The following is a 144,179-nucleotide window of genomic DNA, read 5'->3' on the forward strand; positions in this document are numbered from 1 at the left end:
ATTGTATTCTGGCCATTTGATTGGTCAATTGCATGCAAAATCCGCTCTATTCCACTCTATGAAATAGAACCATGGGTTATAGTATTTTTGGTAGCACTTTTTTTCAATGTTAAGAGAGCAGAGAAACCTGTCTGTTCAAAACAATCTGTTGTATGAAAGCATTTTACCCGTCTTAATATAATATGTTGTATAAAACAAATAGGCTAATGAATGGTTTCCATTCGTGCAATAGTGTAAACATTTCATTCGTTGAAAGATGTAATTTGTTCCATTCAACTCGGCTGTGCCTCGTTGAATGGAACATTCCATCTTTCAACTCATGAAATATTTGCACTATTTCACTCATAACCGTACATTATTTGTATACTATACCATGACCCTATACCTAACTGTCGAAAGAACACGGCGGCATTTATATATAGATAACACGTTTAACTTTCTTACGCTGTTGTCTTTCATGGGATTTGAGCAAGGAAGTGTTGTGATTGCTAATTTAAAACTTTCACTTATTTGTCACATAAATTTATAAACCCCTTTTTAGAGCGTTGTCGCTCTGGCACAGGATCAAGGGCGGCGGAAGCACTTTTAATCTGGGGGGGGGGGGGGGCACCGACATCAAAGGGCACTTTGCAGAAATTCGATTGGACTGATGTAGCCTTATATTTAGTACCCTTTGTAACTCTTATTGTATTATCTTATTTGCGTATACACATCACTCCATCAACGCCACCCCCCCCTCCCCCCCTCAAGGAAAATATGCATACTAGCACTGCAATATCCAATGTGCAAATTGGGAAACAAGGAACAAGTTTTCTTTTGAGACAAAATGAGGTGAAATCATGCTAGTTGCCAATGTAGGAATCTTCCGAATTTGAGTTTTAATTCTTGTTAATATCTTTAAAAAAAAAAATTCCATTCGAAATAGCTTTGAGTTTCACCCACAGAAATTCATTAAAAGTCAGGGGCGTAGCCAGGATTTGCAAAGTTGTATGCACGACTATCTGAGCGGAGCGCCACCATCGGTTGGCGCGGAGCGTACAAGAAAATTTTTGGTTTTACAAACCCCTCAGATGGCCGGAAACGGCCCTTCCCGAGTGTTCATTCTGGTTCCCTGGCCTCATCCTAACTTGAGACACCTCAATTTTTATGTAGAAAAAGGGCACATTTTTAACCTGAGGAAAAGTGGGGGGGGGGGGGGCACGTGCCCCCTGTGCCCCCCGGTTCCGCCGCCCTTGCACAGGATGGGGATTATATAAAATACCGTGTAAGTAATAACATTAAAAACAACGTTTAGATGACCCTCGACATCTTTTCTCCATTGTCAAATGATAAGATTAACCACACGATGGTTACAAACGCACCTCCTTGCCCCTCCCTTTCCCTCTCCCCTCCTCTCTCTACCTTGCCCCTCCCCTATTTTTATTTGAAAATTAGGAATATAGGCATGCGTGTACACCGTTGTCCGATTCACGTTTCCATCAATTTGAATTCAAGTTTGGAGAATTTGGCCGTAACTTAACACTACACAATATCAACCCAAAGCTGACCAGGTATATATGTTTATGTTTATTAACTTATGTTTATTAACATATAAAGCGCACGATATCTACAAAGAAAAATTACATTCAGCGGCGCTGTACAAAAATAATATAAATAATAATAATATTAAGTACATACAGTAAAAACAGTTCATACAGTCAAGAAATGTCTAAATAAAATGCTTTCTTAAAGAGCTGAGTTTTTAATTCACGCTTGAATCGTTCAAAACTATGAATATTTCGAAGAAAATCAGGTAAGCTATTCCAAGTCATGGGGGCTGCGACTGGAAACGATCTGTCTTTAAATGATTTACGTATAGTTACTGGAATATCAAGGACAATGCCCAAGTCAGTAGATGAATAACGTAAACCTGGAAGAGCTTTGCGAATAGAGATAAGTTCTGTTAAATAAGGAGGAGCCAGATCATGAAGACATTTGAAGACAAACGTTGCAATTTTATATTGAATTCGAGCCTTGATTGGGAGCCAATGAAGTGAGCGGAGAGAGTCTGAGGCACTGTCGAACTTGCCTTTAAATGTAGCCTTTAAATACAGTGATAATGTTTATCGTATTTAGCTTCACCGTTGAAAAACGATTCACAGTTATACTTCCGTGCAAAAAAAGTAACATAAACATTGTTTCGAGAAGAACATACAAAAACAACATTGAAATTTCGCTATAAACGTTCAATAATTGATTGTTATTTCTTTTTTAAATGTTGATTTTTTGTTGCTTCTATAAGCATACGTATGGATACCATGAGCCTATAGGACTTTACACGGTAACTAATGTGTCCTTTGATTGACCGACTACATTTGTTCGGTTTTGTCTATTTTTTACGCTGTTTGCATAATCAGGTTAATGTATGTACGTTCGCGTCCCTGCCTTCGGGCTGCTATTCAATGAAACCAATATCATCAAGTTGTTTGTTTCCTTTGACATTCATTTAGGACACATACAAAAATGGGCACAAAAGAATAAATTCTCCGAATTATTGTTCAGTCACGATCCAGGGTTTGCCATATCAATGCATGTTATATCATAGGAATGGTATGGAATCTGCATCGAGTAAAGTTATACACAGTAACCTCCACAGCGAGCGAATGCCGAAGAACCCCGTTTAATATTTCAAGAGAAAGTACTTTAACTTTCTGTACACGCGACGAATTATTAACAAGGAATGCGGCCAGACTCGTCGGGCTGCATGTGAAACAAAATATGTGTAAAAAGAATGAAAACAAAACAAGAGAAATAAAAGATAATATAGATGTTGAAAGCGAGTAGACGATCTTGAAAATCCCTCATTATTTGGTCTTCTTAACGATGACAGGTTAGCCTATCACCAGTTGATGTACTGGAGGTTATTATTAGGGTTAACAAATCAACCAATAGAAATATTTTCTGAAAGATTTTCCGAGAAGAGTCTTCTAGGCCATTGACACCAGTGTACATCCACGACACATTGATGGATAGGAATTCATATGAGCTGGTGTTTATGATTAGCAGGTCTATGGTGTTGGGGGGGGGGGGGGTGGTGGGGTGGTCATGCGATGGGGGCATAGGCCCGAATCGGCAGTTAACTCGGGAAGAAATCCGCACTATAAACTGAATAGTATACTTTACTTAAGTCGTTTAATTACTACAGCATCGCGCAGGGGTATTCTCATCCAACTTTGTTTCTTTCTAGAAAGTTTTTTTTTTCATTTCTCGGATAATTTGTCTATCCCGAATTTGCTGCTGCATCAGTTTTGCTTCTCGTTAAGTTTCCGATCGAGGTCCCAAACGTCACCCCCCCCCCCCCCAAAAAAAACCCTCCATATACACAAACGACCCGCAAAAGACACAAATGCATATGTTGACCGCCAGTTGTCCGCAATGAATTGTGGGTAGATCTACCACGATCGTTTAACGAACGTCGTTATCGATTTGCGTTTTGCGTCATTTAACATTACTGAACGGCAAAACGTGTTCAGAATTTGAAATAATTGTTGATCGCATGAACATAAATGAATTTAGTTTTTCATGTTAATGTAATCGTCTGCTCATAATGTCCACACTATGGTGATATATGGCTCAGCAATCTAAGGAAGAAACGAGCCTAGTGAATAAATTCGTCAATCTGTGATGTTTGTATATATACCTCACTTCCGGGAAAAGGGGAGGTTTGTTTAATTTTAATTTTTACATTTTTTTTTCTATTTAGTGTCTTCTCAATCCTTTTCCCCAATTGTGATTTCTTTTTTGTCTCTTTTTTGCCATAATTATATTTGAAATCTTGTTTTACATCTTCGAAAATATATTAAAAACCTGAAAATGTACATCCCCGAACTGACATCATATAATTGACAATTATTCTGACCGACATCTATGTTGTTATTATGAAGATGACGATTATAATAAATGAAATTAATATTTTTAAAAGAATTTAAATTTAAATTTAGTTTGTGAGAAATAAAAAAAATAGTATCAAGATGGACATTATCCACACCAAAGACCCCTATATGGAAGACAGTTTAGCACAAAAATCTCAAATGCTGTTGTAATAAAAAATAAAAAAAAAAACAACTTTGCAAATAAAACGGTTTATCTATTCCACCATCGAACGGTATAGGCTTCGCCTTCCATGATTGTAGCAATACTACGATAGATTGTTCGTCTGAAAAGTTCAGTGCTCAAAATATTCAACTTGTTGAGACCTTCGAGTGGAGAATTTTACAACAGAAGTCCATCGGTCGGTCGAAATTGGCCTTCTTTGTTGACATAAGGAACGCTGACTCAGAAAAGTTCGTCCAGGTGAAAGTGTTAACGGCTTTGGAGGATCAATAATGCTAATATAAAGTTCAATTACCACAAAGTTATTTCTCCACCACAGAAAAGACTAGAGTTAATTACCGTGACAGTTTTCATAATATTTAAACACTATTATATAGTGAGGGTCTCATCTAAATATCTGGTCGCGCGATTCTCTTTGTTTCTGTAACAACAGACTTTCGATTTTTAAATCCCTGCCACGTGTGGTAGGAATGCCAAGAGTACACAACAGCTTTCTATTAAACCAACAATCCCAGCTCAACATCTTATCTAGGTTGCATTCAGCCGTGTCCGAAGCACTGTCCAGTTTTTTCGCTAATTAGCTCGTCGGTAAAACTTTGATTCCTTTCGATCAAAGCGAAACGCCGACTAAACTTTCTAGAAAGCTTTGTGATAAAATGTCATAATTGGACACGGGGGATAATCGAGGGGTGTCTTCGTCTTTTGAGGTTATTCATGTATTTCTGGCACGTAAAGGGTATCCCGTAGAAAGATTTGCATTTTCAATTTGACTTTACTTTGCTCCTGGGTGCAATCTCCGAGAGTCGGGAGTGTTAACAGAGGTAATTTGTCCACACAACTGGAAGATGATGACAATAGGAAGAAGTCAACTTAAAGAGTACAGCGGTTCGCGTTCGGATAGTTGTTAATTTTACACTCGAGAAGATACTTCGCTTGTAATGAGGTTGATATCACCGGAGAGAAAGACCGACTGGATTTCACGATGAATTTGTGACTTTGTTTAGATTTATGTTAATGAGATAGGGAAGTTTGTATACAAAGATCTGCGGTTAGCACAAAGAAAGAGAAACGGGTAATACCGACTCCCGACGGTACACTAAGAATTTATATATCACCGTTTGTTTTGGGTGCAAAAAGGAAGCTGGTCTGATGAGGCGGGGCTGATTGGGGAAGGGTAGCAGGGGGAGGGGTGACTTATGCGTTGATACATCCCGGGTCAATCAAGGGGAAATATGTGTATTTTCATGATCGTATCATGGATTAACGAATATCTCATAAAGGGTACACGGATACAGGAACTCCGGTATTAAAGTTTAATCACCAGCCACCAGGGTCTTTTTTTTCCCCGTCGTGGTTGGTTACTCCAGAGAGGGTAAATAGCCTATGCCAGGGTTGGGGGCAGCACCCCTCCCCTGTGAAGTCACCTTTCCTATGACTCGTTCTTGATTACTATTTTATACTTCCATTCTAAATAATTTGGATTGTCCACTTTGCACCCCAGCTGTTCTAGTTGTCTCTTATTACCTCTGCTATTTTATATCCGCCATCGTGACGTCTCTGAAAGCAGTAAGTAGGCAGGCAGGGGTGCGACAGACGGAACCATTAACATACTTTTGTTTGCGTTTGATTGCCACTGTCACAGACCAACACACTGTGTACTACACAAAAGGAGGGTTTAATTTAGTTTAAACGACAAAGAGAGAGGAAAGAACACATCCTCACCAATTAGTGAATGTTAATTGGCACGTATTCTCCAATCATTGTATTCCTCGACATGTTTGTCGCCAGGAGACTTTGAGATCGGGGTAGGGGGTAGGGAGTCCAGGGCCCTGCTGCTGCTGGGTAAAGGGCCAACATGTTGGCAAGGGTCTGTACGACGAGGGGACCCGGGAACCTGAAATTTAGGGATTTTATGAAACATTTTCTGGCTCTAGCGGAAATACTGTGGCACACATCTCATTGGTATATGCGGTCTTTGTTAAAGTCATTGCTCTAAAAATTATTGGGGGTCGGGGCGGGTTGTGTCCCCTCCCCCCTCCGTGTCGTACGTCCTGGAGCAGGGTCAAAAAAATTGATGGGGAAGGCTGTTTAAATCGTTACTTTTCTCACGGGGAGGATGGATGTTGAAACTGATGATGAGAGAAACTGAAATATTAAAACATAACACAATCTGTTGTATTTGCTTCGTTCCCGCAGTTTTTAATCTCACATCTTTAATAGTATTATATGTACATGAGCATATTCATACACATTCCACACAATCCTCACACAAAATGGCGATTCACACTGTCTGAAATATGTTAAAAAAATTGTAAATTTGGTTTAACTAGCAAAAAGTTTCTTTTGACCAAAAGACAAGAAAAAAAAAAGAAAGAAAAAATGAGAAAAAAAGACATAGTTTGCACTTATTCATACAACCGTTTATATTGCAAAACGTTAGCGAAGTACTGGCTTTTTTTTTGTTATTAGGAATCGAGTATTTTATTACAAATGAGATTCCATTTTTTTCTAATAATATTATCATATTTCTACAAAATCCTATAGACATTGTACTAGTAGGAGTTATTACAAATAAGCCTACTGTAGACATTAAGCCAATATTACATGCAATTTTTAGAAAATATCATATTTATGGGAGTGAGGGAGAGAGAGCTTGAAGGCTTCACTTCAGAGCAAAACAATATATTCAAATGTTTGATGTTAGCTTAATTGCAGAACTTTCGCCTTCATTACACCCATTTTGGCCGATACACAGACGGTTATTAGCCTAAACCTTTCCTTGTTTTAAACTTCAGAATTCTTAAATGATATTGAACAGTGTGCAGCCGATCAACTTGACTGGTATAGAAACGCATGATCAACAACCATAGCCATAGGTTTCTTTCTTAGGAGTATAATACATACAAATGGGAATATTCTGGTGTTACGATCATTGTAACGTAGTTGCTATGGTGATATTCATAAGGTAATGGGTTAAAAGTCTTAATATGCAATTAATAGGTCTTTGAGAAAGTGATTTCCATGTTTGATAATATTTACCGCAAGAAGTAGTCATTAGGGACGTCTTGATATGCCAGGAATGTTCTACTCAACAAGATGATAGGGGATGGGGGAGAGGTGGGGTGGGTGGGGGGGGTGGGGAGGGAGAGACGAGTGGAGATACTCTGAAATCTTCACAAAACTGACAAAACATACTTGACTGAATCGATGGAGGTGATTTCGGGGAGATGGGGTTGTGTAGATATAAAATGTCGAGCATTGCACCTATACCTACACCACAACCATTTCTGTAATACTAGTGGACTTGCCAACACAGCCATTATGGTTACATTAGTTTACCAGCAGGCCACAGGCTCTCACAACCCTGATACAGCATTCATCACTTTTACATTTCCCTGTCATAACCAACAAAAGTCAAAGATTGCAGGGCCGCTTCAACAATTGTGAAGCAGTCAGTCATCAATCCTGCAGCTCAGGAAAGTGGAATGAACTATTGGTATCCTGGAAGGACAACTATGGAGTCACTCTTACCAACCTTGCAAACTTGTGAGGGGGACCGCGCAAATGGCAAAGTCGGTAATTACTATTCAATCAGATTCGTTCAACATGGCAGCATACAGAAACATTGTACTAAAGCCGAAGCCCAAGTGAATTAATCAGTTCACACATACGGAGTCCATGCATGTTAAGTAATTTAGTGCCAAGTTCTTCAATACCGCCCTCATTCATCTTTCGGGGAAAACATTCATCTAATATGTTGTTCCCAGCCATATTACTGCAACTTTTATGGGATATTAAAGTTGTAACTTGCAGTCAATAGTGGAAAACACATGCTTGGATCCACACAGTTGTAACAAGGTTATAACCAACCTTTAGGATAGAGCAGTACACATACTAATTGGGCAAGAAAATCAAGTGACATTGATAACGTAAGGGGGTTTGAAATAATGATATTGATGATAATCATAGTAATGATAATAATACAATATTCATAATAATAATCATAATTATAATAATAATAACAAAACTTGTCCTAACAGAGAAGGACATTGTGTACAAAATAAGGCTGTGAAATGTATATAGTATCATACATAAATATATACACACATATAGTGGGTCATAGAAACTAATTAGGGATATTAAAAATATGAACTGGTGTATAGGAGGGATATATTAACAGATAATATCTGGAAAAGGAGAAAAAAAAATTGAAAAAAAAAGTTATGTATGTTGCCTAATAGTTTTTTTTTACATTTTGAACTTTGACCTTAATGAGTACATCATGATTAAAATTTATCTAAACTTGAAATTCAAGCCACTGCTTTCCATCTCTTTCCAAGTTAATGTTATTTTTTAGGATTTTTTATATTTTCCAGTCATTTTTGATGAAATACAGTATTTTCGAAACATGTTTTTCACATTCAAATCAAAGATGAACACCATTTAAAAACAAAACAAAAAAAAAACTATAAAAATAATAGGATTTGCATTTTTGATGTCATTTTTCAAAAGAAGGTTGATTTTGAGTCTAAATTTAGGATGAATTTGGGGAAATATGGAAACATTAATTTTAAATTATTAGAGATTATTAAAAGACTACCATCAGTGCGTGTAATATACAACCCAAATCACATTTCTGTTTTTTTGGGTAACATTTGAGAAATTGCTTTTAAACATTGTAGGCTTATCAATCAAAGTGGCTGGACGTCCAGTTTAGAGCACATAGACTTGTAGACCAATTTCTTCAAAAGCAACAAAAATACCATAGAAAACAAAACAAAAATACTGCTCAAGTGTGAAATAACACATTTACAATATACTCAAAATTGTCAGCAGCAAAATTCAGTTGGATTTCACACTTGAATGCTCTCTTGCTACTCTATGAAGTTATTACTGAACATTGGCTTTGTCAGAGTTGATCAGAATTTCATGACACGATTGGATTGACATTAAACAATAAGCCATGGACAATAGCGTGAATGTCCTCTGTTAATGGCTTGAAGAAGCATTTCAGATACTGCAAGCCTCGGTTATGCATTCCATTATGAATGCAGCCAAATCGATATCGACTTCGAAGAAAGCTTTCTATATCTACGTCGGTCCACACCTGCTTCCATTCAATGTTTGGGTTTTGACTGTTCTGTACACAAAGATGGAACGCACAATGCTTTTGTTTGAATTTTCCTTTAAATTCGCTCAATCTCCATATTCGGGCCAAACTTTTGGCGTAAATGTACGTTAATCACGATGGTGTGATTTATTCGACAACAAATTTATACCAAGAAAGATCGTTTTCGACCTTTCACGATGGAACGCATGATTGAGGCTTTTTTATGAAACAAATGCAGAAACAGACACATAACCTGTCCCCTAATATCACCTCCCTTTTCTTGAACTATGAAAACACTTCAAGTTCATTCAAAAGTAAAATCAATTTCAATTCTTGCAAGGAAATATTGTGGGGAAAGACACAGACGTTTGACTCGATACGCCTGCTATTAAGTGTGAACAGAAAACAAGAATAAAAGTAGTATAATTCAAAACAAATACTATTTGATTGAAGGAATGAAAATGACAAATACAGCCTCTTAATATGATCTTATAAACCTAACTCAGAAAAGGGCCAAGACAACCTCACATTTCAAACATGAAACCGTCTTGGTGCATTGTTTAAGTTATTATTACGAGATTTACTCCAGCTAAACCAGAATACTGAGATTCAAAACTTTATGAATGTTATATTACAGCAGATGTCTTGACCACTAACTGGCAGCAACTTGATCAAGTCCAAGGTCAGTAAGGGGTCGAGTGAGGTTGCTATGGTAACTAGTAAATATCAAAACAACTTGGTTGATATTTGGTAAGATAAAGAAAATTTGACCAAAATGGAACTATCTTGAAATACATGATTTCTTTTTTGTTTTGCAGTCATTTGTGGAAAAAATTATGCAATCGTTTTAACTTCAAACCAAAATCGAGAATTTTGCAAGATTTTCAAGTTGGCAAGAAAACTTTTCTAAAGGACTAACAAAAAAAGATTTGTTTGAATTTTAAGATGTTAAGCTCGACTGTAAACCATAAATCCTGCCAAATAACAAAGACAAACTTCAAAAAAGGCACATTAGTCCCAAAGCTTGCAAAGAAATTAAATGCTTGCAAAAATAAGAGAAAGATGTTTGAAAAAAACCCACAGGTTTCACAAAGTTGCTCAAATCATACTGAAAAAGCATTTTCCAGGTTCTAAAATGCAGACCCATCTTAACTGGAGAGAAAGAAGTGGACAGGGTGGGGGAAGGGGAGGGGAGGAGGGGGCAGGTGGAATCAACTCTTAACACAAACTAAAGAAAGTAAAAACTCACAGACTCTCACTGACTGGAATGTAAATTTTCTTGACATGATATCACAGGTTTTTTCTTACTAAACTAATCACTTGGGAGTCAGGAAGACTACTCCAGGATAAAATAAAGGCATCCCAACCCCATCAGACGACCCTCCAGAAATGATCACTTGGCATTGCGAATTAGCGACCAAACAATCTCTATCATTTGACAAATCTGAATAGAGAGAACTGGATGTTTCAATCCTAGCAGAAATCTATAGAGCAAACAATGACTACGGTTTTGAAATACACAATATGACATAATATCAAACACGTTTTCCCTGCTGTAAACATCTTAACTTGACTATTCGACTGTATGACGATACATTATGATTAGTCAAAAAACGACGAATACAAAATATTAAATCTGTTACGATAATAAGAAAAAAAAGTCATTCTTGATTTTTAAACGATTAAAAACTTTCCTTCCGGCCCTTATCAATCATTGCATATTTGACTCTTCACACACAGTACTTGAGCGACGTAACTTCATTGCACAATATATTTATACCGATCGCACGCCATTCCTACATTACTCGGAGCCACTCTAAGCAACAGGAACACATATAATTACCACACTTTGAACAACAAAAGTTGCTCTAAGTACTTTAAGCCACTCTGACCATAATAGCATATAAACAGTACAACACTTTTCACATTGAAGTTGCTCTAAGTACTTTAAGTCACTATAACCAATGGTGAATAACACTTTAATACACACTGTTTCACAACAAAGTTGTTCAAAGTGCCCAAAGAGTCGAGTGGATCCGCTTTAATGCAAGAATGCAGGAGCATCCACTGATGTTATCCAAATTGGCTAATGATCCAAGGATTCAATGCTTCATTCAATGCTTTATTCAATGCTTCATTCATATGCCCGTGTTCATTATATTAGAAATGTCATAAAATTTGTATTAAGGTAACACATTATGTATATTCGGTAGTTACCTACAGCTACCCTCAGTTAACAGATATACAAAATTGCTACATTACTATTTCACAAAGTTACTAAAAGTGACATCAGAAATACCATCCGCTAAAATGCCGCCGTGTAGACGCCACCAATGATCACAGGAGTCAAACTGATTTTTACAATTATGGAAATGCTGGCATTATTGAAAATAACATACACTTCAGCTACTTACTGTACATCTCCAGGTACTTTGAGCCACAGCAAGTCAAAAAGTATATCTGTTTAAAATCAAATTTGTGAGTCATTTCTAACCCCCCCAAAACGTCAAACTTTTGTTTCCGATTCCCTCACAACTTTTGATTGCTCCCCCCAACCTCCCCCTTCCCCCTCCTTTCTACACAACGATGTATGATTTCATGTTCAGAATGAAAATACATTTACATACATGCACAGATAAGCCACATATTATTGATAAGAAATGATCTCACTATGTTTAATAATCCATTTAACATTCACATACAGTTATTAAACTAAAGAGGTGACAATCACAACAGGTAGCAGCAAGAGACAGTGGAAGGTTTTTTCATAAACTAAACAAGACGCTAGAATTTCTCTCTTTAAAATATATAATAACAGTTAATCTGAGAGACTGGTTATACCCTGTAAATGCCAAAGAGAAACCTAATCAGCAGAGACTTACTTTATATCTTTAAATAATGTGTGATCAACCCTTGTTGGATTCAGTCCTAAGATCAAATATTAAACAGTAGATTTGATTAATTTCGCGATGTATCATGCACAGAGTCAACAGTCCGTATAATATTTGAAACATTTTCTATCGACTTTGCGATTGCATTCGTACCGTTATTGTGACCACAAATAGAACAACCTGGATCAAGTCTCCAAATGCCAGCCAAAATATTTCACGGAACATTAATCTTTTAGCAACACACATTTAATTTTCAGGTATATTCCCAAAAGAAGATGTTCTTACATCATGAAAGTTCAAAGAAAAACAAAAAATCCAACCAAAAACCAACAATCTATGCTTGGCAACTACATCATTTTGAAGGACCAAACCACTAAATATAATTTAATATTTACTGACATATTTGGGATATCTGTGTAAACTTTAACCTATATTCCTATTTCAAGGAAGATGGTTTCAAACAAAATAAATATTAGACAGAAATATTTCTCACTATAAAAAAAAACACCAAAAAAATGGGGGGAAAAAATGGACAAATGAAAGAAAAATAAATGTTTGATAAATTCTGATAAATTATTCTCATAGATTGAATCAAGAAGTTATAATGGCATATCTAGTTAGATCTTTATTTTAAATATCACGAGCGAACAGGCGGCAACAATTACAGAAATGCTGTTCTTAATTTATACTAACGTACTCCCGTTTAATTAAAGTAACTTTTGTCCTTGCAATGTACAGATCAAATAAACAAATATACATAGCACCAATTCTATAGTTTTCTCTCCTTCTTACTCTTTTTTTTTCTTCTTTTTCTTCTAAAGTTAAAATTATGTTTTCACAGATTCGATTTAAAACTTTATTGCCGGAATAAGATTTCCAGATTACATCGTACTGTAGAAAGGATGTTTACCGGACGATGTTTTTCGTAACCTTGCTAGTGGATGGGAGGGTCCATAGGGTTTCTTTTCCCTAGGGCGTGGGCCCTGATTTGGCAAGGGTCCTTTACCCCAGGCAGACTGGACCCTGTGTTTAAGGTTCTCATCTCTCTTTGTGGTGCCACTTTGCACAACCGTTTCACCATCTATTGCAGTTTCTGATCTGGTTTCTGTCATCTCTTTGTCTGACTTGATCCAAGACGTCGTTTCTCCTGTTGTCGTCTTTGCCCTCACAGGGCAGTCGGCTTTTTGTACAAACTTTATACCCTGGCTTGGTGAAGATTCTGTTCTCCCTGAAATGGTTTCTGGGTCCAAATCTTTCTCAACTTTTTTGAAAGTTACACTCTCTTTCCCTGACCTGAGCCAAAGGTCGTCATCCCCAGTACTCTGTAAACATTCCTGTTTAGATTCTGATCTGGTCTGAGTTGCATCTGTGTCTGCTATCCCAGTTGTTACTTTCTGCTTCGTATAAGATTCCTCAGATTTCAGGATCATCTCAGTTTTCTCCTCCCTTTGTAACTTTGCCTCTGATTTGACCTGAGTAAGATCTACCTCTGAGTCTGAACCTATCGCTGGCTCCACAATCTCCTTCTCGGACAACAAAGAGTTATCCGATTGCTTCTGCGAGACGGGGAAATCATTCTCCCCTCTCGTCTCGATGGTCGATCCCATGTCCTTACCGGGACTACTTTGTTCGGCCTGCGAGCTGTCCTTGCGCCTGCGATATTTCGACCTAACTTTTTCGCTTGACATGCTAGCGATGGAAACGCATCTTTTGAGCTCAATTTTTCGAATTCTTTCCAAAACATTAACATAATCTGCAAAGACGAAATACGAGAGCATTCACAATAGACTTGGAGATGGGACTCACATGAGACGGAGATGATGAGAGGCAATGTGAAGTCACTCTACAGCTAGTGCTGGAAAAGTCAAAGAGACGGAGAGAAAAGCATGGAATGAAAATGAATATTCATGAGAGCAAGCAGAGATGTATATATTTGCATAAATATGAATGGTGGATAGATTAAGCATGACAGGTATAAAGGTAAAATGACAAGGGCTAATGGGAATTGTGGATGTTGGAATAGGGTTAAAATTAGGAGGGGTGGGCAGGGGTCGGATTAAAAATTTGAGAATAATATAATAAGTTGATTAAATGTTTCAGGAAGGTTATGAATACTTTCATTAATTGATCTTAAAGGTATTCCTTTTGGGATTGGCTGCTTATCTCACTATTGGAACTGGAATGGAATTGAAATACCATTGGAATATAACTTGGGAATTAGTGGTTGTCAGGACAAAAACAGACTTCATTATCATTATTTAGCTTCCATCAATTACATGGTCTCTATGCGTCTCAAATTTTTACCTCCAACAAGAGGTGTATACTGTCAGCTCTCACAAGGCAGAGTGATTTTCTTGTACTACAATATACACACAGCATGAATTAGAACACATCTCCAAAGTGTTGCATTGCACAAATTAGATTGGACTATCTCACTTTTGGAATAAAAACAGATGAAACTGAAATCGGACAAGGAATAGACATTTTAGGTTTAGTTTCAAGCACTTTCCATTGTTGTCCGGAGACCGTGTTAAACAAATTTAACGTATAGCATGTCATTGTCAGAATCCTACAGGGAGAGTGATTTTCTTGTGAAGTGCAATACAATTGCATGCATAAGAACGATCACCAAGCAGAGTGTGTTGCATAACTGAACAGAATCTCAAGATTGGGCTGCAAAACATGGCTGAGGTTTTCCAAGACAGTGACTGTTTTAAAGTGAAATCATGACAGTTGGTATTGGAAATGAAATCCATTCCGTAGAAATGGAATTGACATTCAACTTCATTCCAGTATAAATTTACAGAAAATTTATAAATAGGATTAAAAAAATATATATAACATTACAGAACATCAAGAATACAGGTATAGATATATAAATAATTAAGAGATTAAGAAAATAATAAAAACAAAATTCGAACTTTGTAGTGATGAGAAGGACCCCTTATTTGTAGGCACTGAAGTGAACAAATTTGAATCTGTAACAGAAGCTATTAAAATTCAAAGTCATGACGGGGAAGTCAAATTTGCACTGAAGTGGACAAATTTGAATTTGAATTCTTAACCCCCAAAAAATTTAAATTTGAATTAAAATTTGCACAGAAAACAAAGAAAATTGAAATCTGTATTGAAGGGTATGAATACGACTTTTACCACGATGAGATGGAATTTGAGTTTGCATTTCAAGAAGCAAAGAAATTTGAATTTGCCTTGAAGTGATCGAATTTGAATTTGCATGGAAAGGAAAAACCACAGAATTTGTACTGAATCAAAAGGAATTGGTTTTGCATTCAAGCTAGAGAATTTGAATTGTAGCGAGGGAATTTGAATTGTAGCGAGGGAATTTGAATTGAAGAAGAAAGGATTTTGAATTGAAGCAAGGATTCTGAATTTGCCCTGAAGAGACCACATATTTAATATGTATAGATGATTGGAAAGCTTGAAATTGCAGTGATAACAGTTAATTTCCATGAACTGTTTTATAAATGGATTTTGATAACAATTCAAATTTTGGAAACTTTGTAACGAATTCGACCAAAGGCCTAACAACAATTGCATCGAAATTTGCAAGATAGGAAAACCCATCTTTCGGTTCTCATTTTTTACAAAATTTGCCAAAAAATTTGACAAAAATTCAGCCAAATAAGACTTACCATTCTCTTCCTGAGTTGTTCCTGCATCTTCTGTCTTGGAGGACGTCTTCTGTTTGGTGTCCTCTTCCTCGTCGCGGACCTTCTCTCCTACTTCCTCGACACTACCGTCCTGACAGAGAATCATCTTTCCCATGTCTCTGATCACTTGAAGTTGATCGGACGTTAAGCTGGTGTCCTCTTCACCACCGGAGGCCTTGGATGCTGCTGACGGTGACTTCTTCTGCCCTGCATGATTATAAGTAGACGATGAGTCATGATTATAAATAGACAATGAGTCATGTGAAAGGAAAGATGGTTTCGTTTGCAGGTCTAATTGTGTCTTGAAACTGTATTATCAGTTTGTGGTAATTCATATCCTTTACACTGGCTTAAAACTTTACTCTAACCTCTGCCTGAGTTTAACTTTTCTCAATTCCCGATTCACTTTTAAAGGTTTTTCAAAGTTGACAAAGCTTACATGTTGTAAGCACTTCAATAACATTAAAGCTTTACACTTGTAACTAACATTTCTTGACTAACCTGGCAGGCTGGTGGCTGACACGGCCGACTTCTTCTCAAACTCTTCTCTGTGTTTCTTCACATCCCCAGGTTTCCATCCACTCTGCGTTGAGCTTCCATCCTCTTTGTCTGCTTCTGCGCCCTTTGAGGTACACTCAACATCACCCCTTCCATCGTCACCTCCCTCCTGCTTTGTGGTCTCACCTCTTGAGACTGTCATCTCCTTCTTATCATCCACTGCATCAGCATCTTTTGCCGGTCTTGTTTTATCTGGCGACAATTCTGTCTCAACAACCTCCGTTTCAACCTGCTCTACCCCTAATCTGGATGGAGCTTCGATGGCTTCACTTTCCGCGGACTCAACTTCTTCTCCTTGGGCAGCCTCCGTAGTCGTAACCTCCATTTCTTCCGAGACATCGCCTGTCGCCTCCGGGTTGACAACTTGGTTCGCTTTTTCCGAGCCTTCTATGTGCAGCTGCTCAAAACCTTGCGTCTGCCTCCTTACCGTTCCCGGTTGGAGAGGTATCTCCTCCCCGGTAGCTCGTAAGATGATAGAATTCTGGTCCGGTGTGCCTGCCTCTGCATCCACCCTACCTTCTTCTTCTTCTTCTCCAATTCCATCCTCGTCATCTTTGACAACTTGCGTAGTGTCTGATGAAGACGCACTCTCAACTGCTTTCTCCTCGCCAATTCCGCCGCACGGTTCTTGCGATCCAGACGCAGTGGCAGTTGTTGTCTCCACATCGGTGGATGACGGTTGTTCTTCACACCCCTCGACCCCACTGACACTCGCCCCTTGCAGGGTCTCAGGGAGGACATCCTTTGCAGCTCCTCCATCAGTTTCTTCGGGACTTGACGGCTTGAGGTGTTTCAGACCGTCAAACTTGATGTATGAATCTTCGCCAAAGGTTGGACTTTTCCAGCCTTTGGTTTGCCAAGATTGGAATTTCTCTTTACTCTTCAGGACGCTGCCTGGTTCCACCTTCGAGAGAGACGGAGATGAGTACTGGGAGGGAGGGGGGTCCTCCAGAGGGGACTGGGTTCTTCTTTGAAATAGATCTCCTTTGATATCGGAAATATATTTCTGCTGGCAAGCCTCCGTAGTCTCCACAGTTTCATCTGCTGCTGGTGGTATTATGCTCTCTTCTTCGACCATCTCGGAGGTCGCTGGAATCTTGTCGGAGCCTTCTCCTGAATCTTTCTCCGGAGTAAAGGCATCGGTTTCGTCCTCGCCGCAATCTTCCTCCTCCTCCTCCTCCTCCGAATGCTTTCCCTTGATCTTCTTTTCCAACTTCTCCTTCCTCCTGCGTACGGTGTCGATGGGAAGATCCTCTAGTAAGGGACTCTCCAGACGTGATTTCTCCGGCGACCCGGTACTGTCTAGTCTAGATAATTGGCTCTCGATGGTACTTATCCTCTCCTTGACATCGACGGGAACCGTGACCTCATCCTCCTCGCCTGTTCCGTCTGCCGTCGCTCCCGTTACGTCGATCCCGCCCTTCTTCGATGGGTCTTCGTTATTGGCACTGTTATTGTTTGTATTTAATGGGTTTTCACTTTCTGAAATCTCTGTCTCGTCCTCCTGTCTTACTTCACCCAGAGATAAAGATGTCCTCTCGGAAATCGTATTAGCTGCCTCCTCTCCTTCTGATTTGCAACCACGGGTGGTTCTGTCTGCCCTCGTAGAAGCCTCGGCCGTGTCTGCTCCTCTCTCTGTCTGCTGTGCGGGTGATGTCGGCGTTGTCTCTCCTTGTGGGATGGACGGGACCGGTATGTGTATCTCGGAGCACTCATCTTCACTGGAATAATCTCTCTCTTCGTCCCCTAAATGACCCTCGCTGGTCGGAGATGGGTTCCTGAGATACATTTCGCCTGCGTAACTGATCCCAGACGGATCGGGGTAGTTCAGCAGGGCGTTCGCTGTGGAATCGTCCGGAGACCAGGAGCGCCTTCTCAGCGATGCGTTGAGGTCTTTAAGGTCCTCGCTGCTGTTGAAGACTTCGAGAGGAGTGGAAAGGTTTTCCAGAGATTCACAAGTACTGAGGGAGCTCTCTGATTTGCTTCTCCAGAGGGAGTTGTGACGTTGTTTGCTACAAGAACAAAAAGGATCAAAACATATTGAACCGCAAGATACTTTAAATGCACTTCAAGGAATAAATCCACAGTCCACAGCGAAAGATAGATAGTATTCCAAATTCCTGAACTGGTGTTTTGTAAAATAGGAAAACGTATGTCTTCATAAATTGGGTCTAGTCACTGTATATCTTCATTAGCACCCCCACCCTCTAATCTTCATTAGCACCCCCACCCTCTAAAAACAAAAACTTTATATAGTAAATTCCTCCAAATGATAAATACAGGTGAAATCTCCAAGGTGGTAGCATCTCTTTATCCATACAAATTAGAAGTAAGAAACAAGTTCACTGTTGATTAAAAATGACAAAACAGAATGACAGAATGCCTAAAGTAGGAATATATTTACTTTTCCTTATATTTTATAGTACACCGGTATATAACATTGTGGGCTATGATTACAAGGAAGCAAACACCTTCATATATAATTTCAATTTGGGGAAAGGGGGTTTTGGAGGGTAGTCAAAATATTCCCTGCTCTCACTGATCCCATGACAATCCACCCCCCCCCCCCCCCGATGTCTGTAAATTTTCTCACCTGGCATCTAAAATGCCCTGGTATTCATGCAGCTGATCCATGAACGCTGGGTTCGGCTGGACGATTTTTCGCTTTTCCTTAACAAATTTGAAAGACTTGTCTAGCGGCCATCCCGTCTCCTTCATTACAAAGGCTATGACCTGTGGAGAGCAAATCAAGTAAACTTCAGAGGTCTTGAACCCTTAATTAATTAATCAATACCGGAATCAAAACCTAAATGGTTTTCGAATGGAGTCAAAACCTAAAAGATATCAAACTCTGAATATTCATTTTTGTGGGCTTTGTAAAATTTACCTGTTTCTTAGAAGAAAAAAATGCAGCTCCATGTCAGCGATAACAATATATGAACCAAAAAAAGAAGGAAATGCTATGACAACTGCAAGTTTGTAATGAACAAAAGATGCTTTACCATATACAAAGATGGTTCTACACCCCTGGTATTTCTGATGGGTGGAAGGGTGGGGGGGGGGTGAGGGGTCAGCACCCATTTGCCAATAGATTCTGGAGGGTCGCAATGAAATTTGGACGATTAAAAAAAAAAAAAATATTTTGTACAAAAAAAAGTCTTTAACATTAACTACTTTAACAGTTGCAAAATATAACACCATTTTCCAAGCAGATATTACTTACTGGCTCCTTAGGTTGATGTGACAATTATTTAGTTTTCATGAGGTAGCGTTACATTACATTAAGCAGGGATGAGCCCGGGGTAGAATAAAAATCACGGAACTTTGCGGAAATTGCGGTATAGGCTCCAGTTTGCGTATGCTACAGTGTGTTAGGATAATAGTTTTTGTCCCCGAGGTAGAAAAGAAATCACGGATATTCCGCGAATTGGCAGAAAAAGCTCTGCCTGATTAAGCCGTGTAAGGTTAAGCCATGTTAAGATACGGATAGGTTATGCTATGTTACTGTTACTACTTCACACCACAGTACGCTATGTTTACATGAAGGGACAGTTCTGCAGTGTGTTGAATCGGACGTTATATATACGTATTGGAATTTAAACGGACGTATAAGGGTGTGATTCACTCACCGTTGCTGCCGAACGACTGATGCCCATCTTACAGTGTACGAGAGCTTTAGTACCTGTTTCTCTGTCGATGAAATATGAGAAAAAATTCTTGAAAATTGCAGAGTAAAATCTTTCCAATTTGATTTAATGTTTACCTTTGTGATATAAGAATAAAGGGAAAAGTGAATACTATGGGGAGGGGGAGGATAAAGAAGGGCCTGTTATATCACACTATTATCAACACCAAATTTGCAAATGGTTTTCAGGATAATTTTGATGCAATGATCAAGCTGTACTTGAATAAAGCTTCAATCAAATCCCTCCTCGTTACAATCTTTAACGAGCACTGGGTTATATCAAACTTTTCCGTTTCTAAGAATCACATAGAAAGTTTGTTTAATTTCCCTCTCATTTCTTTTTGACAAATAAATAAATAAATAAACAAATTAATGAATAAACTTCCAAGTTTTACTTGATGACATTGAAATCCCATTAACTTGATTTCAATAGTAGAATCGCAGAACAAACTGTTCTCTGTAGGTTTTATGTCGAAGTCAAAAATAGAAAATTTGATGAAATATGTGTCGTGCCTTGTGGATGAGGAAAAAAGTATCATGTAGAAACATAATTTAAGAAAACCACTCTCTGTTTTCCACAAAACTTTCCGGGCCAGAGCGGCTGGAAACCTTACCTGGCTTTTGACAAGAATATGTAGGTCTCATCCCAGTGTCTGAGAAGGTCGGACTGTTTATCAAATCCCTCCTCATTACAATCTTTTAAGAACACTGGCTTATATCAAACTTTCCCTTTTCAAAGAATCACATAGAAGGCTTGATTAATCTCCCTCCAGAGTTTAATTTCCTACCAGAGCGGCTGAAAACTTACCTGGCTTTTGACAAGAATCTGTAGGTCTCGTCCCAGTGTCTGAGAAGGTCGGCCTGTTCGTTGTCCAATAAGCGTACGTTGTGATACGTGAAGTGATGGGGGAAGAAATTGTCAATCTCTATCGAGATGTTGAGAACGTAGCGTATTCTGCGAGAAAGGGCAGAATTTACTTCAAATCGGGGAGTAAATACTCCTGAAATTTTATTAAGCTCGACGAAAGATGGCTATTACCATAAAATCAACTGTCGAAAATACGCACTGACCTATGATAGGAATCATGGATAATTCTTTGTGTACCAAACAAATATGACAGTTTTATACTATAATTTCAAATGACATCAAAGGTATAAAATTTTACAAAAGGTGGCATGTTTGTAATATCATACAAAAAAGAGGAATAAAATCCACAACTGTTTGGTCTTGGGTTTTTAGTCATCTTCATTTTTCAGTTATCGACTTATATTAGATTTGCAGAGTTGTAACGATTTGTCTCAGGGTAGACTTGTGTCAATTTTCCAGTAATTTTTGAGATTTGAGTCAAATCATGGACTGAAGTCTGTCATTGTGTTAATATCTCTATGGGAAGAAAATTTTCATAAAGTTGTCCAAATCACGTCACTTTTGAAATCTAGACATGAGCCTCATGACTCCTCGTTAGTCAAACAGAGGTATATTCTTAAGTAACCTACCAGATATAATGCCCTTAGTACCTACAGCCACTAACTGTCTCTATCAATCAAGCGCAGATGCTTAACAAATTCCTTACGGAGTATATGGACACTGTATACCTGCACATGGAACGGTACAGGGTACGTACGTAGTTGTTCTATTCCACACTTTATACATAATCGTGAAATGGAAAAACATAAACAATAACTCACAAAATATCAGACCCTAGAGGAACGAATGAAGGATGCTAATCAGATTTTAAATATCTAGAAAGTGGCTTAAATTCAACAGCTTTCTGAGAGCGAAAAGTTCCACTGTAATTAACCTCTATACCCTGTATAATCCCTACAAGTAATCTGAAAATTTGCAACGTTCAAATCTTACTCTTTCCTTTCTGAAGCTTGGCTACTTTGTTGTGTTTTTTGAAGAGATAAAAAAAAAGTATCATTCACACCTACAATTGTCAAAGTTTTAACACTCACCCAATTTTGTCCATCTCCTCAAAGTTTGATGCATTCCACTCACTGCCCTGTGAATATAAAGATTGATAGGAGCTATTTAATTCAAGGTAAACACAAATCACAGCAAATATGGATCAGAACAATGTGTATACTTATTGACAATTCACAAAATGCCCTCAATCTAAAGGTAACAACTATACGTTGATACTATCAGGTATTTTTTCCCCCCTAAATTGATAACGAGGATAGGCTGCCATTTTCTTACACCTAGTTCTCCTCATGGTTGATGCTCTGTCATCATCTGTACCATGAGCGGGAACTTCCCTAGCAACCATTCTCTATGGGTTGGTAGGGTTATCTGATTTAATGGGCACCCTTTTTTCCATGGGATTGTTACAGACATCCATTTAGCAGGGGTGTGATTGGAATATCCTCTGTGAGTAGATATGAACTCCCCATTTTCTTTGGTTTGGCAAAGGCAAAATTCAGCATGTGTTGGTATAGAAGAAGGTATTCCCTTCAGATAATCCCCCCTCCCCCCCCCCAAAAAAAACATTCTCTCTGGTTTTGGAAGGACAAACATCCAACATAGGTTGGATATGTCTAAACATTTTCATTTTGTTTGACATTACAGCCCATGTTCTATGGTGGGGTAAGTGCTACCATTGAGCATGGGGTTGGTATGGATATAGCTGTTTCTCTTCAGTTAGTCAATGTAGCTAATATCTATGGTTTGGTAAGTGGCACCCAATCAGCGTCGGTTGGAAATGGGTTACCACTTTCCCTGTGGATGTCAGAGTTGTCCACGAACCCCAACTTTGCCAGGTTTGGAACCGAATCGAACGCTAGGGAAAAGTAAGGTGATCATCTTCCTTATGAAACAGATTCCTCAAAATAAGATGGACTCACTTCATCCCGTCCCGGTAAATTTGAAGTAAGAGAGTAAATAATGGACTGTTCCCAACTAATGATTAGATGGCACATTTTTGAAGAGCAAATCTGGTTCTTAATTAAATTTCTCACCACAAATGTTTCTTGTTCGCTTTATAATATGTATATTATTTCCTTGCCATTGTTCTGTTTCTTTGAGACTGGACTATGTCATGACATCAGCTTTTTTGAAAATTGAAAATTCTTGGGGGGAGCTCAATCAAATTGGACGGACTATTTGAAGTATACTTCGCACACTTCGTTCCTCCAACAAACTGTATCTAACTGTTGCTAAACCACGCTTGAAGACCTATGGTTACAGAAGCAATGAATATTCTGGCTCTTATCCATGGAACAAGTTACCAGATCACATTCGAATATGCTCTAAATTTCCTCCTTTTAAAGTTTACTTAAAGACCCAATTTTTCACTTGTTCTTTTGTTAATTAATTGGCTTTCTTTGTAAAGCGCCTTGAGCAGTTACTTTTGTCTACTGATTTGGCGCTATATATAGTCTCATTTATTATTATTGTTTATTATTACTTACCAAATAAAGAAAGTCTAATATTTTGGTAGCAGAGTCCATCTGTCCGAGGACGCTCATGGCTTGCTTGTCTATTGCACTCCTGTATTCCATCAGGTTACGGCCCATCTCTTCCTCCAGTCTTAACCGAAGCTGGAGGACGAAGAACGAGAAGAAGAAGAATTACCGATTGATCACGGCACCAATGAAAACAACAAGAAACACTTGCACTTCGTTGCCAATCTTTGACAGTAGCTGGTTGTGTTTCATTTTTATGACCTTTCCACTTTTCTCGTAATTCAAGTTAATTGATGCCATCGTAAAGTAAGAATTCGATGAAATTTTTTTCTTTTCTTCTCAAAATCTTCGATCATTATGTGGAAAGGAGAGAGACCAAATCTACATTGGATATCCCAAAACTTGCTGGTTTGGATATTTACGAGTGATGAGCTTACCTGTCTCCCCACAACCTTAGCACCTTTGTTCTACTCTGCCTAGAATGTCCTATTAACCTTTATAACACTGTGCGCCCTCTATAACCGGCCCCTCCTATCAATGCCTTTCCTTCTCATTCTACCATCCAAAGTGCCTGTATCACGTTTTTCGAGTGGATATTTTTCCTTTGGCTTAGACGTCGTTTGCAGACCGATAAGTATCCTTTTCTTGCATAGGGAGGGATTTTGGGACTGTTTTGTGGAGCAACTGACGCGAGGAGCGAAGTAGATCTGATTCTTACATCTAATGCAGAATAGATGAGTCAGGATAAACTCTGCTATGACACTGTGGGTTGTCTAGGTAACCATCCTTCTGGATGGCGAGTATACTTACATATCTTCCAGTTATACTGTCCAGATCCACCTGGGTCATGATCTCTTTGAGTTTGACCCAGATATATCTTTCTGTGAGTTCCCTTTCAGTCGGGCAATAATGGCCTCCTTCTACAAATAAACTGCAAACAAAATGAAAAACCAAAAAAGAAGGTCAACGAATCTTTAAAACAAAGATAATAATGTGAAAGTAGTTCAAGGGTTTTTGAAGACAAAGAACAATTTATTGTTCAAAATTAGTGCAGCAGTTTTGAAGGCCCTAAAATTTGTCTCTAATAAAATGGTGGTAAAAATGTGTGAAACACTGCTATACATGTTTGCATTTATATAGCAATCTGACCATTTAATAATGATACATCACAACACACCAACATGGCACATCACAACAGTACCAATAACATGATACGCAGTGATACATCTTAACAAAACACCAATAGCATATTAAACAGTACACCAACACGGTACATCACAACACACCAATAGCATACATTACACAGTACACCAACATGAAACATCACAACATATCAATAGCATGTTACATAGTACACCAACATGTTACAACACAACACAACACACCAATAGCATACATTACACAGTACACCAACATGAAACATCACAACACACCAATAGCATATTAAACAGTACACCAACACGGTACATCACAACACACCAATAGCATACATTACACAGTACACCAACATGAAACATCACAACTCAATAGCATGTTACACAGTACACCAACATGTTACAACACAACACAACACACCAATAGCATGTTACATAGTACATCAACATGAAACATCACAACACACCAATAGCATGTTACACAGTACACCAACATGAAACATCACAACACAATAGCATGTTACACAGTACACAAACATGTTACAACACAACACAACACACCAATAGCATGTTACATAGTACATCAACATGAAACATCACAACACACCAATAGCATACATTACACAGTACACCAACATGAAACATCACAACACAATAGCATGTTACACAGTACACCAACATGTTACAACACAACACAACACACCAATAGCATGTTACATAGTACACCAACATGAAACATCACAACACACCAATAGCATACATTACACAGTACACCAACATGAAACATCACAACTCAATAGCAGGTTACACAGTACACCAACATGTTACAACACAACACAACACACCAATAGCATGTTACATAGTACATCAACATGAAACATCACAACAGTACCAATAACATGGTACACAGTGATACATCTTAACAAAACCCATAGCATATTAAACAGTACACCAACATGGTACATCACAACACACCAATAGCATATTACACAGTACACCAACATGAAACATCACAACACAATAGCATGTTACACAGTACACCAACATGTTACAACACAACACAACACACCAATAGCATGTTACATAGTGCATCAACATGAAACATCACAACACACCAATAGCATACATTACACAGTACACCAACATGAAACATCACAACTCAATAGCATGTTACACAGTCCACCAACATGTTACAACACAACACAACACACCAATAGCATGTTACATAGTACACCAACATGAAACATCACAACAGTACCAATAACATGGTACACAGTGATACATCTTAACAAACCCATAGCTCATCACACAGTACACCAACATGATACATCACAACACACCAATAGCATACATTACACAGTACACCAACATGAAACATCACAACACACCAATAACATGGTACACAGTAGACTGTAATTAAAGTGTTACAACAGTTGCAAGGAGATGCAAAACCAATGCTGCAATGTCCTTACACTTCATGGTAGGACATATGATCCTCAAAGTGCGAATAGGTGTCTGGGAGTAGGTTCCATTCGTAGACGCATTTGGTTGAAGAGGGAGGTAGGGATGTGTAGTAACCAGCCCAGGTCAGGTTCAGACCAGATGGAATGTAGTTCCTGTTACGAGCTATTTGACATGACTTGTTTAGGCACTGGATGGCGGACCTGAGCATGGAAAGATGAAGTATATATTCAATGAAACAGATAACTGTGCTTTCCCACCCCTCTCTGAAATGATAAAAGCTGCAAACAAGTTGGGCTTTCACTTTTGTCATATTAGAATTACTGAGTTTGTAGATTAGTTTTAAAGAAAAAAAGAAACAAACTCCTCATCAAGGAACCTATCAAAGATAAGAAGTAAAAAAAAACAAACAAGTCGTCAAAGTTCTTTTGCAATGATGTTATCTCTTCACTGTTCAATGTAATGGGGGCATATATGGTAGTTGGTTGGTTTCTCCTGCCCCCAACCACTCCCTCCCCCCCCGCCACCCACAACACACAAATTTACATCATTAGATGAAAACCAAATACTGATTACACACTTCTTGGCAGAGAAAAACGCTTGACATGATGTCATCAAAAACCGCTCACAGTGCCTCATTTCCTTGAGTAACAAAGGGCTGAAAATCCAGGTTAAAGTAAGTCATATTTGATACAACCATATCTACAGTTGGAACCAAGGATTAAAAGGGTGTCTTGGGGTCTTGAACTTGCTGCATTGAATACAGTAGTTTAGTCTTTCCTAGATGGTTGTTACATTGTCTGCAGCAGTATTGTGTCTGTAAAGACCTTTCAACTGTCTGAAAATTAGGCCAATTGGAAGTAAACTATTTCATTAGACTATTAACAGTGACAGACTAGATTGGCAGGCTGACAAGCAGATACATGGACAAATGCAGAGTTTGATGGACTGGTTAGCTCTCTGGCTTGAGTCGTCAAGTTCGTCGCAGGTCTACTTATCACTACAATTAGGAAAGGTGACTAATAGCTTTGGACGACAATAACAAGGTGTTTGGCTGCCAAAATATCAGCAGCCTTGCAGATTCTGTATTTTAACTGTTTCCTGTTTTTGTTTTTGTTTTGCTATTGATTGACATCTTTCATGCTGATACACTTCTTATAGTGTTAATGAATCATTTTTATTTTACACTATGACTACTTGATGACTTCCTTGGCTAGTAGGCTTCTCAGAGCATGTACAACATATATATTTACATGTATATGTATATGCAAAGACAATCAAGTGCTTGAAATGAAAGTCTTTTAAAATTCAAATCAAAGTCTATTTAAAATTGAACAGCGCCACCATATCTGCATGATCACTAAAACGCTGTTTGTCCAGCATTTATCTCTAACCTTGCACACAAAAGTACATGAGGATAATTCAAAACCAACAATATCAACCAGTAACTACAAGTACGTCTTTTAGTCAATGCTGTCAGAGGCTAGTATATTTTAGATGCGAAAGAGTATTTCTTATGTACATGAATATGTTAACTGCATAACTTGTTAAATATTTGATCATAATACATGTATGCCTTACTATATATTTCTTGTTTTGGACTAAACCATCTTTGAGACCATTTGAGATGCTAAAGAACATCTAGATAATCAATCTATTACTTTGCCTGATCTTTCGTCGGCCTTTACGGGAACAGGATCACAGACTTGGACTTGAACTGAACTCCTGCAGTCATTTCAAACTCACCATCAAATACCTCCTCCACCATCATCAGGATTCTATCATCATACGATTGTCAAAAATTGGAAGATCATCAAGTGACCATACCATCTAAGCCACCATCTCTGACCCTGAACCCTGTGAGGGGGGGATGGCCAAATAGTCCAGTCTATGGTCCAACTTACCACATTGCTTGAATAGACACTGGCTTGAAGATGTAGGACCTAGCGCTGGTGTGTACGCCAAACCCACCATCTCCGTCCATGGATATACCGGTGTCCCCCCATATTGGAAGGACGAGGCCGACGGTACAGTTAGAGTTCTGGAGATCTACCCCTAGGATAATGGTCTCTTCCGTGTCGTCGACTCCCAGTGTGGACACCAGGACCATGTATCGTACATACTGGTCGTAAATATTCTCCAGGCGGACAGCCTGTAAAGACGCACGAGGGTACAAACAGTTAATAGGGGGGGGATGCATAAAACTTAACCTGATATTAATTTTCTTTCACTTCATATCACTTTTACATGTCATTCACCGTTATCAAGATAAAAGATATTTATAAACAAAAAGATTAAAAAACCCCAAAAGTTCAAGTACTTCTGCTTGAATAAATATTCCAGCCCCAAATAAAAAGAATCTTTACTAAATGACAATGCTACCACAGGTATGCCATATCCTCAGGAGAGTATAAAAGATAAGTGAAGGAGGGAGGGAGGGATAGTAAAGGGGAGGATGGGCTGGTCACCCTTGATGGATTCTTAAACTGACTAAAATTAGGAGTGAAGCAACTAATTTTGGCTGACCAAATGTGTTGACTTTCTCACAAATTACAAAAAAGAAAGAAGAAATATCAAAAGTAAAGAGAATACATGCCAGTTTCCTGGAACAGCAAGTAGAGTCATAGTGTAAACATATCTATAAGCAACAACCATTTACAAAGAAATCTACTTGCAACAAGTCTAAGTCTTTCCAACAACCATTTTTTTTAACACATTTCTGTGTGACTGCATAGAGATGTCAACTGCATGTTTACAGACACATTTGTTTACTTTTAAATCGACTTTAATGACGTGAAATGAATTTTAATAACGTGGAATGAATCAGGTACCTGCATATTTCTAAAGTGCTAGGAATATGAAAATCTAGTATCATGGATAACAAGTAAGCAAAGTGATTAAATATGTATGTTTTACAAATGCTACCATTATTTGTTGTAAAGCTACATAGATTGGAAAGCTGAGAGTATTATGAGTAAAGTTGTAACCAGCAAATGGAATGAGGCAAAAATGTAGTTGCCAGAATATCTGTGGATTTAGGAGTTAAAAGCCTGGCATTTAGGATATAACTCTGTACACTACATATAGTTAAGAGATGAAGCAACCAGTGGAAATTATCAGTGGGATGCACAGGATTTCAAAGTGGGGGAGGGGTGCGGGTGTGGTGAGTGGTGTGGTGCGGGATTTTTACATCTCTGACCAATTTAGGTAGGGTTTGAATCTAAATGGAAGGCTCAGAGGAGAATGATAGATTTTATAAAAGAAGGGGTGTGGCCCTGGGATGTTTGAGGGACTTCAACTCCTACCTGGGGTGGGGATGGGGTGGGTGAAGTCTGGGGTCCTCCCTCCTAAATAACTTAGACATTAAATGGTGCGTTCTGAAGCATATTTAGACTATAAATTAGGTTTATAATTAGTTTCTGAATACAAGGCAATGTAAATTACTACACTTGATCTATTGTGTGTGGTTGAAAACCTGCCAGTGTACACTCATAGCAGTGATCTAATTCTATTTCCCCTGCCCTGCATGAACCATTTCCTGCACAGACGATGGAAGGCTATGACTCCTGATACTTTAAAATACAACAAATATTGTATAGTAATTGGAAAAAATCACTCAATTGTTGTACAAGTTTGAAAAAATTATATGTATCATGTAAGTTCAATGTGAAGCACAAATATAGTCAAATGCTTCAAAGATTCTCAAATGTCGCCACCTGTCTACACAGTACTAATTCAATTCGGTACTCATGTCCTTTAAAGATGCAAGTGTTTAAAAGACCACAACTGGTTGACAAACCTATGATTAACTTATCACATTTCTTTTTGAAAAAAAACTGAATTATAATTCTGTGATTTATTCTACCATTTACCTTCGTCACTGCGTGGAGCATTTGACTCATTCAAGTGAGGAACTTAAGATATGCTTAATTACAAAGACTGCTCAGAGCAGTTTGCTCATTAATCATTCTTCTGAATACGCCAAACCATATTAGAGTGTGTCGATTCATTAATCTTAATATGACATCTCCATGAATAATTCAGTAAACAGCAGTACAGCAGAGTAGGTATATATAGATGGCAATACTTCATGAAATGTCAAAAACTGTGGCAATTAACATCACTTATGCATTCATCTAAAGAATATTAAAGACCTGGAAATTCCAAGATTTTAATTCCTAAAACTGATTTCAGAGACATTTTTGTAACAAAACTAGGTTTATTGTCATGATCGTTAAACACATCACTCATGCATTAATTGTCTCTACTTTCTGTCGACTGAAGAGTCCTTGGATTGGTTATTGCCCGAGTTATCAAGACTAGCAGAGGTAATTGAAAAAGTTTTGCAGTGAACTGTCTCTTAAATCTCAGATCCCCGGTCACTATGGGAGACCAAGGAAGGGAAGGGGGTGAGGGGGAAGACATGGTCTCCCAGTATTTTTCAAGATGAGTTTCAAGAAGGCGTGGTAAATTAAACAACACATCTTCTGTCCCACCCTTCCCTTGGTCGAGGTATAATGTTTATACAAGATGATTCTTTAATTAAATAATTAATTAATTAAGACCTACCAAAGTAATTGTGTCTTGAGATCGGAGCAGAAAGAAGATACTCTGGAGGTGCTGTTGCAGCTCTCCTACGACTGAAAGAAAGAGATAAAAACAAGAGATATTAAGTCAAAAGCCTTGTTAATGCTGTTAACGAAAAGGCCCATGTACATAAACACCAGAGACGATCTCAGTCTCCCACCAGAGACTAGCTCAGTCTCCCACCAGAGAATACCTCAGTCTCTCACCTGAGACTAGCTCAGTCTCCCACCAGAGACTACCTCAGTCTCCCACCAGAGACCATCTCTGTCTCCCACCAGAGACCACCTCAGTCTCCCACCAGAGACGACCCCAGTCTCCCACCAGAGACTACCTCAGTCTCCCACCAGAGACGACCCCAGTCTCCCACCAGAGACGATCTCAGTCTCCAACCAGAGACTACCTCAATCCCCAACCAGAGACTACCCCAGTCTCCCACCAGAGACGATCTCAGTCTCCAACCAGAGACTACCTCAATCCCCAACCAGAGACTATCTCAGTCTCCCACCAGAGACTATCTCAGTCTCCCACCAGAGACTATCTCAGTCTACCACCAGAGACTATCTCAGTCTCCCACTAGAGACTATCTCAGTCCCCCACCAGAGACTATCTCAGTCTCCCATCAGAGACTCCCACCAGAGATCTCAGTTTCACACAACTGACAGTTCAGAGAAAGAACGAAAAAGCATTGCATAAGGAAACGTATATCGTAAACAATTAGGCTGTTACACTTCAGACAGATATCCTGTAGATCACATATGGAGGAGGAAGACTCCACATTGCTGACTCCAGCTACAGTATATTTGCATTAGGCTCACACCACCTTACCCAGATTCTTATTCCTTCTTCAAATGCGTCTTGCTTGCAAGGACAAACCAGAAGCAAGACGGAATTGTCCAGACTGAAATATACATCTTTCATTTAATTCATTAATGTTTTATAGTGTTGGTCTATAAGCCTTTCATTAACTAGTACATGATCTACTGTACTGTACCTTTGATATCTTTATATCAGGATTGGAAAGATCACTTGATCTGTTTATATTAAACTTTTGGTTTGACAAACTTCTGAAAAGAAAAACCATGCACATTTTGATTCTTCTTCAACTCAATGGAAGAAAAAGGGTTTTGTTTTCGTTGAACATACTTTGATTCAAAGTTCATCTTCAAACTCCCCCCCCCCCCCTCGAAAGGAAACATGACAATGGATTAGATCTTAGATTAAGTAAACATAACAGTAACTGCGGAGAGAAGAATGGGTCACGGAAGATACTTCAGGTGAAACCAAAAACGATCTAACTTCCTGCTTCCTCCTTGTCACAACAACACTGTGTGCTTGGACAGACTCAGCAGCGTGAGAAGAACAGTGTCGACTCATGAATAACAAAGGAAGTAAATCCCCATCAAAAGACATAAAGATACACAATATAAATGGATTAACCAATCTCAGCGCATTCTCAGGTAGCTTAAAGGGAGTGAAGACTCGCGCACAATGAAATGTCTAACCTGACCTAGTTTCGAATGAGGTGTAACAGAAGTGTTAGACACCACCATCGATCCCAGAAAAATACACACAAAGCTTGCTACCGTCGGTAATTAGACACTAGTGTACAGTCAACACATGCAGCTTCGCTCAATACCCACAACACAGTGTACATAGCAGTGTTGGACATCTCAGGTCCAGATAACAAGGTATCACGTTACATAACTGTAGACATTTTGTAGCGACAAGAAGAAAACTTCATTTGCAAGCAATGGAAAGTTAACTTTTTTTCAGAAGGTAACACATGGTTTGGGGCGAGTCTTCAATGCCTTTAATATGAATGACCACTTCTTTATATACACAAAGATCTCAATTTCTCAAATGCACAATCCCAATTCAAAAGACCCCTGAAAAATATTTATGTCAAACGTGGTGGGGCAGAGGCAGCAGGAGTTGGAACAATGTAGAGCAGTGTTGGACCTGCTGCCTACTACATGACACTACACCCCCTCCTGGTAGCTCATCTGCTGTAAAAATTGTAGAGGACATTTGAAAGGCCCTCCCTCCAACCCCCCTCTTCCACCAGTCTTTGATGTCATGGGCCTCGCCATTTAGCTTACATCTCCCCCTCCCCCCCCCAAACCCTTAAAAATATATAATTTATGATCCAGACAATCTTCAATCAAATAAAGCTGTGTTACCTCATTTGTTTTTTTGGGGGGGTTTTATTATCCATTATTTTACAGCAACAAGAACTAGTATGAGACATCCTTGTTAGAGTGCCAATTAAATCTTAGCTGCCTTCCTGCACATTATATATATTCCGCTCTGTCCACCGGACATAGAGCACTCTGCGCCAAGATAGAGGCCAACCAACCAACCCTCTCTCTCTCTCTCTCTCTATATATATATATATATATATATATATATATATACTGTATATATAGCTTCCTTCTAAACAATGGATTGGATGGTGCTGATTTACAGCTGCCTATGACCCTCCATGGCCTCACATGCCCTTTATCAAATCCCATCATAAATGGGACAGCTCATCCTATAATCTACAGTAGTCTGGTTAACTAGAGTGATATATTCCAATGGTAGAGCTATTGGTTTCAATCATCTGCTAGAGAGTGCTAGGTAAACAATATAGGCCATTAATCAGAATAGTTGGTTATCTGATTGTAAACAACTCCCTCATAGTATTGAAGGTATTCATAAGAATTCAGAACCACTTATGAAGAGAGGTGTTTACAAGACAAGGGAATTGACAGGTTTAATTTACAAGCAAGAGGCCATTTACCCACAATTCATTCAAGACTGACTGGATAGGTCATATAATAACTGCACATATTTCCTAATACATATTACATTAATTGCATTGATCTAGCCTTTAACATATATGACCCTAGCAACAAGTAACATAGAGCATCAGCAGTCTACACATACCTTTAGCCTGGTGTTTGACCTATGACCCCATACTATGGTACATAATTGTATATACACCACTGGAAATGTGAAAGAAGTCTAGCTGAGCTATGCAAAACTAAAAGTAAGAAAATAAAAGTCATCCTAGGTGTCAGTATCACTTAAATTAATTTTGTCAAATGAAAAAGATAATAAAATTAATTATAAGTTGTAATTTCCTTAGTCTTCATTACTAGAACTATGACCTGATTAGTCAAACTAACACACCGTCTTGGTCTGGAATCGAAAAGTTACTTTATAATTCAATTTGAGAACCGTTCTTTCAAATTTTAACAAACCTGAGGAGAGTTCAAATTAGATTTGACGTCATCCATAAAACCCGTTGAACCCCCTATTGTGTAAATGCTGTCAACACACACGTAGACCTTTTTTAGGGTACTACCGTACATACAGTATATACTGTACAAAGTAAACAAAAACATTGACTCTGCCTTATTATTCAGTATTTATTAATTTGTTTTCATGATAAGCTAAGTACACAAAGAAATATATGTTTATGTTTAGATAGATAGAATATGGTAAGGCTCCTTTAACAGTACCAAAATGTTAACACAAATACCAAATAGGAAAGGTAAACATACTGTACAGTATCTCGCAAATACAACAACAACAACCCTGCAGCCGTCTAAATTATCATCGAACTATCAAACACATTTGTTAAGAACTGTTTGTTTTGTAGCAGAATATAGAGAGGTTTATGTGGTGTAGTACATCAGAAGAGCAGTGGGTACACTATGGGCTATGAAATGATACAGCTGGGGTAATCATTTTAGTAATTCCTCGAAACTTACTGGTTTGGATATTTACGAATGATTGATGATGATACTTTAACCAGTCTTCTATACATACACACCAATGTACCCAACAGTCTAAGAACTGCAAACAATCTTGCACTGAGCTTTTACATATGGCGAAAAATTCTGTTTCCGTTTTCTTCTTCAACGAGCCCACCCCTTTGAGACAATGAAATATATGTCCGTGCACGCTCTAGTGCCAGTCATAAAATTTGCCAAGTTTCGATGATTTATTTATAAGCGATCTCCACTTTTCCTTTCAAAAGTAGTTTTTTTTCTGATGAAATGAAATTCAAACTTTGGACTTCACCTTGGTTACTTCAGAGTAGTTTTTTTTCATGCTACCATGGATACCCTCAGGCACATCGCGCAGTGCTTGTAATAGAATATGAGAGCTCAAAATTTGACGGGAGAGCGAGGGCACTTCATACTTTGTCGTGATAACACAGATATGTGACATTTCCATTACTTTAAATGTAAATAAAAAAGTTCCCATTAATTTGACAGATTATTTATAAGTAGGTGAATCTAAATTACAGAAAACATCTAACCAGACAAACGGAAGGTTAAATTCTAGGTACGGATAACAGTCGCTAATTTTTGACAGATATAAGAACTTACTTCGAGTAAATCCAACGATGAATGATTTGCAAGTAACGGTATAGTTTGATAATTAGTTGACCTGCACACAAAACTATGCATGTACTTGAAACATTTAAACCCTGAGCGATAACCATTTCCAAGGATTTTATGCAGTCAACAGGAGGTAGAGACAACTAATACATGAGTAATGTATTTAGATGTAAGTTTAATTAGAACGAGGGCCGCGGGGTTGGGATTGGATATCCAAAAATGTGTGAATATTAATACAGGACTTGATGTGAATGTCCTCCAAGGTATGACACAACTGTAAAGACAAACTATAACTGCACTCAGGACACCATTGCTATTTCGATATATCTGTGTCATTAAAGAGTCTCGTTTGTCTACACGCATGTGTTGTAAGACACTGGTATTGTAAGAAAATGCTATATGAGGTTGAACCTATATATAGTAGAATATAATAGACATTAATGTTATGAGGTTTAACCTATATATGATATCATGACATTGCTGTTATGAGGGGTTGAATCTTAGCAGATATCAGACATCACTTTTACTGTATGAAGATAAACCATATAGTTATATCAGACATTGCTGTTATGAGAAGTTATTGAACCTTAGTACAGTAGATATCAGACATTGCTGTTATCTGAATCTATAAAGTAGACTAAATCAGACATTGCTGTTAAGGGATTAAACCTAGTAGATATCAGACATTGCTGTTATCTGAATCTATAAAGTAGACTAAATCAGACATTGCTGTTATGGGATTAAACCTAGTAGATATCAGACATTGCTGTTATAAGGTTAAACCGACATCAGTCCTGACGATTTTTCCCATTTCAGAATAAAATATGTAAATATTTATCAAATGTTGTGATTTTCTTTAATATCTACTGTGGCTGCTGTATAAAGAGAATTTGTACTTCAAACAATGAACATACAGTATATAGTCTGTGAAGACTGAAACATCAAATTCTTGTAAAGATTTGAACAAGGAAGGGTCTAGGGACCTTATTAATGGAGTATGGGTATAATTAATGACATAAACAAACATTCAATCACAGTAAAGCCAGGTTAACTGCAAATACTTGGGATATTGGCAGGTCTACCATACTACTCTACCACATATTAACGAGGAAATAATGTGCAAGCATCATCAACATCATCAGTTCGACCTTGGTCGACCATTATCATCATGAGGGGTACGAGAAGTTGGCCGGACAATAACCTGGCATCGAGATTTCCAGTCATTTCTGTCTTCCATAAGGGTTGCTAGCTCAGACATACTTTCAGCCCCACTGTCCTCTAGGAGGAAATGCAGGAAGGTTTTATGCCTTGCACCAGGGGTACCATGTTTTGGCTCCCAGAGAATGAACTTGTTGGCTGCTTCTTCTGGGTGTCGGTGGTAGTGACCAGCTGCTCTTAGTCTTCGTTCTCTAATTTTCATGGACACCATTGGAAGATCGCCAAAAAGCTGTTTGTTGGGTATCTTCCACATTGAAATAATGTGCAAGCATACAGTACATTGTCAACCCTATTTTGTTGAATAATACACGGTTCTTTACAAAACACTCTCAGAGTCATGTCTACATGTCAATAATTGAACATTACTCATGCTCTACTTACAGTTCAAAACATCCAAGCATTACTTCAATGTGCTGTTACCATGGCAACAGTCATTTTCATTCAATGACAAAGGTATTGAAATACTGGGCTCTAAGGTTTCATAATTGAATGAGAAATATTGAGAATGGTAAGTCAACCGTAAAATGGGGTCATAACTCAAAACAGCCTACGAGCTTGTATGAGCTTGTATGACGGGCTTAAAAGAGTGTGTTAAATGTCTGTACATCATTAAACATGTTGTGTGAGTTTGAGCAGTCTGTATATGTTCAGCTGTTTGACACCTACCAAATTTACTGAAGGTTGGTTCAGTGGGTTTACTACAACAAATGGAACAAAGGCATTACATTCCAAGTGTTCCTTACATCTACTGAAAATTTACCAGTGCTGTATGCACTAACGACTACGTTTTCTATATCTAACAACTACGTTTGCTATATGATGCCTTTATTCAGCACAGACGAAACCTAATGAACAGTGATTGCACAAAAAGTTCTGATACTTCAAACCGCTCAATGTGTTATATAACTATAACTGTTTTTTGCAGGGGGGAGGGAGGGTTGATGTTTGGGAGGGGTAGGGGTATGGGAAGGGACATGATTGATGGTTCTACTTGAATTCTATTATGAAATTATAAGATCTCAGTGCAGAAACCACCGAATCATTTATTTTTAATTCCCTCCTCGTTTGTCCTTCTTTTAGTACATTGTTTTGATTGAAATGTATTAAGTCTTTGCAACATTTATAGGGCTAGTGAAGGCCCCTTGAATCTAATGAGAACTCAATGCATAATCTGGGAACAAGTTTAATGCTATTAATTCAGTCTTAATTCTACTACATAAGTCATTTAGGAAAAGTTGAAACCAATCAGCCCACTAGGGAGACAATGTTATTGAATTGTTTTTCAAACTAATCTTGAATATGTAAATTGAACTAAAACTCGATGAAATATACAACCAATATACAGCACTTAGCTTCCCATTCTGCTTGAATTCTACAGTCTAACTTATACCTGGAGAGAAGACTGCAGGCTTAAGCTAGTTATTACTGTAATGTTAGATTACAGTTAAATAGAATCTTTGATGACATTTAATATCATAACTTAATCAAACATTTACTACTTTAAATAATAAATTTCAGGGATATTTCTGGCGACGGTACTAACATCCTTGGACATATCATGGGAAACTTTCAATCCGGGGACAGTTCATGAAATCTTGGGACTGTCTCCGGAAAAGCGGCGACGTTAGGTCACCTTAGGGGAGACAGGTAAGAGAGGAACGAAGTAAATTAACAGAAGCAAGGCAGACTATTAAAAAACAGTGCCTAAGTTAAGTTTTAGGCTTTTTTTTAGTCAAAGGTTAGGTTACAAGTTCCTTGTTTCTTTTTTTAAATATTTTATTCTTTCCCTATCTGAGTAGTCCAACGTATCCAACTTAGTTAGCAACAGTGTCTTTGGTAAGACACTGTTGAGCAATAGTCTGTAGAAAAGATATACTCATGTAGTAGTTACTTATGCAGACACAAGAACACAAGAATATTGCATACCACCAGGGAGTATAAATCCCATCCACACAGGATAATCATAATAATACAGCTCTATATAAGTCAACAGACAGGACCTGGTGCTGGTAAACATGTAGCTCCCTAACGGAGGAGAATGACTTTGTTAAATTACATTGTCTGATGCATAATATATATATACATATATATACTGTACAGTATATGCACTGATTAGAAATATTGATCGGGGGAGGATACATATATAGTAATAGTACTAGATGTCTGCAAAAATATACTGTACATACTTAACATATAATTACACTGTCTGATATGCACTGATTAGAAAATTAGAAATATTGACATCAGGGGGACCGGGGGAGGGGGGGGTACATACAGTCTAGTATAGTATAGTCTAGATGTATACTAAACAGATTATACTGGAAACATGTTTAATTACACTGTCTGTTATATACACATATATGCACTGATAAGAAATATTGACCGGTGAGGGGGAGGGGGGATGGTGGGGGAGGTATATACAGCATACAGTCTGGTATAGATGTCTGCAAAAATATATTATATTGTAGTAAACATGGATAATTACACTGTCTGATATACAGATATATGTGCACTGATTAGAAATATTGACCAGGGGAGGTACATAAATAATATATTATGTCAAACAGAGATTATACTGTACTAGACATGTATGCTGAATCATATCTTGCACCTGACAAGTGCAAACTGTGTTACAATCGTTTCCAAATACGAGGTATGCACAGTTAGTATCACTACATAATCTGCATGTGAAAGCCAGTTTCCTTTCTCACGTAAGTTTTACCGGCTTTTCCACCGGTACCTTTTAACTTTACTCAACATTTCTTTGCTCATACATACAGAATCATTTCGCACGCAGATTAACGACGGCTATATTCTAAGTCTGTATTATTTAAACTTACCTTTTTTCCCTTCCATTCACCGAAGTTCCCAAAGCTAGCTGCTCGTAGGACTGTAGAATCATACCATACTATTCAATAAGGTCTAGTATATGACTGTGTGCATGTTTGATAATAGTGCATGATATAAGTAGGGCTGCAACTAACTGTGTAATGGAATGTTACAGACAGGAAGGAAGGAATTCCTTCTTACTTGCTGTGCCAGTAGGTACAGTACACATACATACATGTATGTACGTATATAATAAACCTGCCATTCGGCAGAAGATCCAGGCATGGTACTTTAAAGCAGCTTGCTGTATCAATGTTAAGAATTTACATTTTTTTTTTAACCCTAGAATCCCCGAATGCCGAGAATCGTTCGGCACGACCTGAGTCCTGACGTACCATGTCAAATAATGTAAGTGAGAAAAATGTCAAAACTTGGGAATACAAAATGAAATGTGCTGTAAATGGATCTCCGGCCAGTTGCATATTAAAGCTGCCATTTGTTCAATACATGTACTTTCATGGGGATGAGACAAAATAATTTCTGTTCAGTCCTTCGGTTACATCTCTATGTTCCAACGTCTCTATGTTGCGACGTCTCTATGTTCTGACATCTCTATGTTCTGACAATTTTTTTTTACTCTAATTTTTTTTACCAAAATTTTTGACCAACATGTTTTCGGATCAAATTTTTTCGGACCAACATTTTTTGGACCAAAATATTTTTGACCGAAATTTTTGTTGACTAAAACTTTTTATGACCAAATTTTTTTCGGACAAGCACTATTTGGGTCATGAGAAACTTTTGGGCCCCTTTATTTTTTTTTTGTGAAAAAATTTGATGCGTCCAAAAAAATTGATTCCCCCCAAACAAATTAGGCCCGAAAAAATGTGGGCCCAAAAATATTGAGTCCCCCAAAAAAACTGGGTCCCAAAAACTGGGTCCGAAAAATGAAGTCTCCCAAAAAATTGGGTCCGAAAAATGGGGGTCCAAAAAAATTGAGTCCCCCCAAAAAATTGGGTACGAAAAAATTTTGGTAAAAAAAATTAAGAATCCAAAAAAATTATTGGAACATAGAGATGTCTGAACATAGAGACGTCAGAACATAGGGATGTCACCAGTCCTTCACTGTTATTCATATTAATTTACACTGATCTGTAAAGTAGAACTTCCTTGTCCACAGCTGTATGTAATTGTATTTTTTAGACCATATCCATGCACCTCCTTCATGGAGGTGCGGGCGGACTTAAAACTCCAGTTCAGGTTAACCCACATATCCCAATGAATAAGAATCTCCCGGTGTTACACCCAGTGGTTCGATAACATGGGAACAACGTCTTAGTTGAAAGCTCAGATGAGTATATATGAAACCTATAGTCATGAACACAATAAACACCTAACCAATATATACACACAAAATTTTTTTTTAAAAAATGGCACTTTTGAGCATTTACCTGAAAATCTCCTCCGAAGCAACTTCTGACGGACGGATTTACCCAATTTTAAGTCTCCAGACTTTCTCCTGTTCCTCCAAAGATCATTTTTAGTTTCGTCAGCCATGATCGTTTAGCACATGATGCTACTAGCATATGGGTACCTCGAATTCCAAAATGTTTTTCACAAAAAAATCCTCAAACTTTGCTGGGTACAGTAAGATCTATGCAGACACAAGGATTATACAGTTTGTTGTTTAAAGATTCACCCTCAAGAAAACACTGGGCTGGCCCAAAGAGAGAAGGGCAGTCAGTTACACTCGTTTCATTTTCTGTCTGCTGTCGGAAAAAGAGGTTTGTTATTTCCTGAAGATTTCGAAACAGTCCCTCTAAAGGAGATACTACAAGTAACCCATCGAAAACCAGCCAAGCGTAAAAATTGATCTCTTGTTTTGATTTAAACAAAAAAGAGAAAGTCCCTGGAAAGCAGGAGTACTACAAGGTACTACCACTCTCCAAAAGAAGCCTAATCCATCGCCAACAGCAACTGCTAGTGGTCAAAAGGATTTCCAGGATAAACTATTTCAAACTATTGGGAGTACAATAGACCATATGCCAACAAAAACTGTGATGCCACTTTTTAGTTCCGTGAATGGCCAAAGTACATACGTTGTCATAGATACGCCACAAGACCATGGGAAACAAAACAAAACTGGGACTGAATCCTTCATTAATACAGGAAGTATTTGAAGTCAATGATGATCATAAATATTGAGAACAACACATACAGCCTTACAATACCACGCTAATTACATATCAAGCATATAAACTGATTTGCTATACTGTATACTGTGTACAGTACATGCATGCAGAACCAGATCCACAAATATATACTTGTGTTTTATCCCAGTCCAAAGAATGAAACTTTCAAATCCCTCCGAGTCACAATCCAATTAATGAATCAATCAGCTATACATACATCACTAAGCAATTATGCTACTTTCGGTTACAATGGTCTAGCCAGTGGATCACTAAAATGTCACATTACTTGTTTATGTTACTTTCAGGTACAATAACCTAGTCAGTGGATCACTATTAATTGTTTTAGTTTGTTCAAGTGTAACTCATTACAAACATTGATCAAGTGACTCAAAATTTATCAGCAGATTCAAAAACATATGCAATGTTGTAAAACCAATGCCCACACGAAAACGCCACAAAACTGCACAATTTAATTTTCCTGCGAGCTTGATTCCCTTCACTATCCCAGCAATGCAAATACCAAATTCATCCACTCCCGATAAAATCAAGCACTGTGTAACATCATATGGTACAGTAAGAACAGCGCTGTTTCTACACAGCTGTTAACCCTGGCTATAAACTGTAAAAGCCAAACATTGCAAACACAAAATGGATCTTTCAAAGTTTCTGATATGTTTCTGTAGTTCAGCAACAGTTATATGCATAAAATGTCTGCTAGTTCAACATTTCTAGTATTTTACAACACAACTTAACAGATATATGTACTGTATGTATCCCCTGTATGTATCCCATTGTATTATCTAAAACATTACTATACACCCACCCATGTAGATTACAGACCCTCTAGTCCTGATCTGAAAAATAAGACCTACATTTTATAATCAACAAGTTTTATCAAAGGAATAGATTTCAAACATTTTAGTTAGCATGACCTATTTTTATCGCCCCTGTAGATTGTAACATCAATATAGAAATGCACACTTGATCTTCTACCCTTACTACAAAACATGTTTAAAAATAATTCTTCCCTCTTAGAGCCCTAGAAGATGAAATGAGACACCAAGTCAAATTGACAAATAGAGTCCTGTCAGTGCTTTCCTGTCCTAGATCTCTTAATACTGACTTCGTTCTAAGATCTAGACTTTAATGTGAGATCAAAAGACTTTTTTAAATTGAGCTAGGCTACAGTATGTAGAATCATAGAATGAGCACTACCACGTTTGCACTGGGTGAAAATGTACCTTGGACCTTCCACCATTACATGATCAAATATGAAACATTTTCAACTATCATGAAGACAATTTGTCACTCAGCTTTTATTCAAAATAATTGTGAACTCTGAAAAAAAAACCAGCAAATGTGGTAAAAAATTGATGATGTAGTTAACATGTGTTTTGTTTTGTATGTCTTGGTATGGTTTATAAGGTAGAAAGTTGAAAAAGATTTTGACACAGTTTTGTAATATAAGCATGCTTTTGCAGTGTGTTCAGTTTTATGATTAGCAATTTTGACCTCAAGAGGCTTTTCATAAATAACATCTCAAATATCACTTTGGGCGACCATAAACTACCTACTTGTAAGATAGAGCTTGTAAAATAAAAAATAGCACAGAAGAAAAACAAGGAAAAAGAGAATTGAAAACCTCCCCAAATAAAGTGTGACATCTTGTAAAAGCTGTTCATATCTTTACATTGTGACAGTCATTGCAAGCTACAACCAGCAGAGAACAGTAGCTAAACCTTACTCCTAGCTAGTCGTGGTTTCATAGGTTATGAAATGTTTAAGCAACAAATCCCTCTCCACTCTCCCTTGCCCCTTCCACTAACCCTCTACACCTCCCATACTCTCAGAGAATTACAAATGTACACAATTGTTTTGATTATATACAGTAATTACTTCTGGAAGAGTTACTGTATTTGGCATTTACTGTAGCAAGTCAAAATCAAGAAACTAGCAAGAAAAAAGTTTAAGCAACTTCCTCTTGCAAGAAATTTACACTTTAGTATAATTTGGGTTAAAATAGGAACATTAATAAATTATTTATAATATTTGATACTAAACTGCCATAACAAGTCGGTGCCTTAGTTTGCAACTAGCCAACTTTCGGTTCTGATAAGGAAGGGTTAAACTCACAGCAAGTTATGGACTTCTGATTCCTGTTTTACTTTGTTTGCATGTGATCTAAAATTTATGAAAATATGAAAAAGTGTTTGGGCTCCAACTGAATGTTTGGAATCGAATGGAGTCGTTAACTACTTCCTTATCAATAATCTATGATGAAAACATCTTGGCGACTGGTTTAGGTTGGACATGACATTCTGTTTTTGAGCCATCCTTCCATCCTTGTTTAGTTTGGTATTATTGTTCTTTTGCAACCAAACGCTTAAAGCAAATGCTTCAAGGTCTGAGTTTAACTCATGTGTCACGCCGACCTCACTTGTGCAAAATATTTAACTTTATGCTGATATTTGTCTTTTCAAAAGCTTATTAATTTATATCAATTCTATTCACTTCAATATACAGTAATTCTACTTTATCAAATTCAATGAAAATATTGCTTGGTTTTCAAATCACAACCCTGCAAGTTAGAATGACAATCAAACCATACATACAATGTACAAGGGGCTATAGTGTGTAGGTATAGTAAGATTCTCTCTTGAATAAAACAACTAGCTTGACTCTCTCTCTTAGCTAATTTCTCCAATATCTGTATTAATACCTCAAACTCTTAATCAGATGCAGAAAGCCCTCGCAATTAAGAGTTTGACTGAGACAGTAACAGATCAAAGTCTAAAAAGTCTAACCAAATAATATTGTCAACGACGACGTAGGTTATCGACATCAGCATGAACGCACACAAAAGACAAACAAAAACAATTTGTCTAGATCTGTTAATCATTGAGTAGTACAGTGCAAGATGAAGTAAACAACAGATCTGATCAAGGAGAGTTGTTTGTAATCAACATCCCCCGCAGACACTTACCGGTTTGGGGATTTACAATCGACTAGTCTTACTGTGCTCCATGTCTTCCGACATTAACAAATAAATGCATTCCCCTATCTACCTAAATCTACCTAAATTCCACGGATGTATTCCCTATGTATCTATATTGTTAAGGTTCTTATTCCACAATTAGCACAAACGATTGCTTCTAGAGCTGACTGGAAGAAAAAATGCGATTGACGTGAGGGACAGGTACAGTAGGTAAACACATAAGTGCCCTGCACTATCCAACTTTGGGCATTAGCACTAGTCTAGCAGCATGCATAAGAACACCATGAAGAAACAAGAATACAACCTTTAAGAAGAAAAAGTCTTCACAAAAGGAAAGACATCGAAACAAACTGAAAAGATCGATTCACCAACTTTGAAAATACCGCCCACGCAGACGTATTCAGCATAGATCAGTATAAAGTTCCCTGCACGATACGCTTTGAAAGAGCTAACAAAACCAGGAAGTATATCGGCTTACCGGCCTGCGTTCAGAGATACTGTATATGGAGAAAAACAACCTAAAAGACTGCCAAGAAACTCAAGTTAAGTTGATCCTTCGGAAAGAAACTAGAAAAAAGACTCGCTGAATGGTTACGGACAGATCGACTGAAGACAATGTGCGAGTGGCACGTATTTGTTACGAAACAAAACTGACGCTTTTCGTAAAACAGGAGCTTCCAGCTAGGATAATTTAAATGCGTACGGTTATAAAAACAGTAGTCCTATGCTGCCTGTTGGAACAAGCTAACTTAATGACCCTCGTGCTGATGTAAGACCCATTTCCTTTCCAGCGGTGCCTGTTTCCTTCCCGCTTCCGGGATCACCCAGCACCCACACAGGTCAACACTACGCTTTCTTTCATTCTTTACCTGCAAAGTCTGAACTTTTGATATGTGTGTAGATATATCTCAACGAGCAAATTATTGATATATATACCGATTGACTATTATGATCACATCTAGCCGTATCGCACAAAGGCAAACATCCGTGAGCTCCAATTTCATCATTAAAGGCCAAAGTATATATGTCGGGACCTAGCCAGGATCAAATAACAAACAAAATCTTGATATCCATCAAAATCCGGATAACTTTCTTTAAAGCAGCTTTTCAACAGGAAATAAAAAGAACTTAAGAGATAACTTTTAAAGAAACTTTCTAGAATTCCATTGAAATCCCAAATTTGGCTGACATTTCATCACATTACAGCTCTTGCATAAGCTTCAGTATTTTGTATAATTTCAGTGAATTTCACATCCCCAAATTTCAAATTTGCTTGCTGACATTTTGACAAACCAAAAAAACAACTAATTCTACATCTTTGATTATTTAACATCAAGCTTTGTCAGAGCCTATTGTTATATTCCTGATAGGTAAGGTGGATCAGAGTGTACTGTATATATTAACATCCCTCTCCCCCTTCCCCACCACAAAAAACATCCCACCTTCCTGCTCTCTCTCCTTGCTGCCACAAAATACTATTTCAGCCTTATTCATGCATGCAAACATACATGCCACTACCATGATAATGAGCAAACAGCTGTACCATTCATCTAACTATTACAGGATCCATGGACTACAGTACTAAGTTGTACATACTCTTCTAACAGGGAACTACTGGTGTACATACACAGACAGCTCTGATTACACTGCTAGCATACTGATCTAACAGCAAACACTCTTTTGGCTAAGATCATGTGTAGTATCTGTTCCCTTTCGAGGGGAATGGTGATACACACCCGACGATGATTACACAGTCACAATCTCGATGCAAGGGGACTGGGGTTGAGAGTGGATCAGTCGTTTGGTAGTTTGGTTTTCGTGCCCAGGTTCTTTCCTAGGCGACTTTTCCTTAAAAAAAAGCAAACACTCCATAGCAACACCTCCATTTCAATAGTCACTTGCCTAACAGACACGCATACTGTACATCAATCACATTACAAACCTATTCTAAGACTAGAGTATGGAATCCTACCAGACCCTGAACAGAGGACACAAACCTACTACTAAACACTTTCTATGTTCAGTATACTATGTACAGCCTCCTATGCAGTATAAGTACAGCCTCCTATACAGTACAGTATATATTACAGCCTCCTTTGCAGTATATTACAGCCTACTATGCAGTTTACTACAGCCTGTGTACACCTTACCATCAATCCATCCATTCACAAGGTATGAGTACAGTAGGCAGTGTACAATTGCAGAAACTACACAATCTGAAAAAGGTTTGGCAACACCTCAAGTAAGATAACCCCACCTGAATAATATTTAGCAAGTAGATTTGCAAAGATCTGAAGAAAATCCATAAATTCCCAAGTCCAGGAATATCAATTAACAATACACAATGCACAGCAGAATGACAAAAGAGAGCCAAGGTAACAAATTTCAACAGAATAGGTAAAAAGCACTGGAAGTTGTTGCAGTACCCCAAGTGGTAAACAACACCAATGGACCACTAGAAAGTAAACTTTCTGTAGCAACAACTGAACTGTGTGTAACCTTGACATACTCCCACAACCAACACTAACTATATAGCTGAATAATGCAAACTCAGTGACTTGTGCAGTGAGTGCTATAGAAACACACATACCATTCTCTGTACACAAACAAACATCCTGGTATTTAAACATCCACCCAGCTAGTACAGTGGGTATTAGCACACTCCCTGTGCAGATTAGCTCTGGGTGATGACCTTATTATGCTTATTCCTAGGTCCTCAAATATTCCAAATCAATAGAATACTCAAAAAGGATGGAAATGGCACTTTTTTTTGGTATTTTAAAAGGAGGTATTTTCCTGAAGTAACTAGCACTAGTTTGTACATAAAAGGAAAACTCTATGTAGGAATAATTTATCCCAAGTAAATATAAAGTATGCTGTACCTATATTTTATGAAAGACCTTGACAAAGAAAATTAAAAGGGGTACTATATGAATGATAAGTCCATCAGTAACCTCCCTTCCCATACCCCCCTCCCCCCAGCACCTCACCTTCCAAAATTCCATACTGTGCTTGCCTGCTTTACACTATTATATTACAATGGCATTCTTTGCCGTAGACTTCAAATTACGTTCTTTGATTAATTGTATTCAATTATCCGGCCCATCACAGTGTATTTTTTTTTCACTTGAGCACTTCCAAAACTATTTTTAAAAAAATTTAAGGAATTTTAAATAACTGCAAGCACTTCATTCAGGTACCAGAAATTAAAACTGACTTGCTCATGATGAAAGTAATCCGAGTATATATATCCCATGGAAATAAGATATGTCAGGTAATATTTTGCACTTCTGAAATTTGGACATGTGAGAAGAAATGGAAACCATTCCAGTGGCATATTTGTATTCGTACCAATAATGCCAGCATTGTACTCCAATTTATCTTTTGCTTTTGTGCTATACCCAGGAATGCAGAATGCAACATTATGAATGTCACAAAGTGGTGAACATGAATGCAACAAACCAATATATGTTTTGCATATACTCTCTACATGGCAGGAAAGTTTTTAATGTCACAATTAGCACAAACGATTGCTTTAGATAAAGAGCTGACTGGAAGAAATTATGCGATGATATGAGGGACAGGTACAGTAGGTAAACACTCTAATCTTTCCACAAATAAAAAAATATATAGCAGCAGCTCTAAACAAACTAAAAAAGTTAAATTCGACCTGATGAGAAATTCCAAAACTGCTCATCTAAATAATGACAGCTGTCAGCCATTTTGTACTTCCCCAAACTGCAAAAAGATTGTGCCACTCGTTGTCACAAACACTGTAAACATTGAACCCCTCGCTGTGCTGTTAAGTACGACTAGAGTCCAAAGTAAAGTGCTATACACATAACAGATGAAAGAAGATTAACCCCTCGTGAATCCAAGGAAGGAAATAAAGAAATGTTCTCCAACGGCAGATTGTTTTTTAACCCTTTTGAATAATTGAGAGAAATGAGCGATTTATGATGAAAATCAAAGAATTTCCTCCCACAAGTCTGTAGCCACCTGATTCATCTATGTCTTCAATGGCTCTAGATGCACTGTACGCCACACAATGCGTTTACAATATTTGCAGCTCAGGAAATTGTTAAAATTTGAAAAACGAGACTTTACAAACGGTTAATTGTCTTAGGCAGCGTGCATTGATAGCTAAACAAAATCATTTCCTGGTGCCCCTTTCATAAAACAGAGACTTTTTTCCAGATGTTTGAAATCTCATCGCCTCGTGCTGGTAGTAAACTCACCCCCACAACGGTGACGACACTATTATCGCTTCTAAGTTTTGCTCTCTACAGTATCAATAAATTTTAATAAATCAATAAATAAAAAAATCATCAGTTAAGCTTTAAACAGCTTTTGATGTGGAGTTACTTTTAAATTAATAAATTACTCGATCCTACTTGACACTAAATTGTCAAATTCATTTAGTAATTTTTATTGTTAAAATTTGCATTGGATTACATAATGATAGGGAAGGTGTTGTTCAGCTCAACAATGACATCTCAAGAATCGAGTCAAGGTTTGTATACTAGTCACTCACTCGTTAATGCTTCACTTGGTGAATGAAACACTACACCAAAGATGATGTGTTTATAGTTCAATCAATTACAATCTTAGTTTGGGTGATATACTGGGGTGGTTTCTTTAATGTCATTGACGATGAAACAAAATGATGAGTTAACTTAAAGCAGCATTTTCGATTCAATGTCAAGATTTTTCCAGTTCATAATTCCTAAAGTTATGACAAAATAATATAGAGGAATTGTACAAGGTCAATATGTTTGGAATAATCGCAAAAGGAATTTTGGTTTTGAAATCCAGTGTGTTTTACTTCCAGGTGATTGATTCACACCAATGTAACAACAGTTTTGGTTGACAGCTAGCTTCACAGTTGAATAATAAATCTCCAATGCTACACTTAGTGCAATATGCAACAGTAATACACAGAGTGTCTAATAGTCAGAGGTACTGATTGTCAGGGCCTGGCACCAGGGAAAAATATGTCACTCCCCCCCCCCCCTCCCCCACCTTTTTGCAATCTTCATTTTGTGTTAAGTAAATTACAAAAGTCAGAATATATACTATTTCATATCCCATGTTTATACCCAGACACCTTTTCATGTCTTCCTGGATACCCTCTATATTTTCCAGAGCTGCAAGCTGAAACTAGACCACTGAAGCGATAGCCCTCGTGATTCTCCTCCTCCTCCCTCCTCTTCCCACCTGACTCCCCCCTCTCTCTCTCACCATAAAGACAGGTCAATATAAACTCACCTGGATGTTTTTTAATGGGTCTTGGATCTGTACTGTGAGGAAGAATCAATGCTGCTCCTTTAATTGCAAAGAAACATTCACTGTGAAGGAAATAAATATAAATAAATATAAATATAAAAAATATAAATAAATATATAAATTTAGAACTTATTAACACAAATAAAGTTCATTACCAATCAAGCCTTATAAATAGGAATGATATTAATTTTTTACACTGAAAAAATGTGAACACTAACTCCATAGCTCGATGACAAACAATCACACGATTTAAATATAATATATTCTGTGTATACATGCCTTACAGCTTGCCATACAGCAAAACAGGTCAACAATATTTCTGGAAGATTTTCAATATATATGTAGTCCGCCCACAGTGTTTTTACCTCTACCCAAATTTCTAGGTCATATATCAAGGCATATATGTACCAAATCTTAGCCAAAAATTGAATTGGAACTTTTATTTTATTTTTTTGATTTCATTGAATGACATTTGAAGGATGTTGAGAAACAAATGATTTGTGTACATGGACCACCGTCAGCATTGCTTGAAAGTTGCAGGGCTCTAGGAACTAATTATATGTAATCTCTCATGAAGAAAACTGAAAACCCCCGCTGTAATCTGTGTGGACATAGAGATGAAACAATTGAGCATCTTTGCTGGGAATGTAATGTAAGTTCTAATTTTATATTGGACGTCTAGCAAAGGATTATTAATAGACAGTTTGTGTTTTCAAAAAAGGTATTTTCTTTGGATATCAACTTTTGCTAAAGCATCCATTGAACTTTCTCATCTTTCACATCAAATACTACATTTTCCAGAAAAAATTTTAAAATGATAATTTAAATGTGAATGAATTTCTGTATAAACTTAAATTTGCATTACAGGTTGAAAAGTAATTAACAATTCTCCTGGGCCTTTTCCTTATAGCATTTTAAGGTCTGCTTTTGGCAGGTGCCGAATGTTATTTGAGTAACAAGATAAATGTTAAATGACTTTACTAATTAATTTTGCATATAATGTAGCAGGTAATACCTGTTTGCTTCAATTTCCTTGTGTCTGTTTGAGTTACAGACAATATTTGTTGTTACTCGACTGAAAGTATATTGAAATATATGTTGGCCATAAAAAAAAGAAAAAAAGAAGAAAGTTGCAGGGCACTGCATGTATGTGTAAATAATGTTCATTACCACTTACCAGTGAATAGCTTGTGTTATTTATGAAGTGTTATTCAATATTTCAAAGTTACCCTAGTGCAAGGATTCTCAAAAGGTGTCCTACATGCCAAATAAGAACTGTGTAATAATTCATTTTGCCCTCTCCTACACACCCACCTCACCTGTCCCTCCCCCCCCCCAAATTTTATTTTGCAAACATGATCAGGCAAACGGATCCTCCAAAGGCATTTTTTAGTTGCAGTCTATTGGGTATACGAAAAAGACTCCATAATTTTTTCATCGCCAGTCCTAGTTCGGGATTTTTCATCCTATGATTCAGGAGAAGTGAAAATTTGAACCTCACGCCAACTTAATCTCATATATTTTGAACAGATTAGAACGATGAGCGACTGTGACATCATCGCTGCACTTGGTTTCCGGGGCTGCAGGGACGCTATCATTAGCAAGCTACAATGTAGCTAGGAAAGTTCAAATATCTGAAAGTAAAATAGTACTTTAGATGGAAACTTCCTGGTGAAGTTGCAAGTTAGCAATCTTTTGGAGAGTTAAAACGTTCCAGAATTCCTGAACAAGTTTTTCTTCATAATATGTTGTTCAGATACTTGTTATTTGAGAGATCTTTCGTATTCATTGCCGTACATGTAGTCTTTTCACATTCCTGTGTATAATATCAAGGCCAAGCTTAGAGTGAGATCTGATCGATTCTGACCAATGTGCCGCACTGAAGTCACGTCTCGACGTAAGTCAGTGTTAGATTCCAATTTTCTGGCAGGACGGGCCAACATTTCAAGCACTCTATCACAGAAACTAAAATTCATCGCAGGGCAAGGCTTAGAAAGATACAAAAAAAAAAAAAATTTTTATGACCAGAAGGACTGGATCTCATTTTGCACTAAAAGATTCCTTTAAGGCTATAAAATGTTATTACCTTTATACCGTCGTACTGTGCCCCGACATACATTGCTTCTAAAGTCTAGGGTATATGAAGTGAGACTGCTCTTAATCTTAATCCCTGCCTTACAAATAGTGTTAGCAACTTTCATAATCTTTTTCTGCACTGCACTTTACATGTTGCAATAGTGAGCTAATTTCACAGCCGGCCTTGAATTTTAGTTCATAATACCAAAGAGGGCGACACTCAACAGTTCCCAGGAATGACCTCATTATTAATGAAAACTTTGCAAAAGACTGCAAACTGTGTCATGTACACGTAGCTATGAGCAAGAAAGTAAACAAATTGATATGCCAATTACCATATATATGAAATGAACTTTCCAAAATTTTTCACTGTTGAAATATTTTTTTTAATCATTGTTCTGCTAAAATTGAGACCAGTGGCAAGGACGAAATTATACTACCAAGGTTCCCGAAAAATCCATACACAGTGCGCTGGCTTACTGACACACATACTAACAAACAGAAACTTGGCAAAAGCATCCAAAATAGAACGTTTTTGAGGACAATGTTTTTGATAAACTGTATATTGGCTACAGAGTTACTGTACTAGGTAAAAGCTCTTTAATCACAATAGAAACAAATGTTATTGGCCTAGAAACCTGGTTCTCCCTAGCAACCACCTTGATGTACTTTACTGTGTACAAAAGGTATCATTGATCGTCTGTATGTTGTTGTTTAGAGTTATATACATACTGCTAAATGCTTGTTATATTGTTCTTGGTCTTGAATATCACGCACATGCAAACATTAACCTGTATTTATATAGACCTAGATACGCTTGCCAGGAAAACATTAATACAAGGGACAGATGATTCATAACACTTTGAGGAAGACTTTGTGAGGATTCACTTTGACTCTCCCAGAGACGTTAAATTATTAATTAATTAATTAATTAAGGAAGATCTCTGTTTCTACATCATTTGAGATTTTCCTTCCGATCAGGTTGCATATCAGTTTGCATAACAACAAGGGCTTAGGGAAGATTATAAAAAGGAGGGGGCATTACAGTACAGCAAGAATTAGGAGAGATACGGGAGGGGGGATTACAACAAGGGATTAAGAGAGATTATATATAGGAGGGGGCTGTACAACGCAGGATTAGGGAAGATTATGTAAAGGAGGGATGCGACCAGGCCTAGTCATTCAAGCGGACTCTCTCCCGCCCACAAAAATAATATATATACATTAAATAAAACTTAAACTGTAATAAGTTAAAAAAAAAGTAATTATTTATTCAAACCACACTCCTGGGTCCATGCTTGGGAGGGGTGAGGGCATGGTGTGAAAGGTGAGTGCAGGATGCATCTTGTAATTATGGGCTGATATCAAAATAATAATGCACCTGAGTGTTTTTCTTCTGGCTGATTTACGTATCGACAGTACATAAACTTTTTTGTTCTGAGTGGTTAAATGTCGTTCAGTTGCGTGTGAGCTACAAAGTACATCAATTTAGAAATCTTTTAGTCCAACTCAGTGTAACAAAGTGCTACACTTATCTCCTTATTTTGACAGTACACAAATTACCTATAACCCAGTGTCAGAAGGTAACAACAACGGTTAATTTCAAAACTAGAATGAACTGTTAATTAACACCAACACTTTGGTGATGATCAAACTCAACGCGATGCTACATTCGGTCCTTTAGCAAGAACGATCGATTTTTTGCCCTTTTGGCACTCCAAAGATGATGGATGACACTGCATTGCACTGACAATGTTGTTCTATTTCTTCTCCATCTCCATTCATTGTTCAAGATAACCAGTTTATTGTAGGTTATTCAAGGTTACCAGGACATTCTAGACACGGTAGAATGAGGGTGCTAAGGTTGTGGTTAGACAGGTAAGCAAGAACGAAGTAAATCTATTACTTCCCCATCTACATTCATTGTTCAATTTTGATCTGTATTCGTGAATGTGGAGAAAAACCATCCTTAAGGGTTGAAACGTGAGGCCCTCTAACTTTATTCATTACCTATATTACTATATACTGTAGGCTTTTTGCAGTAGCTTTAGCAGTTTGTTAAAATTCTGCTTCTTTTTTTCTCTCTCATTCATCAAAATATTTTTATAGAGATGAGAATACCAGAAAACTTGTTGCACACTTAACATAACAATGACTTCCATTATTACCAGACGATAAAATCTGTTTGGACTAAAAAGATAAACCAACTAAAGATCTACACAAGCAATTTCCAGATCTACAGCTGTTTAATATAAAACAACTTCATGATGGTATCTTCATCCATCCTGCTGATGATTAAAGGGAATGCTATCACTTCCTCCTTAGGTCAAGGACGCATAATAGGTAAGTCTTTCTTCTTGAAAAGTAGTTGAATTAATCACTGAAATAAACCGGTATAAAATCTCCAGGTTCGATATCACCGGCTCTTGTAGTTAGAACTTGATGGACAAAGCAAGGCCGACTGGACTTTTCAATTCCAGTTTACTATATTGTACCAGCTAAAGACAAGTTGATGATCTTTAAAGCACTTTTCAAGTATGGTTGGCAATGCTATGCTATGCTGGGTATGACTCAAAATTAAATTGCAAAGGAACGTACTATTAAAGTTAAGAATCCCTCATTTAAGAAAAAAAAAATTTAAATATTTTTTTTTTAAATATTTTTTTTTTTTTTTGACAATTTATAACAAACCAATGTTTTATGATGATTTACCATTAAATGTATGCAAAGACAGATTCACACCATCATACATATTTATGAGTAATATATTCCAAGTGCTAATATGCTTATTTTTATTTCTGTCATTGCAGGGGGATAACATAAGAGAAGGATGAATGGAGAAGAGGTGGATGGATAGGGGGAGAGGACACCACCCAGAGGAGAGTGAGGTGAGAGCAAGCCACAAACCTGCAGGTTCTGCCTCCATCTTGCACCTTTTTCATGATGCATTCAGCTTTAACCTCGGACTACGAGAGCTGACGACTACACTGATCAGCTAAACCAATTAGTATTGTTTTTTTAATGAGTCCAGATCTAATGTATTACTCTGGGATCCGTCCAAGGTAATGTCCTTCACATCCTAGGTATATATATTTCAACTAAAGTAAAGCCAGTTCAGTTATTGATCCATGGGTAGATCACTGTATAGTTAGAGTGCAATTGTTTCATGGAGACAGGTATGAGGCTGAGGACTAGCAAGTAAATGCCACTATTGTTACACAACTGCAAACGATTAATTTAGTTGATATACTAATCCTGTTGAAATAACCTTTCCAAATTGTTTGTACAAACAGTATAAACGTGACTCTGGACCATCAACCATTAATAACCATTGACTACTGCAATGTCGTTAATCCTCAGAGAAGAACTGGTCAGTTATTAATCCTTTTGACAAATTTTCAATTGCAATAACAAAATCAAAGTTATAGTTAAATTCACAGTGATGCAATAATATTTAATGAATCCTTCTCCAGGCAGATCTGAAAGCCTGCACGATCAAAATTTCCCGCACGCAAAAGAGCAAATAAAAGGTCGTAGAAATGATCGATGATTGAAACTGTTTTGGTTTGCCTTTCAATTGCTAAAAGTCGAGAAAGCGCGTCATGTCTTAGAGACAGAGAGAGACAAAAACATGCATGTTGACATGCTGAAAGACAGTTCTAATTATCCAGTAATGTCAAAAACAAAAGAGTAGTCAAAGAGCTGTCTCAAGTCTCCTAGATATGAGGGCATTGACAACGAAACTCTGCAGTTATGATATGATCATAAAATGTACGGATTACAAAAGAGTCTCGCTTTACTTCCTGGAAACAAACAACAAAAGACTTCAGTTTAATTCCGTATCACTCGAACAGACGACACAGCCATTAGGTCTTCTCTCCACCATGCCACTGACGTAAATGGAAATGTAATCTCTAAGGTCTGACGAATGAGAAAGGCAATACCCTACAGAACCATCCCGAATGACAAGGAATATTTACTTATCTGGGTACAAAGATTTGGCAAACAACTGGCAAATGAAGTAATCAGAGGTATAAACCTTTATATCACCAGCTTCGAACCGAAATAAAACTACCTGTTTCACAATTAGGGGGGCCTGCTTTAACACCTTTGGGGTATAATAATGCAAACTTCCTCCTGGCTGTAACATTCTGTAGTATTAAAGGATGAACAAATTGAGTCAAATTGGGAGAGCGATGTGCTTTGGGTAATTATTTCAGACAGGAACAGACAGATAAGACATAGACATAATGTCTGGGCACTATGATGGCCAGAAACTTTTAAAACAAGAATGAATCAAATATATGATATTGGATAGTAGATACAGGTAAAGCTTAATACTCCAGTAGCGGGTAGCCTTTATTAAATTTGCTAGATTCTGCCAACATGGTCAGCTAAATAGCTCATTTCTATGAGTACTGTAATTCAATATGGTACTTAAAATTTTCTTTTTTTTTATTTATGCCATAGGAAATTTGAAGGCATGAAACATGAGATTTTTGAAGGAGAAGGAAATTGGGGCAGTGTCCTAGATGTGAGATTGGGGGAGCAGTAGTAAAATGGTACCAATTCAGTCGAGATGTTAGATCAGGAAAGTGCATTTAAAATGGAGACAGGTTGGAGAGAAGCCAAGTAAATACAATGTTTTGAAAACATAACAATATGATCAAGTGTATTGTGCAGACTTAATGCATCTGTTCCTTGCTATACTGTGCGAACAAAATACATCAGCACAAAGTAAATAGTAAGTTCCGAAAGTTGAAAAGCCAAAAAAAAAAAAAAAAAAATCTCAGTTAATTTGTAATTTAATGGAATATTATAAAATGATATGAGCTCTTTGTTTGCTCAAAATTTGAATAGAGTACTCTACTTCCGATAAGGTGCGAATAAACAACAAGGAATTGGACCAGCAACAATAAAACAGGTTTTTGGAGAGCTAGCTTTTCGTAAACACAAATTAGTGGTGATGAATAGGTTTGAGGTGCACCCCACACCGCCTGGGCGACTATATCGTCAAAAAGAAAGGGCTTGACTGCTTCTGAAATGGTTCAAATTCCCAAGTCCAAATAAAAGCACAAACTGTTTTTAATAATTGGACCTACTATAGGCTTGAACTTAATTGCTCCAGGTTATTGCACGAAATCAGCTGGGTGCAGTCAACAAAATTTCACCTATTTCTTCCACAACAACTCTGAATAGCAATTTGTCTTACCGGGGAATGGCTGCTCTAAACAGCAGGTAGCAGCTCTACTTCTTTGTTTCAATAGAGATCTGCTACACTGTATGAAAACTGCAGCTTCATAATGCTTGAACTGTATGGCAACACACACTCCATAGGTTTGGACACATCTATGCATGCACACTTTGTGTAATTGCGTGAGACTATAGTTGGAAACTTTGAGACGGTGGGATTCATCAAGGTTCATCTATATTTATAATCAACTGTCATCTAGGATTTCATGAACAATCCAATTTGTTAATGAGTGAAGAACAATTGGTTAACAATGTGTCAATTGAGCCCTTCCCTTGCCATATTTAGAATCAAAAGGCATGGCAGACTGAGAAGAGGAGGGGGCGGTAGACTGGAATGGGTCAGTGTCTGAGAAAGGGTGATGCTAAAAATGTTACCAGATGCCCTAGACATGGTAGAACAAGAATGCAGTTGTTGTGAGGAGACAGGTAAGGGAGGATGTGATGTAAATCTCTGAAAATTTACATCTAGGCATCATTCTTACCTATCTAAAGATCTTATCAGATATGTGCGGGATGCTAAAAGAATAAAGTTGAATGCTTGGAATACATTTACCTATATGACTCGCAGAAAAAGGTTAAACTATTTCTCTGGACAGTGACTTAAAGAGTAGATTAATGGGTTACAAGTAGATTTAAAAGTTTATTTATAGCTATAGGGAATTCCAAAGCATAAAGAGGCCAGGTCATGAGCAGGTCATGGGCAAACTGACTCACAGGCATCCACCAATTTGAAAAAAAACTCTCAGATGACATTTGAAGCCATCTTCCTATTAAGAAAAGCATGGAATCAAGTTTTAAATGGACGCAGAATGGCTTAAGATGTTCATAGAGAAAGAAAACAAAATTAAACAAAGAAGAAAGAGCAGTACTTATACACATTTATGTAAATGTTGGCAATTGTGCAGTACAATAAACTATACTTCTTTAACCATATTTAACAACCAAGACCAGCTGATCTGGTTCTAACAGAATACATTTAAAATTGTTTGAAGTGTCAATAGTTGAACAGCAAGAAGCAAAATGCACCTAGGAGTCCACAAAGTTCTAAAAAAAAGGGGGGGGGGGGAATATTCCATAAAGAGATATTTCTTTAAGATCTATAGCTTGCAGTTGAACTGAACTATAACAGGGAGGGCGCTAGACATCTTTGTGAGAAGGCCTAGGAGTAAGGAGGGTCAAAGGTCACAAGGAAATGAAGACAGTATTAATATTACAATTCAAGTCTTTTGACCAAAATGCTATTCCAATTACACTTGGAACGGCCAACTGCATTATCTTCATGAATAAAAAATAATAAAATAACCAAAAAATAATATTTGCCTTTTGCATGTAGACTATAATTCATGTATTCAATCAAGAGTTTTGCCTAGAAGAAGTAAGAACATTTCTAGACTGACAGCTAGGGCCTCAATAATAATAGCTGTACTGCACATTCATTTCCTGCAAAAAGCTAGAATGAAAACAAACAAAAAACAAAGCATGCACCTCTCTCTGTTCAATCACTCACAACCTGGAAAGCACCATGGCAACCAAACATAACAGAGCAGCTCAGGTATAATAATTTATTGAATTACTGTAACTTATTCTAAGATCTCAAATTTTACAGCATTTCACCTCTCAATAACTGAATCACATAGTCTGATAAATAAAATTGAATCCATTTTCATTTTCTGTACATGTAATTAGTTCAAGTTGTAACACTGAGCTTATATAGGCCTATATTACCCGAGTCTGTGATTGTACAGTACTAATATTGTCTACACAGTTTATCTTTGAACCTTTGAGCCTTGAGAAGTATATAGAGTAGACAAAACAGGCAGAGAAATGAAAGTAAAACTAATTTAATTTCAATACTGCAGAAGGGACTGTAAACATAAAATATACTAGATGATGGTCATACAGTACTGTAGGTTTATGCACACCCAGCTGTTAGAGTTAAACAACTATGCAATAATCATTGTGCTTAAGTATATAGTCAATGTTACCAACCGATGGAAAATAGGATTTTAGGGTACCCTTATGATCCTGCAAGCAAATTATCCATGTTGCATTTACCTTGAAAACTCATACAAACAGTGTATACTAGGAATGCTTACATCTAATGCCACACACTAAATTACTGATACTACGACACGGGGACTAGTTTATCCAGCTTCACTTCGTAAATGCATCAAAATGGTCAAGTTGCTGCTATATAAACCTGTGTAAAGATGTATAGCAGTATTCTATAAAGAAACTATACTGTAAGTATCCAGTGAGAGAAAAAAATGCAGATTCTTCAAAAATATAACACAAAATTTGAACACTAAATTAATTCCCTGTGACACACTTCAATTTTTCTAACTCCGAAAAACACAGTGAGACACTTTGTGGGTAGAAAAATGAAGGAAGGCCATTAGGGCCAATGAGGGTGTACAGTGTTAAAAGATTACCAGGGCATTCTAGACACGGTAGAATGCGGTGCATAGGTTGTGGGGAGACAGGTAAGTGGGGAACGAAGTAAATATGTTGGAATCAGTTGGTAGTTTAAATTTCATTGTTACATGTACTGGCTAAAGATTTTAGCACGATTAAATTTTTCAAAGTTTGCAGCCAGAACGCAAGCAGTTAATAGGTTCCAGAGTCGACGTACTGTACTGCTTCAAAAGGTCAAATATACTTAATTACCGATTATCGTTAAGCAAAGAATTTCTGAAGGCAGGAGAATGGCATCTAAAGGGATTTCAAATTTTATCTCTACATAGGCATTAAAAAGACTGAAATATCAGAATTAAATGCAACAATGCTCTAATAACTGTGAAATTGCTACAAACTGTCTTTGTTCATTGCTGCAAATTGCTTCAAATTGTTGAAATGTACGTCTTTTCATAAATGTTAACATGCAATTTGCAAATTTATGGTAACTTAAAGTTGTACATATGATCATAATTTAAATGTCACTCTTTTGTAAAAGGTCAGGTTTACTTCAACGTAATACTACTGTCCACACTTACATTATGTATGATATAATACAGTAAATTTCTATCGTTGTTTCTTCTCCATTTTAAGGGATGAAGGGGAAGAGATGGTGGGGGAGGGGGGAGGGAGGGTGGAGAGGATTGCTGAATGATTATGACATATACAATTATTCCAAATGCCGGTTTAATATTTGATAGCGACATAATTTGCACATTATCCATAGCAAGCAGGGAACATAAATTTAGTGTTCAAATTTATATCCCAAATGCTGATGTAATATTTGATAGCAACATAATTTGCACAGTGAATTTTCCCATAGCAAACAGAGAACATAAATTTAATGTTCAAATTCATATGACATATCCCAAAATGCTGATGAAATATTTGATAGCAACGTAATTTGCAAAGTGAATTTTCCATAGCAAGCAGAGAACATAAATTTAATGTTCAAATTTATATGACATATCCCAAATGCTGATGTAATATATGGTAGCAACGTAATTTACACAGTGAATTTTCAATAGCAAGCAGAGAACATAAATTTAATGTTCAAATTTATATGACATATCCCAAATGCTATTATAATATTTGATAACAATGTAATTTACACAGTGAATTTTCCATGGCAAGCAGAGCACAAAACTGTAGTGCTCCTATTTTTTGCAGCAGTTTTGAAGTATCTGAATTTTGTCCCTTAATAATTTACAAAAATACAACATTGGTTCCTGTGTTACAAAAATGTTCATAAATCTTTGAACTTCATAGCTTTTGCGATGCCATACCTGAGATGAAACATTCCCTGGCAATTATATTCCTCTAATTCCATGTCAACTTGTTCCTATGTCCTCTCAACATCGCAACATTCATTACAATGATAGAATACAACACAAATTCAAAATTCAAAATAACACAAATGTTGAACTGCACGTAGGAATCATTGCTTTTGTTATATTTATAATCAACAGGTTCCGTACACAAGAAACAAACACTTCGTTCACTGTTACCACAACTTGATAAACCTTCATCATTTCAAATAGACTATCAAATTTCTTTTCAATCTTGATGTTAGATCACGCCCAACTGTATTACTGATAGAATAAAATAACCCCAAACGTTGTGTTCCAAAACATAATGAAGAAATTATTGATTTTGTGATATTTATAGTAATCAACAGGTTCCGTACAACAGAAACAAACGCTATGTTCACAGTTAAACCACACCTTAATAAATTTTCATCATTATTTCCAAACAGACCATAAAATTTGCCTTTACAATCTGATAGAACACGCCCTAGTCTTTTCTCCGTATTTTCAACTTCAATGGCTATAATTTAAACAATCTATTCTTGTAATGTGTCACACACACACACACAAGACTATGACTCATCTTTTTACAGTTCAATTTAAGGGTTTAACTATAAGGCTTAAGTGCAATATTGTAACATTACTTTTATGTCTGAATAGGTTATATTGAGCACAGCATAACAAACCACTTGATGAACTCTTCAGAGTCTGCAGTTTGAGAAAATCAAAATAAGTAGTTGGAAAAATAAAAAACCTTAGGATAAATTTTCTCATGGGTTGGTCTGGCCTTGAATGTAATTATAAGAATGATATTTTCTGCTTTGAATAGGAATAAAATTTTAATTATTCTATAATTGAGAGTGAAGCCTAGAGGTTGTATCATTTGTTGGCTTGTAAATTCTGTGTCAGACTGACAATGCCACTCCTAGAGATGGATGATGTTTTTTATACACTTTACAGTATAATTCAATAGCCAGCCTCAATTTACTGTACAGCACAGAGATCAATATGGTCATATGCACTTGGCTGTTCCTATGTAATAAGATAAATATCGTGCAAGGCGTTGAAGCTCAAAGTGTAATTTAGTGTTTTGCACATAATGTACGTTATCTGTCATCAGTTGAATACCTCCAGCTATTTTAATTTAACTCTCCACAACCCCCCCCCCCCCCCCCTCCAATCTGGTCAGGAACTTTCCTCCAGATTTATTGTTACCCCAAAACCCAAAAGTTGCATAAAGATACACAGACCTATTGAATCTGTAACAAATCTATCACTAACACCTTCACACATTCATGAGTCAATTATTTTGGGATCAAATTAATACCCCCTGTTCCCTTTATCTCCTCTCCCCTCCCCCCTCACCTCCCCCTGGTGTGGACCTGCCACCAAATTGTGATTAATTCAAAGTATCCAAAAGCTGCTTTATACAAAGACCTGTCGAGTTTGCAACAACCGCATCACAAATTTACATTAAAATGAGTCCCTATAGCTACATATCTGAAAATAATTACAGAAGCCATATATGCAACCCCACCCCCCCCACCCCCTTCTGACCTTCCTCTTGTGTCAGGGCCCTGCCATCAGATTGTCATCAACTCCAAAAAAAATCCATTACAGATACACAAACCTGTTGAATAACTAATCCATATCACAACCCATCAAACATGTACATTAATGCAGAAAATGAGTCATATATCTTCAGTGCCAAGACTAACAATTAAAATAATGACCATAATCAAATGCACAAGCCCATGAGCTAACTCTGTACCTTTAACACAGTAGGATAAAAAATTGCAGGGGCTGCATGTCAGGGCTGTCAAAACTTGCCAGAGGGGTGACAAATATTTGTGAGTGACAGAGGAAATCAGTCAAACAGAACAGCTGGAATATATTAGCAGCTTATATGTGTGTATATACCAAAGAGTTGTACACGTATACATGTATATGCAGTCTCCTAATGAATAAATGTGACTCACAGTTTTCAAGTCCAATTTTACTTCCCAGAGGATCTGTTTATTCGCTACATAAACGGACAAAAACTCACGGCTATTCTCGGTCATTGATCTAGGCAAGTAAATTTGTTGATTTGCTGATCTATACAAAATCATATTTAGTCAAATCAAACGTAAATTTATATAGTATTCCATAGAGGGAACGTTAGCTGGTGAAGTTAATTTCCACCTTCCAGAAATTGACAATTTCTATACATGTGTGTTTTCTTGTTGATTTATTTAGGGCCTAACCAACTCCCTGCCACCTACCCTCCCTGCTGGTCTCAACTTAATTATTACAACTTGGATATTACAGGTTCCTACCTCTCCCATCCCCATCCCACCTCTTGCCTACCACTACAGTAATTAATTGCTTGTCAAAGTTAATGAAAGAATGGAAATTCCAAAACTTGGATGTTTACCAGTGACAAGCTTACCTGTCTCATCACAACCAGCACTCTCATACTACCGTGTCTAGACCTTTTAAACCTTTTAACACTATGCACCCTTTATGACCAGAACCCTCCCTTCTTATTCTACCACCCAAAGTGCTTAGACGTTCGTTTTGAGCTCGGATTTTCTATCGTTTTTCAATTTGTTCGAAACTGGACTTTCATGTTTTGGATGTAGGAATTACTTTCTAAAGTTGTTGCGCACAGCCTGATAAGTATCCTTTTCATTTGGGAAAGTAATTGGGACAGCCTTTTTCCCCTTTTGTTTGTCCTATTCGGTACACCATCATAAATAATCAATAAATAAATACGTCATTTATATAGCGCTAAATCACAAAAAGTATCAAAGCACTTCACACATTAAAAAAACGATAAAAAGGATATAAATACAGTGAAAACAAATAATAACCTAATAAAAATAATCCTAAAATACCAATAAGAGGTTAATAAAAACACAATAGGAGGTTATACAAATTTAAAAAAAAAACAACAACAACAATAGGAGGTTATAAAAGTACAATAAGAGGTTGTACACCATGCAGTAATTGCTAGTCAAATCTAGTCTCGTAAGGGGAAACATTTTCATGGATGTAAAAGTAACTCTTGTCCTGTTATTTTACCAAGGTATGCAGAAATCAAGCATGAGGAAGTCACAATGAAAATCCACCTATGGTGCTATGACCCACACTAATTAACCATTAATAGTTACTTGTACATGCATGACAGAACTGATTTCATACAAACGATCTTGTAGAACACATTTGCAGTACAAAAATATAATTTTTATAACTGACAAAAGCTTCTTACAAGTTTCACACAAATGTAAGCCAATTATCACATCAAATAAGGTTTTGTTTATTGACATCTTCCTCACAGCTCTTTTGAAAGCTTTGCAATAGAAAGGGTGTCATATTCATCCACAACCCCCCCCCCCCCACAATACCTTTACACATTTAATTCAAAGAAGCCTTTCCTTCTGAACTGTCAACAGTTCATGAAATATGAATCTATCTTCACAATGGGTTGGCCGGCTGTCTTTTACATTATCATCGAGACATACAAGATGACGACGTCACAACACATGTAGGTAAGGTATACATACTACTGTATATCTTAGCAACGGAGGAGTTTATTGCATGAGCTGTCTGGAAATTACAAGCTCTGTGTAGTCAAGTTTAACACCTGCGCTGCTCTATACCTCTCTTAACTTTAGCTGGCATCCCATAATGAGTTTCTAAGCCAAGTGGGAAATCTGACACTCCTGAGTAAAGGCTGATATGTTTGCATGTAAACTGCGCCATTGTGGTCGACGCATTCAGTGAATACTAGCCATGTAGTTTGTGTTCAGTTTCGAAGTGTCGATCTACATGTAATGCTACCTGTAGGACAGTAGCATGCAATATCGCACACATTTGGATATTTTTACTGTAGTGTTAAGAACTTCCAACTAGGCTTCACTACTGTACAAACACCCACACACAAAAAATTATACATGTATAGTACATACATACACATATATGTAATAATATTACGGTAAAAATGAAAATCTGTCTCAAGTAATTCTTTACTTAATATAATTTATGTACTCTGTTTTGAAAATTTCACACAGATGTGAAAGGTTGACTCTTAGCAGTTCAAGCTACAGTTTTCAAGATGTAGATATTATATTTCCAATAATGAAAAATAAAATGGTAAAAGATTGACTTGAATGCTCCTAGAAATCCTAATTAATGACACCTTATAATCCAGAGTATATAGACGCACAGTAATTGCTGTGAAGCTCAAGCTTAATCCTGGTCTTGTGTTGAAAGAAAAGCTCACAAATGTTCATATTTTGATATATTTAGTGAACTCATGTGATGTGCAGGGTATACATATATATGCATGGTATCTGATGACGAAATGATGTAGCAGTATAAAAGTGTGCTAGCTAGAGGACTCATACAGAGTCCTTACTTATACTCAGACTACCATACTGTAGTTTACCTGTAATTGTGTACTCTCCTTTGGTAAATTTGTACTCTAATATATTTTTGAAATCTAATGTAGACATTTAGGCCAATTATGAGGTACTTTGCACTTTCAGCAGTGACTTTGAATCAAACTCTGAATACAAAGGGAGATTCTACTTAAATACTTGTACTCATAATGTTGTACATATTCATACTACAAGCCTGGTACTCTTCTCATTTTCCAGGATATGTAGTTATCTGTTCTCTTTATGTATACCCACATGGATTTGTACTAATATTTCAGACATTTGAAAATCTATTTTAGATATTAATATTACAAGACTTAGTACTCATATTGTTGCTTGTAGTCTTGTTCTATTACTGGTACTCATACCAAGGGGGATTCTACATGCTGTTGTATTCGCTAGGCAACATTATTCTCGACAGAGAAATATTTCAGCACTTGGTGTTTTAAAGACTTGTTAGACTAGAGTGCAACAGTACAAGAGACAGGTAAGTTAATTTCATAATTCAAGATTCTAACACTTACACCTCTTCATGAGTTCCTTGTTTTTGTGTTTTTTTTTTCAATGTTACAACTAGACTGGTTCCCATGCAAGAAAATCCAAGTTGACCCATTTCTATAAAGTTCTGCATAGTGCAAGCTTAAAGTATGTTGGCGTGGGGCCAACAGTTTCCCTACAAATTGATCATGACAGGATTAAATGATGTTACTACAAGTCAAAACAGACACCTAGGATGGACTCATATATTTAACTTAGGATAATCCCTTGGTGACAAGCAGGATTGAAATAGTGTCATATGCAGGATGTCAAGATCCCCTTGGATTTGTGTGTTATGTGGTAATGATGTAAAGATGTAAAGATCACACAATGAAGCAATGATAATTATGTTACGATCAGAAGTGAAGAAAGATAGGTCAACTTGGTATGGGAAGGGTCAGGCTGACAAGAGGTGGGGATGGGGGCGGGGGTGGGGAGAGCTGAGGTGAGGAAAGAGGACAGCCTTCTATCTGCATGTTCTATAGGACACTACTTGTTGCTTACTACTGTGGTTCTCAATGAACAAAATTCAACTTGCCCAATATCTACTGTGGCGTGCACGGCACAGAACAATTGATGGCGCTATCAGGGGGTACGAAGGAGTGGGAGAGAGGGGGAGGGAGGGTGACAAGAGCTGAGAGAGATGTATTGCTGGGAAGGACAGTCTTCTGTCTGTATTAGCTAATAGGACACTTTCAACATCTTTGACTTGACTTGAACAGATAATTGCAATATTCGTGAATGGACAATCAACAGCATTAGTTATCAATTATATTCTGGTTACATCCATATATACAAACATGTCCTCATAACAATATTGGTGACAGGGGGTGTGCTTGAACCAAGTTAATCTACCTGGGTTGAACAAAGTCCAGCTGACACACTATTAAAAAGCATATTGCAGGCCTAACCGACATAAAAAAGTGAAAGAAACTGGTGGGAAGAGAGAATGACAGCACACAGTTCACAACCCTGATGAGAATTTGAAGGAGTAAGGAAACATTACGTTTGTAGTTACTCTTTCTTCTGTGTAACATTCAGGTTTATGACAAGATTAACACAAAAGGCAGTCTCAAAAGACAGCTTGCAGCAGAATGAACAAAATCTTGCATATCCCCCTTCCCCCTCCCCCAAAAAAGTCACTTCATGCCACCAGATATATCTCATAAGAAGATATATCATAATTGGTACTGCAGGGAGGGTGGGGGAGAGGGGGGGCAGGGAGTTAGTACTTACCAAACTCTCTTCAAATCAAAGTCAGGCTCATCATCATTATCCTGTAAAAGAAACAAAAAGAGAACAAATACAAAAAGGTTACTTGGCATTTTCAAAAATCTCTTCATCTTCTGCTTTATCTTGGTACAACAAAATATTTTAGGTAGTTTTCTTGTAACATTTACATTAATTGCAACTTAGACACTAGACATTAATTAGATTTATTTTAATATTCTTGAATTATCTATGTTTGTCAACCCTCCATATATATGCAAGTTTATTAGCTTTAGTTATGATGTAAAACATCACATAACCCAAACTCTTCAAGCTGAACTGAACACAGCTTATACATTTTACTGTACTGCAATCCTTCTTTTGAAAAGTTTTCATAAGACCAAACCAGGCTTTTATTTAACATGAGGAATATAATTAAATAAAAGAAAAGCAATTCTTGAATGGAGCTAATTAAGTATTAATTAATTTCGTACCTATTTTGTTAAGGAATAAAGTCATAAATTAGCTAAGTTAGCATGCATTTCCTGCAGTCTTTCAAAGTTTCCATTAATATTGAGCCCCATTATGTTTGTCTTCCTTACTTTCCATTCTTGTATGGGAGGGAGACCATTGGTCTAGTAGTATTATTTACAACTGTTTCTCAACTGCGCAATTGTAGCATAGAGTTTGTTGATATTATAAAGTTCTGTTCACGCCATGTTGAATGTTTTAAGCCTTATTCTGTTCCTTTGATTTTGTGGGTATTATATATTATCCTCCAAGGTTGGGAACTGTCTTCCAAAGGTCTTGGTTTAACTTTAGCTTGGCGATAGTTTCTGATATTTAAAATATGGTAGATTTAGCAATTGCTAATCTGCATCTGCTGAAGCAATACACATGTGTACATACCGTCTCCTACATAAAATCACCCTGCACTAAATGAATACATGAGTAGGGGATGAAAGCACACTTGTGCAGACAAATTATGCAAATTCTAACCTTTCCTATGTGTACATAAATGAAGGTAGGTGGTGGGTAGGCATTATAAATAATGAATAAGTTGCATCTCCGGGGGACATATGTGTATTACTGATAATGTTGCATCTCCCTTGGCGGAGAAAATATGAAACTAATTTAATTCTATGACTAGATTGCACAGATAGTTTGTCTGCGGCCTAAATCAATGTTGAAACATTAATACAGTACATTATATACAGAAAGTAATGTGAATACAATGCATCCCTACCTCCCACTCAACCTTGGGATAGTCATGTATTTCACATCACAGTATAATTATTTACCAAGGGGATGTATCTACATGTCTTTTTTCACATAGTCTCACATAATGCTAATAAATCTCTCTTCACAAATCAACAATCTAGTGTAGATCCTATACACTTACGATAATCAAATTTTGAGTGAGTATGTATTCTAAAAAGTTTGCAAATATTTCCTGAAACTTTTATAAATGAAAGACCACATTATACAATTAGCTATTTTAAGGAATTACCAGCACATTTAGCTAAAGCATGTTTATGAGATCTGGTCAGCATATTTGTTTGTTTTAATCTACTATGCCTACAATTGTTCAAAGTCAAGTAGTAATTTATGGATTGGTCAAACTAAGATAAATCTGCTAGATTTTCCATCCCTTACTAAAAGGCAGGGTAAAATCTATTGAAACTGTTGCTTTAAATTGTAAAATGAAACAAAGATGGCTTTTAGGATCCATAACATACATGGCTACCTAATTTACAAATTATGACTAATTTAAATGACAAGTAAAAAATCTTGTAGATTACCATGCAAGTTTGCATTCTAAGTACCTCCATATATTTCCACTTTTCCAGGCACAACTTTGCACTTAAAGTACACTTATTCCACCTTCCAGTTTCTGCAAGCTTAATGGCCACATTGATGATCTAAATACACCGTTCTTTTAAAGTTTTACTGTAAATCCATTCACAAAATTCACAAAACCTCCTCCATTGATGAAACCCAGAAAAGAAGTATACAAAGACCGATTCAACACTGATTTCTGTTCCAAGATATCTCACTGTGAAGAGCTCAGTTTGTGATTTAGAGCTTCCAATTCACAAGAAATTCAGCGTCCGATCCCAAAACAAAACCGTTCACTTTCATGGTTGACAAAATAAGCCAGAATAAGTTTTTTATTTATAAACCGGACAGAGACCTTCTTTAGAGTGCAACCACCCTCACGCCACCCTATTGTCAAATACCTGCTTATTCGTATTTTCGTTTTCTTTTCAGCTACAGTACCAGTCACCAAATTCCTGACCTACTAAATATATTCTGAATATAAAGCCAAAAAGCCAACAGACTGCACTACTAACTGTAAGCCTCAGAAAGTTGCTTTGACTTTCAAGGCATTCGTCAACAAAGGTACCTCAGAATGTAGAATATATATATCTCACATTAAATCACAGCCGGCAGAGTTGCTCTCGAAGAAAGAAGAAAAAATCAAACTGATCATGCACAAGCACTCGCCTGAAAACAATTTTTTTTAAAAACTTCCTTTAAGGATCCGAGCGAATCATGTAAAACTCATAAACATAAGCTGGTTCTCAGACAAACTGATTAAACATCCTTGTCCACAGAAATAATGTAATTTATGGATTTCCTAGCAACCGGCTGAGAAAATCCCCACATGCAGCATTATAAACATGTACACCACAGATGTGTCTGTTATTGAACCACCACAGGGATACCTAGACTATCCTCTTTATGGCTAGCCTCCTGAAGGTCTCGCTCACTCGCTCGCTGGTAACAGACACAGAAGCTACACTCTACCACACTGCCTGAAGGTTACTTTACATGTAAAATAGAAATTTTGCAAAAACTTTGGAGGCCCTATTAAGTTCTCACCTAAGGTGGCAGACCTCAGATATTTCAAGTATTTAAAGTTTGTTTTATCCATTGCATTCATTAAACTTGATCCAGACAAACGAGTCAGTCGTGCATTTAGGCTTTTATTTGTCGGTATTATCAATTATCAACTACTGTAAGTAAATAAAAAAAAAACACCATCAATCAAATTTGATGTTGTTTTGTTTAGTTGCCGTGTGGTACAAAAGCATGCCAAACTCTTAAAGTGGGTGAAAACGAGGCCCGCACCCCCCCCCCCCCCGCAATGCAAATTTGTATCAACTTTCAAGGCCAAACTCTTAAAGAGGGTGTACATGAGCCCCCCCACACACAATTTTTTATCAATTTTCAAGGTCATCAACTGGTATTAACCCCAAATTTCAGGATACATGTGAAAATTTAAAGTACTAAGTGCTTTTCAAAGGATTTTGTTATCCTAGAGTTTCTGATTCATCTTTATATTTCCCAGATAAATCAAACAGTTGTTAAAGTTAAAGGAAATAGGGACTTCTCATATACCTATAATATACCTGTTTTTATGTTTGACAGATGAAATGCAGCAAATCTGAAATTGATCTCCCAGAAGTTTTCAAAATAGATATATTAATGTTTGACAGGGTGAAATGAACATACTGTATAAAGTATAATAAATAAATTTCAAAAAACATCCTTTACACAAATAAATCTCCACAAACTTATTCAACTGACATTCATGATAAATTTTCATTCAACCGCAATATTTACAGTTTTAATATAATTAGTCTAAAGTTTAACTATCAAATTTTTCCATATTTTTCTCACATTTCTTTGCTACTTGTACGGCTGTAGTTAATTACTCCAATCAAAGAATCGTTTAGAGCGATCCATAAATATTGGTTCACTTTAACAAAGTTCACCCTTCCACATATGCAGGTCAAACATTATTTCCATAAACCGCCCTATATAGTACAATTAATCACACCAAAACATAATTGACAGAGCTCAACCCAATGAAAGCAACTCATTCATGCATGCACGAATTAATGCATGCATCACTTACTGTACAGTACAGTGCACTCATTTAAGTGTGCACTGTACTGTATGGAAACCACTACACAGACAGGAGAGGCTTATGTAACTGCCCACTGTTCTTCAGGCAGCTTTATGAAAAACCAAAAACCAAAACCAAAAAATGGAAATAGAAAATACAGATGCATAATTAGATAATCTGCTACTAACTGTCCATTTGAAGGATGAATCTTTGGGAAATTCCTGGTTAAAAAAGTCATCCAACCTTTTTCTAAAGAAGCAATTAGCAATTTTAGATGCAACTACTACTGATGGACTATTCCTTTCAAATTCTGCTTCTCTAAGTCTACAGATGGCCTGTAGCCAGGAGGTTGGGCTGATCAGTACTCAACAATTTAAAGGAGGGGCACAATACTTGTGTCAGGACTGTAACTAATTGTGACGACAATGTAATGACCTCTATGGTACACATGATGGTGACACAGACCGGGGGGGGGGGAGGGCAGTGGTACTCACATATACCCAACTCTCCCCAACTCCCCCAACTCCCCCCACTCCCACAATGCCACCAGCATGGCTACAGGCATGTTCTCTACTATGCTTTTCATCCTCAAACCACATACACCAAGTTCAACCTGTCACTTTCAAATATATATCATATCACATCATATATCACACAGTCCCCAGTTAATTGCTATACCCTACAACAGAAAGTTGTAGAGCACCGACTTTTACATCAGTACATTAGTCAAATGTTGAGATACTCATCTAATGCATTTTATGATTTCTTCCCTCCATACACTCATGCAAATTTTCCTTTGTTTATCGTACATGTGTATTCACTTCTTTATAAACTGCTGCTTTAATGTTTTCCAAACAAACGAAAAACAAATCTGAAATCCATTAACAGACTCATCTGCCTCATAAAATAATGTTTCCTTTCCGGGCTGACTTTCAAATATATACCTGGTCCCCTGTGAAATCTTTATATCTGTGAGGTTACCTGTCACAGACAGTCACACGTCAGAGCCTGTCTTGCTGATAAAAACTGTCATCAAATTCTGGGTAGAGCTATTAATTTCACACAAATTTTTCATTTCTAAAAGATGTTAAAAGGATGACTGAGGATGCATACATATATCTAGGCAAAGAGTAAACCTACAGGCTGTCACTGCAAGTACTGTTTTTATAATCTTTCTCATAGCAACTGCAGCAACAGTATAAAAAGTACCTGACACCAGTGTATGTTTAACACTGCAGCATGTTAAATTCTCTCAAAAGTTGCATTCAAGAGAAATCAACAGTTTTCCCACCTGAAATGGTCAACCAAACTGTAAAACATCCAAAATGACATGAAACTTATAGTAGATTGGAGATAGCCGTCTGACATGAAGTGTATGGTTATTAGCCATTAAGGTTCCCACACATGCACATATGTGGCTTTATGCTCTGTGTTGTAAAAAAAAAACGACACGAAGTGTATGGTTATTAGCCATTAAGTTTCCCACACATGCACGTATGTGGCTTTATGCTTTGTGTTGTAAAATAACGACACAAAGTGTATGGTAATTAGCCATTAAGTTTCTCACTCATGGACATATGTGGCTTTATGCTCCGCGTTGTAAAATAACTGACTGATACATGGATACATGAACCTAGGCCCATCGACCCTTTAAGTTTGCAATTGATCAAACTAACACACCCTCTTTGATTAGTCTTTGTTTTACAGTTAACGACAGTTAATGAGCACATCATAAATATGTCCATTCTCAAACTGTTGTCACTTTAGAAGATACCTTATTTGTATTACTTATACATGTACTAACCCAAAATTCAACACATTCACCCCTGGAAATCAAGTAAAAAAGTGGCTTATAATATCTCAACAAAGTCAGCTACACTTTTGTTAAAGGAGCGAATTGCTTCTTTCTGCTTCTCTGCAGTTGTTATGGACTCTATTATAACACTTAACCTATGAATCATTTCTCACAAAAATGGAATACGCTGCTCAAAATCAACTATGAGCAGATTGCATCTTACTGACATTACACCATATATTCAAAATGCATAATATAATACCAATTACCAACTATATGTACATTAACAATTCCAGATCCTTACAGGAAACACCACAAAGGATTTCATCCCACCAAAAAATTGTACAGCGAGTTAATCAGCCGTAATGACTTGATGACTATTAAATGACTTCCACATAGGCATTTGTATGCAAATTAGACAAACCAAATATATGCACATATAAGGTTCATACAAAGGCCTCTGTGGAATATACATGTTCCACAGAGGTCTTTGAACATGTGCATGTACCTACCCCATTGAAACACACACAACATTGGCATCAAGATCACTTTAAATTTTTGTATGCAGCAAGACAATTGAGAAGTCAACACTGATAGTCGAGGGCAGCACTATACATCCATGCTTTCTTAATTTCAGAATAATTTAACTACTTAAAGGCGATATCGCTCGTAGACTTTTTTTGAGGGCGCTGGCATTTTCGAGGTTTCAGCGAGGTTTAATGGGACCCCGAAAACTCACGTGACCTCGGTGGCAAATTTAGATCAGTGAATAGCACAGGCAAGCGTATGCGTAACAAGCCCGTACCCATGCACACATAATGTTATAACACAGCATTTCAGATTATTGTACTGTTTACCGCAAAGGATTTTCGTACGCGATAGTTTGTTGTTTGTGTGCCTTTTGAGTAAAGAATACTGTACGATTTTCGTACAAATACATTCGATTAGACTAGAGTATAGTGACAATCATGGAAAAGGGATCAGGGCAAGGAGAATCGGGCGAAAGAAAACGACCTTATCCTGGAACGAGCATAGGTTCAAGTGGAGGAAAGCCATTGTTGCATGGACCTGACAAAAACAGCAGTGCAAAGGAACAACAGCGACGAAGAGATGCCACGAAGATCTATCTTCTACGTTCCTACGTAAACTGGCAAATGGAGAAAGAACTCTACAAACATGTCCACGATTTGACTTCTGTTAGCAACGCAGATTTCGCAGAACATTTGCTTCAGGATCACACAAAAAGGTAATGATTTGCTAAGCTAGGCTAAAACTATATAGGGTACATACTAGTACATAGTAGTACTACAGGGTATTGTCCTAGGTAACTGTCAGTATTGCGAAGTACAGAAAACTGCAAAGTTCGGACACCCCTAAGAAATACACAATTTCACCATGATAACCTACAAGCGAAAGCCAATATCACTAAAAACTAGGAAGCTACAGTTATTTCCTCTCCAAAATGACCCGTGCGCAAGTATGTACGTACATATCTGTCAATAAAATGAAGATAGTTTTTGGGGTATTTTAAGGCTTAGGTGTTCGAACTTCGCAGTGTCTATGCTATTGTATTTGTAACATACATGATTTGATGAGCCTAGGCTTTGTAACTAGGCCTATCATTCATTATTTTTCCAATGGACCTAGCGTATGCTAACCTTATCATACTTATCCTAGCACAAAATAGCAGTAAGTTGTATTACTGAGTCATCATCATCACTGTTTGTGAATGCTTGTCATGAGGATACTGTATAGGCCGTGGCTATTCTTACGACTAGTCGTAACAATTATTTATAAACTATTCTTACGACAAAGGCAAATTCAAGTGCAGTAAAGTAAATAAAGCAACTGCGCATGTAGTAGGGGTAACCCTAACCCTAAACATAACCCTAAATCTCAATCCTAACCCTAACCGGAAGTTATTGTTACTCCTCGTCGTAAAATTAGTACTCCTAATCATAAAAATAGCCCATGCGTAGTCGGAAATTATTCTTACAACTAGTCGTAAGAATAGCCACTTTGTACTGTATACAGTTAAAAATTAAAATATCCTTCCTAAAGAAGACTGACAGGGACTGGGGGTCTTTAGTTTCACTCCTCATATTTATGCCATGGAAAGCTGGGCCTTCTCATCACCAAAAAGTACACTGTTTTTTTGCCTCAACAAATTGATGGAAATATATTTTCTAACCACTAGGCCTAGGTGATCTGTTCATCCCCACCCCTCCAGGTTCTAAATTGTTATCAGCTGTCCTTGTTTGAGGAATAATTCTTGTGAATGAGCATTTGAAAGAAAAGCCTCACCTATGCCCAGTCATAATTAACTAGGCATATAACATAGGACTAAGGCCTATAGTATTAGTAATAAGTATCTGAATTTAGTGTTCATAGTAACTGTATTCCCTAATTTTGTAATATACACCAGTGAGGAAGGCCTACTGTGCTGTACAAGTACAACCACATGGACCTGCAATTTTTCCTATAAAAATAATGCATCTACTGTACATAAATAATTTAGAATCACTACTAACTGATTCACATGTTTTCACACCGCTGCGTATGCAACTAGACCTTATGTTTTTCTAAGGTCAGCCACAGCCAGCATATATGCAATCAAGTTTTAATGGTACATTTGGGCAATAGGGTGTTATACTGTTATCTACTGACTGTCTGTCCAATATTCCAGCAATTATGTGTACATTTCTGTGCTTGGGATTTTTGAAGGAACCCAACTGCTATGCAAGAAATTAGGTAAATTAGCCTCACAAATTGAGGGACCATATTAGTACATATAGCTATACCTTTATAAACCTTTATATAGCCATGCCTGGAGGTAAGAAAGTACCAGTTTTTTTTTGTGTAGGCCTGATGCTCATACTTTATGATGCTGTGCTAAGTTATCATATTTTTTATATATAGTCAGTACTATGCTTGTTTTTGTTCAGCTTCTTGTGAATGATCTGATGTTTAGTGTTCAAAAATTATAATATCTATTAAATTTGGTGGCCGAAACTATCTCTTGTGGAGAGTAATCTAGCGTTAAATTAATGGTAGTCTGAAATCAAGCTATTCATGTAAACAGGAATTTTTCACAATGGTGTCATGGAGTAAGCTAGCATCTCAATTCTCACTCATGAAACCAACTGCTCACATAAACAGGAAGTTTACACAGTAGGTAAATAATGAGTGTACATCAAACTTTGATCAAAAGACTGGACATCTTTTAGCGATATGAAACCAATCAGTTCACTAAGACAGGAAGTTTACATAGTAAATTTTACATTGACATGTGAGCTCAAGTTGTTGGGCAAGCAGTTGGGCAACACAAAATTATCCTTACAATTCTTGAAAGGTACCGCGGTTTATGGATATGTTGAAGAAGAGTATGAAAGAATATCTCATCCTTATCTGGGTTTAAATCAATGTGGGTTAACAATATGTTATTATTGAAATCTGCCTAAGTGTTTGTTTGTTACTTTTCTCTTTCATATTTTTTCTTGGGTAGGTATGATAAAAACATGTATGTTTGTAATGATTTGGTCATTACCAGATTCATTACGCATACAATTAAGCTTGGGGTGTACAGTAAAATTACTATTTCAGTTATATGATTTACAGACAATTTTTTTTGTTTCATTGTATAGGTTTCAAATGCATCTTTTCCGGAAAGATGCTGAAAGTCAAACAGAGGCATTCTCAGCGGCTGTCACCACAGAAAGATCAGTTGACACTCAGAAAGGAGAAGGTAAATTTATATGTTTATCCTTGCATGAATTACAGACTGGAAGAGCAGTGCTAATCTTATCTGATCTGGTGTGATCAGAAAAATAATACAATTTCATTCTCATTAAATTCCAAAAGAAAAGAAAAAGATGGTAGCTTATTGCTCATCCACTAAAAAGCATACATGTGTATGAGAATTTATAAAAGTAAGTGGGCCTGATATTATCAGGATCTTCTTTAGAGGCAAACTGACTAGTAACAGTATATTCAAGAGACACAATAGAGCCTGGAACAGAGAGGACATGGTGAACACAAAGAAAGAAGTTAATGGTGTATTGAACAAAAGGAGTCAGTGAAAGCAGAGGTATTTAGATAAACTGTGGAGTACAAAGGGAGGATTAAGTAAGGAGAGAGGGCGAATAAACTATAGCAGAATACAGAGATGGAGCAGGATAAAGTTGAAAGTGTTCCCCTACTGGAGTCTCCATTTTCATGGTATTGACTTGTGACTAGAACTGCTTCTTGAAGGTGGTCTTGGTTTCACCAACATACTTGTAACTTCAATGTCCTCTAAACTCAATGACACCATTTAAATTGAAATATCAGTTTCCAGTGCTGCATAAGTGTGATAAGTTCTAAACAAAAGGTACTGTATATTTTTAGTCTCAGCCATAGAAGCTATAGCAGGATACTTGCAATCTAGTAACTATTGTTTTATGTAATCTCTACAGATACTCCTGATCCAGTTACTTCAACACCTCTCAAGAAGCCATCTGCCAATGTTCTGTCCAATGTCACCAGTAGGATTAGATATGGAGCAGCATGGGAGAGAAACCTCAGACTATACGAATACACATTGCCACATTTACATGATCCTGAACAAAAGACATACATATGGCAGGGGCAAGCACTTTTCCCAGACTTTTGTTGACAGGTTGTGCGACATTCACAAACGTTGGATTAGCAGCTAATGATACATCTGCATCACCAGATTGAGATAAATTGCTTTCGTCCATTTTGTTCGATAGTAGCTATGACTGTAAATCAGGAGCTTGGCCACCCTCTAAGTCAAGGTGGGCAAGGTTGGGGAAATTCAATCAAGGAGTAACAATCAGAGAATGGCCAGCTTTATATTATTGTATATAGGCCTACACGCACAGCGTGTATAAATATCTGTATCGGTTTATTTATACTGGTGTTCATTTCCGTTGCCAGGAGGGGATATGATTTGAACATGGGGGAGGGTGTGGGGGGTGGGGAGGGGGTCCCATTTGAAGTGTCCAAACGATGCTAATCTTTACATCTATCTTCTTGAATCACATGTACCCCTATCGACACGATCAATCAGTCCTGTCTCTCACCTCCTCTCATGCACTGGTGTATTTATTTCCTGGCAAGATAACAGTTAGGCATAGTAAGGGTCAGAGGTCATCACAACTTAAAGAGTTGTGCGAGTCCCTGTGGTCTCTTACATCCTGGTAGCAGTAGAGAGAAGAAGCCTAATAGATCAGAAACCATAATCATCTTCTGTTGTGTCTTATTTTCCAGCATCCTTGAAACATTATATCCTTCCCCTTTGATTTGTTGATGTCATAAAGCTGTAATTATGTTGTGCATTATTTTATTCCAGTATTTAGATTGTATATTCTTCTTGTGTATTTGACAGTATCCCAGTGATCTCCATTTTTCTGCTCTTGGTTTTTTTTCTCTGTACTTTCATATCATATCTATCTCTACCCATAGCCTCCATCTCCACATTTTCTTTACTTTCTTCCTCCATCCCTTCATCTGTCTTTCACTCTTTCTTTTTTGACCTCTTTCCTCCCCTCTGTTTACCCTGTATGTTTTAGTTTGCCAACTCCCCCCCCCCCCCCCGCATCTCACCCCCAAAAAAGTTCACAAGGTTGACAAGTCTCCCCGTGCTAGTCCCAAGCTATACACCCTTGTTGTGGTGACCATTCAATATACTTGCGGATCAAATGGAAAGCCCCACCCCCACCCCTTATTCTCAGTGTAATGAATCGGCAAATGGAAGATTATTCGGAGTTGTTCGTGATGGTTCAATGATCTTATAGTCAGGCATAGGCCTATATGGTTCTCTTTGTCCTTCATTGCCGTCGAAGTTTGAAATGAATTAATCGTGCTAGGAACTTCCGGGCAATGTTTAATTTTCTGTGGCAAGAAAAAAAGCTTCCCCCAGTCTCTCCTGGTTGACTATATAGAGCCTGTACGCCTATATGGTCACACAATAGTATGATCCATGCAGACAGCTAGTATATATTTTTTTTAAATTCAATCCAATTTCAGTTAAAGTTTCGAGTTGTAATTCGAGTCAGTCGAGATGAGGTGCCCCATGGTGGAGCTGGGTAACCCACCCCAACCCCGTTGCCGACTTTTTGGCATTTCGTTGGGAGCCGTTCGGAACAAGAAGCAGGAGAGTCAATTCTGGGAGTACAGTACGCTGGAAAGCAATACACTGACGTGATTTAGAAAAAAAAGGTTTTGCTTTGACGGCCGATGCTCAGCGAGACACTTTTCAATGGAAATAACTATTAGTTTATTGTTCATGTACTTATTCCCTTTTTGCCAATCCTTTCTAAAGAGGGTGGAGCCGCCCCTTATGGCAACGTATTTTCCTTCCCTTTTCCGTTCAAGTTTCGTTTTTTTTAATTCGGGTCAAGGGGTGCAAGGACAGGGTTTACGTGCACCGGTTAGGAGGACGGGGTGCAGCTAGGGCAAGTGCTCTGTGATCGCCTAAAGGGCCCGTTGCCAGGGGTCCAAAAATAATTAAATATACATATTTATCTATATATGGTGTATGACATAAAATGCTTTGTCTTACCCTCCTGATATATAACTAAAATTTATATATAAAATACAATGTAAGCTGTGACTCTGTCTATGTATAATTAATACCTATATTGGCTGAAATACCACTTGTTCACACATGACGGACTTGACTTTACGTTTGATACCCAATTTTGTAATCACTTCAGTCAATTTTTTCACTCATTTGCGTTTGTCTTTTTGTGACACCAGTCAGCGTGAATCAGACATAAAGTTCATAACTATTAGTTTCTTGAGCTGTTTCTTGACTTCGACTGCTCACCATGTAGGCCTAAAAGAGTAAAAGCAGGGAACTGCTAGAGCCTAGAGTAGCAGCTCCCTGGTCAAACTATTACGCCTGATGCAAAGCTCGACCGTAACCTATACTGTACAGCCCATTAGTTGTGAAAAGTTCTGAACGTAAAACAAAGCACAGAGTTTTGTATCACACAACACACACGAAAACACGGCGTAATACCGCATACTACTGACCAGGGAGTTGTTCCATAACAACTCCCTGTACTGCCACAGACAAGAAACTATGCAGGAATTTCGCCAAGGCCACCGTTCAAGTAACCGAACCCGTTTATTGCTTACTAGCCGTAAATACTGGATTGCTGAGAAATTACGAGACAACAGCGACGAACCGGTAGAGGGTAGTATTGATATTATTTTTGAATCGGGTGGTGTGAAGGACAGAATTTACGAGGAAATTACGAGCGATCCCACCTTTAACAGCAGCAGAGTGGGACCTGGATTTTGCCAACTTCCGAAATTGATTATTTTGGGCACTTTTCATGCACAAAAAAAAAAAAAAATCAATTTCTAGTGCAATTTGTCTGTAGAATGCATCAAGTCAAGTTTAAAGCACAATTAAAATAATTTTGATTTATTACTTTGAAACTTAGTTCCATAGCTTCTATTAATAATGTTCATTTCAGTGGAGCATTAATAATTCAGAATTCATACAATGTTCTCGGTCGTTATGTCGTATTTTGTTCCGTATTCTTCTGTTAATTGCTGGCAATGCCTGACTCTTGCATTAAAAGTGTTTTCCTAAAGGTCGATAGGGGGAATATAAAGTATGTATTGTATGGTGGTAGCATTTTCTACATCTTTGGTTTCTGTATGAGATGTAAGGAGAATGATGTCACATATTAGTCGGAAGTAAGACGCTTAAAAGCTAATTAAAAGACAGTTGAATACATGTGCTTTATGTTCCAATAATCCTCAAGCGCTTTTGCGTGGCAACACCAGAGTTTTCTTGCAGAAACTAAAAAAGGGAGATCTCTCTGAGATGTAAGGATAAGGATTTCTCATATAAGTAAGAAATTTAAAAGGGCAAAAGACAGTTGACTGCACATGTGCTTTCCGTTCTAATGATTCCAATGATTGGGTGGCAACTCCAAAGATTTCTTGCAAAACTACAAAGCACGGACAATGCATCAGGAAGACTAACTATTTTGTTCACATAGTTCCAAGCAATTGTGATTTTTCAAAGTAGGCTACCTACAGTTTCCATTGCACTTTAATGAAGCAATTAAACAACTGCACATTAATTATATAAATGTTGCAGGTTAATTGGGTCACTACCAACTTCCACAAGAGTAACTGTAGTTGAGATGGATGAAAATCCGTGGACAAAAACGCACATTAGGACTTCAGAATGGTAGACTCAGAAGGAAGAGGGTGATGACCTCGTAGAGGGTCACTGGGAACGCTGTGCAAAAATGTTATCACTTTGTAGGCTAGGGTAGATCAGAGTGCATTTATATGTATAGGAGACAGGTAAGAGAGGAGTGAAGTAAATAAATCAGAACATATAGAACAAAGAGCACCAGGTGCAGATCCAGCCCAGGGGAGGTACTGTAGAGGGGGGGTACAACCTCCTCCTCTCCCCTACTCCCCTTATTCCATCTCACAAAAAAACAATTAAGAATAGTGTCAAGTAAAAACTTGCATGTAGACATAATAATAACCTCATTTAACATGCCTCAGAATGCAGTTACTGTATTTCACGTCTAAAGTGTATTTTATTTTATTCTGGGGCGAGAAACCTCATTTTATTCTGAAGTGATTCCCTACATGGGAATCGGCTTCAACACCCCCTGGGCTACAATAGACTCACTCCTTTCTCAAATCTTGCATCCACTCATGATCACCATGGTAACATACAGTAACCACTGTGCCTTCTTGTGTACATTTCTTTTTATTAGAGTGTGCTAGATATTACTGCATCTTGGAAGTTAACTTAAAATTTCAAGGCTAGCCAATTCCTTCACCTTAAATCGGGAGCATATGATTTGACTGTACAAGAAACACAGCATGGGACAAATAATTAGATAAAACTATAACACCTTATATGGAGACATTAATCTGTAGCATCTATATTTCTGACACATTTTAATATAAATTAAATTCCTCTCACCATGTACCTGAAGGGGGAGATATTATGAGCATTTAAGCCTGGATGAAAACATGTTTAGAAATCTCAGTCAAAAAAAAAAAATCCAATTTGAACACCAACAATATAATCATAGCCTTGATGTTAGGTTTTTTAGAAAATCCCTATTTTTAGTGTTAAAACTGAGGACCCTAGTGCCACCTTTCCTATTTGTCTAAAGGATCCTCTTGTGAAAAGATATCAACTTCAGACTGTAAATTGTCACATTGTTTCTGAACAATTAGTCATGCATATATGGTCTGGTTTAAGATCTATGTCCTGTAATGGTAGTCATGGTAACAAATCAACAGTTCAGTAGTGAGCTGGGCATTGTTTCCACCTCTCTTTTCTTTGCTTTCTTGTTTTTCTTCCATCTTTTTCCACAAATTTCAATCACATTCTGACAAAGCAGAATTCAGGATTTCCTTCCAAATCTCCAAATGACAGCTAATTTCCTGCATTACTCATATATACCGTTTGAACTAATAATAATCAACATTTCTAGGTTATTTTGTGACAAAAACAACAATTATGAAAATTTGAAAAGATTGGGGGGGGGGGCCCTGCAAAACATAACAATATACTAACACACCATATCGTCCCACAAGAAACGATTCTGTTTATTTTCTACTCTTTTGTTTTCCCTGCAAAATTTGGGCACTAAAACTTTGCTAAATTTCTGTCACTGGAACGTACACAAAACCACACCTCACAGGATAAAGTGTCTGTTAGCATTTCTTTTGCAAGTTGCAAAATAAATGCAGTTGAATTAATAACTGGATTTTAACAACATCAATATATATTGGCATCTAATTGTAGCTTACTAAAAATTACGATATGGTTTCTGGTCCTCAAAAGTTATTTGCAGACATTTTAGATTACGGTAAAATGGACAATTAAAAGTCTCCACGTGGGAAACTACTTATAAAGTAGCAGTAATTGCTACTGTACTGTAGTTCAAGTTAGAGTTTGGGTGGCCGTTATCTGAAATCTTTAGCACATTTGGAGAGCAATACTGATGACCTTTAACCCTGTACTCCTCCTTAACACATACATAACCTGTAAACTGCAGCAAACTTTTGCTATTTATTATATACTACTGTCTCTTTCTACTTTTTGAGTTGCGATAACTTTCATCCTGTAGAAAGCTAAATTATAAACAAACAACACAATCATTCTAGGAAGTGTGTAATAATGTGGTTTACAGCTCTTGTGTTTACTTTCCAAACTACCATAAAGTAATTCTGTATGAATGGACACAGGTGGTGAATATTAATTACTATTATAAACTGCGTTGAGTTCTAGGAACCCAGAATATTAAAAAAAAAAAAAAAAACAGCTGTTTGTGCTTGGCTGTCTAATGTCTATCCCTAGCAACTCTACCAAAGCTAGATCCAGTTTTGAAATGGAAAAAAACAACAGTCCTAGTTGCATTGGCTGAAACCAAGACACTCTAGGCTTTCTAAACCAAACAAATGTTCATAAAGACGAGATAATGATTCCATTCCACTGATTCCAGAGTAAAAATTCTTCCTTTACATCAAAAATAAAATAACAAATGTTTTTTCTCCTTTCTTCAGTATTTATGGTGAAATTTAACTGAGCTATAAACTGTAATATAGATTCCCAGATCCATTTTAATAGTCGATCTTGATTGAACAATCTTCCGATCTTGATTGGTTTTCCGATCTTTTTACGAGCAAACAAGACATGGATAAGGTTACAGGGAATGAAGAGTCAATGACATATGTACCAGAACATCAGGGTCAACCATGAACATCCTGTGCAGTTGACATGTGAAAATCTAATTTAACCTTTTGTAAAGTATTTGTTAGTCAACCACATTCAAGTGCAGTCTATAGACAGACAACACTGATTAATAAAGAAACTAAGAAGGATCAAGAAGGCCTCTTCGTTCATAAAGTTTCTGTTTCTGATTTTATTCAATATCTACTAGAATGCTAAAATATTGATTTACTCAACAGCAGTTTAAATACCAAGATAAAAGCTCAGTAGATATTGAACAGCCCAGATGGCATAAAATGATATAGAGCAAAATGTTTTTTTGTAATAACCTGCTAAATACTAATTGATACATATTTATATATTAATTGTTCTACTGTAAGTATGAAAGTATTAATTGTACAGTTAGTACTTGTGGCTAATAAATGTTCATTTGCATGTGATTTCTGACAGAAAGCTATGAATGAAGCCATTATTAATGATATAAACAGCCCCCATGTATTATCAGTTTAATGCATGATTGATCCTGTTCCTAAATACAACATTTTGAAGTTCCATCAATATTGAAGCTGAGAGACACTTTGTTTGATCATTATTAAATAGCCCAAAAACTCCACAACATTTGATAAATTTAACTTTTATGCTATTCTGACTGCATGTGTGCAAGACAATAATGGTCAAGGTTTTGCAACGACTCTAATATTTTGAGCAAAATTGGGTAATGTTCTAGGGGCATGGTAGACAACACAAAAGGACACAAATTTAGCAGCTGGAGGTACAGTTTTGTTGGTAAGTTGTTGCACGATACTTCTTGGGCTGTGCAGGAAGAGTAATATTATTCCTACTTCCAACAAATACCACCCACATATCCTAGGAAACCGTTTTGATTTAATTAAGTAGGAAATAAGTCCACACAAAAAGAAAAGAACGATGTAGACACTTTGGGTGGTAGAATGAGAAGGAAGGACATTGACCGGAGGGGTCCGGTCATAGAGGATGCACAAGGTTAAAAGGTTACCAGTTCATTCTAGACACAGTATAACCAGAGTGCTGAGGTTGTGGGGAGACATGTAAGGGAGGAGCGAAGTAAATGTTTAAATCACAAACATTATTATTATACCTCACACATTTGTTTAAATGTTTAAATCACAAATATTATTATTATACCTCACACCTTTATTGTAATATTTGACACATCTACAGCAAAGTATTTTTGGATGTGAACAAACAGATGTCTGCTTTATTCAGACAACAAAGGATAGTTTTCAAATCAGAACGGTAGGACAGTAGAATAAAATCAATAAATGATAAACAATATGTCTGCTGTTCACTGCATGAATTAAATTTCACTAATTATAACTGAACGACTGTACATAGTTTAGCTGTTTGTAGTATAACTAATTGGAAAGGTAGGTCTTTTTGGTTTGTCCCATTTTAACCATTTTAGCCAAGCAATCACTAATCACAGCCTTGACACATATCCAACCAAATACTGTCAGAAAACTGGAAATTAATACCTCATGACAATATCAGACCAAATTTAGAATCTACGAAAAGTAACATCAGTAGAGCAGTTTTCTTGGCATTGATATAGTACAGTAAATTTACATTGTTTTTTCTATTTGGTACAAGGATAACAGCATTTGCAATTAAATTAGCAGCACTTAGTAGAGTTGAATTTCAAATAGTTCTAAGAGAAATTAATAAAAATTATTGAAAATGACCAATTTGCTTTTGTCACAGTATGTCATTCAATGTTTTATTTAAACAATGATCTGGGTGACAAAATGTTACATATATATGAATGTTCGTTAGGTGAAATTCCACTCTAGTCACTTACTACATGGATAACACCTCAAGTAGATCCATCAATTATATTCCGAGTGTGAGTGATAGAGATACTCAGTGGGCTTGGTAAAATAATTTCCTGAAACCCGAACAACCACAACACACTCATTGCACACTGAACCACTTAACAGATAGTTCAACTTTAACCAGCAATGGGAATCAATTGACAACTCTGTAAAATTAGCACAATTTTTACAGTTTCATGCAATATTTAGTACAGTGTAGTATAAAACAGACGGTATACAATTTTCCTATATAGTCGACATAGTTTCACTTCAATAGCACCATAAATAGCAACATGCTCATGACCTTTACATCATTACTATACATTTGCCAACATCACATGCATCTTCATCACAAAGTCAAGTGATGTAGTTAACACTTTATATATAAGACAATCATGGTATACAGTATGTACTTGGTATATATATACTGGACGGGTTCTACTCTACTGGGTCATTGATGCTAACAGGTCGCTTAGGCTGCAGTTTCTAATTGATGACCAGGAAGTAGGCCAAAATGATTGATAGCAGATCAGGAAATAATTAACCACATTATACATCAGACAATTTACACGAAGCAGTAGCAGCAGCAGTGTTACTGTACAATATATGTTAATATATATACATACGTATATATATGTACAGTACTGTATGCAGCAAACAGATTTTTACAAACTGTTTAAAAACTGTTACTTTTACAAATTTGAGAAGCGTTTTTCAGCCACAGACATGTCAATACTGTATATGATAACTGATCAATGCTCATAATTCATGCATCTCTGTGTCTCACATTTGTCTGCACTTCAAAAGTGCATACAGATTTTGTAATTTATCTATATGTAAATAACGAGACGCCATCATTCGTTGTCAACAGTGCATGCAATGCAAATACTGTGTACAACAGTGTTCAGTAATAGCATACACTTAACATACAATTACATGTACTACAGTATGTAGTACACTTAACTGTGCAGACAGACTGCTCAGGCAAATTGATTTTAGGTGTTAACAGAGCTTATACAATAATAGAATAAATATGTGCTGAGTAACTTTCTGTTCTGATTGAAATTCTTTGAACTTGAAGTACCAATTTTTCAAAAGCACTTGTGAAATAACTCACAAAGTCATTCCAAGTAAGCATTTTAAGCTACATTAATTATTTGAATACTATACAGGTACAGTAGGTGGGAATGCAGAGACAATATCATAATTCAGTGACCAGGATAAAATTCCCTCTAAGGGAAATCACTGACAATTTTTCGCAATGCTCAGCAATGAATTATAATGACTCCCAACAAGTACTGCACACTACGTTCAGTAGAAATGTCATTTTGGGGTTTTACAATATAAACACGCAGTAAACTAAGCATTCATTCTCTCTTTCTGCATGCTAAACCAGATTTTTTTGCACTTGAATTTTATGAAAAGAAATTTTCCTACAGTAAACAATACACCGTCATCATTCCATGTACTGTAGCTGATTGTAACCTTATAAGTATAGCTTAAACTGAGCATACTACTGTACAGTATTCAGCATTTATTCTCTATTCCTCAATTATCTATTCTCTAAAGACTAAAGCAGCTTTTGGACTTGATTCTGACATTTTCTTGTCAAACCTACTGTATACCATACAACATATTCCATTAACAATGTTGTTCATTAGCTTTTAGTACTGTATATATAGTCAAGTTGCATACAATGTAATTTCATCTCTTCCTTAGTGTTCCAATTTGCTGTGTAACATATGGTTGATTTAACTAGTATGAAAAAGTCTATGGGCAGCCAAAATGTTGAATTTATTGCTTGGACATCTCATATAGTAACAAAAGCAGAATTTCCATTGTCATTAGGATTATTTTTTGAATGTATCATAAACCTAATTTATTAATATTATTTTTTAACTTTTTTATGTTTAAATATTTTTTTTTGGTATTCCTGTGCTGGGGTTTTTCTATGGTTGGGCTTTCCATGGGGTATGTGCCCTTCTTGGCCCTTAAACCTGTTATGTTATATTATGTTATCAACCTAATGGCTGTGCTTTCCTCTCCTTTATATAATCTTGCATGCAAAATGCTCAGCTGATATATGGTTACTTTTTAACAAGTGTCTTGCTAGTTGTTTTTTCCAATATAGTGAAACCATAGTCTTTTGATTACAACTACTATATAACAGCAATGCTAACTGTGTTATATAGGTTGTGTCGTTAGAATTAAATGCTTGCAAAAGCACTCGCACATGTGGCACTTATGATATTTCACAAAATTGACTAAAATAATTGTCTTTCCCTAAAATTGTGGTACCTGCAGTACTTAGCAACAAGGGTAAAATGTTACTTCTATACTGGCATTATTTCTAAAGAATTCCAACAATATGCAAATTGTAGTGTTGGTGGAAGGGGGGGGGGGGGGTGATGTGTAAAATTAAAAACACATGAGTCTTTAAAGGACAACCTTTAACAGTTAAGGGTAAACCTCACGATAGAGAACGATGAGACAAATACTAGAATATTACTTTTTGGATGATGAGGGTTACGTTGAAAGGACATTGTAGGTCAGAGGTGAAATTGGCCCAAATTTGACACATTGCATGAAACAGTTTTCTACTAAACTTTAAACCTAACTGTACGTTAAAAACTGGATTCCAGCCTATTAAAAAAAGATGGCAACCAGATGTTTCAGAAGTAACCCAGATGAAATATGCAACTCTATGGATTGCCCAAAATTGTTTCTTTTGTTATTTAGTTTGAAGCTAAGCATTAGTTTTAGGTCTCCAGAGATTTCTCATCCCTTTTTTTAGATAAGCTACCCTTCTAGTCTATGAAAGAGTTCTGGTAACTTAAGGAATTCACAGAATTGCCAAGCATCCTGATGCAATGGGAGTCTCTGGAATGACCCTGTAATCTATAGTTGCTCCTTTCTACATTTGCAAAAGGGTTAACAGTTGATGTGTAATTTGGATAAATATGTGGACTAATTTATGAAACTTACACAAAACAGAAACTTAGTATTTCCAAGTTACACTAGGCTATATAACAATGCTAACTGTTTTAGTTAAGACTACATAACTTGTACCCAAAAGGTTAAAAATTAAAATTTACAACAAGGTAGTAGGTCTTGGTTACAATGTCTGTGAAAGTATTTACAGAATTCTAGCCTAGGCCTCTATCAACTCTGCCATATAGCAGAAACACATATTCGGCATAGTGTTGGCCTACTGTGGCACCACTTTCAGTTTCAAGTTGGGCTCAAAGAATAAACTATTTAGTGTTCAAAGTTTGTGTAGCAGTTTTCTATGAAAGTTTACTTAAATGAATTCCCATGTTTCCTGTGTACAAAATGCTTTAAGGCTTCTTCTTTGGATTGAATTTCACCTTTTTTCAAAGCATTTAGTGATAAGTGCAATGAGATATATACAATTTAGGGTAGCCTAGGCCTACTCCCTGTAAATTGTAACTTAGGCCTATGTCTAGGCTAACTTACGTTACATAGCCTAGTTGTAACGCTGTTTGACATTAACAGTATAACTAGGCAGGGATTGCCTACAGACCTAGCCTAAGTAATATAACATAAATAAAGAAATATCTTTATACTACTAGTCTACCTCTACTCCTTGCATAAGTTGGTCCTAACGTTATCAGTAAATGTGACATTACATTATCCTAACGGCTAGGCTAACTAATTATGATATTAGGCCTAGTGTAAATTCTGACTCACCGATACGGATATCGTCGAGCTTGAGTTGCTATTGCTTGGAGAACGTTGCACCGAAACGAGTGCCATCATGAGTAATACCTAAAAGTCTCAATGAAAGAACTTGGCGTAAAATCAGGGTTGTCTATCACTCCATTTTCAGGGAAAATAACCACGGTTAAAAAATTTCAGCCGGTCATTAGCGGAATGGGTGTTCGTAGAACTTCCGCGACAAAATATTATACTTGATTAAGTCGTATTCATTCACATCAACAGTTGCCGGAGCCATGAAATCGCGGCGCTATGTAAGAAACTCAAATGTTTATGAATCTAAATAACAGACCTGCTAAACGAGGGGGGAAAATCCATTTATGGCACGTTACAATGCTTGGTGCGGTCATTGCTGACAGCGGGGGAACTCGTAAACATAGGCGTAAGAGCCTCATTTGATTTGGGGGGGGGGGGGGGCTGTAACGACTTGCCCGAAAAATATAACCAAACTTTTTCGCGCGCTCCGCGCGCGTTCCACATGTAAATGTGTATCATATAGGCATTCATCGGTTATTACATTACATGCCAATAACATAAAATCATTTTCCGTGTTATTACCCTTCCATATTGGTTAGAATTATGTGGGAAGTTGTTACAACAATAATGATATTAATAATAATATAAGTATAACCATTGAGAAACACATTGCAAATTCTTCTTCTTTCAGTAGGTGCCAGTGGCGGAGCTAGGGGTATTGGTCAGGGGGGAGAGAATAGTCTGTAGGGGCGCTTTCGACACTATCTAAGCGGAGCGCCACCACAGGTTGGCGCGGAGCGTACAGATTTTTTTTTAAGTAAAGATACTCCCTAGATCGCCGGAAATGACCCTTTCCAGGCCTTGCTAATTTGCAGATAAACGAAGAATAAATAGGTGTCATCGCCATTTGTCAGAAAATTGCACCAACAAAATGTGACAAATGTCAATAGGTATTTGAGAGCGCAATAAAAAAGTCAATAATCGCGAATAAGTAAAAAGTGGTAAAAAGCTGAAAAGGGCGCCAGCAGTCCATTTGAGTCCGTCAGGGGGGCATCCGCCCCCAGGCGCGGCGGAACGGGAAAATTATTGGGGGGGCTAATATGTGGAGAATATCTAAGCGGAGCGCCACCATCGGTTGGCGCGGAGCGTACAAGAAAATTTTGGGTTTTTCAAACCCCCTAGATGGCCGGAAACGGCACTTACCGAGTGTTTCATGCTGCGAATACCTAGCCCTAAAACATGGGTCTCAAGCCTGCAATTTCTCAGATTGCACGTAAAAAGCATTGTAATTTGTATATTCGATGGTGTTTTAAGAGAGTATACTCGACGTGTACTCGCAGAGACGTTTTTGAGTGTAGTAAATTACTACTTGCAATTAAATGCAATAATTACAAGGGCGTCGGAAGCTATTTTTGATTGGTACGGCGGTTCAGAATGTGGCCAACTATCATAATTATCAGGGGACGTTTGGTAGGTCAAACTACGCTACGCGCCACCATGGTTGGCGCGTAGCGTAATGGAGAAAATTTTGAAAATATGCCTCCCAGATTGCAGGAAATGGCACTTCCCGAGCTTGAAAACAAGACCCCTGCCATGCCAGAGTAGTCACATTTAGCCTACTTGCCGTCATCATTATTGAAAATTATTGAAACATATACCTCCGAGAATTTGTATTCCCATATTTTAGTCCTACTTTTTTTAAACTTTTTTTTTGCGTCGTGAATATTGGTCCGGCGTTCGCCGGACCTGCCCGTACCGGCTCCGACGCCCTGAATTAAATAAATGTCATAAGAAAAAAACAGAAAGCATTTCTTAATGTCAACAAATGGGTAATTCCAAAACCATGTGCAGTTGCCAACAAATTTCTATGACCTAGCACTGTCATTATGTCATGAATGCATGTACCCTATACAGTACAGGTGAAGTGCTAATATTGTGTTTTTGTTCGTTTAATAATTGATTGCGTTTAAAAATAAAGCCATGTTCCACGCCTTGCGTGTACTCGTAGTGTAAACGCAAATGTTCATGAGTGTAGCGTTTAGCTTATTACCCTCTTATTTAAAACACTAACATTCGATGAGGCATGATACAGACAATCAATTATCATATTTAATTATTACACCTATGTAGTATACGTGTGCATCGGACAGATCGACAAGTATGCATTAAAAAAAATGGGCAGATGCACGTTTCGGAGCCTTGGTAAATATTGGGGGGGGGGGGCTTATCATGCATTTGCCCCCTCAACTTTTTCATTGGGGGGCTGAGCCCCCAAGCCCCCCGGTTCCGCCGCCACTGTCCGCCCCCTCTGGCTGTATGGACGCTCCGCCACTCAGCAAAAAAATTGAAAAACACACTGCAAATTATTATTCTTTCAGTAGGTGCCCGAAAAAATTCTCAGCATATTGCCCGAATTTTCACCAAAAAAATTCAAAAATACATTGCAAATTATTCTCCTTTTGGTAGGTGCTCGAAAAATTCTCAGCATATTGCCCGAATTTTCACGAAAAAAGTGAAAAACACATTGCAAATTATTATTCTCTCAGTAGATGCCCGAAAAATTCTCATCATATTGCCGAATTTTCACCCCCCAAAAAATGAAAAATACACTGCAGATTATTCTTCTTCCAGTAGGTGCCCGAAAAATTCTCAGCATATTGCTTGAATTTTCACCAAAAAAATTGGTTGGGGGCTGCAGCCCCCCCCCCCGCCTCCTACGCCTATGCTCGTAAAAAATATTCAACTAAAACATCACTGGTCCTCTCGCCTATAAACTTCGAGCTGTAAAGGACATATCTTTTTTACTTGAGAGGTCAAAGCCAAATATTACCTCACAACATTTCGATAAATAGATCCGCTATGCTTTCCGTAGGAATTATATTGACGTTTTTCAGTGCTTATCAACAAAAGGTTACATTTCATATTTATTGTTTTCTTCATTTTTTCAACAACAATTCACTACTAATAATTTAATTTTGCAACACAACATATTTTTCCAAAGGACAAACGAGCACTTTATTTCTAATTCGAAGAGATAGATAAAGGTACGTCTTTTTTTTATTATCAAAGAATTCCTCTACTTACGAAAAGGGACGTCATTTTCAGCCTTCAGATGTCCCGACTCTGCCGCCGCTGCATCCACCAGTACATGCATACTAAAATATATCATGCCAAAGGAATGAAACCATGCTTGCAGCTCGGTGGTTTAATAGTGGTTTAACTTTATGCAGCCCCGTAACCAGGAATTCCGAGTTACCAGGGCATCAATGATTATAAGAAAGGTCAGAATACTCATGTCCTGGAACTTGCTAAGTATCTGTAGGCCTATAGCCCACACGATGGTGGTTCTGGCACAAAGGGAGGAAGAGATGGAGGGGCAAGGGCACTCATGGACAGGCTACCGGCCTTATGTCTATATTAAGTGACTCCTATACGTTAATGAATGATCAAAAATGCAGTTCAGAGTGACCAATTAATTTGTGTCAGAATTAGCGAAAATGCTAGGCTAGCGAAATGTTTGCTCGAAACATTGTAGCCTTCAGTCATAAAGCTCAAATGGCTCAATTTCCTATAATGCGGCGATCGGTGTTTTGGGGTGTTTATATTTAACCCTGTGTATCACGAAAGGAACTGCATGAATGCATCTCAATATAGGCCCCCACCGAGGGTTCCATTCAATTGTTTCGTGCATGGGAAGAATTCATGGCAAAGGCGGGCAAAGTGTAGGGTGCTGTGGGGTGGGTTGGAAGGGGTAGAGGGGATGCATAATTAGGCCAGTAGAAAGGTTGACCGCAAAACGTTCTTATAATACGACGTAATAATAGTCTATAATATGGTGGCAGGTAATGTGTCAAATTGATCCACTATAGAATGAGAGGCACACATTGGGTGTCAGAAGGCTGCCCATTGAGTACCTTTGTATGGTCATCACGTGAATGACATTAACACTTTACTGTGCGTTCCCGGTTTAGTTGTACGTGTACGGTCTGATATTTACATCTAACTTTGAAGCGCATTATTTTTGATCGTATTTCTAAATTCGTTGCCGTCTAGAAAACCAGCGTTCTAAAACCTAATTTTACTTGTTGAAAGAAATTCTCACTATGCTAGCTAAAAATAGTTGATTGAATATTCAATCTATGGAATGAATTCTTTTCTGAGCGATTTTAATTGTTCAGCACCACGTCGGCCTCTACGTAGATAGGTATAGTCTTCAACTGTTTGAAATCCATTTAATTTGGTCTTCCTTTAAATAATTACAAGTAAGTAAAGGAACAGAATGTAAACTATATGTGTTAGTAGTCATAGTATGCTGTAGTTTATCCATAGCCAAGGTTTGTGGTATCTAATGTTTCTATTTTTGTTTACGGTAGATAGCCTACATATGATGTTGCTAGTTTGAAATGATATCCAGTATTTTAAATTTTACTTAGAGCAAAATATTTTCCGAAAATATTTCCTTTGATGTAAGTTATAACTACAGTCGCATGAACGTATCAGTCGACGTGCTCAACTTTCAGCCTTCATAGCAACACCATAGCAACAAAATGCTTACTGCACCGTTTGCAAGCCTAGATTGTCCTAACCTGCATACACACAGTGTTCAGCTACTACTAGCAGTACTAGCCTATATATAATGCACGTAGGATTAAGCGCAAAATTTACAGTACATTGCATGCAGTAAGACAGATGCAGTCGTAGTAGAAAATAACACAGTGCGTTATGCTATGAACATGTGTCAAACTGTCGAGCTTTTAGTATGATGTTTAAGCAAGGTATTTTTGTTATGATTTATTTCTGTTTCTCAAAGTTCATTTCTTCTTAAAAGTTCTCAAACTTTTAAGTTAGCCACATCGATACCAAGTCTCCGTGCCACTTACACTACAGTACTTAGGCCTACAGGCTACAGTGGCGTTACATCGAGTCAGGCCATAACGGTTAAGTTTAGGTTAGTTAGCCTAGATGTGGGAATGAACGTCGGGCTCAATTCGGCTAGGACTTACCCGATATCTTGCAGTTAGAGATAGGCCCAGGGAAGATTAGGCTTGTGAGTAAAATTAATGTCACCAGATGTCTTACTCTTAGGATCTCATCTAGCCTAGGCCTCCTTCCCTTCCCAGCCTCCCGAGATTACCACTGGCATGTTACAAGTCTCCCCAAGGATATCATGTACTGTTTCGGGAATACACCAAATATGTGTTATGTTACTTTTGTTAGCCTAAAATGCCCCCAAATTATTTCAATACTATCTTCCGACCGTTCTTAGAGACATCTTTAACGCTACCTTGCACTGAAAAACAACCATGATCAGATCACTGCATTGGCCTCATTTCATAATCATATTCTGTAATTGCACATGCAGGGTAATATCTTTTTGAACTTTATAGTGATAAAAAGGCCAAATAAAACTTTGCCTTGTCATGATCAGTTAGCAGCTTTCACACTTTTGAACTTTACTGTACATCCTCTAAAAAGCTTACTTTAATGAAAAGTAATTTCTGTATTATACACATTTGCCTACATACATAAAAATGCATGTAGGCTACATCAAATAGACTGATAGTCTGGCCTACTGTCCCCAAAAAATAGAGTGACTGATGCATGAAACAAAGAAACATACAGTCATATTCTACCCAGATAATAAGCCATCCCTACTGAATTGTGTTTATTAATGTGTTTATTTTTATCCTTTCATTTAAATAGTCTGAACATTGAACCTAAACTCCTTGGAACAGAGACATGGCAGAAATACAAGCAATACCACCCACTGGTGGGTTTGAGCCCCGCCCTCCATCAAGAAGTTCTCGGCCTTCTTCAAGAAACAACTATTCCTCAAGACCAGGATCTCATGCCAGAAGAGGATCAAGTGGTCATGGTAGTCGCCACAGTCCCCAGACTACAGCAACTTCTTATAATGCAAGTAGGGAACGGCCTCCCTCGGTGAGATCTTTACACGAGAAGAAAGAACTATCTGAGTACCTTGCCCCTATCGTGAGAACAGCCGTGAGGAGATGGAAAAGATTCCACGAACAGAGGGTTCTCGAAAAGTACAAGGAGAGGAGAGAAATGAAGAAAAGAAAGGTAGAGATGTTGAAAGAAGAGAAGGAAAGACTTGCCAGGAAAATTCCTGTCGATACTCTAGCTCTTGAGTGGTTAAATACAAATGAAGTTACAGTCGACGCAAGAGCGTATCTCTTAGAAAAACTTCTTCCGACACTCATACTTGGGATTGAGAAACTTTTAATGGCAGCAGAGAGAAAAGGGTTAACAGAAAGCAATGAAAGTAGCCCAGATTTCAATCCCCTTAATTACCTCGCTCAGTATCTGATGAGGAACAACCCGAGATATAGTAACTTCCCAGAAGCATCGCCATACATCCGTGGCATACGAGAGGTTACCGATGAGTTGAAGATGCACGTTTTCTCCTTTGAGGACAACAGGTAAACTTTGATGGAAATCGTTTTGGTAACTTTGGGTTGTGGCTATCGGAGGGGTCTGTTGTTGGTAAATTTCACTGTTCACATCAATATACACTAAATTCTGACTGTGCACTTTACAAAGTCAGATAAATAAGTAACTGCAAAGTAATAATGCAGTAGTTTGATCTGAAATATTGCAAACATTCTGTACTTCTTGCTGATCCTTCAAAGTGTGTCTTTGTGTCCCTTTGGGACTGAATTGTTGAGTACTTATTCTATATCAAACTAAGTTCCGAGTTACAATTGCACAATCCACAAAACTTACATACAGGAATTAATTGCTCCGGTGCATGTGTTTTAGTTTGTTTTTCCTCTTGAAACATTTCAAATTTCTTTTCATCAAAGTGACTCAACAATGCTACATTTGTGCAGCACATATGGACTGTTAGAACCTTGCTTAATTTATGTTTTTCATCATTGAATTTTGATAGTTCCCAAGTTCTCAATTTGAGATCTTTGGCAAATTTATATGAAACTGAAGTAGTTTGAATAAGGAATATGGAATGTTCTTTTAAAGGTTCAGAATTCAGGTTGAAAGCTTTGAAATGAAATGATTTCAGTAGTCATTATCAAGGCTCAATAATAGTTATTATTGTTGGTGTTTGCAGAAGGGGGAATGGGAGATTGATAGTATCCTGTCCAGTTTGTAGGCATTACATCACAGTGACACCTGTAACTGCTCTCCGTTACTGGAAGTCAATTATCATTGTTTTCTCTTGATGGTTCACAGCCAAATAATTAGTAACAGTATACTCAATATCTCCCTTAAATCAAACCGTCGCTTTCTCCAAACAAGAGCTAATTTATCAATCTCTAGTCTAATTCTATAGTTGTCTGGAGTAAGATTCATTTCATGTGAATATGTTGCTACATTCACCTTCCGTTCCAGACTAGCAAAAATTAAATCTGAAGCCAGGAAGAGGAGGGAAGATCTTGAGAAGCAGATGGCAATGAAGGATAAAGAACGAGGAAGGAGATCTGCCCGCATCCGCACCCATTACACCGAATGGATCTTGGAGGGACAAGAGGCGATTGACATTCAGTTTGTTCAAACAGCTCTCAGGTCTTTCCAGGAGGTTATGGAGAACCTATCCCCAGACACTGTGAAAGGTACTGTGCATGTCAAATATATATAATTGTGTGGACTACAATTACTTAAAGGCATTGAAAACTGGCCCCAAACTGCGTGCCACGCTCTAAAAAAGTTAACTTTCCGTTGCTTGCAAGTGAAGTTTTCTTCTTGACACTACAAAATACAGACAGTAATGAAACGTGATACCTTGTTGTCTTTTATCTAGACCGAAGATGTCCATCGCTACTATATACACTGTGTTGTGGGTATTGACCGTAGCTGTATGTATTGACTGTACACTAGTGTCAAATTACAGACGGTAGCAAGCTGTGTGTGTATTTTCTGGGATTGATGGTGGTGTCTAAGACTTCTGTTACACCTCATTCAAAACTAGGTCAGATTACCGGCATGAGACGTTTCTTTGTGCGCGAATCTTCACACCCTTTAAGGACCATGTTATTTGTTTTATATATATTATTAAATTAAAAATGACAAGAGTATTATCACAATCTTGAACCTCAAGCTCTAAACATTTCATTGGTTGTTTGTATTCAGTTATATTTATGCAAGTTGCATAGTCTTGTTAGCCCTTTGTGAGCTGTTGCATTCTTTTAGGAATCCAGAAATAGAATTCAAGAAAACTTTAGGGTACGGTTTGATGCTTAGGAGTGTTTGCAATGAATTTTAATGTTGTGGCATTACCTATGATTATATGATCATCTTTCACTTTCAGCCGATGATATTTTGACAGAGCTGGAGAAAATTGAGAAGTCAGAAGAAAAATTAAACACTGCAGAGTTTGTTCAGGTGAGTACTAAATTCAAAAAGTTATAAATATTAATATAAATGTAAAGATAATAATATTGGCCTGGGAGGCAATTATCTTTTATGATGCTTAACAGCCACATGTTCATAAAGGGGAAGCAGAGATGACGTTAAAACACTTTATGGGGACACTTTTATTTCCTTCAGAGGTGTATAGTTATCATGATATAACTCTTTTATATTTCATACTTATTAAGTTGTGATTACCAGAGTTGGTTTAAATATATACACAAGGATTAACTACATACTGGCTAGTTAAAAATAAATTCACGAATTGATAGCAATTTTTTTGGGTCTAGTGTCAGTACTTGTTAAACGTATCTTTGAAAAATGACCAGTAACATTAATGTATACTTTATAGTAGTCATAGCAGTACAAGTTGTTACACTTAAGTTCGGACATTGAGTATAAATAGACGCAAACAAACTTTTGTTGGGTGTCCATGAATTTATTAGTAGTGCACAAGTTATCCTTTTGCAATTTTTTTTTCCTAACTGCTTGAAATATTTCTGACTACAATTTGCTCTAGTTTATGAGGCCTTACTTCAGCGAGATGCCCAGCGATCTCTTCAGTGAACTCATGACGCACATGTCCAATTGTGCAACATCATACAGACACGCAGCTATACTAGAGGCCCGACGGGAGCTTCTGTCTGGTCTGTTTGAGACATGTGACCACTCGACCACTGGATTATTAGACAGACATCGAGTGCTTTCTCTTTTTGAGACTTTCTTTGACGAGTCTACCTGGACGATCAAAAGATATTTGCGGAACCCACGAAAGTGTGAGTTTACACAGCTTCTGTCTGTGTTGAAGTTTTTAATAATAATAATGGGCATTCATAATGCACCGGTATCCGTCAATAAAGACGCTCATGGTGCAGTGAGTGACACAAACAGTGCGACAGCAAAACAAAAAACAGTAAACATAGTACAAGACAAAAATGCAAGCAAATATGGGCAATATTGAACAATTAATTAAACAGTTTTCATGAGATGAACCTTGAGAGAGTGTTTTAAAGAAGCAAGAAATGGACTGTGTTTTACATGTTCTGGAAGGCTGTTCCACAGAGATGGGGCAGCAGCAGCAATAGCTCTTTTGCCCCATGATCGATTTGAGCGTTTTTCACACAGCAGTAATTTATTGTGTGATCTCATGAAACTACGATTTGCGTGATATAGTTGCAGAAGTTCTGACAAGTAGAAAGGCGAAGTTCTAACAAAATAGCCAGATGTGAAAATCAATATTTTAAATATAATTTGGTCTTGATCATCTAAACATCTAAATATTCACTACTCTTGTACGGAACACATCTGTATCCTGCTTTCATACAAAGTGGACGTTTCTGTCGTAGATCTATGGCAGAAATATATCTTTAGTTGGATGCAGGGTTTCCAATTATAGTTGGAGAAGAGCAAGGCAATGTTTAAGAGCATAATAGGAAATTTCTGTGATTTTTCATGTAAGTGGCAGGGCACCATGGCATATAGTTTTCAGCTTTCAAATGGGGGCACCAAGGCCATTTTAACACTAAATATCGAAAGGGGCAGGAAGTCAATGTATTCAATGTGAGCAAAACACATGTAAATTGACAGAAAAAAGGAACAAATCATGAGCTTTTTTTTTGTTAAAACTCTATACGTCTAGATATTGACATTTCCCATAGCTGGTTAATAGCTGTTTTTTCCCTCTTGTATCGATGGAATTGCGGACAATTTTTGAACACTGTTCGAGATAAGTTCGAGGGCACATATGACAATTTGATGAAGGGACACAACAGTAGTTGCCGTCGGTAACGAATGATTTTTAAGGGCATTACAGGAAGTGGGTGGAGTATTGAAGGCAAATTACCATAGGTGCCGTCGATTTATTTGAGCCTTGGTTGGATAAAGACAAAAGGAGATAATTAATTATGATTCTCTGTATCTTCTTCTCTCCTCTTTCCTACAGGGCCAGTCGTTGAGTTGGATGAAACAGATGACACAGAAAGCTTGTTGTCATCAGAGGGAAGTACCATCTCTCAACAGCTTGAAACCGAATCCGTCACTACTGAGCCATCTAAGGAAGGAGATGACACCGAAGGGAAAGAGTCTGCCGAGAAGGATGCTGAAATTAAGGATGGAGAAACGGTAGTCGATGACGATGGGAAGGAGAAGACGAAAGCAGAAATAAACGAGAAGGAAACCTCGGAAGAGAAGAAAGAAGATGGTGAAAGTCAACAGGAGGAAAATAAACCAGATGAAAAGAAAGAAAAGGATGGAGGGGAAGAAGTAGAAGAAGAGAAAGCCAAGGGAGAGACTGTCTCCGCGGAGAATGGTGGAGTTAATCCTGAAGAGGAACAGATGACAGAAACAGATGTGACCGCGAAGAGTAAGGAGGGGGATAGTGCAACAGTCGATGACGGTGTATCATCTGAAGAACAGCCGGAAGCTTCTGATGAGAACAAGGAACAAATACCTAGAGCAGAGGAGAAACAAGAGGCAGCTGATGAAGAGAAAGAAGCTCCATCAGAAGTGGAAGTTGTAGAGCAAGAGACTGGAACTCAAGGAGAGGATACAAATAAAGCAGATGAAGATACAGAAGGGGTCAAAGCAGAAACCAAGGTATGACATTTTTGTAAGAAAAGTAAGAAAATTGTTCAAAATTGTAGTTCATGTTCTTCTTGGTTGTATGTCCAACCAGTTTTGTTTCTTTATTGTTTGTATATGAATGTATCCTTTTGTTGTATACTAAATTAAATAAATTCATATCTGTGTAGCTTTGTGTACCTCTTGGACTAATTTAAAAATTTGTCAAAATTACGATATCATTTTTTCACAGAAAAAAATTTTATTATGCAAGTAATGTCTATTTTTTTGGTACTGTGTAATTTTTTCACAGAATCAAATTATGTTATTAAATTACATATTTGCAAGTTATGTATATTTCTTGGTACTGTGATATTTTTTCACAGAATAAAATTATGTTATTAAATTACATGTTGGAAGTAATATATATTTTTTGGAACTGTGTAATTTCTTTGTCAGGATGCCGAAGCAAAGCAAGAGGGTGAAACGGCAGACAACGAGAAAGTGGAAACAAGTCAAGGAGAAGCGGAGGGAGGAAGTCATGAGAAGGGAACAGCTGCAGATTCTGGAGACGCAACCCAAGCAGAGGTAAAACCTGAGATGAAAGATGAGGATCATTCCAAAGATACCACAGAGGTTACAGCGGAGGTAACTCCAGCGACTGCAGAGGATCTAGATGGGGCCAAGGATTTAGAGGGAGGGGAAACACACACTGCAACAGCCGGTGGAAGACGCACCAGTGTTTCCTTCCGAGAGGATGCGATACAGTACAAAGAAAAATCATCTCATTGTAAGTTGATTTAAAAAAAGGGGAAAAGGATTGATTTTGTGTTGATAGTGAAACCAGGAGAGTGTTTCAGTAATAAACAAATTTATTATAATTTACAAACCGTGAAAATCACTTCAAAAACCAACACAGTAATATAGTTTATGGGGTAGTTCACACTGCTTTTCATCTGGTTGTTTCTCTTTTGGAACCAATTATTAATTGCAATAATAACAAAATATTTGTCTTGTCCAATGCATTCTTTATTAGCTTGCAATAATAACTTAAAACCTGTCTTGTCCAAGGCATTTCTTTATCAGCCAGTCTAACAAACCTCTTTGCAAACTAGGACGAATTTGCATCACATCATTGTTGTTGTACTTGCAGTTGTGATTTTGTTTTTTGTTTGATTTTTGTTTTGCTTTTGTGAGCACCAATATAATTTTGATTGAAGAATTCCCCTGCATGGGTATAGGTGAACGTATCTCTCCATGTTGATAAATCTGTATCCTTGTCATTTTTACCCTGCTACTGCTTTTTCCTTCTTGTAAAGCCCAAGATAGATTTCCTGTGAAGACTCCCGTAACCAATCGTAGTGGCTCCGTCGCTGCCAGTGCTTTCGACGAAAACTTTCTGAATCAGTCACAGTTCATACAACTGATTGAGGCGTTCCTGGGAGAAGAGCCGACCCAAGAAGTAATCGACACACTCGTGAAGTATTTGAAAGAGGGTTACGTCGAAACAGAGGAAGAAAAATTCCTGCGTTTGCAGAAGGTAAGATTAATTGAAAGAATATGTATCTTTATAAATTTCTGATTTCTGCAATTACACATAAAAAGAGGTAAGAGGATAAACCAACATTATAGAAAGTTTGTCTCTTTACGACATTATGACAAATCAATTGCTATTGGTTGTCCTGACAACCATCTGCTATATTAGATATTTTTTATGTAGTTTTCTTTGTTTTAGTTTTTGTTTTAGTTTTTTTTTTGTTCATGATGGGTAATAAATGGTAATAGATAGTTAGTTTATTCTGCTTACTTTTTGTAGGAAATGAGAAACTTTCATAAACTGTTTTGCCTGTTTGGTTTTTGTCTTACATTCTGATTCAACTGTCTGTAACATGCGTTGCTCTCTTCAGGCTCGTAAGGAAGCCCAATCGGCCAGAAGGAGACAGTTATTCGATCAGCTGTTTGAGAAGTGGGACAACGACGGATCCGGTTTCTTGGACTTTGATGAATTAATGTCGGTTATCAGCAAGTTTAAGGAAAATATGGAGGCCAAAGTCATCAAAAAAGGTGCGATCAAATGTACTTGTTTTATGAATGTCGGTTATCAGCTAGTATAAGGAAAATATGGGGGCCAAAGTCATCACCAAAGGAGAGATTAACATACTTGTTTAATTGATGTGACGTTCTTCAAAGACCATAAGTCAGGGTTTCCCTAACTTTATCCCCCCACGAACCCCCTGTGGATGTCAGAGTTGTCCACGAACCCCCAACATTTCGGGACACCTTCTGAGTCATTATTATACTATAATACGTATAACAGTGCTTCGTAAAAGATCAAGTTCATAGTGTAATATTGTAGAGTTTGTCGATAGGTATGACTTTTGTACAATATTAAATTGTATCATATATCAGATATTAGTTCAACCGAAAGTACTCTAGTTTTGACTTTCAGAAACGTCTCACGTACCCCCTGGGATGGACTCACGCACCCTCCTAGGTTCATGCACCCCAGTTAAGGAACCACTGCCATAAGTAGTAGCCAACTGCATTTCTAATTTGCAAGAGAAAGACAAGAAAGAGAGGAGTAATTTTGTGGTATTGGAAAAGTGGAGGGAGTTTTCCTTATACCCAGCTAGCTATGCTTATGCTACTGTGTAACATGCAACTTTAAAGATCATTGTTTTAATTTCTTACAGCCAAAGCTAAGGTGGCTGACAGCCTAGTGGATAACCGAATCAGTCAACAGGATTTTAAGATCTTCATCAAAGAAGTTTGCACTTTGCTTCCCGGAGGAGAAGATAATTTCGATCCAATCATAGAGTTCCTAATGACCAGTATAGAGGTTGGTAACCATGGTAACATCATTCTTTTAAGAGTAATTTAGGGAATTATTTTAGGCAAATCAAGATGAAAAGATGTAAACAAGATGTAACCGTAATGAGAATGAAAAGTGAGCCCCAAGCTATGAGTGGGGGAGGGGGAAGGGAAAGGGGAACTGGTGAAAGAGATGGGAAGGGAAAACAAGGAGAAGGAGAGAGAGAAAGAGGGATTGTGGTATGAATTTGCCAGACAATTTTGACTAGTATTGAATTAATAGTATCTAGTTAGCTATTAATCATGAAAATAATCTTGCCAGAGGTATTTAAGCAAGCGTGAAAGAAGATATGACACACAAGGTGTGTAAGCACATAAAAGCACAGTTAAAGGGGTTAACAGAGTCATTGGTGTAGGAGGGGCAAGGTTGTGTAATAAAGAGAGTGTTTCTGGTATGAAAATTACTGGACAAAGTTTTGGACATAAATATTTTAAATTATTATTAATGTCTTTTTTATAGTCTTTGTGCTTTAATTTATATGCAAATTCATGTTTGTTTTGTGTAACCTGTCTCACTTGGTTTCTTTCTTTGACTACAATACACTTGTAGAGGTCATATGAAGAGAGGATTCGTGGCCAGGCCAGGAAGAAATGGCTGACCCAGATAATCCAATCAGCTTGGACTAGTGGTGCCACCATGACACCTGTATTCAAGAGTATGTTTAACTCTCTCTATAAGGTACGGAAAAAGATCTCATATTTATAGCTTATGTTTTGCTGGTTTTTATGGGTAGCATTACCTTCTTACCTACTTACCATTAAGATGGACTAATTTTGTCTAGTGTCTTTCCAAAGGGCAAAGGGCGACCTGTTTACCAAAGATTTTGACTCCTGTCATTGTTCAGCAACTTTTACTTTGCTCTTTGCCAATTTGAGATAAAAAAGCTAACCTTTTTCCCTTCACTTGTTCATCATTTTGTCTCCTCTCCTGCCCACTCCCGCTTTTACCTTCATTTTTTCTCCACTCTGCTCATCTATTTCCTGCCTCTCCCCCATGACCCCTTTCCTGCATGAGTTTGTATAAATGTGTGAACTTGTAATCAGAAAACAGGGGATTTTGGAAATTGTCATTTTATTTGAATTAGATAACTTTTAATTTGTCCTTGTTTAAGTTACATAGAAGCATAATAATTTAAAACGACTTAACTGTTTGGTTCAAACAGGATGCCGACCAACACGGCAGAGGAAAACGTATCAGTGCGAACGTCTGTCTTCTGGAGAAGAACGACACTGCACCCCAGAGAGGTCACACCTGCCTACGATATGTCGCTGCAACCCCAGACGATGCCCATTTCCTTATCAACAAATGCTTGTATCGAGATATGAAAGGAATTAGGTATGACTGTCCAAGATATATATACAGTTATAAGCAAGGATATGAAGCTAACATGGAAAATTATATGCAAATTGGTGATGGAGGGAGGGAGGGAGGGAGGAGTATGTAGATTGTGAGGGAGGGAGGAAGGGATTCAGGGAGGGATTGATGGAGGGAGGGATTGTGGGAGGGAGGATTGAGGGATTGAGGGAGGGAGCTAATGAGGGATTTAGGGGGAGGGAGCGATTGAGGGAGGGAGGGAGCAAGGAAGGGAGGGAGGGATTGAGGGAGGGAGCTAATGAGGGAATTAGGGGGCGGGAGCGATTGAGGGAGGGAGGGAGCAAGGAAGGGAGGGAGGGATTGAGGGAGGGAGCTAATGAGGGATTTAGGGGGCGGGAGCGATTGAGGGAGGGAGGGAGCAAGGAAGGGAGGGAGGGATTGAGGGAGGGAGCTAATGAGGGATTTATGGGGAGGGAGCGATTAAGGGAGGGAGGGAGCAAGGAAGGGAGGGAGGGATTGAGGGAGAAAGGAGATGAAGGGAGGGAGGAGAACATAGATGGTGAGGGAGGGAGAAAGGGAGGAGATTGCAGATGGTGAGGGAGGTTAGGAGGGAGCAGAATAAGGTAAGAAGGGGAATGCAGATGGGGACAAAGGGAGGGAGGAGAACATAGAAGGTGAGTGAGGGAGGGAGTGTGAAAGGGCGGAGATTGCAGATGGTGAGAGAGGTAGGGAGGGTGGAGATTGCAGATGGTGAGGGAGGTAGGGAGGGTGGAGATTGCAGATGGTGAGGGAGGTAGGGAGGGAGGAGAATGCAGATGGTGAGGTAGGGAGGCAGGGAGGGAGGGGAACATAGCGGGAGGAAGGAAAATGCAGATGGTGAGGGAGGGAGGTGAATGCAGATGGTGAGGTAGTTATATTGTGATAGTACATCAATAAGGTAAAGTAGTCAAATTTGTTTTGACTTGCCAAGTAATATATTTTATGAAAACTTAATATTTTATCTTGACTCGATTGCAAGTGATTAATTATATCTGGTAAATAGTGTATATGGTAGTAAGTAACAATCTTAAAGAGTCATCAGGCTGAATCAGTTTTAACGACTAATTGTTCTTTCACCTTCTAGTTTTTCAACAGTAGACAGCGGTAAACCCATTCATGTTCCACGAGTACAGAATCACGGTAATATCATGTTTTGGAACCCAGAGCGAGGTGATGAGGTAAGCTTTAATTAAAGAATCGTGATCTTCTGCTCTTGGAAAACAAAATAGTCTTAATCAGATCAAATGTTTGCATGGGCAATGGTCATCGTGTTCAAAGTTATGGAATTCATTAGAACTCACTCATCTTAATACTAAACTTATTAGTGAAGAAATTTTAAACCTGAGTTAGACATTTGCAACCAAACTTTTGAAAAATTAAAAAAATTACAGATTATCTATATATATATATAAATATATATATATATATATGTATATATATATATATACATTGTTGTTGACATTTTGACCTCACCATTTTGACCTCATTTTGACCTCACCATGTTGACATTTTTTTGACATTTTGACATGTTGACATTTTGACCTCACCATGTTGACATTTTTTATTATTTATTCTTTTGAATTGGTTGGACAGTTGGACGGTTGGTTGGACGGTTGGACAGTATATATATAAATATATATATATATATATATATATATATATATATACATATATATATGTTGACATTTTTTATTATTTATTCTTTTGAATTGGTTGGACAGTTGAAAGGAGAATGCACAACAAGATTCAAAATTGATTTGACTTTCATGTTTAACATACAGAATAAAGTTGACTTCTAATTGAGAAAATAAATAATAAAAACTGAGTTTATTTATAAATAAAACAGTAGGAATCAGGTTGTAAACAAAAACTCTTGATTATAAAGTAAAAAATGTGCCTCTTTTTTTTTACACTTATCAAACTCTGATTCCAGAAAGAAAGTTTAGTGTTATATGCTATTTTACCAACCGACGACCTAGATTTTTTTCTTTGCTTCATTCATATTACTTACTCATCTGACATGTAGTATCATTTCATTCATTGCCACTTTGCTCCATCGTAAATTTATCAGAAAATGAAGAAGAAAAAACGAGCGGTTGATGCGCTAGAGGTAAGGCAGGTCTACCCTAACACGTGATCCGAGAAATTCTGACAGATGTTGTGCTTTTAAAGGTTATCTGTAGTGTTTCCAAAAGTGCTTGAAAGTCAAATGTTCAGTCACCCACGCTGGACGGTAATACCTTTAACCGCCACCCTTAAAACACTTACACCCTTCATTGGGTCAGTGAACCCCCCCATTGTGCCATTAACACCCATCATTTAGACTTTTAATATTCTAATTTTAAAACTAGAAATGTCTGGGAACATATTTAGTTTTTCAAGACATGTGATATAAAATAACTGTGATAAAGTTATAGCAATTTATTCAAGGGCGTAGGAACCGGGGGGGCTGGGGGCGCCAGCCCCCCAGTGAAAAATGTGGAGGGGCGGAAGTATCATTCCGCCCCCCGCTTCGCAAGTCCGAAAACCCCTTTTTCATTTCCAAATGAGATAAAAAATCTCATTTGGAGCACCAAATTGCATCTAAGGCCAGGTGAAAATACAAAATTAAGTTTACAAAATGGAGTGGGTGTTGAAGTGTGCTATATTGCACCAAATTGCATCTGAGGCCACCTGGAAATGCAAAAAATTCCAAAGGGGGAGGGGGACAACCCCTCCCCCAGGCCAGCCATCAGTCTTCAGCCCCCCCACTCAATAGTACCTTCCTACGCCACTGAATTTATTATTATGCTGGCATCTTGGACAAGCACTTCTTATGCTACCAAACATGAATTAAAATAATGTGCTTATGAAGGGGACAGTGTGGACTAAAAATTTAGACAGTAAAAATGTCTTAAATAAGGGTTTTCTAATGAAAATGTTTCTCTGTTTTGTTGAAGCTCTCAATCCTCAAAATACCTTTACTATTTAAAGTCATGTTTGTCTGAGTGTGTGAAATGCTCACCTCACCACTCACCTAAATTATAAATGCTGCCTGCAGTGACATGTTTAATGTGAATGGGCGGGGATGGGGTTATTTATAGAACCGGGGAAGGGAAGGGTGAGTGGATGGGGGGAGGAGGGGGAGTGGAAAAGTAGGGGGATAGTGCTGCAGATAACAAGCAAGGGAAACTAATCCTAACATACTAATCCATCCGCAACTCATGTAACGATTATTTGCTGTGTCTGTCCGTCACTGCTCTGATGTGAGTAAAGATTTCAGTGCTAACCGATGTATAACATGGATTCATATTAAATTGTCTTGTTTACCAGGCTTCTTCTAATTGGACATTTGTGTAACATCGATTCAATCTCAATGGTGCTGGTACCATATTAGGTTTGTGTTATTATAGAAGAAACAAATAACATGTTACCTTTTTCCTGTATTATGATGATGCTTTTATGGGAAACAAAATATAAACTTGATCTTCTTGGCCTTGAAAAGCTGTATAATATAGCAAAAAAGTAATATCTTTGAGAAAGGAATAACTGCCGTATGGAAGAGCACAACCTTTCATAATCTGTTATTAAAAAATAATATATTTATTGAGGAACACACCGGCCAGAACTGATATCTGTTAGTTCTATCAAATTTAATTAACGATCCATGCATAATTTCCCTGCCCTTGTTTTATACAGGAGCGCCAAGGTTCCTTGATCGTGATCCCGCTGAAGGACTTCAAGAAACGTGTCTTTGGTGTCTTGGGAATTGATACCCTTAATGACCCTCAGGAGAAGAGCATCTTCATCACCCATGAAATCAGTTTCTTCCAGGTTTGCTCTACTATTTCCTTATTTCTTATTGTATATTACATGGATTTAATACCAAACTCACACGGAAACGAGCAAAGTTTCTTAAATATATAAATATATTAATTTATATGCAGTACTGAGGTACTGTCTGTACGTGCTGTTTACACTTACTGCTAGTTTGTACCTACTATATTAGCTATGTTTAGTTTTTTAACTATTGCAAGATTTCAGTATTCTTTTGAATGTTGTGCGAATAAATCAAAATAAATAAAAAAGAAGAAGAAGATAGCATCCAAAATGTTGTTAGTGTTTTGCAATGTAACGGCCAAGTGGATAGAAGAAACCTGTGGACAGATTCCCACCTACAAGGTCATGGAGACGTGAGTAGGGAGTGAGGGGAGGGGTAGGAGGGAAGCTCTGCCATGGAAGGTTGTGGGACCACTGTATAACTGCAAGAGATTTCTGGGCTTTTCATGCAACTAAAAGTAGAGAATTAGTCACTGTAGAACGATTTAATATTTTTTGAAAGATAACCTGGTCTAAAAATAAATCCCTCACCCCCCCCCCCCCCTTAATTTATGGCCAGTAGTTAAACCTCATGATAAAAATCTAACTGCTGTATAGCATATCTTTGGGTTATAAAACAACAAGATGAATGATTTACATCTAACCAGCATTAGTCTGTCCATATATATATTTTTTAAGGTCCTTAAAATGGTTTGAGACTGTAGTTGATTAATAGATAGATTACGTTTGACTTGTTTTTAAGATTCTTTGCAAGGCTGACAATCTGCAAAGACTCCAGGGACAAATTGTGAAGACTAACAGTGAACAAAGAGATAACTGTTGGATGTGATTGTTTCATTTTTCAGGGCGTTGGCAAGGCGTTCAGTCAAGCCTACCAGTACGTGGATGTACGGCGCAAGACACTCCGTATTACAGAGAGCGCCATCGCTTGGATACACAGAAGGAGCCCTCATGTAGAAGAAATCAGTATTTACATAGTTGAGCCTGATGAAAGGGTAATTGAGAAGGCTTAGGTCAAAGAAGTTATTCTAAATGTTTCATTCCATTTATGAGTTATTGTTGTTGAAACATGCAAGTTACTTGATATGAAATATTAGATATGTAGTCAGGGCATGACTTGCTTGGTGCATATTCCCATGGGTGTTGAACAAACTCCCTGCTCTAGCCCCCTCCCACTCACTCCCTGCCCCCCTCCTATCCCCTCAATTGGCCAATACAAGTGCTCATTCATTTGAAATGGAAATTACTTAACATTAATAGAAAACAATGAGAATAAGAAGCAGATAAAAAAGTGAGAAAGAATTTCAACAAATACGAAAAAATGGAGGAAAAAATGGACCTGTCCGCAGAAGATGAAACCAATTACCTATAAGAAGGCAAAACCTGCAATAACTGAATCATCATTGAAAATGTTCAGATTCATCATCATCAACATCATCATCATCATCATCATCTCACAAACCTCCTGTCACTTCATTGACATTTGCACTATCCATTTTTACTATTCAAATGCTTCATCCTGCAATGTCCTGCAACATCCATGCAATGTCCTGTTTTATCTCTCTCATTCGTCATTCCTACAAGCTATTTGTGTCTTGTTTTTTGCTTCGTTTATTCTTTTTCTGGTAATTTCTCATTTCATTGCTTTCTCTTCAACCAATTACAATTAACTGTCATACTATGCAATTTCTATCCTTTCCTCTTGTCATCTTCACTGCTTCGTTTTCCTACTAACGCTACGAAGGAATTTGATCGTAAAGCTTATAGACGGCAGCCAATCAAAAACAAGAAGATGTTAGAAATCTTCATGGAAAACAGCAATAAGGTTTGATTAAAAATCCATTGTATTCTTAGTTCACAAAATTCATTGTTTTCTAAGCTCACAAAATCCATTATTTTCTTAGTTCACATATTCCATTGTTTCTTAGTTAACAAAATCCATTGTTTTCTTAGTTCACTAAATCCATTGTTTTCTTAGTTCACAAAATCCATTGTTTTCTTAGTTCACAAAATCCATTATATTCTTAGTTCACAAAATCCATTGTTTTCTTAGTTCACAAAATCCATTATTATACTGAATTGAAAAGGTTAGAAGAGAAAAACAAAAATAAGGGGAAGAAAAAAATAGAGAAGAAAAGACAAAGATGACTCTGGTCTTAACTAGCCTCATTTGCATCTTTTGTTTATATAAATTTTTTGTTTTTAACGTACATATGTTTTCTGTTTGGAGCAGCTCATTATTACGTCACCTCTGACCTCTTGATACACCTTCCTAACTATCTCCTTTAAAATCATTTGAGCTGAGAATCATTTATTGCCATATTGAATAACTAGTTTATAAATACACAGCTAGATGATGTTATACCGCATAATGAAACCTTCAATACAAAAAATATTATGCAGCTCACTATCCTATCTCTTTGTATATAGATGGAAGATTCCGTTCTGAGAAAGATGATGCAGTCCAACAGATCGGGTCATATAACCATCATCGATGCTCCGGTCAGACTTGACAGAAAAGAAAATCTGTTCAGGTATTTGCTAAGTACCATAGTAGACAAGACTTCAGGGGTTTAGCCCCTCCCCCCTTGCCCCCTCCCCCTTGCTTGCCCTGGCCCTCGGGCACCCTAATGTAAAGCATTCATTTTCATATTGGAGTTGCTATTTCCAAAATGACCCCTCGTCATTGTTTCTTCCCCCTCTTCCCTCCTCCTCTCTTCCCTTTAATCCCTCTTCTCCCACTCACCCCCCTCCTTTCACCTCACCAGTCCTTTGTCCACTTACCATATCCACTTGTACCCCCCACCCCCCCTTCCCTGCAAGACACAAAAATTACATTTCAGATAGTGATAACAAAGACTTTATGCCTTTGTAAAGGCACTTTCCTTCCTGTCATAAAGTGTAAAGGTCACAAGGCACAAGGGGTCAATTATTAAATACACAAAATTGATTAAGAACATTTCCCTTTATGTTTTTAACACTCCAGATTATTATTAAACCATACATAGACAGTTATATGACTTATTAATGGAAATTTGTTGAATGTGGCGGCAGTTAAATGCTTTACAAAGTTTGAGTACATCTGACCAGTTTTTGTACTTTCTAAAATATATATATCTATTTTTTTTGTTCAAGTGTAAATTCATTTTTATGAATGACATGCATTAATGAATGATTGAAACCTAGTTTTTAAGGTTTGTTTTTAAGTCACTACATCATATTTTTCATCAGGGATTACCTATTCAAGTGTATGGATAACTCCGAGACGATAACAGCAGACGCCTATGGCCAGAGACACACAGCTTTCCCCCTGCGTGGTCCCGATGGTCTTGCAGTCGCTGTAGTCGACATCAGTATCGGGGACCTTAAACAACTGCCTAACCACGAGAACAAGGAAGTCCAGCGGATGTTGAAGCTATTGCAAGCTGCTCATAGAGAATTATCCAGTGAATCAGAGGGTGGAGATAAGAAACTTGTGCTTGGTAAGAAAAGCAAACAGTGGCTTTAACGATGAAGGGTGTAATGGAGTGAAGATTGATAGTTGTACCATGCTAACGTTTATACACTGACTTTGAGTCAAAGGTTTGCTTGACAAGGTCCTTCTTCCTTTCAGCATTGTGTTCAGTTTTTTTTTTGTTTCTACATGAATTTCTGATGACTGTCCTGGTTAACATCTCTGAGATGAAGTGGTCCTCATCCTCCCCCCTCCCCCCCCCCCATCCTCCTTCCAGAAGGGCTCTCTGCAAACTCATCCTTTTTTATGATATAATCCATATTCAGTTACCAATCAAGTACACTAGCTGCCTTCATTAGGTCCTGTGGAGTTATTTTAAAATAAGGTTTGAACCCAATTGCTGATCATTCAGTTATACTTTCATCACAAACATTGTTTTTTTCTTCTTCTTACAATAACAGAGGCTGAGAAAAGGAGCGAAGAATCTCGAATCGATATCATGTTTGACCGAATCATGCTGACCGATCTTCGAGATACGGTGGGCAAGCTGACCACTAGAGCCTTTGCAGAGCTGAAGAGTTACAAAGACCCGCCCAAAGTCATTCACGATATCGTTGGATCGGTACTGGCTCTGTTTTACCAAGACAAAGAAGAGGATTTATCAGTGTGGCATAGCTGCAAACAGGTATCAAATATAACAGTCATTCCTAACAACCATTAATGTAGATACCGGGTGTCTTAGTTAATAGACTATAGCAGCATGTTTTGTCATGCAACGTACGAGCATAAACGGGTTGGATAGCTTTGTTACGTTATCGTTGAATACCTCAAGAGAGCCACAGGCTTTCTAGTGACCCTACTTTTTGGTCCAAATACCTACTTTTGTCATAATTTTTGGGGATTTTACATTGTAAACATTGGCAAAATGTATAAATATTGTACAAAATGCAGGTCAACAATTATGGAACATTTTGTGTCTCTGATATCTAGTGTATCAACTGAGGACCACATAAAAAAATATGAATATTCTAAAAATAAAAACCACTTTTTTGAACATTTACACAATTGGTCCTCCAGAATGAACATGAATAATCTTGAAACATGTCTACTTCAGTCTTACTTCAGTCTAACTTTTCTCATATTTGTCCTACTTTCTCTACAATTGCATTCCTACGTTTGTCCTATTTTGTCATGAGACAATGCTGGACATCCTGGAGTCGGTTCAGACTATACAATCCTGGATAACTTAAATTTTTAGCAGATATACCTGGGGGCCGCGCCCAGCACGGTTGGGGGAAATTTCTATGACCCTCAAGGTTTTCCAAATTCTACGAATGTAACCCACAAACTTTATGGCAAGGAATAATAGGAAATGTGTATACTTTGGGGGAGTTTGTACAGAGGCTTAGGGCCTACCTGTGATAGGGTGGTTCAATATAACAGATGGAACTTGTGAATATAGTACTTTCAGATCTTTTAGTCGACTATATAATGCAATATTCCCTTTTCTCAAGAGATTAGGTACATCCTTGGTTGTGTCGTGGCCTGTGAATTTGGTACAATATTTCCCTCGTGACCCTGCAAGTTTCATTTCGTGCCCACCCCTTCTAAATCTTTCTTTGCCTTCATTTTTCATTGTTTAAGCGCTTTGAATCGCTGTATTAAGCGCTATATAAATGTAATTTATTATGATTATAATTATGATTAAAGTTATTATTATTATTATTTTCCCCTCAGTACGTTAACCCTGACCTTGTCAAGAGGATTCAAGAGTTTGATCCCACCGCCTCCAATGCCATCGGTGCGGTAGGAAAAATATCTGAGAGACTCAAAGGTAAGTGACTGAGCTCTCTGATTGGTCAAATTCAAATGTAAACAGTTTCCATTCATTGTTTAGCAGGTGTCGTTGTATTTAGCCATCAGTTATATACCAAACCTAATGAGTGTTACTCAAAGTAAGATTGTGCTTGATCAATCATAGACAATCCACGAGATCTTTATCCGCACGTGAATGTTAATGAGGGAATCATTAATTAATTTGAACTCATTCTCAACATTTTTGACACCGATCAGACTTTTTCTGAATAGTATGCATGCAAAAAAGATCTCTCATCTTACAAGGCATACATCAATATATAGTCATATTTTCAAATAAAGGTATCAATTCACCCCCCCCCCCCCCGCCCTCAAATGGGATTGGGAAACCCCTGAACCTTAGACCACTCCCCAAGCTGCAATAACTTGTCCTCCTATCTTCAGATAAGATATGGCAATCCTACTCTCCACCTAGTTTGGAGTCATCAAGGGCTTTCTTAATTGTGCTTAAATTTAATGAGAACACCACACATCTCTTTTGTCTTTTCCTTTCAGATGTTCCTCACGGTGCTGTGGCTAAGCATGGCTCGCTACCAGCGCAGCATCTCTACAACTGGGCGTTCGTATGTCTTTCTCTTCTGGAACACACCAGTAAATCGATGGGTGCTACCAGGGGTGGGGCCATGACACCTGTGGGATCCATTCATTCTGATGGGCCACCCATAGAAGAATGAAGAGACTTTAGACCACTTTGCTTAAAGATGACAATGTACTTTATAAGAGTTGTGCCTGTGAAAACCTCTGAACAAACCTTACTTATTTGTGAAAAAGTTGTAAACAGCGATAAAGAAATTCAACTTTGCTATTATTGTAAAATGTGTAATATAATTGAAATAAAGAATAGTTTTAAATCAATAATTTGTTCGCAATTTAATACAAATATAATAGGGTACGATAAGACATTTAGCCAGGGCATAACTATTGATTTATTAATTTGAACCATGTGTGTAAATTTTACATCATTTTCTGTCCACAAAGTGGTTTGTCTTCCATCGTAACAGAGCATGTTGCCTCAATTTTTGGGGGGAGAGATTAAACTATAAATCAAATCTAAGAAACATTTTAGATTCCTCTCTGTGATGAAGGATGACAAATAAAAACACATCCTTGAGGAAAATTGGACTTGACTTGCCAAATGCTGTAGATTGCCACTCTGGCAAATCATTATTCCAACAAGGTAATTATAGCCAAAATTTACAAATGGTAAACAAATTGTCCACAGGGTGGTTCTGGGATATGTGTCACTAGTGAGGGAGAATCAAGTATTCAGAAAAATATGAAGAGATTTCCAACTTCACATTTAGAAATCTTTTACGACCAAACCAATTGACATGAAAGTGCATGCTTGCCATGGAATTGTCAGTGGTGTTTGCCGGAAAAATCATGTTTCAAAAGGTATGGTATTATTCTTGTGACAAAAGTGTGATGGAATGCTAATGATATGCAAATTGGGCCATAGTTCACAAGTGCTCTTTAATCACACTAGATTTTATTGTTTTCTACATCAATGTTTTTGATAGTCTTTGAATCAGACAACAAGTGTCTCTCAGATACCAGTGCTGTCATACTCTTGTTATGTAACTACTGAGTATGTCATGTATGTATGTGAGCATGTTATGTAACTAACTTTATACTTGTTATGTAACTATTGAGCATGATATGTATACATTATCTGAGCATGTTATGTAACTAACTTACATAACTATTGTTATGTAACTACTGAGTACGATATGTATGTATCTGAGCATGTTATGTAACTATCTTACATAACTCTTGCTATGTAACAACCGAGAGCTTTCTATTAAGTCGTAACTTTATTTTGTAAAGTTCAAAAGTAGCTCAGTGAAAGTGTTCAGTTATATCATCTCCATCTACCAACACAAATGCTTACTAGTAACGGGTACCAAGGGTGTTCTGATATCTAAATGTCCGTGTTCTGATCAAGAAACTAAGTTAATCGATATGATTAACACATTTGAGAATTTAAAGCTGTGATCTGATTGGGTATGTGAACAAAGTAACTTGTTGTTATTATTTCCATCACCCCACTCAAAAAACCTCTGGACTGTGATGGTGTGAGCCATCTTTTCCCATTCTACCAACCTAAATAGCTTACTTGTAACGGGGAGCAAACGTATTCAGATTGTATAAGTTGTCGACTTCAAGATACAGAAAATTTGTTGGTAGATATAAATAACACATTTGAGAATTTACAACTTTGGTCTGACTGGGCTCGTGAACAAGGTTAAACCTGACAAGTGGTCCCCCCATTCTACTCTGAAGTTGTACCATCTGCAAACTGCTTTTTTCCAGATTAATATCGAAAGAATATTTACATAAATTAATGTTTGAGATTGGTGGTAAGTGTGTTAACATAATTTAGATTCAAAAAGTCAATTAACTGAGAAATGAAATCAGAAAAAAATCCCATTCAGCGCTTCCGTCCATGAAAGTTAATATATTGTGCGCCTGCTCACCTTGATATTTTGTGGTATATCAAATACATATTTTGACTTTCAAATGATTTTTTTGTCTCGTTTTACACTGGTCGTAACTCAGTTATGTCCAAATGATTTTGCTTTTGTAACTAATTGCTGGAGATTTTGTCGGACGGCTGCATGTATGTTATTATGAGATAGTGAAAATAATAACCTCAAAGGAATTAATACGACCATGTCTGAAAGGATGACTTGAGACACCAAATGAATTTGACTTGTTGTAAGACTGTTTTAAAGACAGTTTTCAGCCCAGATTGAAATTCTGTTCCACTTTTCATGGTTTGATGAATTACCCTATAAACAATGTGAGACTCATCAATAAAAATAGTTGGACTAACTAGTTAAACAAAAGGAAATTAGGTCAGTTTAATCATGACTGATAAGCGCATGCAACAACTGCATGCTGTTAACGACTGGTGCTCCTTTAGGTCACATGCAAACTTAATTTCCTGTTATTGGTCACATTTGTTGAGATTGGACTGTTTGCCTTGTTAACCACCGCAGACATCCAACTGCCAGTCAGGGAAGTGCTACAGGTTTAATTTTCCCGACTGAAGCCGAAGTGACTTAAGAATCCCGTAGTCTTAAAGGGTGTGAAGAGTCGCGCAAAAAGAAACGTCTAATGCCGGTAATTTGACCTAGTTTCGAATGAGGTGTAACAGAAGTGTTAAACACCACCATCGATCCCAGAAAATACACACACAGCTTGCTATCGTCAGTAATTAGACACTAGTGTACAGTCAGTACATACAGCTGCGGTCAATACCCACAGCACAGTATACAAACGATAGAGCGATGGACATCTCAGGTCCAGCTAAAGATAACAATTAAGGTATCACGTTTCATTACTGTCTGCATTTTGTAGCGACACGAAGAAAACGTCACTTGCAAGCAACAGAAAGTTAACTTTTTCAGATAGCCGTACACTGTTTGGGGCGAGTCTTCAATGCCTTTAAGCACACGCACCCTGCCAGACGATCTATAGTTTACAATATGACGATGATTGGGTCGAGTGAGGTCATGATAAGTTGGGTAGTGTGGAACAGACTTTTCAAATTCTACGTGAAGTTATCCGTAGGAGTAACAGTTCAACTGCCTAACTGTTCGACTGCCTAACCATAGGATGAGTATAATTAGTGTTAGTTTGACTGAATTCATAACACCAAAGATAACAGTAACATCAGCGAAGTATTAAAAACACCAATTCATGTTATGAATAATGAAAACTACAACAATGAAGAGAAGATGATCGAAGATGAAGATGGATGATTAGAAACATCTGTCAAGGAGCGTTTGGTTTTGTAAACCGGTTGATTGCACTGCTCCGTTCGACAGAAAAGCACAAAACATAATGACGTGGCATTATTTACATGCTTTGAAATAAAGACACACAGAGATTGTAAAGCATGGTAGTACCGTGAAGATTACATAAAAATACAATAACTATGTGTTGTAGGTGAGGCCTTGATACCCAACACGAGACAGGGAAGGCTACATTCCTGTAGCGATTACAAAAGTAAGATACCCTAAACATGACACAAAAAAACAACCCTAGCATATCGCAAATGTTATATTTAGTTAGACCTATAACAACACTCTTACGATACTGCAGATGGGTTGTATTCAATTATATGTATAGAATTAACCCCTAAACAACCCTAGCATGTTGCAAAAGAATTGTACTCTGTTAGATGTTTTATAACATGAAACGCAAAACAGCACAGCTTATGATACTGCATAGGGGTTGTATTCAAATTAGATGTATAGAATATACATTAAACAACCCTAGCATGTTGCAAAAGAATTGTACTCTGTTAGATGTTTAACAACATGAAAAGCAAAACGCAAATATATGTAGAGAATTAACCCCTAACAACCCTAGCATGTTTCGAAAGTGTTATATTCAGTTAGACCTATAACAACACCCTTACGATACTGCAGAGGGGTTGTATTCAATTACATGTATAGAATTAACACCTAACAACCCTAGCATGTTACAAAAGAATTGTACTCTGTTAGACGTTTTATATTAAACATGAAACGCAAACCAGTACCTTACGATACTGCATAGGGGTTGTATTCAATTACATGTATAGAATTAACCCCTAACAACCCTAGCATGTTGCAAAAGAATTGTACTCTGTTAGGCATTTTATAACATGAAACGCAAACAGTACCTTACGATACTGCATAGGGGTTGTATTCAATTACATGTATAGAATTAACCCCTAACAACCCTAGCATGTTGCAAAAGAATTGTACTCTGTTAGGCATTTTATAACATGAAACGCAAACAGTACCTTACGATACTGCATAGGGGTTGTATTCAATTACATGGATAGAATAAACATAAAACAAGAATTGTACTCTGACATATAAAATGAAAACATGCAACTTTCGCATATATTGCAAAAGGGTTGTATTCAATGAATATAAGAGACCATGTGACTTAGTTTAGTAAGATAACTAAACATGAAACACACAAAATAACTCTAGCATATTGCACAACGGTGTATTCAGTTAGACAATGTATAACACGTAACCCATAAAACCACCTTACTATAGTGCATAGGGGTTGTATTCATTATAGTATAAATACAAGAAACAACCTTCCTATAGTGCATAACGGTTGTATTCAGTTTGACACAAAGACAATCTAACTGTAGTGCAGCTAGATCATTTGTGAAAGTAAGGATGGTAAGAAACACTTGCATAAACCCCCCCCCCCCCAAAAAAAAAAAATTAGGGTGGTTTAAGCTTAAAGTAAGAACCTAACACAAAAACAATAGGGTACAACTATTCTATGCTGCTGCATAAGACTTGTAACTAAAGTAAAATACTTAACATACAAGACATAGGGCACATCAGGATTGCGAGAACAGTAACACCAAAACCTTACATTGAGTTAACACAGCTAGCTACTGTAACATTTCATCATTAAAGGACACAATGGTTTTTACATGTGTGGTACTTGTTGAACGGAGACACACACAAAAAATAATGAACATTAACATAAATCACCAGCTTCCTGAAATGTTAAGTCTAGTTGCTAAAGTGCTAAGGGCATACGAAAGCCAAAACTTGCAGCATATAGTCACAAACATTAATCCATAATGTTTCGTAGAGGAATACGGTTGGTGACTTTTTCCTGCTTTTACAGAGTGAAATCCACATGCAGTCTTTACTATTTTTAGTTTTACTTTTTCTAGGGGAGAAAATGCACATACATTTGCGTATATGTCCTATAAACTTCTAGCAAAATTGGAAAATTTATTATCACAAACAGGTTGATTGTTGATGTAGGTCTCTATGAGAGTTAGAAGTTGTCATTTTACACTGTATACATTAAATATGACATGTCTGATTTTAATAACAATAATTTAAAAAAAAAACAAGCAACGATACCAGATTTTGATCCACTTGATTTTGTACAAATCAACTATTTAAAAATTAAAGAAAAACTGCATGACTAGGGTTTGTGGGTAACAGTGCTAATTAGTAATAATGATTGGTTCTGCATTAATTAGATACTTGATTATACAGGTAAGAAAGGGGTGAAGGAAATTTGAAGATTATATTGGACAAAATACACAATTAATTCTTCTCATTAAATTAATATCTGTTAAAGTCTGGTAATTTCAGTATTTTATTTCAATGCCATAATTTTGTCGCACTCAAGTGTATTATTTCCTTTGGAAACATTTCAATATAATAATGCCGGTTAATTAGTTTAAACCAACGATGATATACATATTAAATTACACCACAGGTAAGGGGAGGACAAAAGAATTGAGCAATATTAAATTCTTGAAAAAATTAACTGTTTTGACTGTACATTACAAACGATTACAGTTTTCCTGGCTAAATGTTCACAAAGTTATTACAAAGTTCGTTAAAATGAACCGTTAGACAATTTTATTAAAAGAGAAAATTTGTCGAACAAACTGCTTTACATTCTGCGTAAAGCATATGTAGGTGAAAGTGTAAAATTAGGAGGGCGTGGCAAATTGAAAATCAGGCTGCCTTAGTTTTGAAATTTATGTTTTAAGAAGTTTGTTAAAATGAATCGTTATTCAATTTTAATAAAAGAGAAAATTTGTCGAACAAACTGCTTTACATTCTGCGTAAAGCATATGTAGGTGAAAGTGTAAAATTAGGAGGGCGTGGCAAATTGAAAATCAGGCTGCCTTAGTTTTGAAATTTATTTTTTAAGTTTTGGAATATCTGTATTGCATGCATGATATTCTTCATTTAATGAAAATATTATAATTTCATAATTTTTTCTGACGAAACAAAACTGAACAAGGCAGCTTTCACAGAATTTTGGAACCAGCAAGTGATGCATTTTTTTTTTTTTTTCACTCTAACTTCACATTCCAACTTAATTCTAAATTAACAAATTCCCTTTTACAGAATAGTCTTTATTTTACAGTCCAATATAAGGTTAAAAAAAATCGTGAAACTTTCATGAAATAAAATCAAGAAACCGACTCCGAATAAGGCTCTGGAAGATGACCAAATTGGAACAGATATTTTGGTCAGTGTCACACCGCTAGGAAACGCAGAAAAGAAGCTTGGACTATAAAATTGTTTGTTCTATTTTCCTTTTTACAGCAATATTTTCTTCTCATGAAAAGAAAAAGTTTTTCATTTGACACCTTCATCTCATTTATAAAAGCACCTGATTGATAAACCTGAAATATTTCCCATTTCAAATATCGTATAATTTTCCAGATTTTTGTAAAATCATCGTTCCAATGTGTTTCTTAGTAACCGATAGTAAACAATGTTGACGTACATGTGACAGCCAAATTTTGGAAAATTTGAAAAGCAATTTGTTTATAGCTACTTACCCTTTTTTTTTTCCTCTAACTTTTAATAAGTTCATATTTTTAAGGAAACTTCTGACCAAAGTGCTGACAAGCTTTGAAATAAATTGAAATGATTTTCATATCCTCCATCAGTGTAAGAGACACAGAAAGCAGACTTCAAAAGTACAAACCAAATTTGTAAATTGCCAGAAAAATTTTGGGCTAGAAAGGCGTATAAAACAAGCTATCACAAGTCTAGTGCTAAACTAAACCGTGACTACCAAATCCAACTAACTTTTTGTCAACCAGCAGTGCTGGATGGAAGCAACAAGTGATTTATTACACAAAGTAAAACACAGAGTAAAACACAAAGAAAACAAATTAGTGTCCAGCAGACTTCAAAATGAGAACAAATGTAAGAACCGCAAGCACATCTACAACGAGGTGTTTTTATAGTTCACAATAGCACATCTGTAACATAATATTATCCTTTCTCCTGGTCGTCAAGAAACTTTAAAGAAATAAAAACTTGAACTTGGTGCTATTGAGCAAAGATGGGGGATGGTTTTTGGCTGAATTGCACTAGAGCTGAACATTTCCTTGAAATTTAAGGTTGACAACAGTCAAAGAAGTAACATTTGATTCATTACCAAATAGGTCAGAGAATGGTAACATACGTCTTGAGTAAAACATAGGTGAATTGTCAGTGGGAAGAAGGAACCTTGGGTATTAGGTCATGCTGGACAAAGGGATAACTTTAGTAGCTCAGACAATTATAAAGTTTGGTTGTACAAGAAGAAGGACAAACTGGAACACTGTTGCAATGAGAAAATGGAGACCTAATCACTTTTACCAAAGCAAATAGTGTCTTAAAGTTCTTGCTATGCATGGTGAACCCTTTGCCGTTCACAAAGTACATAAGATATGTTAAAGGGACCGCCTCAACAATTTTAAGCATTATCATAGTTTGATAGTCCTGTGTAAAGGACTAATCAGAATAGTTACACATAGTACCTGTGTTATCATTGGTCAAAGGTCCACTTGGGCACTTTTATCATACACACACATGGGAGGGGGACAGGGGGAAGCTCTTGTATATAGTTCACCCGTCTGTGACAAGGTTTCTTTTCCAGCAAAGTGGAGTCATGAACTATTTGGCTGCAGCTGCTTTTCATGTTTCTCTACAGACTTACTTTACTATCAGACTGACACACTGCTTGTTTTTCTGTAGCACACATTCAAGGTGTTTCAACACCTTAGAATGCCCTGAAGGTGTTTTTTGTTCTTATCTGATTTCTATCACATTTCTGTGTCTTACAAGTCTACATAGTGACTTTCTCTACATAACAAACAAAGAAACGTTAACTAATTAGGTCAATCAGATGTAGTATTTGGATATATACAGAGAGATGTAGCTCACATCTATTTAGGCTACCCAACGGCACGAATCAGGGCTACAATTTCAATGTCGAATGACAGGGTAGTATTCCTGCATTGCTTGTCAGGTTGGCTATTGCAAAAAAAAAAGACAAGACAATGATAGCTTGCATGTTAGTCTGACACATTCCATGTAAGCAAAATTATGGAATAAAGCTCCTTTTTTCCTTAATTTTAGGGGTCCAAACAAAAATGAACAGTATAAAACCAAATTCTTATGTCTCCACTGAGATTTCTTTAACAGTCAACTTATTTCGAGTTTGTGTGTACTTTTGTAATACAGAAAGAGGTTTTGCTTAATAGTATCATTGTAAGCAGGAAGGGTAAGCTTAGGCTAGAGGTAAGGTGAGGTTAGGGGTGTAGTTAGGTTATGGGTGGGCTTTGGGTAACAAGCAGGGGGGAGGGGGTGGTGGTTATGGTTAAGTGCAATTTTTTAACATAATTCTTGAAGTTGAAATCAAAATACTGATTACTACTTCAAACTGGTTTCAGCGACTACCAGCAACAGCAAAAGCTTCCGAGTTCTTACTGCCACAAAACATGACAAAAATAAAGAAAAGAAATAAAAAATTTAACGGAACCCAACAATATGCACATTTTCATACATCCTTGAAGAGAAATCGTAGTTTATGAAAATGCCAAACAAGGTGGGTGGTATAACCATTCATTTGTACCGTGTGAAAACAGACTGAGTGTTGCAAATGGGAGGTATGCGGAACGGCTGAATTCAAGTGTGACCGGAGACATTTGCTCCGATTCGACTCACGACACTCTGCCTCTTTTAAAAATGAGGAAAAAAAGAACCAAAGAATGATGGGAACAAGAGGAGGAAGAGATGAATGAATGGACCTGTAGTATAAGAAACACTTCAACCCATTTTTTGTTGAATAGGAAACATTTAGAAACGACTCCTTCCCAACGCCCAATACATAACACTGTTAAAATCCCCACATTATTCTTTTTTTTTACTTTTTAACCCTCAGACCTTGACATATTTTTTTCAAAGAACACAAATAAATCAGACTTTTAATTTTTTATTTAAATCAAATTTATTCGATTTAAATCGATTTTTAAATATTTGTTTTCATCCTATGAAGTGTGACATATTCAAAACCAGGTTTTTAATACTTGAAAGCATTAGTTTTGGTGAAAAGAACAGTCCCAAAATAGTATTAAACTTGTGTAACTTTGAAAATTAACTATAATTAATTTGATAAATTTATTGAAACTGAAGTCCTCAACTGTGTGATAAATCTTGAGATATCACTGTTAGATAGAACCAAAATTTAGAATTACGTTGTATATATATACTGTAATCTACAACTTCCTGTATTCTTATCCTGTGAAAGATTTGAGAATGCTGGCACTTATTTACCTGTTGAAATTATTTCTTTTGAATGTAAAATTAAAACTTTTGATTTAAATCAATTTTTTTTTTTTTTACTTCAGGATTCCCCTGGACATGTCTCTGTTCTTCCCTATCCTACATGAATGGATTTACAAAATCTTAAGAATAAAATCTGGACTTTGTGATACTTTTTCTACATAAGATATAGTGGTAAAATTTTCTTGACTGTGATTTGGCCATCAAGCTACTCCAATTTGAGTACAGAGAGATAGATTGTAGAGTCTTTCAACCAAAATAAAACAAAAACTGTTAGCAAACTGCTTATCCACTAAAAGAGCTTGTAAGGGTCTTTGAACAATTCAAATCTTACGTCACATAGCACTTTTCTATTTGGAATTTGCCTACCCCCATTCACATCAACTAGGTACCCATAAAACAATCAATTTTGTCCCTCAAAGGGGGATGTGGAACCACTCAACCAAGACACCACGCCCTGGCTCCAGCAACTGGTCCACCTTTCTTCGGGTCGTTTAAGGTTACCCTATATGGGACCCTACCAATTGCACTCCTGTAGAATACATTTATACCTGCTGAATGAACCCTTTACTACACAAAGATACAACGGAAATCTGTTTTTCCATAAACGGTGGGGTGCTTCTAGTTTAGTCATGTCCAAATATGATGATTTACAGAGAAATTATGTTGTAAAACAGATGTTATGATGCAGCAATATATGGTACCCAGTGGAACATTACTAGCTCCTCCGTTCAAGGCAGAGAACGAGGGAGGGGTGGGGAGGGGATGGGGTAGGGCAGGGAGGCCATACTCCCTCCTCACTCGTCGCCGCTCGATGAATGAGTTTTCTTCTTCTTGAAGATTCTGTCCAATTTTTTGTCTATGGATGATAACCTTTGTTCCATCTGCATGGTGCGGTAGCCGTAGTGGTCTAATTTCTCTTCCAGGATGTATATGTTACTTTCGGGTCGACTCACGAAAAAGACCAAGGTGCTGATCGTGTAGACGATGACGACCAGAATCGCCGCTAGCACCGCGTTACCCGATACGAGAGAGACAAAGTACATTACGATGCCTGGTGGAATAAAGACAGAGAGGAGACCTGTTTGTAATGTTGTAACACATATGATGCAGGCATGAGCTTTATCCGCGAATTCGCGGAATATCAGAGATTTCTTTTCTACCTTGGTGACAAAAAACTATTCTCCTAACACACTGTAGCATACGCAAACTGGAGCCTATACCACAATTTAGCAAAGTTCTGTGATTTATTGTTTACCCCTGGCTCATCCCTGATGATGAGTCACCCTGTATATGAATTCAGTATAGAGGAAGGGAGAGCCAATATTCATTAGCACACTTCTTGCATACTAATGGTGTCCGTACCCTTTAGTGGTAGGCGTGTTTGGAAATTTTGGACAAATTTTGGTTTTGATTCAAATCAATTTGGGCATTATTCTATTAAAGAACAATATTGAGAATAAAAAGGAAAAAAAAATTAAAATCACTTTTCAAAAATGTCACATTTTTCTTCTTTACTGTTGTGGAAGGAAAAATGATAGAATATGGGAGGAGTTATTTCCTGTGCAGCAAACAAACATTTCCTTGATCTATTGTAAGTGAACGAATCACTAGAAACTCTTTAGCATGTATGTTGAGTTAGCTGCTTAAAATTTGAAACGTTGCACAGACTGATATATACATATGTAACTGAACATTGATTGTGCTGAGCATCTCTATCCTATCCCCACCCCTACCCTTCCCCCCCCACCATGAATGTTTTAAGGTGATCCACAATGATCACAAATGTAAGCATGTTGACATTGCTTGCAAACTTCAAAAAAGATCAAAACTGGATGCTACTGGACATCCTATTTTGCCCAGAAATTTGATCAGACAACACAGCTTTTGCTTGTTGGTAGAAGACAAGCTCTGTATGTGTTACCTTAAAACTGGGATATTAAAAACAATAACTTCTTGTGACCCACTGATGATATTTCTAGCATACAGTAATGTGGGGATCAATACCCAATGAACTATAACATATTGCAGAATAAACTTGATATGAACTAGTTATATGAGACAAGTCTAATATTTCAAATTTTAAATCTTGTAATTCTAATCTGCAAATAAGCAGTTTGAACTGGTAACCGTACACAGATCATGATACCAGTAATAGATTCAATGTTTTCAAGATGTAGTCATACGGCCTCCCTACCGTGTGTCTGACATCGAGGAGGTCTTGAGCACTTACCAGCAACTATACAGAGTTGATATAAACACCACGTCTGTCCGTATATCGAATGCGCTAGCAACAGGATTGACATTACGAAGAATGAGGTCCCTGTCGACGTTACTTTGTAGAGGAAATAGCCGAGAAGCAGCCATACGGTGAGCAGAATGGTGCCAGCTGTTCCGCTATCAAGCCCTTTGAGGTGTCCTTGTAAATCTGCCACTATTAGGAGACAAAATTAGAGCAGTTGTTATTCAGATAAGTTGAAGTCATCATTAGTCCAAGAATAAAATATATATAAATATTTTATTGAAGACAAATAAAGAAGAAAAGAAAAGGGAAAGGAAAGGAAAAGAAATGAATAACTAGAAATATCTTTGATCGTATTCATGATACTACATCAGGTAATCTTGAGGGTTCTCAAATGTTAACATTAAATATCTACGTTGCCATGGAAACTACTTTGTTCGTATGGTCCATTGATATTACAACACATAGTAATCTCGAGAAAGCCCTTAGTCTTTCAAACAGAGGTCAACTGTTAAACCTAGATCTAGGAATCTAAGTTAGCCTAATTTGCATATAGCAATGTGGGCTGAAGGTGTTCAGCAGCATTTTCTCACCTTCTAAGCACAAAGAAAATTACTGGAAGTTTAGAAAAGTAACTTTGCGAAGGTTCCCATATTCCAACATAATCCTCCCAGAAATTGAGAATGGTTAAAAAGAGACGATTTTAGAGTGGCGGGTAAAATGCATTTTTACAACATGAGCATGACCACATCCCTAACTAAGAAGAAAGGTTGTCAGGGATTGGATTCTGCTAGCCTTAAACAACCTTTGACTTGAAGCAAATTGGAAGCCTCGATTTGAAAACAAACTTATCCATCAACATACAGTGCTTTTAAGGGTTTTACACTTTGACCCTTGCTGACCAATAACAACAACAATCCTAAACCAGATTTATCTAAGGAGAACCTGCATACCAAATATGAAATGTATCCCACTTGCCCTTCGGAGTTTCAGCGTTACGAGATAGTGTCACATACACAAACACCCATACACACGGCATCACCATCAAATTGATTCCTTCTGCCTTCGGCAAGGAATCACACAATATGAGTCAAATGAGAAATCTAACTTTAATCCACCTGATTGCACACGTCAAAGTCCTTTTGGTACAATTTACGCATATAATCTACTATAATCTAGTACACGCTACTTTAGTATTTCTGATAGAGCTTCAATGGACAGGCTAACACTGGATAAACAGATCCATAAAAGTCTTTTAAGGACTTGATCATTTTATGTCCACATTCAGCGTTATAATCGACTAGAAAGCACTGTCACCTTCAGAATACAGAACTTTGTGGTTTCCAATGTGATTGCGAAGTAAATAGGAATTTTTACCATATGTCCACTGACTCGCAACAAACAAGAGGTCAAAACAATGAAAGCAATGGATATGAAGTTGTAACAAAACACTTACATCCAACTCCCAGGAATGAGCGACTTGAGGCGTCCAGGGAAGTACCGATTTCCACCGATAACTTCCCATTCTGAGCGTTGGTAAACAGTTGCTGTGTCTTCTTGTACGACTTTTGCCAGGTCTGTATTAAATGAAGAGGAACCTTGACTAATGAAGTATAAATACAGATTAAATACACATCACAGCAGAAAGGGGAGGGGAAAGTGGAAGAGGGAGTAGTAAGGGGTGTGGAAAACTTTGAGGGGCAGTGGGACATGTGGCTTTGATTTGAGGGTGTAATCCGCAAGTTCATAATTTCTGACAATATTCATATGGATCCTCTTTTCATTCCATACCACAAACTCCAGTGTTTGAACAGTTGCATAAATTATCAACAACCGGGCAAAATTTAATTGCATTTATTCTAAGTTTCATTAATCTTTCAACAGGGTTACTCTTTATTACCCAATTATGTTATTATTAAAGATGGTACCAGTCATCAGTTCTACCCAAACCAACCCTACATTTCTCAAAATATAAAGATTGCATTATATTGGATGATTGGATCAAAATACTCTTCTAGAATTTCCCACTAAGTGATCAGGTTAATGAGCAAGTTAAATATTCATAAATTTAATCTGACTCTCAAAATTCAGTATTGGTCTTTATAATTGATGATACTTACATATCTTCCCTTAGCATATGCACTAATTTATGTAGATCTAGCATAAGATTGGTGACATTGAACTACTAGTCTATACTGCATTCCAATTAAACAGCTTCCTGACAATTGCTCATGTGTGTCTCCTTCCAGATCAACCAATCCAATGACTGAACCAACTCATTTCTCTGCTACTGTACCTCTGTACACAATGGTAAAACCCCACATTTTCACATTCTCACATGCACCAGCTGTTTGAACATTCATGAAACTTTGTTGTTCTTGGGTAAGGGCTGCTTTGAAATAATATCAGTCATTTTTTACCTTTTTGAATGTTTTCCAAGCGTCGGTACGTGTGACATCTTGCAATGCATCTCTCATGGTGTTCTGGTTTTCCTCTTGAGTCAGGAAATAGATCAGGATAGCTACAAGGGCTATCAGAATAGCATACTTAAATATTCGGGCTACCATCTTTTAGACAGGAATTGAAGGCTGGTGGGTAAAAATACAAACAATTGAAAGACTGTATAAAGATGCTTTTTAAGAAACAACTGTATATTGTGTTCGAAACTTATCTAACTTAACACTAGGTATTCACAGATGACAACACAATACCACTGGGGGGCAGACTACAAGGCAGAACACTGAGAAGGCTTTAGTCATCAGTTATGAGAAATATATTGTCCAAACCAGCATTCGACTGTAATATCTTAACAAATCTTAATCATCTTAATAATTTAATGATTTAGTGCTCACATTTTATGCAACAGTTTTGAAGGCTGTGAAATTTGTCTCAATATGAAATAATATGATTCCTGTGGACAAAAACTACTATGTACACATGATCTTTAAAACTTGTATCTACAGTAGCAATTTTTACATTTTGTTTATAGCATTTTGCCATGCGGTACAGGATAAATCATTCCCCGAAATAGAGTAGTACGGAAAGAAAATTTCTTGGTTTTCGTACCATTATAGCCTAGATACACGTTTCAATTTTCTGTTGCACATTAACATCAATCTATAGATACAGTATGTACAAGAAGTTATGGGGTGAGATCATACATGTATAATACCGATACAATGTTTAATTTATTTAGTACTGTGAATACAATGAGCAAACAACATGTGATGATTTGTGCTGGTACTTTTGATATCTTGGTAGGTTAATGCACATTTACTGCACATGTAGTTTCTCCATACCATACATCATTAGAACTTCATTATTCTGCACGTAGTGGCTGTCACCAAGAGAGTTAATTAAATATGATATTGTTTTATAGCATTTTAACAGCAAAACTTGTATCCTAAGAGAGAGAAGCCTACATGCACGAACGAGTATAATAGTATCAAGGATCCCCTTCATTCTGATCTTATATTTCAGGCAATATTACAAGGATAAATAAAAAGAATAAAGTAAAGAAAACACAAAAAACGAAAACATTCAATTATATATATATATATATACAGTATGTCAAGTTTTTGGAAAATTATTCTTCAAAAAAAAGAAGGAAAAAAGATATATCCCCCCCCCCCTCCCATATTTTAAACTAAATAATATTCAAATATTGTTTTCATCCTTCTTCTGTTGTTTAATACCTTTACTATATTCCTTTTCCTTAAATAGTAACACTTTTTAACATTATTTCTTTTTCAATTTTGTTGTCTTTTTACTAGACTACTCTTTTCCAATCTAAACGTTAATTTAAGAAATCATGTAAATTCTGTGACCAAATAATGACACCCTTTTAATACCGTAGATAACTCACATACAGTATTCCTTATGGTTCTAAGTGCTGTTATTTAGTTACTTGCTGGTATCATTTTCTGCATGACTTCTACATTTACAATGTGGTTTAAATGTCATCTTTTAGCACTGCTAATATTTTGTTGCTATTGGCTATGGTAGTTGTTAAATTGTTAAAGTACCATTGTTCAGTCCTGGTTCTGCTCTGTTAAGCACTGCTATCTTGTTGCTACAGCAGTTGTTATATTGTTAAAGTACTACGTTCTGTCCTGGTACTGCTCTGTTAGCACTGCTATTTTATTGCTATACAGCAGTTGTTATTGTTTAAGTACCATTGTTCAGTCCTGGTACTGCTCTGTTAAGCACTGCTATTTTGTTGCTATACAGTCGTCGTTATATTGTTAAAGTACCATTGTTCAGTCCTTGTACTGCTCTGAAGGGCTTGTCGAGTCGTCGACTCTTGTATACCCTAGTCGACCCTCATTGACAATCAACTGAAACTGAGACTACTTAAAACATTTCTAACTTTCTGAGAATATTTGTCTTGATTTTTCTTTCTCTTTTCTCTGTGCATTGTACTTTTTTACTATCTGATTAGAAATATGTCTGGAATTTACACTTTGGGAATTTAAACGATCGAACAGAAAATACACAGAATATACAGAGCTGTATAATTTGCATGATCAGTTGTATATGTACAGTATATAAATAAAGCACCACAGTATTATGCATTATAAGAATTTGACAATATTTGCCCTAACAGTGACAATGTGTAGCTTTGTAACATATGTAATACTCTCGTGGATAAGCCTAACCTTGCAACTGCAGTACAGTACCAACTTAAAATACAGAGCTGAATAATTTGCATCAGTTAGTATATGTACAGTATATAATAAAGCACCACGGTATTATGCATTATAAGAATTTGACAATATTTACTGTTACAGTGACAATGTGTAGCTTTGTAACATACATCTTTCGTGCATAAGCCTAACTTTGCAACTGCAGTACAGTACCAACTTAAAATACAGAGCTGAATAATTTGCATCAGTTAGTATATGTACAGTATATAATAAAGCACCACGGTATTATGCATTATAAGAATTTGACAATATTTACTGTTACAGTGACAATGTGTAGCTTTGTAACATACATCTTTAGTGCATAAGCCTAACTTTGCAACTGCAGTACAGTACCAACTGAAATTCGAGCGGCTGAAAAAGTTATTTCCAGTCTTTATATTTGTCTTGTATAAATATTTGTCTTGCTTTTTTTCTTCTCTGTACATTTTTAGGTTTATACTAACTTACTACCCAGTTATAAATTTGTCTGGAATTTACATTTTGGGAATAGACAATTTAATAGAAATGGAACAGAAAAAAAGGCATTAGTTGTTTATATAATAAAGCACCACAGAAATGCATTAAAAGAATTTGGCAACATTTTCCATTGTGACAATGTGTAGCTTTGTAACATGTAATACTAGTGTACATAAATATGGATAAGCCTAAACTTGCAAAGTACAGTACAGTACCAACTGAAATTCAAGTGGCTGACATAGTTACTCCAAGTAAGATTAAACAGTAATGAGAACTAGAAATATAAATTTCTAAATCTGAAGCAATCATTAATACCTACATAAAAACGGGTGCCATAATTGTGTTGATGGCTTACCTACGATTGGAAAAAATATGGAGTAGTGTGTTTTGTAATTTAAAAGCATCACTGAAACTTTTGAAACTACTCCACATTACAAAATCAATACAGGAAATGCCCAGCTGTGTAAGATAAAATATATATCTTTATGGAGCAAACCAGTCTGTATCAATAAACCAATTAACTGACACCTTTCACAAAGGTTTTATTGTAGTACCATTGAAACTGGCTAACTTATCAAAAATTACCAATACACGTGTTCCGAATTGACCATGTGGCAAATCAATGATGAAAAGAAATAAAAGCACTGACATACAAACGTTATAACAATAAAGTTATAGAGCTGCACAAAGTAATAAATATATTAAATTAAAATACAGTGCTTGGGGAGAGGAAATGGGACTGAAGTACAAGGAAATGGTAGTTTTAATGAACTGAGAGTTAAAACTATTTCGTCCCTTGAAAGAGCACGTCATTTTTGTTTTTCTCTATTTGCATCCATATCAAAGCCACATCAATGGTTATCTATATTGAACATTAACCTAGATGGACAACATTTTTAAAGGGAAAGAGTACCAAGTGATGCAAAATGTGCACAAAAATTGTTAATTTATGACATATCTAGGGAGGTTTATAACTTCTCTGAAATATAATCAAGTTGCAAGCTAGGGGAGGCTGTACTTGTTTCTTTAGAAAAAAAAGAAAAAAAAACTGGGGACAAGGTATTTTCAGTATGTGCGCACAAGCTATGGAATGCCTTGCCGAATTCAGTACGTACCTGCGCAAGCCTTGCCATTTTTAAAACATCGCTGAAAACATATTATTTTAGAATTGCCTTTGATGTTTGAACTGTACAGTATTTTGGATCACCATAGCTTTAATGTATTTTTCTATCCTTTTAAAAGTTTTATGGTATATACCTTTTAGGCGATATTTTTCTACTATTTGCTTTTGAATGTTTCCTGTATTTTAAATGTGTCCTGTATATTAATTGTTTCAATTCCTGTAAAGCGCTTCGAGCAGCGTTGCTGATGAACGCGCTATACAAGTACTATATTATTATTATTTTACCACCAAGAAAATTTTTTCCCATCTTATCCAAAATCAACAAACAGTTCAAATTAATGCAAGCTACCTCAAGCGAAAAACATTCTGCTAGCCTGTTATTTGCACTTGCATTTTTCATGGATATTTGTCACAATTGACATTACAACTGTCATGCAGGCAAACGTGGCCAAATCTTCCTGAACGGTGCTGTTTGATTGGCTAAATATTGGCAGATGAATACATTGAAATTTTAGAAATTGCGTTCTTAGGTGTTCGCTACTGTATGTTTGGTACTGTGGCACTACTATTAAGTTACATTAACAATTAAAATTTCACCTAACTTCTGAGCTAGCTTTAAGTACACTCACATTACATACTGTAATTTTGAAGACAACTAAAAACTAAGTTGTATATACCCAAATGCCACACAAGCACAAGCCATGTGCATGGCAATCTTGTAGTAATTGTTTGACTTAGTCCAGGTTATCTTGTCCTATAAAATATGTTTTTCACATGCCAAGGGCTAAAGATTACCTCCGAATATTTTATTTTTAATAGTTGGAATCATGTACAATAAGAATTGGCTTATAATTGTATAAAATAGCTTATTAATATAACTTGGCGTGGATCTTTTCCTGCTCGTCGACGGTCTGTATATTCAACCAGTATTAAAAGAGGAGTGTTTTTGACTTTGAGATGATTCTAAAACAGTAATTGTTTTGAGAACGAGCGAGACTTGATCCCTAGACGCTTTTGCCAAGTCCAATTTAACTTTGAACCAACGTAAGTTTTCGTGGGTGCTGTACTGCTGTAGCCTGTTTATTCTAGGCCTAGTCTAGGCTACTACCAACTCTGACCAACGGTTAGGTCTTGCTTAGGCTACAGCCTAAGAGCGATCAAGACTTCGAAGGAAAACAGTCAAAATATCTATAAACTTATAATAACACGAGGATGCGGAAAATGTAAGCTTATCTTACCTGGGCGCACTTGGTAAATAGTTCTAGTTTGTATTGTAGCACGGTAACTGTCTTTGTTTAGGGCGTCTCGATCCTGTGCCAGCGTACCTATCCGGCTGTTGAACGCATGTGAATGTGTGGGAAACTGCAGTGTATCATACTAATTACTTGTATCAGTTGCAATTGCGCGACAATGAATCGTAGGCTTACATGGAACTTTGAAGCATATACCGTGTAACCCACTCGAACGTTCAAAAGCTCATACTGTAATTGTATGATATTATATACTGTTATTCTAAGAAATAGACAATTAAACTGAAACTTGACGGTATTAAAAAATAATATACAAGGACATGCCAGAAATATTTCTACTTTTTTTCTACATCAAACTGCTGTATACTTAGGACAGATACATGACCATAACTGTAGGATGTAGTCCGGGAGGAGCTTCAAGTGGGGAGTTCCCCAACATTTTATACTCCTAACTAATAGTACATCAGTATAAGTCAGTATTGTGAAGTTCGCCATACTGCGAAGTTCGGGCACCCTAAGAAATACACGATTTTCACCATGAAAACCTACAGGAAGAGCAAAATTTCACCAAAAAGTACGAAGCTACAGTTATTTTCTCTCCAAAATGACCCGTGTGCAAGAAATTACTTACATATTTGTCAATAAAATGACGAAGATCTATGAAGTCTGTTATAATTACTGAAAGAGCAACAGCGCCACCAATTTTTACCAGCGCCACACTGTGGGTTGCGTGTCCGAACTTCGCAATACTCTAGCAAGAAATACCAGTTCCACAATCACGAAGAATCTTCTTGGAAAACAACGTGAAAACAGTTTGCAGGAAAGAAAGTTTGGCCGTGTATCGTACTATAACAAAATTCTCCCACCATATGAAGTATATTTTCAAATGATTTATACCAGAAGATTTAGTTTTGGGGTGTTTTAAGTCTTAAGTGGCCGAACTTCGAAGTCACCATCCTACTATACATCAGTCATCTGAGGGGAAGATACAACCGATAACCATGATGCGTCAATTTTTTGACATTTAAAGCATGAATAATAAAGTTATATGTATACATTAACACAGAACATTGCATTATAATTATTATAATACTTCAAAAAACCGACAAATCCTCCTCTACGAACTACGGAACTAGCACTGGTCAACTTACATCGTGTAATGCTATTTCTAGTAATAATGCTTCTCAAGCTCGGTTACTACACAGCATCGACTACTCAACGAGGATTCTCTGGTAGACGGGATGTCACCCACTGCTAAGCCAATCCTATCAACACACCTACCAACAAAAGTACATTTGTAGCAAACAACAAAAGATTAACCATGGCAAGTAACATAGACAAATGATGTTATATAAATACTAAACCTTCATGAATAACTTTTCGTAATTACGATCATAGGCTAGCCTAACCGAAACGTAACCTAGGCCTAATACTCAGTTACTGAGTGTTAGTCCTAGGTTACGTTACGGTTATTTTACTATCATACATTGTGTTACTAAGTAAGCCCAATTTAGGCCTAGCACAGCGTTGCAGGTTACAGTAGTTCAACTATTTATGCATTGATCTTGATGGTGTAAAGATTTTTTTTGTGCAATTCTGTAATAAATAATAATAATGGACATTTATAATTCGCCGGTGTCCGTCAAAAAGATGGCAATGGCGCAGTGACACAAACAGTGCAGTGCTACAGCAAAACAGTAAACATAGTACAAGACAAAAATGCAAGCAAATATGGGCAACAGTGAACAATTCATTAAATAGTTTTTATCAGAAGAGTCTTGACACATTTAAAAGAAGCAAGAGATGGACTGTGTTTCGCATGTTCTGGAAGGCTGTTCCACAGAGAAGGGGCATAATCACACAATTATGATGATTTACTTTTGTGCAAACATTTTGTCCCAATCGCAGAGATTTGTTTGGATGCACCTCTGCGAAGGGGTAAAACTTTAGGAAAAAAGTACTTTGGCTTGGTTGTGTGATTATTTACTACACAATAGTACAATTTTACGATTGTAAAGTTAGGGATATCTTAGTTATTGTGTGTCTTATTGAATGCACAATGGGGATTTAAAGGCATTGAATACTCGCCCCAAACCGCGTGCCGCGCACTGAAAAAGTTAACTTTCCGTTGCTTGCAAGTGAAGCTTTTTTTTGCGAGTGCACTGTAGTTAGCTGAGCGTGTGGAGTTACACCACCAAGGGGAAAAGGCCCTTGTGGGAGCCTGGTGTAATTCCAACGAGAAGATGCAGAGCATTGCCAGATATTTCTTGTACTTCTAACTTCTTCCTCCTACTCATAACCCACCCCCCATGCCACTTTAGAACTACAGCCAGGGCTGCTGTTTCTTGAGTACACCCTCACATCTCCTTGAAATTTATTTAGCAATCCTTTGTATCAAAGTGATCCTCACATCTGTTCAGTTCAGCTGACTGCAAAGTGAAAATTATATAAAAAAACAGGAACATAATTGACAAACTTCATGGGCAAGACTACTTTTTTTTGATGTGTGGGATGTAGGCCTTAATTATTAAATAAAGGTACTATATTACCTTTTTCAGATTGGCCCTCTTGCTTGTTTAGCTGGTAACCCTAAAGGTTAAAACTCCATGATTGATCCTATGTTATCTATTATTTTTTGTTGTTGGTACGAACAGGCTTCCTCCTCCGTTCCGCGGGGTATGGGTATGATTATCAACGTTGTTAAGAAGCAGTTTCCAAAGGTAAAGAACATTGACACAGAGACGTTGAATCAATGGCTGAAGAATACAATAGCTTCAACATCATCCAAGATGGCTGCCACAGCAGGAGGCGATAGCAAGAGTGAACAACAACCACCTCAAAGTCCTAAACTTGCTCTACTTGTGAGTCAAATGTTTGTATCGAGTTGCTCCATAGCAGAAGTCGTAAGTTTTGACCATGTATTGCCAATAAATCTTTTGAATCCTTCATGACAGTTGAGGGACAGTGTAGCATTAAGTGACAGCACCACAACCAACAGTTTTGTATCGAAATATAATTAGTTCATGCGAACTTAAATTATTGTTTGTAATGTATACATGTAGATATATTTTAATCCATTCGTGCTGATATTAATTGGACCACCCATTTTGATAGCAGCCCTCGCCTAGCTACCAGGCTGCTGAGAATACAGAAATGAAACAGCATTTCATGAACTATTAATCTTTCTTTTTGTGTCATTACATAGGATGTCAGACCTGAGAAGGAATACCAGATTAGCTTTATTCCATCGGCTCGCAGAGTCGACCCAGAGGAACAAGACATGAAGAAGTTATTGCAGCTGATAAATGAAGTAGCCCAATCTTCAGGTATCTTTGATCTCTACTAGCTATCCTCATGCAAACCACCATAAAGACCCCTAACCCCCCCGGCCACCCCTCTGTCTCCTCCCTCACCTCCTTATTGTTAGTAAAGATTGATATACCTTCATTGATCATAACATTGATCAAAATCATAGCATACCATCAAAATTATAACATACAATCAAAATTTAAATTTATAGAATTGTGCCTGGCTGATTCAGATTTGTCGACTTTTCTGCATTGGTAATTACAAACAGTATACTTTGTGTCTAATAAATACGTACATAGCTTTAATATTAATTGCAAGTCTAAAGCCTTGTAACTTCACTAATAAGATTGTTCCTCAAATAATGTCTTGTCACAAGACTACTCTTGAATTGTCATCCATAGTCCAAGACAAGAGAGAAAACATGTTGCTGTTTAGAGTTTCTGTAGCTGTTTAGAGTTTCTGTAGCTGTTTTGGTTCTCAAGATATTCTCCTTTAAGATATGCTATATTAATATACAATATTAATATAGCATATTTTAAAGTAGAATACCTTGAGAACCAAAAATGCTATAGAAATTTTAACAGCAACACTTTTAAATAAGAGATATTATCGTAATTGTATTATTGTAAAACTGCTCCTTAGTGCAGCTGCTAAAATCTTACTGTTAATCTATTCTTTATAGATTCTCATTACTCAATCAAAACATGTTCTTTCATCTTCGTATAAACAGCTGAGCATCAATGGATGTTATTCAAAACCATATATCCTTGAGAAATTACAACACATTGTATTACATGTCATTTCAGGCCATTGAAACTATGATATTTCCCAATGTCTTTTGTGTTGCATCTGAGGAGCTGATCTAATAGGCTGTTTGTTAAACTAAAAAGTTCAGCCACTTTTATTAATGAAGCTTAGATGTTTAAAAGATCATTTCTCAAAAAGTGGTATTGGATTGCAACCTGAACTGATAGCAGCGCTTTATAAACAGTCTACATTGTATTGTGCCTCAAGTCATCCTTCCAGCTTTGATGTTTATTTCTATGTATTCATGTTTTGGCTCACACAAAGTGAAGGAGGTCTGTCATGCAAACAATGGCCGTCTCATTTCTAAACTTGTTTGAAAAGAAAATGGAGAATGGAGTTTTTAACTTTATAACTGTTCACTGAAAATAATTTTATTTCAGAGCCAGACAAGAGAGTTCAAGTCGTTATGTACTGCTCCGTCGGCTATCGTGCATCTATCTTGGCCACCAGACTTGAAGAATTCTTGGAGAAAGAAGGTAAGTGTCTTTGAAAGCTGTGAATTGCAGCTTTGTCAAGATTTGTAGTAAGAAAGATTGACAAGTTGTAAATTGTTTACAAACAGATAACATGCCCAAAAGTTGAGAAACCGAAAGATTTAAGATTTCTAAACAGAAGAAGGAGAGGAGGATGGAGGACCTGGTGTAAGAAAAGCAGAGCTTGTACAAAGTAATTTACAGCATTTAATGTACAAACTGAACCTAGAAAGTCCTGCATTCTATGCAAGCAGTATATTACAGAGTCTGTATAGTGGTGACATAGTATCATAGAGTACATTGCCAAGGCAGTCACTCAAATGGATTTTTAGTACCAGCAAGCAATGCTCCTTACTCCCTATATAGTTGCCCATGTAAGAACTCTTAATAGCTCATCTGGCACATCATTAATTAAGAAATATCCGTTGTTGTTTTAACCGATGTTTGCTTTGAGCTTGAACGAACGATTCACAAAAGTAGGAGCGAAGACATTCTGAAGTCAAATTGTAAACCAGAAACACATTGCTGTATGACAAATAGTGTGATGTCAAAAATGCAGAATGGTCCTGCGGTTTGCTCAATGTTTAAATTGTGTTCTGTGAGCAATCAACTTGTCATAATTTTTTTAAGCCATAATTTTTTTTAGCCATAATTTCACTTTCGTCAAAATAAAGGACATGGGACTCCCTTAAATATCCATTTAACACCATTGTTGCTTCCTTACCTTGTGGGCCTCACTACTCAAAATGGCTTCTATAAGCTGATCTTTATTTGCCCATTTCTCTCATATATATTAGCTTCCTAAAGGAGTTTTCTTTCTTAAAGAGGTTTATACCCATCCCAAATTATATGCAGGGTGCAAAGGAAGGGTGAAAAGAGAACAATGCATGTTAGATACTGTGTGTAAAGGTCAAAACCACCAGTGACAATTTTAATCCTTTCTAGCAAATTTAGGGGGATATCAAGATTATTTCATAAGTATACTAATAGAGGCAGGACAAATGTATCTTATGTACAGAATGGGAGGTAGGGGAACAACAGTTGAGGGATAATTATGTCTGGGAGGAAGGTGGAGAGGGGGTGGGGGGGGGTGGGGTAGGATGGCAGTGGTATCAGCAATTGATGTAATCTATCCTATAACCTTGCTTCCTATCTGGTTCCTTTGTGCTCAGTGCTGCTTCAAAGTGCAATGACACTCATTAATGGTTGGTGATTTTGAGAGCTGAATGGGAAAAGGAAATAATGGAAATCCTGTGTTATCTGTTTTCTGTGTGCTCAGTGATTAATGTGCGATTTTAGTTAGTAATGGTTGGTGATTAGGAGGGTTAATGATATCGACCTGTAGGGAGAGTTATTTTATGAAGCTATGCAGCCACATATTGCAATGTGAGAGAATACAAAACCCTCTACCTCCGGGTGGGTTATCCAATTTACAGTTTTATGCTCATTTTGGATTTGATTGTTCACGTTTGGAAAAACCATATCTCTTAAACGCAAAACCCAACTAATTTGAGCCGGACAGGGCTGAAACTTACAACTTCCCAGCTGCGAGGTTTTATTGTTACTAATGCCCACCACCTTTAATCCACTGGACTATAGCGCAGGTGGTTTAATAAATGGACAAACAGTCAAACTTGAAATAAGTGAAGAGCAAAGTACAACTCTGCCACTGCAGTAGGGATTGTTACCCCCCTTACTTGTTGGAAGAGAAAATGGAATCAAAACTAAATCTTTAAAATGTATATTTTTTTTCCTCAACAGGTGGAGATGCTGGGCTTGACATTTACAATTTAGAGGGCAGTATTTTTAAATGGGCCAACGAGAACAGGACGATGATAGATAAGACTGGCCAAGAGACACAATACGTACATCCATACAGCAGAGTCTGGTGTTACCTGGTCGACAGCCAGCGGCGTAAATATAAGCTATAGATTGATCGGTTATATCAGACATCTCTCAAGTTAAGCAGAAAGGAAACACGTTAACGTTCTTTCATTTCACGTGACGGTTTACAACCCCCCCTCCCCCTTCACCCCCCCCAATATTCTTAGTTGCTGCAGAAAACCAAGAATGTCTGTGTAGGGCAGGGTTTCATATATACCTTGTACAGTAGCTAGCAGAATGCTATGTAAACTGGTCAAATTACCGTACAACCGATGTTTGTACACAGGAACCATACCGTTTTATAAGAGAAACAGCTCATGGTCTTATAGACTGCTATGTATGCCATTCACAATATTACACTACCACTGTTGACCGTAGACAAATAAAGGCTATAACAGACCCCCCCCACCCCCCATGAGTGTGGTTGTGTTGTGTACAGTTAATAGGTATTAAGATCTGTGCAGTGTATATGATGAAGGTAGTTTACACTGCTGGCTGCATACAGTTGGCATTACTGAATTTCTAATTTATGTGAGACTTTAAACTTAGACATGAAATAAGCTCTCATAAATGTTCCTTTGACTTGTTTCGTTCTTGTGCTTTTAAATATTTGCCGCAGCAATTAGGTAGCGTTTTCAGATTACTTTTTCTTTTTGGGGGGGGGGAGGGGTGTGGAGGAGAGGCAGGTGGGGTGGTATAAGAAATAGCAGCCATCTTTCATAAAAGAAGAATGAAGGCACATAAATAGAAAACAGTATATGGTCCTTGTCCATTATTTTTTATCAATAGAACACTGCCTAGAGAAATTCAATGTTTCAAAACTCTTTCAAGCAGCTGTTTGTAAATGATCTGTTAAAATTTTCAATATTTATCGATAGTAAAATTTTATTAAATAATTCAAATCATGCCAAAGAAATGATGAAAAAAGTTCAAATATGTGGCAATTTTCATTTGATGTGAAGTAATAAGATTTTTTTTTTTTTCTGGCAGTTTTATTTTATAATTGAATATAGTTATTAATCTCTCGCTAATGAATTATATGGTGAAGAAGTCTAGAACCGTGCCTCGGTTTGATCGTTTGCAAATTTAAGTGCAGCTAATATATTACTCAGTACTTTTTGTAAAGGTCTTGAAACGGTCAAACCTTTGTGCAAAGCTAAATTTAAAGGGATATATCGGGGGCTGAAACTTCTCGTCAGTTACTGGAAATGTTTTGCATCAGTAGGGTCAAACCATATTCTACCGTGGAGATACAAATTATTAAATAGATGGTGAAATTCTATCAATAAGTTAAGTGATAAATCATCATGGCAATTGAGCTGAAAAGTTTTCCTTTTTTGTTGTTGTTAACTTTATGCAGTAGAAATCAATATGCATATTTTGTTGCATAGTGATGATATTCCCCCCCAAATAATTATCACTCCCTTCAAGCAAAACATTCCAAATCTATACAGACAATATTATGTATGTATGCGTGTATGTATGCGTGTATGTATGTATGTATTTTAGATCCTCCTGCAAGCAGGAACTTGCGAAGAAGCCTCATTGGCTTAATATCAAAGCTGCAAGCTGACGGAAGTCAGTCTCTTACATTCATATTTAACGTCCATGATTATGAATTGTCAATTGTCAACAACTCTGTAACTGGACGACATACATTTATCTGGGAGTGACTCAAACTCGGGACCTTATGATTGAAAGGCACCGGCGTTAACCAATGAGCTAACACTCCACATATTTCTGTGCTAGCTATTGTTTGGGTTCCTATATGTTAGCCTATCAGTTTATTTTTCAGTATGCACTTCAATTGCCACATATAGGCATATATATGCGTATATAGGCTTTATACTGAGAGTGCGGTCCCTGTGGCAGAAATAGCCCCAAGCAATTGGCCAAACACTTCTACATAAACGGGCATGAATCTTTGCATATAATTATAGCCTACATTAAAATTAGAATATGTACATTTGCATTAATAGCACATTGTGATTAAGATATGTTCCCAAAGTCATATTTCATTGAAATGACCAAAATCAGTATATAGGCCTATGTACATTATACGTGTCCACATGAAAGTCTAAATATAATGTGTCATGATGACATAACAGACCTCCTACTATGATCCATAGATCCTGTTCCCTGTCTGTTGTAAGGACAGTTTTTATCGGTAAAAAGTAGTTAACATTCGTGAAACCGTATCGAGAGATGATGAATGAGGTATACAAATAACATTCTATTTTTTACCCCTTTTGCATGTAAGTTCTCACATTGCCTGGAATATATCCCTTTATGAGAAGAGAGAACTTTTGGATGACACAGGGTTGGAACCCAAAGTACCTCAGAATAAAACAAATCCTTTCTAGGTGTATTGAATTCTAGTTTGTAGAACACAGATCACGTATTTAGATTACAAGATGCAATTTTTAACGACGACGTTTAACAAAGATTTGAGGAATTTTCGGTAGGAAGAATATGAACAATGACTGTGGATTTATTGCAACGTTAACTTTCGGTTATAACGAAGAATCTCGTAAACACTTTGGAAAATCAGTTTGCCTTATTTTATAGAATTTACTTTTCTCTGCTGACAAAGAAATGTCTAACTGAAATACAATCTTGCCGAAACTATTTTTATGTATTTTAAAATTGTCATATTAACGCTGTCCCCCCCCCTTGTTTTCTTCTTCTTCTTCAAATATCAGCATTAATATAGATCATTTATTCTGCAGGAACGTACAAAGTATTGTGTAAGCCTTTAAACTGTCATATTAAGCTTAACCGTGTACTGACACTAAACATTATCTACTGCAAAAGCACTTAGGGTCGATGAAAGAACAGATGAAATTGGTTAATTTTCTCAGGGAAATTGATTTCATTCACCAGCTTAGTAATTCATGTAAAATAATTATAAACTAAATTTCTACCTTTCCACTTTTTTCCACTTTTGGCTTAACATTATTCCATTTATTCTCTGTAACCATGATTCACTTAGTAAATATGTAAAAAAATATATGTTGAGAAAGTTAACCCGTTTTCCTTGATTTTTCCAAACTCTTTTATTATTAAGTATAAGCAATAAATTGTAAATTATCTTCCTTTTATCTGGTGATCAATTTTTTATTCACTGAACAAAATGCAAAGTTTCGAAAGTGACAAGAACCTCCTCCCCCCCCCCCCCACCTCCTCGCATCTTGATACACATCCTTATGGCAGGGTGATCTTAGCATAGCATTTACCTACAATACCTCTAGTCTTTAGGAACAATACAACTGCTGCTGGATTGAAAAACCACTCGATTTTATGTATGAAATTGCTGTTTAGATTTATATTACATCAGTAATTTCATGCGACTGTTTTGATCTTTGGGAAACTTATGCTTAGAAGCATTGTTGCAGATTTGCAAAGGAAGTTGTAGAGAATTGCCAAGTTTTGTTGAAAATACCTCAATTTTGAAGAATTAACAGTTCAAGCAGTTATCATCCAGTTACCAACCCAAGATTTATTTCCAGTGCTTGTTTAACAAGGCATGTAGTATGGCTTAAATACTATACTAACATGGGTGGCAGACTTGAAACTTAACCCTTTTATAAATACATTAAAACCTTTCATAAATAGGTGCCCCTAAATGGTTAATGAAAGTAAGGCCAACCCATTTTTCCTCTTTTGCAAGTACAAGTGCCTTTTTCATTAATTTGCAAAGGAATTTGTTTGACAGTTTGGAGTTATGTTTGTTGTAGATTTGCTCCCTTGATTCAATGTGAAATGTCTCACCACCTGTCAAAGTTTATCCAGGATGTGTGGCACAGAAACCCCAATTTTGTGGTCATGCCCCCATGACCATTCATTTCATAAAAAGTAGGGATGGGAAATGCTACGGTATAAAAGGGTAATGTGGTTGAGCATGGTGGCTGATTGTGGAGGGGGGGGGGGGGCTGAGTGTTGAGCAGGGCTGATTGTGGAGCAGGGCCAATTGTGGAGCTGGGCTGATGGTGGAGCAGGGCTGATTGTGAAGTAGGGCTGATTGTGGAGCGGGGCTGATTGTGGAGTGGGGCTGATTGTGGAGTAGGGCTGATTGTGGAGCAGGGCTGAGTGTTGAGCTGGGCTGATGGAGCAGGGCTGATTGTGGAGTGGGGCTGATTGTGGAGCGGGGCTGAGTGTTGTGTTGGGCTGATTGTGGAGCAGGCTGATTATGAAGCAGGGCTGATTGTGGAGCAAGGCTGAGTGTTGAGCTGGGCTGAGTGTTGAGCGGTGCCGATTGTGGAGCAGGGCTGATTGTGGAGAAGGGCTGAGTGTTGGGCTGTACACTAAGATATAATTATGGCAAGAACAAACAAAGCAGCAAAATAAGACGAGGACAATACAAAGAAATTCACTATGGCAAGTATATTTAACATATGAGTCACATGATCATGATCCCTTGGATTGCCAGTACAAAGACATTGAGCAGTTAACACTTAATGCAGCCTTGTGACCAGAGAAGGAGAGAATTGGAGAAGAAAAATGATAAAAGATTCAGTCAGAGAATTCAGGGTTAAAACACATCAAGGATTGTTTCTCGGGTATCGTTGTTTAACGTACGAGAGATCGGCAGAAGACTACTTTGGAGAAGATGGTGCAAAATATACGAATAGGTAATATATGCGAATCTGCTGTTGGGAGGAATAGAATATGTAAAGCA

At 37.1% G+C, this 144,179-nt stretch overlaps 6 protein-coding genes and 1 long non-coding RNA gene across 23 annotated transcripts in view; 3 read left to right on the forward strand and 4 right to left on the reverse strand.

The window, feature by feature from the left end:
• Nucleotides 1–6,907: 6,907 nt before the first annotated feature.
• LOC139980644 (uncharacterized) lies at nucleotides 6,908–89,012 on the reverse strand. 13 transcript variants are annotated; one of them, XM_071992433.1, is made up of 15 exons: nucleotides 88,802–89,012; nucleotides 66,819–66,859; nucleotides 49,514–49,593; nucleotides 30,600–30,670; nucleotides 27,935–28,182; nucleotides 26,042–26,233; nucleotides 24,226–24,346; nucleotides 23,422–23,550; nucleotides 21,967–22,013; nucleotides 20,816–20,962; nucleotides 19,952–20,012; nucleotides 18,916–19,055; nucleotides 16,266–18,334; nucleotides 15,747–15,971; nucleotides 6,908–13,846 (listed from the first exon to the last, which is right to left on the reverse strand). In XM_071992433.1, exons 1-15 carry the CDS (start codon nucleotides 88,868–88,870, stop codon nucleotides 12,975–12,977), a joined length of 4,512 nt encoding a protein of 1,503 aa, XP_071848534.1. In that variant the 5' UTR covers nucleotides 88,871–89,012; the 3' UTR covers nucleotides 6,908–12,974. The 13 variants fall into 13 exon arrangements, with proteins under 13 accessions (XP_071848534.1, XP_071848535.1, XP_071848536.1 ...); XM_071992434.1 differs by lacking the exon at nucleotides 88,802–89,012 and adding an exon at nucleotides 68,594–69,597; XM_071992446.1 differs by having other exon boundaries at nucleotides 13,706–13,948; nucleotides 88,802–89,011.
• LOC139980654 (uncharacterized) lies at nucleotides 73,157–77,745 on the forward strand. Of its 2 annotated transcripts, XM_071992463.1 has the most exons (4): nucleotides 73,547–73,559; nucleotides 73,594–73,748; nucleotides 76,147–76,247; nucleotides 76,957–77,745. In XM_071992463.1, exons 2-4 carry the CDS (start codon nucleotides 73,657–73,659, stop codon nucleotides 77,154–77,156), a joined length of 393 nt encoding a protein of 130 aa, XP_071848564.1. In that variant the 5' UTR covers nucleotides 73,547–73,559; nucleotides 73,594–73,656; the 3' UTR covers nucleotides 77,157–77,745. The 2 variants fall into 2 exon arrangements, with proteins under 2 accessions (XP_071848563.1, XP_071848564.1); XM_071992462.1 differs by having other exon boundaries at nucleotides 73,157–73,748.
• Nucleotides 89,013–93,421: 4,409 nt separating the features above from the next.
• Nucleotides 93,422–115,643, forward strand: LOC139980646 (EF-hand calcium-binding domain-containing protein 5-like). Of its 4 annotated transcripts, XM_071992447.1 has the most exons (22): nucleotides 93,422–93,579; nucleotides 94,508–95,244; nucleotides 96,173–96,393; nucleotides 97,089–97,162; nucleotides 97,710–97,965; nucleotides 99,132–99,784; nucleotides 100,208–100,538; nucleotides 101,068–101,288; nucleotides 101,656–101,812; nucleotides 102,442–102,587; nucleotides 103,170–103,298; nucleotides 103,783–103,955; nucleotides 105,058–105,151; nucleotides 106,045–106,083; nucleotides 107,652–107,786; nucleotides 108,638–108,787; nucleotides 109,537–109,617; nucleotides 110,223–110,326; nucleotides 111,024–111,274; nucleotides 111,708–111,931; nucleotides 112,984–113,080; nucleotides 113,617–115,643. In XM_071992447.1, exons 2-22 carry the CDS (start codon nucleotides 94,544–94,546, stop codon nucleotides 113,793–113,795), a joined length of 4,416 nt encoding a protein of 1,471 aa, XP_071848548.1. In that variant the 5' UTR covers nucleotides 93,422–93,579; nucleotides 94,508–94,543; the 3' UTR covers nucleotides 113,796–115,643. The 4 variants fall into 4 exon arrangements, with proteins under 4 accessions (XP_071848548.1, XP_071848550.1, XP_071848549.1 ...); XM_071992449.1 differs by lacking the exon at nucleotides 109,537–109,617; XM_071992448.1 differs by lacking the exon at nucleotides 106,045–106,083.
• A 3,659-nt stretch (nucleotides 115,644–119,302) lies between these two features.
• LOC139980652 (uncharacterized) lies at nucleotides 119,303–133,362 on the reverse strand. The gene is made up of 5 exons (XM_071992460.1): nucleotides 133,017–133,362; nucleotides 127,914–128,081; nucleotides 126,950–127,070; nucleotides 125,485–125,685; nucleotides 119,303–124,305 (listed from the first exon to the last, which is right to left on the reverse strand). Exons 2-5 carry the CDS (start codon nucleotides 128,058–128,060, stop codon nucleotides 124,049–124,051), a joined length of 726 nt encoding a protein of 241 aa, XP_071848561.1. The 5' UTR covers nucleotides 128,061–128,081; nucleotides 133,017–133,362; the 3' UTR covers nucleotides 119,303–124,048.
• A 206-nt stretch (nucleotides 133,363–133,568) lies between these two features.
• Nucleotides 133,569–142,528, forward strand: LOC139980653 (uncharacterized). Its single transcript, XM_071992461.1, has 5 exons — nucleotides 133,569–134,352; nucleotides 135,683–135,889; nucleotides 136,234–136,354; nucleotides 137,525–137,620; nucleotides 139,379–142,528. The coding sequence occupies exons 1-5, from the start codon at nucleotides 134,350–134,352 to the stop codon at nucleotides 139,546–139,548; spliced, it is 597 nt and encodes a 198-aa protein (XP_071848562.1). The 5' UTR covers nucleotides 133,569–134,349; the 3' UTR covers nucleotides 139,549–142,528.
• The window catches only part of LOC139980655 (uncharacterized), a 137,270-nt gene continuing 133,251 nt past the window's right edge, over nucleotides 140,161–144,179 (reverse strand). Inside the window, exon 2 of the long non-coding RNA XR_011797626.1 lies at nucleotides 140,161–141,042. This is a non-coding gene — a long non-coding RNA (uncharacterized lncRNA). The remainder of the gene's footprint in view (nucleotides 141,043–144,179) is intronic.
• The window catches only part of LOC139980535 (signal peptide peptidase-like 3), a 64,286-nt gene continuing 63,972 nt past the window's right edge, over nucleotides 143,866–144,179 (reverse strand). Inside the window, exon 11 of the mRNA XM_071992246.1 lies at nucleotides 143,866–144,179. This exon is cut by the window's right edge and continues 5,251 nt beyond it. The gene's annotated coding sequence lies outside the window, so the exon portion shown is untranslated.

This window comes from Apostichopus japonicus, chromosome 15, assembly GCF_037975245.1.
Source record: "Apostichopus japonicus isolate 1M-3 chromosome 15, ASM3797524v1, whole genome shotgun sequence".
Classification (NCBI taxonomy): Eukaryota; Metazoa; Echinodermata; class Holothuroidea; order Aspidochirotida; family Stichopodidae; genus Apostichopus; species Apostichopus japonicus.

Coding starts and splice junctions, on each gene's coding strand:
- LOC139980654 (XM_071992462.1), top strand. CDS start 73,471: ATGGAAAAGGGATCAGGGCAAGGAGAATCGGGCGAAAGAAAACGACCT. Junction 73,749..76,146: donor CTTCAGGATCACACAAAAAG/GTAATGATTTGC, acceptor TTCATTGTATAG/GTTTCAAATGCATCTTTTCC. Junction 76,248..76,956: donor TGACACTCAGAAAGGAGAAG/GTAAATTTATAT, acceptor TAATCTCTACAG/ATACTCCTGATCCAGTTACT.
- LOC139980644 (XM_071992433.1), bottom strand. CDS start 88,870: ATGATGGCACTCGTTTCGGTGCAACGTTCTCCAAGCAATAGCAACTCA. Junction 66,860..88,801: donor GCTCGACGATATCCGTATCG/GTGAGTCAGAAT, acceptor TTTCTTTTACAG/GATAATGATGATGAGCCTGA. Junction 20,963..21,966: donor GAGGAGATGGACAAAATTGG/GTGAGTGTTAAA, acceptor CCTTTCTCGCAG/AATACGCTACGTTCTCAACA.
- LOC139980646 (XM_071992447.1), top strand. CDS start 94,544: ATGGCAGAAATACAAGCAATACCACCCACTGGTGGGTTTGAGCCCCGC. Junction 100,539..101,067: donor CAAAGAAAAATCATCTCATT/GTAAGTTGATTT, acceptor CTTCTTGTAAAG/CCCAAGATAGATTTCCTGTG. Junction 103,299..103,782: donor TGTTTAACTCTCTCTATAAG/GTACGGAAAAAG, acceptor TGGTTCAAACAG/GATGCCGACCAACACGGCAG.
- LOC139980652 (XM_071992460.1), bottom strand. CDS start 128,060: ATGGTAGCCCGAATATTTAAGTATGCTATTCTGATAGCCCTTGTAGCT. Junction 127,071..127,913: donor CTTGGAAAACATTCAAAAAG/GTAAAAAATGAC, acceptor CATTTAATACAG/ACCTGGCAAAAGTCGTACAA. Junction 125,686..126,949: donor CTCATTCCTGGGAGTTGGAT/GTAAGTGTTTTG, acceptor GTCTCCTAATAG/TGGCAGATTTACAAGGACAC.
- LOC139980653 (XM_071992461.1), top strand. Junction 135,890..136,233: donor GTCCTAAACTTGCTCTACTT/GTGAGTCAAATG, acceptor GTCATTACATAG/GATGTCAGACCTGAGAAGGA. Junction 136,355..137,524: donor TGAAGTAGCCCAATCTTCAG/GTATCTTTGATC, acceptor ATTTTATTTCAG/AGCCAGACAAGAGAGTTCAA.